Genomic DNA, 127,291 nt, shown 5'->3' on the forward strand with positions numbered 1-127,291 from the left:
CTGCAGGTAACTTCCCATGGGAGCATGGTCCTGACGAGATTGTGATCTTCCAGGAGCAGCTTATAGCCGGGCTCCATCTTCCTTTCCATCGTCTTATCGTAGAGGTCCTGAACCACTTTAGTGTCACAATAGACCAACTTCACCCGAACTCCATTCGTAACGTGGTCGAGACCATATCCCTGTGCTTCGAGTATGTCCTTCCTTTGAACCTTGATATTTTCTACTCAATCCTCTCAATAAAGAAGAGCGCTTCAAGCGTTCTCCCCGAGCACATGCGGGCCTACTACCTGTCCCCTCGCCCAGATTTTAAGTTGTTGCACAAGCTTCCTAGCAAAGTCCCAGCCTAGAAGCAGGACTACTTTGTAGTCCGGAACACCGCGGGTGGCCTTTCCCCACTCATTGGAGGGCGGCTATTCAAGACCTTTGCGTTATCCTGGACAAGAAGACAAAGGATACATTTTAATCATGGGTTGAGCTCGGGTTTAATTACAAGGATTATATCGCCAAGAGCAAGCTCATACAGGCCGGCTTGAGCCCGGGTAGGTTGTCTTACTTAGTACCTTGCTTAAACAGTTGGTACTTTCGAGTTTATTGATGTTGAGCTATGTTGTAGGTGCTATGGAAGAAGAGAAGCTTAGGGGGGAGAGGCTTTTCTGCTAGATGAAAGGGAAGAAGAAGCGAGCTGCCAAGAAACCTCGCGTCAAGCCTCCGCAGGCCCCCACTTCCGAACCTGAGCTTTCGCGGGCTCTTACCTCTAAGCCTGAAGTCCCTGACGTACCTCCAATCATCGACTTGGAGGAGATCCTACCACCTCGGGAGCTTGAGACATCGGCAAAGCCTGCCCTGCAGGCAACTGCAAAGCCTGAGGTCGCCACCGAGGCCGCTGATGCAATGGCTGAAGTTTCCACTAAGCCCATCCGCACAGCCGAGACAGCAATTTCCAGCTCGGGGAGTCAGGAGAGGGACCGAAGCATCCTGATTCCTCAATGCAGCCTTCGAAAGAGCACGGGGGCTATCTACACCGAAGAGGTCTCCCTTTGGGCTAACCTTACTCCTGCTCAGCTCAGAGCCCGGGCTGCCACCCACACAATGGTGGTAAGTTATAAAGACCCTTTTCTCTCTTCTCTTTTATCCCCTTTTTTGTGCATCTCTTCGTTGCTAACCAATCTTCTCTGGTCAGGTGAACTCCATTGTGCACGCCTTGACTCTTTAGTCCGAGAGGTATCTGAAGCAGGCTCTAGCAACCGAGGACTCAGCTTGCACAGCCCACGCCAATCTGAGGGCAGCTCGCGACTACCAGCAAGAGAGTGATGCTTCAACTCAGAAGAATGTCATCGACGTGCTAATGGTGGAGAAAGAGGAGCTGGTACGCGAGAGGGATGAGATGAGGAATGAGGTGAATGCCCTCCAAGAAGGCAAGGGGGCTTTGGAGCTCGAGGTGAAAGGCCTTAAGGAGGATAACGGGGTCTTGAAGCATGGGGTGGAGTTCCTCAAGGCCAATATTGAGGAGAAGACTGAGATCTTCAACTAGGCCATAGAGGAGACCAAGGTTAAGGCCGCCCTAGACTATGTCAGATTGGACAAGTTTGACGTCGTGTTGACAGAGGCCTATCGTAAGGGCTCCAAGCTTAGTAGGTGGTTGATAAGGCACACATACCTCGAGCTCGACACGAGTGCCATCACCACTTCGCGGATCACGGACGAGATTGCCCACCAGGCCATAGAGGACCCAGATTCTGAAGAGGAGAGCAATGACGAAGAGGTAGATGCCACCGACCTGGCAGAAGCTCCTGAGGAGGTCCCAAGTAAAGATGAGTCCCCCAAATAGTGTAGCCCTTGTATCTTGAGCCCGTGAGCTCTGTTTTAGTTTCCTTTCTTCTTTTTTTTATCGAGCTCGTAGTACGAAATTCTTAATCAATGAATTTCTTTTTTTTGCCAAGTACTATGCACTTTATACTTTAGCCAGAGTGACTGCTTTATCCGAACTGTTAAGTGTCCGAAGTAGGATTTTTCGTTTGTCCCCTCCCCGAACTGTCTCCCAGTACTTTTTATGGGTGGTTTCTATAACATACACCAAGGTGAGCGACATAGTAAGGCATATGCCTAACCTGTCTACTCCTAGGTTACTTGAATTAATGGTTGTCCCTAGCGGGTCCAACCTGTTGTATGTCGAGGTGGGCTATGTACCGTAGGGTTCACACCCGAGCTGCTTGCATCCTTGGCATACTAAGCCTACGCCGATGAGGTCCTTAGCTAGTTCAATGTTTTAGCCCTTTGGTTGGGGTAGTGACTTAGTCACACCCCTCCTAGAGTCTGCCCATGCTGAAGATGTGACTGGGTCTTATAGTGCCGAGGTCGTTGTAAGCTCAACGTATTGGTCCTTAGGCTCTAGGAGCGACTATGGTCCACCCCCTCTTGGAGTTTGCCCATGCCAAAGAGGCGACTGGGTCTTATAGTGCCGAGGTCTTTTTGTTAGCTCGGCATTCTGGCCCTTAGGCTGAGAGCGACTTGTAGTTCACTAAGCTCGGTGATCATGGGTAATGTCACCTTAAGTTGACAATGTTCCATGCCCGAGGTACTTGTTTCCTTTATAGGGTTTCGAGCTCATATGTACCTTCCCTGAGCACTCGCTTTACTCGGTAGGATCCTTCCCAATTTGGCTCGAGCTTACCAATGCCGGGCTTAGGCACCATAACTTTACGAAGAACCAGGTCTCCGACGCGGAAGTTCCACTTTTTGACCTTGGCGTTATAGTACCGAGCTACTCTCTGTTGGTAGGCTACAGTCCTGATATATGCGAGGTCCCGTACCTCGTCAAGTAGGTCGAGGTTGGTGCGTAGCTCGTCTTCATTTTCCTTGTTATCATATGCCTCAAGTCATAGCATGGAGACCTCGATCTCGGCTGGAATGACTGCTTCGATGCCGTAAGTGAGCTTGAAGGGAGTCTCGCCTGTTGCGGTCTTTACTACGGTCCGATAAGCCCATAATACGCTGGGCAGCTCATCTACCCATAGTCCTTTAGCTCGGTCTAGGCATGCCTTTAGCCCGCGGATGATAGTTCTGTTCGTGACTTCCACTTGACCATTTGCTTGGGGGTGTGCTACCGAGGTGAAATTCTGTTGAATTCCCATGTCTTGGCACCAATTCTAGAATTTGATGTCCTTGAACTGCTTACCATTGCCAGATATCAGTACCCAAGGTAGTCCGAAATGGCACACTATGCTTTTCCAAAAGAAGTTCTGCACATTCCGAGCTGTGATTGTTGTGAGGGGTTCAGCCTCAACCCACTTAGTGAAATAATCGACTACTACCACTAGGAATCTTCTTTGCCCTATATCTGGTGGGAATGGCCCGAGTATGTCGATCCCCCACTGTGTGAATGGCCATGGGCTAGTAAGGAACTTTAGGTCGGCGGCAGGCCAGTGGTGGATCTTGGCGTGCTTCTGACACTTGTCGTATCTTTTGATGAGCTCAATTGCATCTGCCTTCATCGTTGGCTAGTAGTACCCCTATCGCAATGCTTTCTGGGCGAGGGCCCTGCCCCCCAAGTGTCCACCGCACAGGCCCTCATGAGTATCGTGAAGGACCAACTCGGCCCTAGAGGGTCGCAATTAGCGCAGATAGAGGAGCGTATAGGATTTTCGGTACAACCGCTCGTCTATCATGATGTATTTGGTTGCCTGACGCTTTACCCTTCTGGCGGCATTACGATATGCAAGGAGGGTTCTGTGTAGCAGGAAGCTCGCGAGTGGATCGGTCCAGTTTGGCTCTACTTGAACGATGGGAGCGACCTCCTCTGCCCCCCCGAGAATGCTAGGTGGAGGTAAGTTCTCTATATACATGGTTCTCATGGTGTTATCGCTAGTGCTGGCTAACCGAGATAGGGCATCGGCCTCAGCATTCTCTGATCTTGGGATCCGTTGGATAAAGTGTGACTGGAAGTTGTGCAGAACCCCTCTTACTTTGGTTAAGTAAGCCATCATGGTTGGCTCGTGATCTTCGTACTCACCCGTAGCCTAGTTGACCACGAGCTAAGAATCACTACAGACAACAATGTGCTTGGCTTTCACCTCATTTGCTAGATTCAGCCCGGCTAGTAACGCCTCGTACTCTGCTTCGTTGTTGGATGTCGTGAACTCGAAGCGTAGTGCATACTCCAATTTCACACCGCTTGGCCCGTACAGAACGATCCCAACTCTGCTGCCCTGCTGGTTTGATGAGCCATCTGTGTGAAGGATCTAGGGCTCCTCATCCCAGTTCGCGCTTAGTCTGACTAGGAGAGATGCTGCACTGGTTGCTACTTCACGGTGCTCGAGCTCAACCGGCCTGGGAACCTCGAGCTCGCCAGAGTTGGGGGCCTCGAGTTTGACCGACCTAGGGACTTCGGAGCTGAAGGTGCATTCTGTGACAAAATCTACCAAGGCTTGGGCCTTGATTGTAGTTTGCGATTTGTACTGGAGCTCGTACTCGCTGAGTTCAATGGCCCACTTCGTTAACCTTTCAGAGACCTTGGGCTTGAGTAGGACTTGCCTTAGAGGTTTGTTGGTAAGGATGACGATGGTGTGAGCTTGGAAGTATGGACGGAGCTTTCGAGCTGCAATGACTAGTGCATAGGCTAGCTTTTCTATCTCTGGGTACCTCGTCTCTGCTCCCTGCAACACTTTACTAACATAGTAGACGGGGCATTGGACCCGATCTACTTCTCTTATTAGTACCGAGCTGACCACCTCGTCACTTGCCGAGAGGTACAGCTCTAAAACATCATCCTCTTCGGGTCGGGTTAAGATAGGAACGGTGGCGAGGTACTTTTTGAGCTCGTCGAGTGCGAGTTGATATTCTTCAGTCCATTCGAAGCATTTGCTTTTTATTGCCTTAAAAAAATGCAGGCAACGGTCTACTGACTTGGACATGAAATGGCTCAAAGCGGCTAAACGGCCGTTTAACTTCTAAACCTCTTTCAATTTTTGGGGCAGTCTCATTTCTAGGATAGCCTTAACTTTGTCCGAGTTAGCCTCAATGCCACGTCGATTAACGATGTACCCTAGGAATTTGCTCGAGGTGACACCGAAGACACACTTAATCGAGTTCAACTTCAAGTTAAACTCATGCAGAATTTCAAAAACTGAATGCAAATTTTGTATTAAATCATGTGAAAATTGTATTTTGACGACCATGTCATCTACATAACATTCTATCTTCCTGCCAATTAATGGCTCAAATAATTTATTTACAAGTCTCTGAAAGGTTGCCCCAGCATTTTTTAACCCAAAGGGCATGACCTTTTAGCATTACAAGCCGAGCTCGGTTATGAAGGCAGTCTTTTCTTCATTAGTTGGATCCATCCTGATCTAGTTGTAGCCCGGGTAGGCGTCTAAGAAGCTCAACAACTCATACCCTGAGGTTGCATCCACTAGACGGTCGATCCTGGGGAGTGGAAAGCAGTCCTTTGGGCAAGCTCGGTTCAGGTCGGTGTAGTCAACGCACATGCGCCATTTACCGTTAGCCTTTTTTACCAGAACGGGGTTGGCCACCCAGCTCAGGTAATGGACCTCCCTGATAAAGTCAACTGCGAGGAGCTTCCCGACCTCCTCGTCGACTGCCCTCCATTGCTCTGGGGCTAAGTTGCGTTTTTTCTGTCTAACGGGCATAACTACAGGATCAGTATTTAGCTTGTGAGTCATAATGCTTGGGTCTATTTCGGGCATCTCTATCGCGGACCATGCAAAAATATCTAAATTTTAAGTAAAAAAATTACTAGTTGGGATCGCAGAGGCTCCTCGATAGAAGCGCTGATCTGAAACTTCCAAGTTGGGTCCCTTATCGATGTCGGGATGGTGATAGTCTCTTCTATGGGTGCAGCTCGCTCCTCGCATTGCTCTGTAGGTCATTCCAGCTCGAGGTCGCCTGCCACCTTAGCTTTCCCTTTGAGGGTGGCAACGTAGCACTTGCGAGACTCAAGCTGGTCACCCCGCGCTATCCCGATTCTGAAGTCTGTGGGGAACTTGTACGGGGAGGGGGTTGCGACCACTAAGAAATCGTGGTTGAGCCTCACTATACTAGGCCAAGTGCCGACTTCCACAGGTACTGTAATCCTTCCCAGGGGCCTGACTTCCTCTCCGCTGAAGCCTACCAGGGGAGTGTTTGCGGGCTTCAGGTCGCTTTATTGGAGCTGGAACTGGTTGAATGCTGCCTTGAAAAGGATATCCACCAAGCTGCCCGAGTCGACGAGGATACGCCTGACTTCAAAGTCGTTGATCTTTATCTTTATGACGAGCGCGTCATCATGGGGGTAGTGGACCCCGCACGTGTCGTCCTCTGTGAAGAAGATCGAGTCTTCAATCATTGGCCGCTTTGAAGGATTCTACTCTTCTCTAGCGGCCTCGCAAGCTGATGCCCGAGCTGCTGCCGAAGTGCAGCCTGCAACAATTGGACCTCCAACGATCACGTGGATAGTCCCTCGAATTGGTCTCTCTTTCGGGGGCTGCCTCAGTGGTTGCACTGCCTGCCAGATGGATTCGGGAACATCTCTACTTTGCTCCCCCTGCCGACCTGCTTTATTATTATTATTTTGTACAAAGTTTCTCAAGTATCCGCAACGGATGAGCTCCTCTATCTCGTCGCAGAGGTTTTAACAGTTTTCGGTACTATGACCATGGTCTTTATGGAAATTACAATACAAATTTTTATTCCTTGCATTAGGGTCTGCCTTCAACCGAGGTTACCCAGTTCGGCCCATATAGCTTTATCCTTTAAAATGGGCTTTTGTAGTTTTAACTATTTAAAACTGGGCCTTTACAGGTTGGGCCGAATTAACCATTTAATTAAATACCAATCCTTAGGCCCATTAGTGGGAAAATTAGGGCTGACTTTCAGCCTTGATTAAACCCTAGAATTGGTCCAAACAGTTTGAACCAATTTTGGTTCGAATGGGTCTAGGGTTTGATTTTTAATTAAATCCTTAATTCAAGTAAATAATTTGAAATTAAATAACTGATGAAAGAAAAACAATAATCAGTTAATCAGGGCTGTTCGCACACTCCAACCTGCAAAACAGAGGTTAGATCACAGATTGCAGTTTCTCAAACTGCAAATCGCAGATAGCGAATCTCCCATCTGCGAAATCTCCTTCTCTGCACCACCATCTTCGATCCAAAATTAAAAAAATAGAAATCCTATTTCTATTAATTATTACATCAGATCGAATGCCTATACATTGAGTCTAAAAAAAAAATTTACAGACCAAATGTAATAAATAAATTCAATAAACTGCAAATCTTGCAGTTCTTCCTGCGCAAAACAAGATTTCGATCTCCTCTTGTACGAACAACCCATAAATCAAGAAAATTATAAAGAACTATTCTAAATAATAATCAGATTTATATAAAATTAATTCCAAATTATTTTCCCATCTATTTTGGGTAGAATGCCTTCTCCCTATTTGCGCAGGTTTAGATTTGAAATAGAATGGTTCAAGATTTGAACCATGGCTCTAATACCACTGAAGGGATAGGAAATCCATCACATGGACGCCCCAGATTGCAGAATAAAAGGGGGCGAATTTCAAAAATTTTTCTTTCCCTTCAACTGGGAATCGAATTCCCTATTTAGAAAATCATATCTTTAAGGATCATTCTTGAACCATAAACTGAACCAGATCTGAACCAAAAGGAGGAGAGAAAGATAATACCTGATACAGAGAAATAATATCTCTCAATGAAGGTGTTCACGCCCAAGGTAGAAACCAAAATCTGCTCCCACTGAAGATGGCGCAGTGCAGGGTGGAGCAGAATCGACAATGTCCTTCCTGAGAACTTGATTCTTCCTAAGAATCACCTGGACAACTAGTGAATACAACTCCTACCAATCTTTTCTCCAAAAGATTGGAATCAAGATCTGATATTGATTTCTCCCAAGCAATGGAGATCGAACTGCTATAGGCGGCGGCTGCAGGAAGGAGGCGGCTAGAGAGAATTTGCAGGGTACAGAATTCTCTCCTCTGTGATCTCAGCTCTGAAGACAAGATTGTTGCTGGTGATTGTGTCTAAAGGCTGCCGCCCCCTCTTCCTTTTATAGACTTAAAGGGATCAACTCCTAATCTCATTAGGAGTTGCTAACCCAAATCATATCTGGATTAGAAGTCCCTTTAAGATAAGGGATAAACCTTATCTTATCTGCAGTTTAGATCAGTCAGTTCCAAATCTAATTAGGAAGTTTCCAAATCTAAATCTCATTTAGATCTTGGACTCTCTGAGTGGATAGGGTGTGGGCCCAATCCTATCAGCTAATCTTATCTCAGAATTCGCCCCTTAAAGACTAATCAAATTAGTCCAGTTCAAAATGGGCTTAAGGCCCATTTAGGGTTATGTATTCATTAAGCCTTCCAAACTGCTGCCCAGTTGGGCTTCCTTGTATGGCGTGAGACCCAAACATTGATCTACACATCAGCCACATGGGTTCAGCCCAGCCTTTGTTACAAGGCCTGGCCGAATACACTATTATGGACAGTGCACCCCCCGAAACCCATCAGATGGGCTCTATGGGCCCAACACTTACCCTAAGTGGTCCCTGGGCCAAGCCACTTTGTAACACCCAGGGACTGTGGGCAGATGCAAGATTAGCCCGTCAGGTATTATCCTCAATGGCCTTACACTTAACCTCTCAGCCCATAATGATCACACACTGCCCGACAAGAGAGGACCTCTCCTTCGGCTGCAAGGAACATTGTTGCACTCTCTCAAATATGGATCCTGGGAATTAAAACCTTTTGCAAACATTTCGAAAACATAATATATATACTCTTATATCTCATATAAAATATATTTTGCAAAATAAATTTCAACGATTGAAATCGGCTGCCGGCAGTCTTGGTTTCCATCAGTGAGAGTGCATCCCCGATCATTACCTTTGTCTGACAAAGGGGCTGATCTTGTCACTATGATCACCCACTTAGATGAATTCTTAGACTGTCCCAACATACCCAGGTTTTGACCCCCGCTAAGGATCTCACTAATTGGTATATCAAAGACAACCCAATCCGACACTGAGTGCAGTATCATAATCGAGTCTAGGGGTCGGGTGTAACTTTCCAGTTTTGCCCATCAATCTCCAAGGTCCAGGGCAATACTGGAAATTTGGTCAAGTTCAAAGATTCAATTAATCCCACACTGTATGTGCCTAGGGTCTCACCCCGGTAGCTGAGACAACCCACCCCAACCGACTTGGTGGCACCACAGTGTCAGCCTTGTCAGGATAGGTCTCCCTAGACCGACCCACTGGCTGTGAACATTCTAAACTAACACGAGTCTCATTAAGTGTCCAGTTTAAGGGTATTACCAAGGGAACATGAATCAAATATGCACTTTTATTCATTTACAATAAACTCATAAAGTACATCAATTTGATTGAAGCTAAGGGCATACAAAACTGTCTAACAAAAGCCATGCACATACAGGATTCGTTGGCCCTTGCCAGGTGCATCTGGGACTGCAAGGCATCTACATGGTCGTTTAGGTCAAAGGATCCATCATACTTTTCCAGTGGGGGAAGCTTGAAATCCTTTGGCATAGGAACGACAAGAAGTTCTGGCAACAGAGGAGAAGGAACTGAAAGAAGTGGAGTAACTTTTACTTCGCTCGAGCCTACCTCTTCCTTACCCCGGAGCTCAGGCAGATCGTGAGTGGGAGCTCGGTGGGCTCGGCGGTGCCTCCACTGCTTCCTTGCTGGCTCAGCATTGGTGTTGTTGGCTTCAGTATGACCGAGCTCGATGGGCCCAAAGAGGGGCTCGGTCTACTGTTGGTAGCTACAAATTTAGGGGCCTTGCCTCAAGTCTGCGGCCAACACCTCGAATTGGTTCTCAGCAAGTGGGAGCCCGAACTGTGAATGTTGAGGTGACGCAGGCCTATTTGGCTGGGAAGCCCCCAACCTGACTACAGGTTGTGAGGCTGGGGTATCTGGTTTCTCTTTTCCACCATGAGACAATGTCGAGGTCTCTCCTCGGCGAGAAGGAGGTTCATTCTAGCAGCAGGGCCTGGACTACTACGTGGCCGGATGCTGAGGAGGAAGTGGCTGCTGAGCCTGAGGCAGTGGAGGAAACTGTTGTTGATACTGATACTGGGAGACTTAGTGCAGCACCTGTTGTTGATAAAGTTGCAGCAGTTGGAACTGGTGCATTTGAGCTTGCATAGCTCGCATGCATTGCATCAGGTCCTCAAGCTGGCTTTGCCTGGCCACTAGAGGGACAATTGAGGGTTCAACAAAGGTTGTTCCAATCGTAGAGGGAAGTGGAACATTCACGGGTGCCACTGTCTGAGGCACATTTAGACTAGGAACTCCGTTCATAGAGAGGGGGACGATGAACGGTCCAATGCAGATAGTGGGAAGCTGGGGTTGTTCCTCAGAGGCATTTCAGTTTGCACCTCGTCCGGCATTGCTGGAAGAAGCCACGGATGCTGAGTTTTGAGAGTTGTTGTGGTTGGAGGAAGGCCTTTTACAGCGTTTCCCACAAACGGCACCAAATGATGTTGTGCGATCCAGGCACTCTTAGTTGGCAGAAACCTGGCTCCTAGCTGGCAACGGACGGTACCTGAGACAATGAAGAAGGTGAAGAATTCCCGGGGAGCTCGCCCGACGAGAACACTCCGATGGTTAAGTTAGAACTCTAAGAAAGCTGAAGAATGCGAATAAAGAGTTGAGAGTGCAAATGGCGCAAGTTCAATACCTTTCTCTTCGAGGGTCAGGGTCTTTTATATTGAAGATCTCTCAAATCAGGTGTGACCGACTCTGCCACTGCCGTTATTTCCAGAGTCGAGGTGGTAGATGTGGGCAGCCGTTGCAGGGTACGGACCTGTCAGGCATGCCACATCTAGCAGAAGTGGTAGGCACGACGCCGCTTGACAAGAGACGTGGGCGCAACCTCCGGATTCGGTAGGTACTATTGTTAGGCATATCTTTTTTGTAGGTTGTCGAGCTACTTTGCACCGAGCTGCCCTTCACCGGGGTGCCGGGGTAGTCGAGGTGCGAGTGCTCAAGTCGAGACTTAGGGAAATATGGGTAGGAGTGTTAATGGGACTATCTCGTAGTGTCCCCACTTCGGGATACTTCCCACAGATCAGGGTGTTGCCTTCTTTGGAAGGAAGAGTTCGGGGCCCACCTGGGGGAGCTCAGGTCTCGGGAGGAGCTCGGAAGTCCTCCTCCCTTAGGGAGAATTTGGAGTATGCTAGATGTTTCTTCTCAGCGAGTTGCCACGTCTGCCGAGTTGCATTGCTGGGCTCTGGCGAGTTCAGTATGCCAAGTTATGGCCAGGCTGCCACGCTGACCTATAACTTATGCCAGGTTGTACCCACGTGTCCCCATGCTACGAGGTCAGGCCAAATCACCCTCCATCAGGTCGGGTTGAGGCCAACCCTAAGTTCTAAACCTCCAACCCTAACCCTAACCCAACCCACCTACCCAACTCCAACCCTTAGCCTAAATAAATTCCTTCAACCTTAACTCAACCCGGAATCAACTTTGGATTGGACTAGGCTTGGGCCCAACCTTCTTCCCATCCCTTAAAATCACGTAGAACTTTTTAATCTCAAATCTTAACTCAGCTTTCACTACATATATTAATCATATGTTTTATTAAATATTGTTTGTTGATGTTTTTATTGGTTTTTTAGTGCAAAATTCAAAAAAAAAATGTTTGGAATGACTATAGACTTTATGAGTTATGGCTTATAATAGATCTTTAATGGGCAGCAAGTTCTGGGTGGCAAACAACAAAGAGGAGATGAAGAATAAAATATTCAAAAAACATAAAATATGTTATTAAGATTTTAGTCTTTCCAATTAGAATTAAGTGAAGTAATTATCTTAAAAGAAAGATATGACAGTATGTGGTGGGGGCTATACAACTATCATGCATTTAAACAAATCAATGTATGGTTTATTATTATTATTATTATTATTATTATTATTATTATTATTATTATTATTATAGAGTTGGGTTCGGGTTGCTCATGGGGTCAACCCTAATCCTAACCCAAGCCAACCCAACTTGACTTTTTTTGGGTTGGGTTAGGCTTGGGTTTGAGCCAACCCAGCCCAAGTTGTAGCCTTATTTCTATCAGGTAATCAGTAATCGGTGATCTAATTATACCTATTTGGTAGTACTCTTTATACTTTTAAAAGTATGAAATTACAAGAAGTACATAACATGTTTGTTTGTCATGTTTTTTACTTTTAAAAACACGAAGTAAAAGTACAAAAAAACATGAAAAGCATGAAGTTAACTTCTGATACTTCATACTTTTTGGCCCTCTAACATACTTTATACTTTGTAAAATATGTGCACCAACCACACATGTGATACTTATACACACCCACTACAGGATAACATATATAAATGCTATATGGAAGCATAGACACATTAATATATTTAGTGACCACATGACATAGATATCATTAACTTACCTTCAGATACCATGTGGCATCCTCATATGCTACTACATGGCATCCACATGTCATTGGTCCAAAGAAGAGAGAAGACAAACCGAGTTGAGATCTCATTCACCCAAAGCATAGCAGCCATGAAAACAAATACAAGCATTACAAAGACAATGACCAAAAAGGAAAAAAGTAAGAACACTAGTAAGTACAAGATTTAACTTCTAACCCTCTACTAGAAACCTTCGACCTTCCCTCTCCCTCCCTCTTTCCCAATCTCTACAAATCCAAGAAATGCATAGAGCAGCAAACAACAAAAGATACAATTTGAGCTAGGGATAGAAAGATGGAGAGGCGGAGTAAGAGGCAGAGAAAGAGATAGAAAGAGGTGGTGTTTTTAAGAGAAAACAAAACCATGAACACTTCTAGCACTAGCACAACACCAAAGAAAGCAAATTAGCAGAAGTGGCCATACTCGTCCTCCTATTGCTCACCCCAAATACTGCTACTCCTCCTTTGCAACTCTTTTGCCAGACCTCCACTCTCCAAGTTTCTACATCTGATGTTGATCATCTAAATTAAAACTCCCACTAAATTTAGAGTACCTAGAAGTTGACAACTAGTAGAAGCAAAAGTGGCCATACTTTATATATTATGCATTTTCCTGGCAAAGGATTAATCTAACTTTGTTTTGCTTTTTTTTGGATCTAGGTAGAGAGAGAGAGAGGGCTGCACATAACTAGGATTAGATCTGATTCGAATTCAAATCCAATCCATTAAGAGTTGGATTTGGATACCTCCTTTGATCCTAACAAATTGGATCGGATTAGAAAAGTTTATTCATTTAGTGAACGAATTGAATTCAGATATATTCTGATCCAATCCTCTACAACCCAATCGGATTCGTTAGTTAAGAAATATTATATATTATATTATTTTGGTATTATATGTATATTCTATATATATTTTATATATTACTTATATTATATTATCAAATTTTTATGACAACTCTAGTTGAATCAGATTCAAATCGGATATCTGATAAGATATTCTAATTTAATCATACTTTTAAAAAATCCAACAGATTCTTATCAAATTTGGATTAGCCAAATTTTTTATTAGAGTATATCTACCCTTTACCGAATCCGATCTAATCCATTTGCAGCCCTAGAGAGTATATATATGCAAATTAGAGCAAGAGATTGATTTATAACAAAGAACTGGTCACATAGTAATTTATAACAAAGAAAAAATAGAAAAGCTTCCTGAATTCTATGGAGCATATCCTGATGCAAATGCATTGTCCTTATCCATGGAGTTATCTGCACTAACCCACATATGACTTCACAAGATGAACCCATCTAACCATCTTCCACAATATCACTTATGGGCACCCCAATTCAACGACTTACAGCAACAATTCTCTTATCCAATAATTTTGTGATGGAAAGCTTGATAGATGAAGAAGAGTTACTGGGTAGTGCAAGTGTGTTGTAGAAGAGAAATTCAATGGCAGTGGTGATGGAGATTATCTTCTGATGCAAACTATTCACATTGGCGGTCTTAGACATAAAGAGAAGGCCAAGTCTTTAATACATGGAAGGTACAAATAAGGGGAAAGATAAAGCAGAAAAAGCACAATACAAAAAAAAGAAACAAATGATGGACTAAGGTGTGGCATGTATTTGAAAGTTTAAAGAATAATGAAAGGCAAATTTGACATTTCAATCTTTCCTTCAATATTTAATGCCTCTATCAATTGTTGGAAAACCTACTGGAACTTTAAGTGCCCATTCATTTTTCGGATTTTGAGATGGAGAAAGCTGATCAATGGGATTTTAGTTCCCATTAACCGAAATACCTATGTTCTTTTTTCATATCTATGTGGGGTCCATGAAAAATTCATTTTCCTTGGGTATGATACCCATCTCCCAAATGGATAAGTAACTTTCTCACTTAGGGGACAAAATCACCTCTTTCAATGATAACTTTTTATGGCTAAAATGGTCATTGTCTTATTTACCTGGGAAATAAAAGAACAAATGTAAATGTTGGATAAGTAGTTTCCCAAATAACAAAAGGGCCCAAGGGATTTTGCAAATAGTAGGGGTGTATAAGTCAATTTCTTAAAACATAAAGATAATTTAAGAGATTTCTCTTATATTAAATGGGCTAAAAAATAATCCAGCTGCTGATCATGGCTTTACAATCTACCAATTGTATCACTTCCCACTGAAATGGTCTATCAAGGTTAATTAGATGTTATGGATTGACAATATTGATATGTCAAGTAGATGGACCAAACTTGCATAGCCCATGTGAGTAGTTGAACTTAAGAGCACCACTTGAATGGCCCATGTGAGTCTAGAAACTTTGTTGGACAATTTAGATCAATAGATCTTATGACACCAAATAAATGGTCCAGATAAAACATTGAGTATTTACATTATAGAGGGTGCTTCATGTTGATTAAAAACATTGAGGGAGAGAAAGAGATAGAGGTTGTGAGTGGAGAAGATAAAAGGGAGACAGTTGGAGCTAGATTATAAATAACTCATTAGAAAGTTTCTTGGTATTTTCTTATGAATAGCAAATGCTGAAATCAGGTTGATGTGCTGCTTGCTAGCTTTCCTTAGTTAATTGGTCTTAAATCACTTTTTCTTGCCAACTAGACTTAAAATCAATCTAACCAATGTAACAGTAAGAATAGCAAGTTATCTCAACAGAAGCAATTAGACACCACATTTAGTTAGTCCAAAAGATATAAAATACAAGCACTTGATCTAGTCAACAGGTCAAGAAAGGTATTAAAAAACAGAAAAAAACATTTAATAAAACAATTTTAATACCTCTTCCTCCCATGCTTTTAGGTTTATATTGGACCACGTTGAACGGAAAACTTCCTTTGTCTGGTCCACCATGTTGGGTTGGGTTTGGTACATTATTTTAGGTTGTGTTTGGTAGCATAACTGTTTTTGTCTAAAACATTTTGAATTGATCAATATAAATTGGCATTGAAGCGATATAATTGAAATGGGTATACCTTAAAAATGCATATGTGAAAAGCTGTTTTTAAAAACAATAAATTGGTATTTCTTGTTGAAGGGGTGAAGTTTAATCATTCTCTGTCATATATAATGTGACAACACATATCTCTCACCAATTTGTATTGATTAAACCAAAAACTTCAAGTAAAAATAAACCTTAACCTATTCAATATGGATCATAGACTGAGAGCCCACTTCATATTGGATGCTAAAAGATGGTTTCGGGCTCAAATTGCGTCATTTTGATTTTCTTTAGAGCATCCCGTTAATCTATAATCATTCTAGGAATCATTTTACTTCAGTTTTAATCAAGAATTTTGTTGCCAACAAGATACTGACCAAGAGCATACATCATCCTTGCGTTATACTTCAAAACACATTATGAAGACACTGATCGTATAGAAAGTAAATATAGTCAATTATTTGTGGTAAGGAACAATGTTCCAACGAAGACTCCAATCTTAACTAATCCACCAACAATCTTATACAAGAATTAATGATGTACCAACTTTGCTAGAATGAATGATGAGATGACCTGTGACAGTCAAAGTAAAGAGGATTTCAGGTAGATTGTTTGGACATACATATCATATAGAGAGGATTGAGATTCATCATTTGATGGGGCCAGCTTAAGAGATTGGATAGGACAAGAATCAGCATTAATTAAGGCTGTTATGAGAAATACTTTTTCTTAGGAATATTTTAAATTAAGGCTGTGTTCGGTTACAGTACAAATTTCATTTACATTGGTGTAAATGCATGAGTGCAAAAGGGTTGATTGTAAATTCTAGTTTACTTCTACCTCACATTTGACTTTGTCTTATTTGTTTGTGAGAAATGAAATACTTCACTTTAAATGGAAGAGAATGGAGTTAAGAGGAAAGTTATCTATCTAGGATTAAGGTCGGTTGCAAGATAATATGGTCCCCACTTTATAATTTATATGAGAGGTAGGAGGAAGGGGGTGCAAATTTTGCATCAGCTTCTTGGCATGCCAAAAACTGTTTGTAAATGCAAAGGAGATCAAAAGTACAAAATCTGCATTAGGTAAGAATGCAAATCATAAAGGCCCATTCACTTTTCAGTAAATGGAGGGGGAAAAACTAGTTAATAGGAAAGTTGACCAGCTTTCTCACGTTCACCTTTCAGTAAGGGTGGCTCCTATGATAAATGAAGTTTCCCAATACCCATCTCCTAGGGAGGAATATGCTAAAACTAGCTTGTCGCCATTAAACATACTTTAAAAGTAAAAGTTAGAATGGTGAAAATGATTGTTGACTCTATATGCATTGACGATAACAGACTCATTGAGAGTACTAATGGTGTGATTAAGTATATAGCTATTTAAGAAAACTTCTTTGAGCTTAAACTAAATTAAACCAAGTATGCTATTAAAGATGAACAAGTGGAAGTTTCGCTGAATCAACTGCCTAGGCCTCATGATTTCATCACCATCATAAAATCTCTTCAGCAAAGGAAGCTCTAGCAATCAAGCATGAAAAAACTTTTGAAGCATGTAGACTTCAAACATGTTAACGTTCTTTTGTCTATTCAATTTAGCTCTAATTCTCTATTAATAAGTGAAGAACAAATTTATTCTTCACTTAATTGGTTATTTATTTGATTTTTCTGAACAATTTCTCATACAAGCCTGCTAAAGTGCTTACGGTGTATTGAATATATATTTATGTTCGTGTAAAGACTAAAGAGGTTCCCCAATATTCCACTTTATACTACGTCTGAGTAATCTGCCTTCTATTTTAACATTCTGGGTTTAATTTTCGGTACATTTAGGAAACCAAAGGGTGTTGTTGTTCAGGTAAATTTACTACTTCATTTAGTGAAATCCATCTTGGGGAAAATCATCATTTCACCTGCACATTTGAAACACTTAAAAGTAGATTAACAGTCAGAATTTGCCATTAACTCCTTGCTCCTTGTGTTTCTAACGACTCATGAGGTTAGAATATGGAATTCATGAATGATTTTGAATTTCATTTGCATTTGGCTTTGAGAATATAATGTACAACTATATATGGTGGACAAGGTGTGCTATATAAAGGACAAAATAAAGTAGTTTATACATGTCAATAAGGGAGCTCACTATTGGTTATTTAATGAGATTTTTTTTGGGTAAATGACCCACCACTTTATGAAACAAAAAAAAAAAGAACATTTCCATTTTTTTTTTCAAGATTCCTTGGCTTCTTTTCTCTAATTCTAGATCATTTTAGTGGTTCTTTTGTTTCAAAAGTTGAAGTCCAGTTGTTTGGGAATATATTTTTATTTGGTGGTCTAAGCTGAATTTGACATATGAAAAGAGAGACCCATATAAGCTGAATTTGACATATGAAAAGAGAGACCCATATAAGCCATTCTAAAAGCTCCAGAGTTATGGAGGTCCAATATAATAGGGTCACTTTCAAAATGGCACAGCCAGTGTGCAAAGAAGGTGACATGAAGATAAACATATAAGCAAGATATAGGCCTAGTTTCTCTAAATGGCCAAACCCAATGTGCGAAGACACTTCTTTAGAGTTTCCATTCTTGCACTACCCAGTACTATGATTTCATCTCATGTTGTTTTCCCCAATCATCATGCCCATAACTTTGTATATACAATGACCATGGAATTCAGTTTCTAATTTGAGAATAAATTAAAACAGCATATCTTGTTTGCAAAAGTTATGCTAAGAGAAATTGTGCAAGAAAAAGTAAATGTTATAGTTGGTGGTTCTTTTGTATGCAATGACCATGGAATTCAGCATTTCTATCTGAACTTTTTTTGGATTTAGTGGTTCTTTTTTATATGCTTGACAAAACTTAGCATGTGATGTTGAGTTGGTCGATATATATTTTTTTGTTTAGTAGTTAGTCATTTTCTTTCCCAATTAATATTGACCTTAGATGCATATATATTATTTTTCATGTAGGCCATTAAATTGATTGGCCCTTACAACCTTAACATAAATTGGTGATTAGTCATTTAGTCTTGATTCTTCAATATTCACTTGGTGAGTTCCATTTCTTATTTATTTGTTTTTTTTCTTAGAATAATTAATATCGGTTAATTAGAAATATAATATTTGGTTTCATGCATTAGCATATATAGGGCTATTTATTTAATTACAAGTTGCATCAGCTCATAAATTGAAGGTAGAAAGTTTTGAGCCTTAGTCATTCATTTGCAACAACCATTAGTCCACCATTATACCATACCTTAATTACTTGTTTTATTAATATGTATTTTGATTCTTAAGTAATCTTTCTTTTCTTAGGTTATCAGTAAATATTAAAATTTATATGCTAATAAATATTAATATAAATTATATTTATTTACTAAAAGTTAAGGTATATATATAATATTAGTATATATACACAAACATTTTAGTTCTTCCATTATTTTTAAATGGTTACCAATTATGTCCTGATACCTTATATAAACCATTAAAGTAGGGGTTTTATGTTTAAATAAATTAGTTATAATTATATAAAAGTTGGTTTATTGTTGTTAATATATTTTTATGGGGATTTTGTTTTTATTTTCCGGTGCATCCATACATATTTTAATTTTTCATTTGTATCCATGCGTACTCAAAGTGTATTTCAATATGTATCTTAAAATTGTCTTTTCGATACACCTTGCATTTTTAATTCTTTAAACCTTGCATTTGCCCAAAACAAATTTGTAATTAACATAGTTTGGTCATTACATAAATAAAATATGGGGCTTGTGACTACTTATCTTGAAAGTATTGTAAAACACCAAATGCCTCTCCCTTTTTTCCATTTCCCCATCAGATATGAACGTAAGTAATTCTTTAGATTTACAATAGTAAATTCAATATTTTCATGACCACCAACTTAATTGGTCATCAATTCCATCGATTCTAATGGAACTATTCCTTGTCCATGTGGGACAATCTTTCTTGGTCGTGCTCTCGTGTTACGCGGATGATACTAACGTGGCCCGATGAGGGTGGCCATAGGGTCTGCCATGTGGCACCCTTAGGCCAGCTTGACAATCACTCTCCTAGTTTTGAAGTGATGAGTGTAGTGCTTGATTGTGGATGGGTGGAAGAGTCTAAGGTCATTGGTTGAGGAACTTTACTGTCCTTGAGCTGGTTGTTTGGAGTGAGATCGACTTGATGGGTGGGTCGGGCGGTTCGATGGTCATGTTGTTTCTGTTACAGGTTGGCAGACATGTTGTTTCATCTTCCCGTGGTGTACGTGCATGCAAAGTGCGATAGAAGTCCCACGCCATTGATCTGGATTGATCTGAACCGTTGGCTACCTCTATATGAAGGGAGGTGGTGAGCCATTTCACTTTGGTAGGTGTTGGTCATAAGCTGGTGTTTCATGTGTTCTGTGGTGTTACTCTTCGATAAGATGTCTTCATTTTCCTTCTCATATTTTTGTTATTCCTCTTCTTCGTTTGACTCTTGTACGTCGGGTAACGAGTCTGAGCCGGGGTTTCACCCCAAGGCCACCGCATTCGTGGTCCGCGAGATTGATGCCCATGGGGCTAAGGACAAGGGTACCGCAATGGAGATGGTCGATGTCCTTCGAGAGGTCGAAGTTAGAGAAACCGACAAGGCCAAGGTAGAAGTAGAGGTGGTGTCCGGAGAGGGACTTGGCGCCCCTATGTGGTTCAACAACCGTTTTACTTCTTCACCCAATAGGTTAATACCCCAAGACCTGGCCTGTATTAGAGCCCTTTATCACATCCTGAGCGAAAGTGTTCCAGCATAGGTGAGAGGGCCACTTCAGCTCAACTGGATGAACTTTGTATTTACGAACACAGCCTGATAGATGACCTTAAGGAGTTTTACACCATATCAACATGTCATCCATTTGAGGGTGCACCAAAGGTACATAGATAGTTGTGCTTGAGAAGTAGTGGCCAAAGGTAGAACTCGTTGCAATCTATTGAAATTCCAATTATTAGTATAAGAATGAATAAACGTGGTAGCTTGTTAGATTGCTGGATTACATTAGGGCCACACGAAGGGTTATGAAAGAAATAAACTGTCCAACCATTTCAAACTATCGATCAAGCCCCTTGTCAAAGAATTGCCTTAGTAGAACTCAAATTTATCACTTGCATCAACTATTCTCTTGACATATCATCTTCAACATTCAATCCCAACGTTCATAACCCATAGACTATTCTTATCCTATCGGCGCTTATACATATGAAGCATAAAAAATCAAAATATTAAATATTTGGCTTAAGTTTCATGCAAGTCATAAAATTTAAATCTAAATACCATATATTATGCATGGTTAAGTGTTTGGAAGCGTGGGTGCTTTTTGAGACTGATTTTCAAGAAAAAATATCCATGTTTTCAAGATCTGTTTTTCACAAAAAAAAAACGTTTCTATCACGTAAGTAGTGAATAACATTATGCAATTTGATAAGATGATTTTCATCACAATTTTTCATGTTTGTGCTGACAAGTATGCACCACATAGGATACACATCAATCAACCGTTGGGGGGGAATTGTTCACTGATGCATAAAATGGCGTTTCATGCATCAGTGGGATCCACTTTTTGAGACATGCCTAATTTTTTAATAATCGGCTGAACCAAACAATGAGATACATAGACATTTGTTGAAATGCCTATGTGGATCTGATGTGGCACCGTTTTTTGATAAACGACCACAGTTCTAAACATCCCCTTAATTGCATAAAAAGGTAACGGATAGACAGGAATTTAACCTAAGAAAGGGAAATGGAAGGATTGGAGAAGGAATACAATAGTATATGATTAGCCAGATTCAGAGTTCACATCTAAACCCACAAGGGGGCCTCCCCACAATGTCCCACAGCACATCTTGTCGTGTATTGGAAACATTTCCCAATGATGATATCATCAATTCTAGCAATATCATCGGAAGATGTTCATAATACATGGCGGAAATGTGACGTGGGACGTTGTGGGGCACCCCCCATGTGGGGCGCAGATCTGAACTCCCGATTCGATCCATTTATAGATTTTCTCTTAATATTTTGATCATTTTTAGCCTAATTTATTTATAAAATTTAAAATCATTATGATGGGATTCGAATTCAAATATAAACAATGAAATTTAAATCTATATTCCATCCAATCCGTTTGCAGCTCAGAAGGAAATTACGAATTTTGAGACAGCATATAGAAATCCACGTGGCATCCTTGTGTCTGTTCCTTCTCTCCCAAAGACCAAAAAAGGTACCGGGCGCGCGTGGTTTTGGCCCGTTAAATAGTCCACCGGGTCCGAACTCCGAACACCCCACTAATGTGTTTCATGTGTCACCATAGACATATTTTATTTATTTTTAAAAAGCTGCAAATTGCCACAAATAATATTTAAAAAACAATAAACCACGAAAATTATCCGGTGCTTCTCTTCCAGGATTTGATTCCTTTCATCACAGATTTGAACCGCTCATCTGATTCCTACTCTTGATCCTCCACGTTCCTCAAGAAACCGACGCCTATGTCGTTTAGACATGCCACGTGTTTATTGACGTGGATAGGCTTTAAACGCCACATCATCAATGATCGAAAACTCAATCTGAGATCATATCAGCGCCCGATAGAGCGCGCCCCACATTCACAGTTCAGCGTGTATGGAGAACATCTTCCGTACTTTTTATTGGGAGATGTTTCTAATACACGGTTTAGATGTGTTGGAGGCATTGTGGGGCGCCGATGTGAAGTCACTGAATCTTGGTTTAGTTAAATCCGTGTATTGAGATGGATTTGACAACTTGTACGGCTAGCATTTTCGAAAAAAAATTATGAGGAAATAAATATAAAAAAAAAGAGAAAAGCGGCATCCGGTTTCTGGTTTCTGGGTTCTGGGATTTCACACCAACGCGGGTGAAAAAAGCAACAAATGACTGGCTGTCTGGTGGATGGCTGGTTTTTATTCCTCTCCTCGATTTTGTGGAGAGGAGAGAACGCCTGTCCTCTCCCTCTCTCTCTCTCTCTCTCTGCCACTCTCTCTTCTTTGCTTTTGTTACCGTATATGCTTGTATCGACGCCGACGCCGGAAATCCGAGGTTTTTCGATGAGAAGTAGCTTAATAATGGTGGTTTTGGCGGGAATGCTCGTTAGGCTTTGGTGATGGTTGTTGTCCGATGGCTTATGATACCGGAATTCAGATGTCCAGGGCGGCCGTGACTGAAGAATCTTCTCTCTCCCCTTCTTTGGATGAAGGTAAGGGTTTCTATCTCTTTTGTAGCTACGAGTTTTCTATTGTCACTGCATGTGATCGTCGGATTTTTGTTAGGGTTTGTTTTGCATTGTAGCGAGGGTTAGCTTTATTGATTGATTGATTTACTTTTAGTTTGTTTTGGAGAGTTTGGATGGAGAAACGTGATTCAGTTCTTAGATGATTTCTGTGTTGCCTACACTGAATTTGGTTTGGTTGCTTCGAAATCTTCTGTGAAATTTGTCTCTAAAGGCGCGACTTTATCTTTAATCTTGTGGTCGAGGTAAACTTGGTGTTTTTCTCTTTTTCATTATGTGAAATTGAAGCCAATTGGAGGTAATTATGAATACACTTCATGGTGTGATGGGATTCCTCTCTGGGTGGACTCGAGTTTATCAACTTCATCTAACATTGGGCTTGTTTTAACCTTTTGTTTTCTGTTGGATTTTATTCTGAATTCTTTTTCTCTGTATTATCATCACTTTACTACGAATTTCACCACAGAGGGTCTTATTTGTTGCATTGCGGTGGAACTCCTGTTTCCTGCGTAAGAAGTCTTCAATCTGACTTGGGAATTCCACTTTCGTATTGTACATACAGTCTGATTGATTTCCATACTGTTTACATCAAGTACTTTTGTTTTTACAAAAAAAAAAGGTTCATTTTTAATTGAATTTATTCATGGGCATTGGAAAGAAATGAGGTTCTCTTTTTCTGCATGCAATGGATTTGCAAAATAATTCATTTCTAGATGCATTAGACATTGCATCCATTTTCTAAGACTATTTATTTCTTTTTTATTTTTTACTTGCTTTTTTGATTGGTAGATGATTAAAAAAATTTTCTCGAAGGTGAATAATGACAGAACATACGTACAAAGATAAAAAGTATAGAATCTGAAAGAAAAGATGAGAACTAGCCCCAGCCTACTACTATCTCAAAACATTATGAAGTACCATTCTAAACACAAACTGACCCTAAACTTGGAGGGCCAGGCCCCCTTTAGGAGACCTGTGTAGTAGCCACTCCCCTAGGTAGTGAATTTACACAAGGTTCAAAGCATCGATACAATACACCCCATATCTTTGGCTCATTGATATGCAAAATGCAAATAGTTTGATGATTTTAATATTTTTACATGAAAATAGATGATGTGTCAAGTTCCCTTGTCAATTTGTTAGACAAAAAATAGTTTTAATCAAATGATACTCTTAGTACACAAATTCTGCATATCGAGGGTATTGGTACTTTGAACCATCAATCTACCAGTAATTTAGCTGATGTTTGTACCCAGCCAAACAAGAGGTTCATAGAAGTAGCAAAAGATCTATCATCCCTTATACATTGTTCTAACTACCAAGGCTCTTGTTTTTTTCCTCATTCTTTTATGTTGAGTTCCAATTTAGTTCTCTTGTCTCCGTTTTCTTTCATCTTGGATTTTCTGCTATACTCATTAGGAAACGTAACATAGGCACGATTGGGTTAGACACTCGAAATTACCAATGTAATAGGGATTTCTTCACTTCCTTGCAAAGTCTACAATTTTTTAGTGTTGTATATGTTGTAATTAATGCAATCATTTTTTTTTTTATCATATTATCTTATGGTAGTCTTATAATCTATACAGGTTTATTTGACACATTTTATTTTTTAGATCTGTCTCTTCCCATATTTTTACTTATTGTAAGAGGATTGGATAAGGTTAGTCTGTAGGTCTTGAAAGTTGGGTTCAGATGCCAAAGAAGATATATCAGTCGAAAGGATTGTAGGGAATCAGGTGAAGTAAGAGAATGTCTCTGGAAGGTCCCCCTCAAGGGGACCAAATCCCTTATTTATAGGAAAATCTGGCCATGCATATATGCATAGCCCCTCAATATTCTAGAGTGTTCTAAAGGGGTTATTAGTCAGAGTTGCAGATCCTAGGTCACCTTGGGTGAAGACGCTTGTCTGGAGGGGACTTGGTGCCAATCTACATGATTTTCCTTGTCTCTTACATGGTCCCACCTTGTGGCATGATCTGAGCTACAATATCATTCGCACACAAAGTATTATTTTGTCTAGACATGAGAATCACGACACTTGATCCCGGTGAATCCTTGCAGGATTCGATACCTCAAAGATTTGACTAGTGTTGCTAGATTGGATTTTGGCGAATCCCTCTGTGGAGATTCAATAGCTCACAGACTTGGCGAACATTGCAAGTTTTTGAAGCTGAGTGCTGAGGAGTTGCAGCACTTTGATGCGATGCGCCAATGCCGTGGCAATAAGTACATCCATTCTCTTATACTTATTAAACTAATATTTTCTAATGACGTGTACTTGACTGTTATCACTGAATGCATTTTTTCAAGGTACTTTTCCTTGCATTTTAGGCGATTGTAGCTCTTAGTAGTGGAAAGTTGTGATACATGCACCTATGTCCTGATAGAATAATGCTATACATTTTTTTTCTTATATTGTTTTCAAGCCTGAGTTACTAGCCTAAAATGAAAGAAAAAGGAATGACAACAGAAGGAATTCAAAGTCTTGGAACTGTATACATTAAAATGCGGTTTTCCTTATATTATCATTGTTTTATCTCCTTACAAGTGCATGTGACAATCTTTACATGCATGGTTATTGATGTTTCTTCTACTTATGAGAAACTTACTTATTACTGTTATAACAGATACATTGTGGCAGATGAACTTGAGACCAAGTGAAACTATGGAATCTGGACCATACCCTGAGCGCCCTGGAGAGCTAGACTGTGCTTATTACGTTAGGACTGGCCTATGCAGATTTGGAATGACATGCCGTTTTAATCATCCTCCTAATAGGAAGTTGGTAAATACAATCATTTTAGTCAATGTTTTGGAGTGTGATTTTATTAATCACGTAAACTTAAGAATGTATTGGTAACACGGTCATTGTACAGTATCAATTAAGATTGTTTCTGATCACAGTGTACTTGCACAGCTAGGTACTCAGTTATGTGCTTTTTTTGCTTTTGATAAATGGTGTAAATGGTATTGCTAGCTTCTCCCTTAGACAAGTGGCATCTTATTTTCTCAAGAAAGAGCATCTCAAAAGTGGTTATTCTCACTTGCAAACAAAAGCTTTCTTCCTTAGACATGTGTCTACCCACTCAAATGGTATTTACCTCCACCCTCAAAAAAGTTGGTGGTAGTTAACTCCACCAAATAGAAAAAAAAAGAACTCATTTCAAATGATTTAGGATTCATTAAGTGGGGTGTTATTTATAAAAGTTGATTTAATCTCGTAAATTAAATAACAAATCTATATATTAAAAATCAAATAAAATAATAACCTAAATTTGCAACATAGAAATTGGGTGTCAAACAAAATTGATTAGAATACATAAATAAAAAAATTAGAATATTGGCTTCATATTTAGTATCGGGGATCATTCTCTAGTTACTATGCATAAAAAGAACCTTAGAAAATACTATGAATGTAATTGATAAAAAAAAATACTATGAATGTTTGGTAAGATGAGAACTCAATAATGTGGTCCTCACTATGTTATTTATGTGGTCCCTATTGTTGTTTGTTTATTTATGTTCATTAAGTGGGGTGTTATTTATAAAAGTTGATTTAATCTCGTAAATTAAATAACAAATCTATATATTAAAAATCAAATAAAATAATAACCTAAATTTGCAACATAGAAATTGGGTGTCAAACAAAATTGATTAGAATACATAAATAAAAAAATTAGAATATTGGCTTCATATTTAGTATCGGGGATCATTCTCTAGTTACTATGCATAAAAAGAACCTTAGAAAATACTATGAATGTAATTGATAAAAAAAAAATACTATGAATGTTTGGTAAGATGAGAACTCAATAATGTGGTCCCCACTATGTTATTTATGTGGTCCCTATTGTTGTTTGTTTATTTATGATGGTAGTTATTATTTCTTTTTGCCATGTAAGCAGTAGGGGTAATTCAGCCCTTTTACCCTCTATTTGATTATTAATATAAATAGTTAAGTGGGGCGACAATTCTAGTTGACCACACTCTTTTTGAATTCTCCTCTTCGTGTTCTCCTTCTCTTCTTCTCTCCTTCTTCTTCTTCTCTCTTTCTCAATCTGTTTTTTCTTTGTTTATTACACATTATACCTAGGACTGATTGCAGTCCTACTTCAAGGGGCTCTCCACCTTTTGCACTAATCAGGCCGACTATATGAGAACTTCCTAGGGTTGGAACTTTCAGCAGAGATAAGTTCATCGACTGGTTCTTGGAGGTTGCTGGTAGTGTGCAATTGATGCCCAAGGGTTCGTAGGGCCTTGGAGAGTGTTCAGCGATCAGGAAGAATCAGAAGAAGGGAAGAAATCTCAGTTTTAGGGTTCGGACCTTGGTTTGGAGGTGGTGGCTAGACCTTTCTGAGTAAGTTGATATTTGTTATTGAGATTGAACCTAAAAAGGAATCTTTTTTATTAATTTGGGAGGTGTGGCTGAAAGATCTTTAGTTCTCTCCTGAGTTTTAGGGTTTCTTTCTTGACCTACGATCAGTTCTAGAATTGAAACCCTAAAGTTTATGATTGTCGCCAATTCTGGGGCAATAATTAGACCAGTTTCAGCATTCAAGATCGAGTTTTTTGCTTTCTGGAAGACTAACAAACCTGATTCAATATTTCAGGGTGGTGGCCTAACCTTCTAGGTCAGCTGTTAAGCAAATTCTGGGTGCAATTTCACCTATTTCAGTACTAAATAGAGTTTTTTTTTTTAACCTATATCTTGAGAAGTGCTGACAATAATGGAGTTTAGGAATCAAGGGGAAGGTTTTTTGGGGGCTTGTGGTTCTAGTAGCATGTTTGAGAACAATTTTCATATTACCACTGTCAAGTTTGATGGATCAAATTACTTGGAGTGGGCCCAATCAGCCATGATGGCCATTGGGGGTAGAGGGAAACTGAATTATTTGTTGAGGGATGTGAAAGAACCAACTAAGGAGGACCCAACCTATGCCAAATGGGTTTCGGAGAACTCTTTGGCTATGACATGGCTGTGCGACTCCATGCAACCTCACATTAGTCGAAACTACTTGTGGGCAAAAATAGCTAAAGAAATTTGGGACATCATGAAAGAAACCCATTTTCAACCCCTTAAGCAAGGAGAGAAACCAATCTGAGTTTACTTCTCAACCTTAAAATCCTTGTGGCATGAAATTGACTACCTAGAAACAATTGAGTGGGAAAGTTAGAAGGATGCGCAGACTTATAGAAAGCAAGTTGAAACTAAATGGGTGTTTGAATTCCCAGATGGTCTGAATTCTGATTATGGTATTGTGAGACAACTTCTAATGAAAGAAAGTGTGACCTTATCACAAGTCTACTCCTTAGTGCACAACGAAGAGAATAGGAGAAATGTTATGTTGCAACATCAACCTTTTGAATCAGCCTTGGCAACACTCAAACCAAAGTTTGGGGTGATAAGCAAAGGGATATGAAGAAGGACGATAAGAAGGACCTAGTATGTGAACATTGCAAGAAACCTAAACATACTAAAGACACCTGTTGGAAGTTACATCCACATCTAGTTCCAACAAAACTTGGAAACAAAAGGGTAAATGCCAATGTGGCTGTTACTACTGATTGTGCAACCTCATCGGGCACAAGAGTTGCATCCCTAGACACCTTAGCTGCTGTCCGGGCTGTTTTGACTCAGTTGGAGAGTGAAGTTGATAATTCAACACCATTATCTCAGCCATCGGTCACAACATCTGCTACTTCTACCTTAGCATTTGCTCATTTAGGCACACAGGCCTCAACTTATCATGCCTCAACCCCAGTTAACAATGAACCTTGTTGGGTGATAGATTCAGGTGCATCCGATCATATGACTGGCTTGTCCTCACTATTTACTACCGATCACTTACCCTCTGGCAGAGACAAAGTGTCTATTGTCAATGGCTCTTTTGTTCCTATTTCTAGCAAGGGAGACCTCAAATTGTCTAATGCCATTTCTTTGTCTTCAATTTTACATGTTTCTAAACTTAGTACTAATTTGCTTTCAGTTAGTAGCATCACTAAAACCCAAAAATTGTTCAATAACTTTTTTTTCTTGATCGATGTGTTTTTCAGGATTTGGAGACAAGGAAGGTGGTTGGGATTGGCCGTGAGACGAATGGAATCTACCTGCTTGGAAAGAGCTCACATGGGGAAGATAGTGAAGTTGGGAGGTCTTTTGTTTCTTAGTCTGTTAGTTAGGTTATGCTTTGGCATAACCGGTTAGGTTATTTATCTTTTAGGTCATTGAAAAGCTTGTTTCCTAGTTTTTTTGAGTCTGTCTAGATGTCCAATTTGAAATGTGAAAGTTGTGAGTTTGCAATGCATTGTAGAACAACATATTCCTTGAGTAATAAAAGTAATTTTCCTTTTGAAAGGACCTTATCATATCACTGCCATGGGTGAGGGGGGGGGGTACAAATATTTCTTGTTGTTTGTTGATGATTATACTTGTTTTTCATGGGTTTACCTTATGCGATCTCGAGATGAGGTTCCTACCCTAACCCAAATCTTTCTTCAGATGATTTTAACCCTATTTGGGATCAAAATCAAAATTTTCAAATCTGATAATGCGAAAGACTATTTTGCAAAACCATTAGCCTCATATGTCCTTGACCATGGGATTATCCATTAGAGTACCTGTCGTCATACACCTCAGCAAAATGGGGTTGTTGAGAGGAAGAATAAACACATATTAGAGGTGGATAGAAGCATTATGTTTAACTCCAATGTGCCTATACGTTTCTGGGGAGATGCCATTCATACAACTATATATCTCATCAATTGAATTCCTTCACGGGTTCTAGACATGAAAGCTCCATTCTCCCTTTTATATTTTGATAAAGAGTTGTTCACCATTCCCCTTAAAATCTTTGGATGTACTTGCTTTGTTTAGACTCTTGGACTTCATTGTTTCAAATTTGATCCTAAAGCTTCAAAATGCATTTTCCTTGGTTGTGCACACACTCAAAAGGGATATTGCTGGATGTCACTTTCTTTGATGATGTACCCTAGTATCCTAGGGTTTCTTCTTAGGGTAAGAGTAGTGAGGTGGGGGTTCATTCATCAGAAAGTCCATTACTTGTCCCAATCACTGAAGGGGAGTGTAGTGAGGAGGGTTGGTTGTCAGAGCTGCCGGGATTTGAGTTTATCATAGACGGTGGAGGCAGGTTGATTTCGGTCATCAACAGTCCAGGCCAACCCCAATTCCTTATGCGAATCCAGATCCAAGTACCATAGTTCCTTCATCTTCCACTACAGATGAGATACCTTCTATTGTTGAGCATTCACCTCTTTCACCTCTATTGGATGACCTTGACCCTCCCATTGCAGTCTGTAATGGCAAATGTTGTTGTACCTCATCTACAACTCACTGTATTTCCCAGTTCCTGTCTTATGATCATTTGTCTCCATCTTACAAGTCCTTTTTGGCATCCATTGCTGCTATTCCCATTCTCAGAACAATGCAGGAAGCCTTGTTGGTACCTGAGTGGAATGATGCAATGAAGGTAGAAATGGATGCCCTTCTGAAGAACAATACATGAGAGTTAGTTGATCAACCTAAAGGGAAGAAACTGGTTGGATGTGGATGGGTGTTTACTGTGAAGCATAATGCTGATGGCTCCATTGAAAGGTACAAGGCCAGATTAGTTGCGAAGGGGTTTATTCAGCATAGACTACTTGGAGACTTTTGCACCAATAGCAAAGATGAACACTATCAAACTTTTGTCTCTTGTAGCCAGTTACTCGTGGCCTTTGTTTCAAATAGATGTTAAAAATGCCTTCCTCAATGGAGACTTGCAAGAAGAAGTTTACATGCAGCCTCTTGGATTTTATAGTGAAAAAATAGGAAAGAAGGTTTGTCGGCTAAATAAGGCCATATATGGATTGAAACGGCCTCTCGGAGCTTGGTTTGATAGATTCGGACAAGCTCTTGAAAAATTTCTCTATGTGTAGACCCATTTAGATCACACTGTTTATTAAGAAAGTGGATTCTTCCTTAACACTATTTGCTGTATATGTGGTTGATATTGTAGTGACAAGGACTGATACCCATGAGATTAAGTCTCTTAAGAAACTCCTTCACTAAGAGTTTGAGGTCAAAGACCTGGGAGAGCTTCGATATTTCTTGAGTATTGAGGTAGCTCAGTCTAAACATGGGATTTTTGTTTTCCAAAGAAAGTATGTCCTTGATTTGTTGGAAGAAACAGAGAAGGTGGGTGTTAAAACCTGCTAACACACTTATTGAACAAAATCAGAAGATCAGTGCAAAAGGTGGAGAGCCCCTTGAAGATAAAGTTATGTTCCGATAGTTAGTTGGAAAACTTCTCTATCTTTGTCTCACACGATTAGACATCAGCTATGTAGTCAGTGTTGTAAGCTAGTATATGCACTCTCCTAGAACTACTCACCTACTTGCAGTTGAGAGGATACTGACATATTTGAAGAGGTGTCTAGGTAGGGGTATACTATTTAAGGATAATGGTCGCATGAAAATAGAAGTTTACACAGATGCTGATTGGGCTGGATATATTAATGATAGGAGGTCTACCTATGGATATTGTGCTTTTGTGGGAGGTAATCTTGTTTCTTGGAGAGTAAGAAACAATATGTTGTTGTTCGCTCCAATGTTAAAGCTGAATATAGGTCCATGGCAAATGGTGTGGCTGAATTAATATGGTTGAAATCCCTATTTGAGGAGTTGAGTATTACTTATGAGAAGCCCCTAATGCTCTACTGTGATAATTAGGCTGCTATTAATATAGCCCATAATCCGGTACAAAATGGCAGAAGTAAGCATGTTGAAGCGGACTGACACTTTATTAGAGAAAGAGTTGCTTCTCAAGAAGTGTGTCTTCCATATATCACCTCCAATATGCAACTTGTAGATCTTCTCACCAAGGCAGTTTCAAAGACAAAGTTAGAAGCAGATCTATGCAAGTTGGGAATGACAAACATCTATTCCCAACTTGAGGGGGAGTGTAGAGAACATTAATGTGGTCCCCATTGTTGTTTGTTTATTTATGATGGTAGTTAGTAGTTATTTAGTTGGTAGTTTTTATTTGTTTTTGCCATGTAAGCAGTAGGGTAATTCAGCCCTTTTACCCTTTATTTGATTATTAATATAAATAGTTGAGTGGGGCGACAATTCTAGTTAACCACTCTTTTTGAATTCTTCTCTTCGTGTTCTCCTTCTCTTCTCTCTTTCTCAATCCGTTTTTTCTTTGTTTATTACACATTATACCTAGGACTGATTGTAGTCCTACTCGACTACTGAAATACTATTAATGTTTAGTGGGTGTATCGGGGGTCTGACCAGTTCAGGGGATGGACGGGTCCTAGACCGGCTCCCCTGAACCAGTTTTGAAAAAAAAAGTAAAAAAGCAAGTATCGAAACGGGCGTATCGATATTTTGAACCTTCGGTAAACCTTTGATCATGTAGTCTGGCAAGTCTTGACAAGATCAAAAGTTCATATTATTGATGCTTACCTTTCCTTCTTTGTTATGCTTCTCTTTGTAAACTAATCAACAAGACAATATTGCCAATCTTTGTTTCTCAACCATATTTTTAGTGAAAGTTTCATACTTTCATTATGTAATAACTAGTTTTTTAAAAGGCGTGGGAGGTGAAAGCTTGGTGGCATTCCATGCCTCTAGGCGAGAGGCCTCCAAAATGCCCTAAGGTGTATGCGAGAGGTGTTGATACCTTTGAGGTGTATGCCTTAGGTGCAAGAAGTGTATGCCTCATATGCCTTTTTCATGAGGCTTGCTAGAAGCGTACACCTAATGTGCCTCATACACACTTCATACAAAAAGATAGAAAAAAGGAAACAAGAACGAAAAAATAAAAGAAAGTGAAGGAAAAGAACAAAAGAGAAAAGATTTTTATTAAAAATTAAGAAAGAATGAGATCCTCCTTCCCCTTCATCCTCTTCCCCTCCTCTTGAGGAGGCTTAGGCTTCTTATGTTCTGAAATACGCCTCACATCTCTAGGTAGTGGTGTTAGACAATGTATGCCCTTAGCTCCAATCAGAATGATGTGACATTTAATGTAAATGAATAAATTACATATTTGATTCATGTTATTATGGTGTATTTCTGTGTAATACCCTTAAACTGGACACATATGAGACTCGTGTTAGTTTAGAAGCTTTACAGCCGTTGGATAGATCTAGGGAGATTTATCTTGCCAAGGCTGACATTGATGTGCCATCAAGTTGGTTGGGGTGGCCTGTCTCAGCTGCCAGGTTGAGACCTGAGGTACATGCGGTGTGGGTTTTCTTGAAACCTTGAACTGGACCAGAATTTCAGTATTGCCCTGGACCTTGGAGATAGATGGGCAAAACTGGAATGTTACACCTGACCCCTAGACTCGATTATGATACTACACTAGGTGTTGGATTTGGATGCCTTTGATATGCCAATCAGTGAGATCCTTAGAGGGGGTCAAAACCTGGGTATGTTGGGACAGTTCGAGAATTCATCTAAGTGGGTGATCATAGTGACAGGATCAGCCCATTTGTCAGACATAGTGACAGGATCAGCCCATTTGTCAGACAAAGTGAATGATCGGGGATGCACTCTCTCTGATGGAAACCAAAATTGTCGGCAGTTGATTTCAACCGTTGAAATTTGTTTTGCAAAATATATTTATATATATATATATATATATTTATGGTTTCAAAATGTTTGCAAAAATGTTTTAATTCTCGGGATCTATGTGAGTAGAGAGTGCAACACTTACCTTGCAGCCAAGGGAGAGGTCCTCTCTTGTCGGGTAGTGTTTGATCATTATGGGCTGAGAGGTTAAGTGTAAGACCATTGAGGGTAATGCCTGGTGGGCTAATCTTGCATCTGCCCACAGTCATTGGGTTTTTATAAGGTGGTTTGACCTAAGGACCATTTAGTGTAAATGTTGGGCCCATTAAGAGCCCATGGTGATGGACTCAAGGGTTCATTGTCTCCTACAGTGAATTCGGCCAGGCCTTGTAACAGAGGTTGGGCTGAACCCATGTGATTGATGTGTAGATCAATGGTTGGGTCCCACGCCATACAAGGATATCCAACTGGGCAGCAGTTTGGAGGGTAAGCTAGCAGATGGACTTAATGGGCTTAAAGCCCAATTCGAACAGGCTTAATGAGATTAATTAAAAGAGGGCGGTTCTGGGATTTAGATCAGCAGATAGGATAAGGGATTATCCCTATCCACTCAGAGAGTCCAGATCCAAATAAAGATTTGGATCAGGAAACTCCTAATTAGATTAGGAGGGTTGATCTTTATCTGCAGATAAGATAAGAGATTATTCTTATCTCTTAAAGAGAGTCTAGATCCAAAATACAAGATTTGGATTAGGAAACTCCTAATGAGATTAGGAGAATCTCTGTTTAAGGCTATAAATAGGAGAGCAGGGCGAACCCTCAACACACAACAGAAATCATCTGACTGATTGTTGATTTCAGAGAGAGACAACATGGTTTGACTGCACTATCTCATTCTCTCCTGCTCTTGCTGCCATACTAATTTGATCTCCACCTGTGGGAGCAATCAAGAAGAGTTCTTGATATTACCTTTTGGCAGAAAAGGTAATATGAAGTTGTGCTCACTAGCCCTCCATTAGATTCTTGCTAAAGAATTCAGTTCTTGTTGAAGAACCATCCTGCTGATTCTGCTTCATCCTGCACTATTGTGACGGTTCAACACAGGCTTAGCCTTGTCTACGCTTGACAGGCTTATGTTAGGGACATGACTGTCATTTTTCCCTGTAAGATTTTTGGGAGAACTGATGTCATCTTCAGGCAGACCACCAAAAGCTTAACGTACACTTTGAGGAGGGGTGGTCGACCTCCTTGGGTGCCTAACCTTGGCACTCCTAGACCATCATCCCCTTGCGGGGCGGCCCTGGTTAACGGCTAGCATGGCTACCAGGGTTCCTCATGGGCGCACACTTGCTCATGGGGACAGTGTTGGACCGGCACTGCGCTACCGATACTCAAGGGAGGCTTGGCATGCGGGACTGGCTCAAGCATGACCCTTCACCTCGCCAGCCCCTTGCTCAAGCTGATTGAGCTATCCTGTTGCCTCTAGCGCACGGGTGTGTTCGGCCCAAGCGGTTGCCTATCATCATGGCACACAGGTGCTTGTCATTATCGGCATACAGGAGACCCTTCTCATCGGTGCCAAGTCACCTCATCGGCACATGGTCGCCTTACATTATGGTTGTCCCCCTTTAGCACGTAAGCGGTGCCTCCCATGGACCGGTCTGAGCCAGGAGAGTGCCCCGGCCATTGGACTTGAGGTCATGATCCAGTGCTACTAACGTTGGTGGAGCCTTCCCATCGGGCAACTCCTAGCCTCTAAGCGTACAAAGGCTTGCCCTGGCCTACCTTGGCCTGGACGCTGCACGGGTTTCTTTCGCTGTAGAACTACCCCCGTGACAGTTAGTATCAGAGGAAGTTGGCCAATTGCTGCCGCAGTTGGTTTTCAGCAGATTAGCCCAGAGCCAGTTGAAGCGGTCATTACGACAAGCAACATTTTGCGGGGTGCGGTCCCTAGGCACTTTCACCCAGGATCGAGCATATTTCAAATAAGGCTTGGCAAGAGGCCATTTCATAGTTCGTGTCCCCATTCTAATGACATTAAAACAGCTTCCCTTGTGGGGGCAGACGCATTGGTTGTTGTCCTCATGCGGGGGCAGATGCGTGAGCCTTGATAGGGATGTGGGTACACTGTCTGAGCAGATTTTTTATCAAGCCTAGCAAGAGGCCATTCATTGTTCGCGTTCCCATTCCAATGACCCTAAAACAGCTTCCCTTGCGGGTGCAGGCGCATTGGGTGTTTTCCTCATGTGGGGGCAGACACATGAGCCTTGTTAGGAATGTGGTTACGCTAGCCGTTGGAGCATGGCGGCCCTACATCGACAAAGTATCAGGTGGACATGCTCAGTTTTCAGGCAGAACACTTGCAGCAGCGAAAGCGCATCACTAGGCGAGTGCATGTTCGACAACTCATGGGTAAAAGTTGCCACACTCGCGTTTGAAGCGGTCAGGTCTCGTTGAGGCAGCAGCAGTGGGGCCCCCTCGGAGTGAAGATGTAGCCTGAGTCGGCTTGGTGAAGCGTAGTTTCGAGGGCCCTGAGAGCATAAGCCATAGCTAGGTTTGAGTTACCCGAATCGGCGAGGTGAAGTCTGCAGGCCAGCATGGTGAAAGGGTACCCAGGTCATCGCCAACATGAGGAGTAGACCTATCAGCGTGTTCGGTAGCAACACTGAAAAGCTACCAAGAAGACGGTTGAGCCTTGAGGTAAGATGATACATGGGGTGGACCTCCGCGAAGCACCACACACATTTCTTCGAGGGCCCTTCTTTCACAGTTCAACGGCATAGCCATTGCGCGGTTTGAGTAACCTCAACAGTGGGGGTGAAGTCCATGCAGGCTGGCATGGTGAAATGGTTTCGTAACCCGAATCGGCGAGGTGAAGTCTGCAGGCCAGCATGGTGAAAGGGTACCCAGGTCATCGCCAACATGAGGAGTAGACCTATCAGCGTGCTCGGTAGCAACACTGAAAAGCTACCAAGAAGACGATTGAGCCTTGAGGTAAGATGATACATGGGGCGGACCTCCGCGAAGCACCACACACATTTCTTCGATGGCCCTTCTTTCACAGTTCAACGGCATAGCCATTGCGTGGTTTGAGTAACCTCAACAGTGGGGGTGAAGTCCATGTAGGCTGGCATGGTGAAATGGTTCCATCCCCATAAATGGACACCAACATAGGCAAGACCCGGGTTGACCAGGTGAGCCCTGGAACTGGTGGAGAAGTGGATGGCGCGGGACACAGACGCCCATTCACAAGAAGACCATTGTCGAGGACGACAATGGATTGAGTGGGGGAGCCTGTGACGGTTCAACACATGCTTAGCCTTGCCTACGCTTGGCAGGCTTACGTTAGGGACATGACCATCATTTTCGCCTGTAAGATTTTTGGGAGAACTGATGTCATCTTCAGGTAGACCACCAAAAGCTTAACGTACTCCTTGAGGAGGGGTGATTGACCTCCTTGGGTGCCTAACCTTGGCACTCCTAAACCATCATCCCCTTACGAGGCGGCCTTGGTTAACGACTAGCATGGCTACCAGGGTTCCTCATGGGCGCACACTTGCTCATGGGGACAGTGTTGGACCGGCATTGCGCTACCGATACTCAAGGGAGGCTTGGCATGCGGGACTGGCTCAAGCATGACCCTTCACCTCGCCAGCCCCTTGCCCAAGCTGATTGAGCTATCCCGTTGCCTCTAGCGCACGGGTGTGTTCCGGCCCAAGCAATTGCCTATCATCATGGCACACAGGTGCCTGTCATCATTGGCATACATGAGACCCTTCTCATCGGTGCCAAGTCACCTCATCGGCACATGGTCGCCTTGCATTATGGTTGTCCCCCTTTAGCACGTAAGCGACGCCTCCCATGGATCGGTATGAGCCAGGAGAGTGCCTCGGCCATTGGACTTGAGGTCATGATCCAGTGCTACTGACGTTGGTGGAGCCATCCCATCGGACAGCTCCTCGCTTCTAAGCGTACAAAGGCTTGTCCTGGCCTACCTTGGCCTGGACGTCGCACGGGTTTCTTCTGCTATAGAACTACCCCCGTGACACTATGTCATCTTCGGTGGAAGCAGTCTTTGGATCTTTCCTTGGGCGTGAACACCTTCATTGGAGGTTATTACTACTTCGTATCAGGGATATCCCTCCACTCCCTTTTGGTTTTAAATTTGGTATGGTTTAGGTTCAGGATTGATCATTGAAAATGCAGTTTTCTAAAATAGGGAATGTGATTCCCACATGGGAGAGAGAAATTTTTGAAAATTTGCCCAACCTTCCTGCAGGGTTCGGCATCCATATGATGGATTTCTCATCCCTTCAAGTGGAACACCTTGTGTCATGCCTTTGTGTTTTAAAACATTGGTAATAACCATTAATTGATTCCTGTACTCTTATAAGCTTCATCTATGATATTGGAGAAGCTTGTAACCAACCAACCGGTATCATAAAAGTGGCATCCAATTAGGTGGTATTTCTTAAATTTGTAGGGGTGGGACCAAGGTGTTGGTTGGCCAAAGCCGTTCTGGTATCATGTCTTTCTGGAAGCATAGATTTTCCCACATATATATATATATATATATATATATATATTATAACTTGATTATATAGATTAGTTATTGATAAGAGAAGCATACTTGTTGAGCAAAATTGCCAATGCAACTTTTATCTCTCTAATTCCTAAGGTAAATGGGGCATGTGGGGTAAAGGACTTCATACCTATCATCTTAATTTCTAGCCCATATAAAATAAATGAAAAGGTTTTATCTTCAAGATTGAAGAGGATGTTGCTTTTGAATGTGGGTCCAACTCAAATGACTTTTGTGGAAGGAAGACAAATATTGGATAGGGTGTTGATTGCAAATGAGTGTATGGATAAGGATTAGGAGTGGCGTGGCATGTAAAATTGATATGGAGAAAGCTTATGACCATTTAGATTGGGGGTTTTTGGAAGAAGTTATGATGAGGATGGGTTTTGGGGAAAAGTGGAGAAGTTGGATGGTTGTGAATGTCTTCTCCATATTGTGAATAGGGCAGAGCATGAAGGAGTTCAAATCGTGAATGCCCTCTCTACCGCCCTTCTTTTATTTATTATTGATAAGGAGTCTGTCTAACTCAGGGTTCTTTCGAGGGAACCAACCTCTAGAATATGGAGAGAGAGAGAGAGAGAGAGTTAAATGAATTTCTTCCCGCCTGTGCTTTCTTTCCTCTTATTTATATTGTAGTCTAGTAAGTTGTTACAATTCAGTTATTCACTAGCAAGGACCCGTGCGATGCACGGGATTTGTCAAAACTAATAAATCAGATAATTACAAATTTTCAATGTTGTTTCAAATAATTGATTATTTTTGTTATTTGTTACAAAAATAATAAATTACTACTAGTTAATAAAATATTTATTTTTCCATATTATCCATTTGTATTCTATTTTATTTATTTTACTTTATTAACAATTAAATATTATAATTTTTTTGTAAATGTTGCTTAAATATTTAAAATACTTAAATATTAGTAAATACATAAAGTTAAGTTGTAGTCATAATTAAATTAACCTAAGCTCGAGCTTGAGGTTTAAAAATTCGAGTTGGGCTTTGGTTGATCCTCAACCTGACCTAACCCCCTAAGTTGCAACCCTAAGAGCAATGTGACATTTGTAATTATCTAAACCAAACTAAGCTATGGGGGATGGGCTAGCCCCCATTGTGTAGCCCAATGAACCAAAAGCATAAAAGATATTGAGGCGGATTTTCATAGTATATTAATAATTTTATAGGTTGCTTGGATAGATTTTTTTTAGATATTTATTATAATAAACTAAAGTTAAATAAAAATTGTAATTTATAAAAGAAATTATAGTTTTATAATTAACACAAGCAAGCTTGTCCTTATCCTAGGCCCAAACAAATATTATTACACTTGTGATGTGGGTCGAGTTGGTCAAGACAACCTTAAAAACTATTTATAAATATTAAAATTTGGTCCAAGATCTTTTATTTTTTGGTTCAATTGGCTACACAAATGGGGGTAGCCCATGCCCCATAGTTCTTTCAGCTTCAAAATTAATAATTTTTATCTAAAATTAGTTAAAACCCCAAAAATAATGTATGGATGGGTTGTCCTTGCATTGGCTCACTCCAATTATGAATGCTACGTTTCTCTAAGGTGTGCAACTTGGGTGGATTTAGTTGAGTTGAGGATCAACCAAAGCACAACCCGTAGTCTTAAAGCTCAAACTCGGGTTTAGATTAATTTAATTATGACTACAACCTAACTTTATATATTTACTAATATTTAAATATTTTAAATATTTAAGTAAAAATTTAGTAATTAGCAATAATTTATTGTTAGCTATACTTGTGCTATTTTTATTAACTTTTCTATTAATGATTATTAATTTTCATCATGGTTGGATAATTTGTTATTAATTTTTATAAATCTAAATTGAATTTAAATGAATGTTATTTTTATTAATTTCTATTAATTTTTGTTATAATTGTGTTTTGATACTATTTTTTTTAGATTTTATTAACTTTCATTTATTTTAAGTAGAATTTAAATATATGTGCACTATACAAATAATAATTTCAAATTAAATGGCTAATTTAAAACATCTATTGAAATATTACACATACTTATTTTAATTTTCATAACTTATCTTAGTAGTATTTTATTGTTACTAACTTCATTTGTTGGTATTATTAATTTTTTGTTAATTTAATATCTTAAGATGGTGGAATTTAGGAATGGAAATAGGGCATGGACCACACTCACCTCCTTGTCCCCAATCCCCATTGGGGAGGAAAATGAACCTTCATCCCCAAAGGAGATGGTTTCCCTATCGAGACCCAAAGCTCTGATCTTTTTTCAATTAAAACATACTTTAGGAAAAAATATTTACTTAAGAGAAAAGAAATTGAACTATTTTCAAGTTTCAACTTTTAAAATATTAATAATGTTTTTAAAATATTTAACATTTATATTGGCCTCTATCCTCAATTGGGTATCCAAATTGATGCATGTTTTAAAATTGGCCCAAACAACACTATGGCTATGGTTGGTTTGAAGGAAAATGTAGGGAAAGGAAAGGAAAACCTTTACAACCCTTGTATTGGTTTTCCTGTCTTTCCCTTCCTTTCCCTACCTTTTCCTTCAAACCAAACATAGCCTATAAGTTTGGATTAGAGACGAATTTGTCAAATCAATTGACAAATTGATTTTATGGTACTTCTAATAACTTAGCTTCTTTATTATTATTATTTGCTTCATGGGGCTACCTCCATCCCCAAAACCCATAACCCCCAACCCTAGTAGCTGTGGTAGTTGGTCCCAGATCTCTACTACAAGCATCCAGAAAAACTATCAACTAAGCCACCATTAATTGGTAACCTAGCAATTCAAGTAGTAGATAACCCAACCCCTTTTTCTAAAATTTCTTGAACAAAGCAGAAATCATGGTGTTCCAACCCTCTCATCAATTTTCATTCATCATTTAATATAGAGAGTTGAAAAGTTACAAAAGCTAAAACAAAATTTAAAACAACAAAACTCATGTCTCTGAAGCAAAATAAATAAATAATATAATTAAAGAAATGAAAGTTTGGCTAAAAGACTAAAACCTACAACATGAAAAAGTTTAATTTGCTTCTTCAGTGATGTACCCAATCCCATAAGCCCCTCATGTGGAACTTTTGCACCTTTTACCAATGAACAAAGCTCATCAGCATGTTCCTTATCATTCCTCTTTCGATCAATGAGAACTCGAACTCACCTTGTCACACTCTGGATCCCCTATTGCTTTCTATGTAAACTTTTTGGTTTCATGTATGGCTCTCAACCTGGAAATAGAGGAATAAAGGGAAGGATAGGGAAGGTGAGAGGGCAGTAGAGGCGAAAAAAAGAGATCACATAGCTACAGTTCTGTACATGTACAACTGCAGCAATCCAAAGATCCTCATAAAGCTCTCTCATTCTGTGCTGATTGGAAGAAAACGATAGATAATCGCACCTGAAGCAAACCCCAAAGCATCTAGCTCTAGGCTTCATTTTGCAATTATTTCATAGTTTTCCATTCAGTCATTAGAACATGAAAGAAAAAAGGAGGAGGAATAAGAGGAGAAGAAAGTGAGGATGTAGAAGAGAAGGGGATGAAATGTCTCCAAGAATTCGAGAGAAAACCCTCGATCCAAGTGTTGCTTTAATTGAGGACAATAAATGACTAAAAGAACCTTGTTGCCTTTTTTTTTATTGTAATGCTGATTAAGGGGTAATAATGTAATTTACAATGAGAAACCATTCACCTCCCCTATTTTTGCAAGAGAATTGCTGGTGTGGTACAAATATAATCAATGGTTGATACTGATTACTGTTTTATATTTTTAAAATAAAAGAAAATAAGAAAAATACAAAAAATGAAGAAAATAGATAAATAGGTCATCTCAAAGGAGACCAATTTTAATATATATATATATATATATATATAGATAGATATAGGTTCTGTTACAAAGGTGGATGAGTCCAGACCACTAATGCTTCAGGTATCACGCGGGTGCCATTTTTGACCCAATGGAAATTGTTAGTGTAGTGGTATTTCTGTCTTTATACTTATGATGAGGTTGCTGATTTGTAATATTATATTAGAACTAGTGTCCCTCACTTAAAGGCAGACTTTTCTTCGAACCAAACTTTTCTTCTCTCCTTTTCTCCTCCTTTCTCTCTCTTTCTTCTCTCTTCTTGGCTGTTATCAGACTAACAGAACTCAAAGGCAGGCCAAATTATAATATGGTATCAAAGATCAACTAAGCAACTCGGATCTGCCCAGATTTCTATTTTCTGCGCACTCAATCTAGGGTTTTCTCTTGATTTCTCTGCCATCGATAGGAGATAAGGCAAAGGGCTGAAAAGGAGTGGTCGCCCTCTTCCCTTTGAGGTTTCTATGCCTCCAGTTGTGCTGTTCGTGGTTGGTTGTTGTGGTCTCTAAGAAGCCCTCTCCTAATCGATGAAGAGAAGAGGGCTGATTCGTGTGGTGCAGTGGGTGTCTTGTGTGGACTGATTTTCTTCTTGTGTGGTTTGTTTTTCGAGTGGTGAGGTAAGAGTTTTCTATGCATATTTTTTGTTATGAATCAAATAGGAAGAATGTTTCAGATCGTATGATGGGATTTCAGACTGTGTGTGCCAGGATTTATGCTGTTTTTTGGTGTGATTCGTAGGGGGAGTGGTTTTCATATAGTGGTGAGATTTCAGGTAGTCGTAGGGTAGGGTTTGTGGTGTAAGGAGTGCAACCTTCAGCAATAACAATTGCTGAAACCAGTGTGATTAGTGTGACCAAGTAGTGTGTAGTGTGCCAAATTCAATAATAACAGAATTTAGCAATGGGAGATAACAGTGATAGCAAATCTAATGTGATGATATCTGCTGACTACCTGAATGTTCAAATGACCTCCATTAAACTGAATGGAGAGAATTATGTACCTTAGGCTAAATCTGTAGAAGTTTTTCTGAAGGCAAAGAAGAAGGTGAAACACATAAGGGAGGAGAAACCCCCCACTGATTCTCATGAGTATGTAGACTGGGAACAAGAGGATGCACAAATTATCACGTGGTTATGGAATAGTATGGAACCCAAGATTAGTGTAAATTTAATGTTTCTTGACACTGCCAAAGATGTGTGGGACCATGCTAAGAAGTTATATTCTGGTCAAGACAATACAACCAGAGTATATCAACTGTATCAGGAATACTTTAATCTGCAATAGGGCAATCAGAGTCTTGAGGAGTACTATGCTAGTATGAGAAACATTCGTAATGAGTTGAATGTTTATCACCCCCTCACTTATGATGTCAAAATTCAGCAACAACAGAGAGAACAACTTGATGTGACTCGATTTTTGGTGGGGCTGAAATCTGAGTATGAATCAGTGCGGGCTTGGATACTAGGAGGGTCAGCTCTTCCTTCCTTAGAAAAGGTGTTTGCTCGACTTCGAAGGACTTCCATTGGATCTACTGAGAACTCTAATGTCTCAGATAGATCAGCCTTTGTAGTGTCAAGGGGCTGTGGTGTTAGAGGTGGAGCTCAAGGAGCTCAATTTGGTCGTGGTGGTAGCAGTGGTCCAGTATATGGCCGGGGTGGTGGTGGTGGACCTACATATAACCGTGGTGGTGGTCGTATTGGAGGTAGAGATTCATGGGGAGCCCGTGGTAGAGGACGTGGCTCGGGTCCGAGGAGAGGTACTCATTGTGGTATGGATGGACATACCATTAATTATTGCTATGACTTGCATGGTTCACCCTCAACCTGGGCAAATCATGCCATGACTAGTGACACCAGTTTTAGACAGGAGAATCGTTCAGCTGATCAGATGCCTCCTACATCCACAGATGTTCCCGGGAAGGAGATGGTGAGTGTTCCCCATGATGAGTGTGAGAGGTTTGTCCAATCCACATCTCAGCAGAACACGACTACTTTCGCACATTCAGGTATGGCTTGTTTGGCATCCACACCCAATCCCTGGATTATTGACTCTGGAGCCTCCGATCACATGACTGGAACTCCAGGTGTGTTTTCTTCCCTCTCTCATTGCTCAACATCACAATCTGTTACTCTTGCTAATGGTTCCACATCCTCGATTTGTGGTGTTGGCAATGTTCACTTGACCCCCTTATCTTTATCCTTAGTTTTGTATGTCCCTAAATTTCCGTTCAACCTTATGTCTGTTAGTAAGCTGACTAAGTCACTTAATTGCTCTATTACTTGTTACCCTTCTATGTGTATTTTTCAAGATCTCAAGACGGGGATGAAGATCGGTGGAGGGCATGAAGCTGGTGGGTTGTATTATCTTGACGATGGTGGAAGAACATCAACAGTTCTCCAGTCATCTTTCTCTCATCTCTAGTGGCACTGTCGATTTGGTCATCCTTCGCTGAAAAGTTTTGAAATCTTTGGTTCCTTCGTTGAGTCAACTTTCTGTTTTAGATTATGAGTTGTGTCAGTTGGGGAAACATCACCATGTTCTCTTTAGTTCTAGGGTTGATAACCGTGTATTGAGTCCTTTTTCTTTGGTTCATTCAGATGTTTGGGATCCTTATAAAGTGATGCCATACAATGGATATAGATATTTTGTCATTTTTGTTGATGATTTTTCAAGGATGATGTGGCTCTATTTAATGAAAGAAAGAAGTGAATTGTTTACCATCTTCCAAAAATTTTATGCTGAGATTCGCAATCAATTTGGTGTTCACATTAAAATTTTTCGTTTTGATAATGGTCGTGAATATTTATCTTCATCATTTCAAGAATACTTCGACCAACATGGCATTATACATCAGACCTTATGTACCTACACCCCACAACAAAATGGGGTGGCTGAGAGAAAGAATCGTTCTCTTTTGGAAACAACACGATCCCTCATGCATCACATGAATGTTCCCAAACCCTTTTGGAGTGATGCGGTGCTTACTTCTTGCTTCTTGATTAATTGGATGCCCACGTCTATCCTTGATGGTCATTCCCCATTCACTACCTTGTTTCGCACCTTGTCTCCGTTTCCTCTTTCTCCTTGGGTTTTTGGGTGTGTTTGCTCCGTCCATAATCTGGGCCCCGGGAAGGACAAGTTAGATGCACAATCCATTAAGTGCATCTTCCTTGTCTATTCTCGGACCCAGAAAGGGTATAAGTGTTACCATCCTAGTTCTTGACGTTCCTTTGTGTGTGCTGATGTTACCTTCTTTGAGTCTACTCCGTTTTTCTTGGTTCGGTGATGCTTCTTCCTCCTCATCACCTCCCCCTCTTCCACTTCTAGTTGCCGATTATGTTCCCCTTGTTCCAGCCGTGACCAAGTCCTTGCCTCCAATGCCACCACCTGTTGAACGCCCAACTATCCGTCAACTGTATATACATCGCCCACATGTACCGGCTTCTACTCCTCCAGTAGTTGTCTCCACACCAGCCCCAAACCCAGTATCTGATCTTGATCTTCCCATTGCTTTGCCGGAAGGTAAACGCACTTGTACCCTTCATCCTATTTCTAATTATGTTTCACTCACTCACATTTCCACTTCCCATCGCCAGTTTATCTCTTTGTTATCCTCAATTGTTGGCCCTAAGGATGTCCAGGAAGCCCTTGCCTCTCCAAGGTGGTGCCGTGCAATGGAAGAAGAACTCTCAACTCTACTTCATAATCATACTTGGGACTTCACCGCTCTTCCTCCTGGGAAGCAGGTTGTCGGCTGTAAGTGGGTTTATACTGTTAAGTATTTGCGTGATGGTAGTGTTGAGTGCCTGAAAGCTCGATTGGTTGCAAAAGGGTACTCCAAAACCTATTGTATTGACTACACAGAGACTTTCTCCCCAGTTGCTAAGATAGGTTCGGTTCGTGTTGTGATCTCTCTTGCAGCTATGTATGATTGGCCCCTCTATCAACTTGATATCAAGAATGCTTTTTTGCATGGTGATTTGCTCGAGGAGGTCTACATGGAGCAATCACCGGGGTTTGTTGCTCAGGGGGAGGATGGTAAGGTATGTAGACTAAAGAAGGCTATTTATGGGCTTAAACAGTCTCATCGAGCATGGTTTGGTAGGTTCAGTGAGGTGGTAAAGAAGTTTGGTATGAAACAGTGCCAAGTTGATCATTCCGTCTTCAGCCATGATTCTCAGGCAGGAAAAATCCTATTGGTGGTGTATGTAGATGATATTGTTATTATAGGGAATGATAAAATGGGCATTGACAGGTTAAAGACTTTTCTATAGGAACATTTTCAAACAAAGGACCTTGGTAAATTGAAATATTTATTGGGGATAGAAGTAGCAAGATCTAAGCCTGGTATTAATTTGTGTAAGGAAATATGTACTTGATTTGCTGGAGGAAACAGGTTTGTTAGGTGCTAAACCAACTGAAAACACCTATGGAAACAAATACTAGGCTGAGTAGTGATATGGGTGAAGTGTTTGAAGACCTTGGCAGATACCGGCGACTTTTAGGTAAATTGAACTACCTAACCATTATTCGGCCAGATATTTCATTTGCGGTTAGTGTGGTAAGTCAGTGCATGCAAAAACCTCTGGTTCCTCATTGGGATGCGGTTTTAAGAATTGTGAGGTATTTAAAAGGGGCCCCTAGTCGTGGTTTGATATACAAAAGTGGTGGAAAACTTGAAATAGAAGGGTATACTGATGCCGAATGGGCCGGTTCTATGTCTGATAGGAGGTGTACCATCGGCTATTGCACTTTTCTTGGGGGTAATCTGGTGACATGGAAAAGTAAGAAGCAGACAGTCGTTGCGAGAAGCAGGATATAGAGCTATGGCACATACGACTTGTGAATTAGTGTGGCTAAGGAACCTTCTACAGGAGATAGGATACAATATTAACACTCCAATGAAGATCTATTGTGACAATCAGGCTACAGTTCATATTTCTTCTAATCCGGTGTTCCATGAAAGAACCAAGCACATAGAGGTTGACTGTCACTTTGTGAGAGAGAAGGTGCTGAATTGTGTGATAGACACTACATATGTTAACACTGGGAACCAGTGGGCAGACTTATTTACAAAAGGGTTGAGTCGGGGGAGAGTGGACTACATATGTAACAAACTAGGATTATATGATATATATTCACCAGCTTGAGGGGGAGTGTTAGTGTAGGGGTATTTCTGTCTTTATACTTGTGTTGAGGTTGCTGATCTGTAATATTATATTAGAATTAGTGTCCCTCACTTAAATAAGGGCACATATGTCTTTTCCATTATATTAGTAATATAAAACATGTCTGGCCGAATGGGAGAAGTAATTTTTCCCTAATTCGAACCAGACTTTTCATCTCTCATTTTCTCCTCCTTTCTCTCTCTCTTTCTTTCTTCTTTCTTCTTCTTCTCTCTTCTTGGCTGTTATCAGACTAACAAAACTCAAAGGCAGGCCGAATTATAATAGAAATCAATTATACTTGAGACTTCCGTTTGCAATTCCATATCCGCGGAGAACTTAGGAAGGTTAGGCTGTGTAATTACATGTGACTTTAAGCATTTCTTTAGGACTGAGACATGAAAAACAGGGTGTACCTTGGATTCTGGTGGAAGATCCAGACAATATGCTATTGACCCAACTCGATCCATGATCTTGAAAAATCCAAGAAACACGTGGCACTAGCTTGTTCCAATGCTGTTTCTGAGTAGAGAGGAATTTATAAAGTAGTAGCTTTAGATAGGCCATGCTACCTATCTCATAATTGTCCTGGTGATGATGTTTATCGTAGTAATGTTTCATCCATTATTGGACTTGAGTGAGATTGTGGCGAAGCTCCTTGTCTGGCATCTCGCTGCAGTAAATAGGCTTCTAAAGAAGTCACCAGTGTCGACCCTTGTTCATAAGGAAAAAGTGGTGGTGGGTCTCTTTCATATAATGCCAAGAAAGGGATCATACCTGCTGCTACATGGAAAGTTGTATTGTACCACCACTCTGCCCAATGCAACCATGCTGTCCATTGGCACGGTTTGGTTCTCGTGAAGCACCTTAACTACGTTTCCACACATCAATTGATCACCTCTGTCTGCCCATTTGACTAAGGGTGGTAACTAGTGGATTTGTTCAATTGGACTCCTTGAAGTTTACAAAGCTCCTTCCAAAAGTTACTGATGAAGATCAGGTCTATGTCTGAAACAATAGACAGTGGGAACCCATGAAGTCTGGCCACTTTTCTAATGAAGGTTTCAGCTACTGTTGAAGCTGTAAAGGGGTGGTTCAAGGCCAAGAAGTGGCTGTATTTGGTAAGTTGATCCACCACGACCAAGATAACTGATTTCCCCATGGAGATTGGTAACTCCGTGACAAACTCCATGGATATGACTTCCCAAACTTGGCTTGGGATGTGTAGTGGTTTCAATAGGCCTGCTAGTTATTAGGCCTCATATTTGCACTGTTGGCACACTTGACAGGCTGCGATAGGTTGATGGATAAATTTTAGCATTCCCTTCCAATAGATCTGTGAGGAAATGCATTTATAGGTGTGCAACACACATGAGTGCCCTCCTAGGGGGGGAGGCATGGAAGTAGTCCAGTAATTGAGCCCAAGTGGGCTGAATTTGAGGGTAACACCACCCAATCCTTGAAATACAAAGTAGCCCCTTTAAGTGAGAATCCAGGTCTGGAATTTGGGTCTTGATTTTCTTAAGTTCTGTACTGCTATCAGCATCCTCGCACAGCTGGTTCCATAATATTGAGGTTGGTTGATGAGATACCTGGCTTGGCTAAGTCAAGCAAAGCGTAACAATAGCAAATGCTCTAGCAAGGTCTGGAGTAACAGGGAACATCTCTTATAGGGAAACCAGGGCCAGGTGTTGATATAAATTGACCCTAATATAACAAACTTTTTGGATATATGTCAGCAATGTGCTCATGTGCTGTTGTATTGTCTTCTCTATCAGTTTTGGATACTATTCATTCCTTTTATACTTAATATTATTCAATGTTACTGATAAGAAAAATTGGTGGCAGAGATAGCTTGTGTTAGATCATTTAATTCTGAAATGGTTAAATTTTTAGTGGTTAATTTCTTGAGCTTCAATTTGTCAATGTCTGTCCCATTCTAGTCAATTTTTAAACACATCCACCTTTTACTTACATGTATCTTTCAGTATAGACTTAAAACAACTGCATCTTTAAATCTCATGGCATTTTGAATTGCACTTACATGTTAGTGATTTCATACTAGAATTTGATGAATAATGTTAAGTTGTGTTATATACCAGGCTGTTGTTGCTGCAAGGATGATAGGAAGCTACCCTGAGAGAATAGGGCAACCAGAATGTCAAGTATGCATTTTCTCTTCCTTTCCCTTATTCAACAGAGTATTATTCAATATGTAGGGTTGCGTGTCAAGTTGTACTTTCAGTGTTCAGATTTGATATCATTGTTATTGATGGAGTTTTTCCTTCAACTTTTAGTATGTAATTAGAAAGAAGTTCCTGTATCAGTGCACTCTTAAATTGCTAATAAAAACATTTGTTAATTTAGATGATTTAAATGTATTTTTTCTCAAACTACTGGAAGCCAGACAATATGTGTTTAGTTCTGTTAGTATGTAGCCGCAGGGGCTATTTTATCTTTTCTTCTCTTTATTTTATTGTAAAGCTGTCACCCTAAATATTAATAGAAATAGAGGCACTGCCAGCTTGACTTTTTGGTGCCTTTTTCAATTCTCTTCTCTCTTCTGTTGTTCTCCCTTCTCCCTTCTCTTTTCTCCTTTTCTCTTCTTCTTGGAGTACATGGTATCAGAGCAGGTTTTTGGATTAAAAACATTCAGGTCATGGTTTCTCATCTAGAATTTAGCTTTTTTGACTGGAAAAAGATGAAAACTAACCATCAATTAATCATTTTCTTTAATCAAGAAAAAACAGCAAGAAAGAGTGTGAGAACAAGAGAGAGCAAGAGAAGAGAAGAGAAGAAGGAGAAGAGTCAATCATACTCTCTCCAGCCCTATAATCTTTTGTTTAAAATAAAAAAGGTGTAATTTCATAAAACACCTTGACGGGCAGCCGCTTCAAGTACTTGAAGAAAAAAAGGTTAACAAGCTCATAACTAAAGGCCCATTAACATAAAAGAATGAAAAAAACATAAGGCTGAACTAATTTATGGCCCATCCGGCCCAATATTTCTACACTCCCCCCTCAAGCTGAGCATGTATGTCTATTATGCCTAGCTTGCTTCATCTTGCTGCAGTTTAGCTTTAGTAACTCCCTTGGTAAGTACATCGGCTAGATGTTCTTCAGATGCAATGAAGGGTAGAAACTTCTCCAAATACCACTCTCTCTCTAATGAAGTATATGTCCACCTCAATATGCTTCGTCCAATCATATTGGTAGGATTATGTGCTATGTTAATGTTTGCATGATTGCTACAATACAACATCAGGGACTTGTCATATTCAACACCCATCTCCATCGGAGACCGTAACCACAAAAGCTCAGATATACCATGTGCCATGGCTGGGAATGGCAACGGGGCGGGTATTAGAAGGGAACCATAATTAGCCCTTAGGAATTAGACTATAGATGGTTTAATCCCTAACTTGTCTTGGTAGAGGGACCATAATCAACCAAGGAAAAGCACCTGGTTGTAGATGATTTCTTTCCCTCTATTTACTTTCCTAGAAGTAAGAACAAAAGAGAGAGGAAGAGGGATACATAGCAAAAGACATATATAGGAAGTATTTATAGAGAGGACTTTCCTTTACGTACCTGTATTAGTGAGATTTCTTTTTTTTTCCTATCTTCCCTTGAGAACTTCTCTTTTCTTCTGTCTTTATTTTGTTTTTCTTAAGAAGCTCTTAGAGTGGTATGCTCTAAGACAATTTTCTCCCAAAGAGGAGCCTCTAGCTTCCCCTTAAGGAGCTTAAATCGAGAATAGCATAGTTATGCAACTACCCCCTCCCCCTAGGTGAACTCCTGTACGGGACACCTTATTTAGTTTTGATGATTTAGCTAGCACACTAGCCAACCAACTTATGTTGGTTATAAACTATTTAAATATTATTTAGGTTTTTAAACAAAATTCAGTCAACAGTGCCCCCTTGAGCACTGTAGGCCCAAAATATGTGCATGCAGGGCTTAAATAAACAATTATGGTAAAAACTTATGGAAGTTTTATCATTAGAAAAGAATTGAGCTTAAATTGGAAGTCCTAGTATGATCAGGACTCTTGTAGTATCTCTCATCAGACAAAATCTGATATAATCAAACTACTTGGTTTGATTTGATGAGGCTTCATTTTAACTCATCTTGTTAAATTGAGAAGTCCTAGTCTAACTAGGACTCTTGATTTCATTATGCTTGACATTATTAATTGTGTGATTTGATTTGAGCATTTTGAGGGTTAACCACAAATCTTCACTGTTGGAGGAGTCTTAGTTGAAGTAGGACTCTTCGATTTTATCAGATTACCTTTGATTCACCCTTAAATCTTGATCATGAGTCATTTTGACCAAGATGATTATTTTGTAGGTGTAGAGATGCAGAGCAATAACTTTTGCTGTTAGTTATTTATTGTGGTCTCCACTGCTGCTGTTAAATAGTTTTATATTTGTTGTTAGGATACTGTTAGCAAAGATAGTTTATTAGTTATTTTGTTATTTGCCTATATAGGCAATAGGGACTTCAATGTAATTATCATCTTTTAATGTTATTATTAATAGATGAGTGGGGCGGTAGATATAGCCTATCACTCTTTCTCTCATCTTTCTTTTCTCTCTTCGCCATTTTTTTTTTCTTTTAAATCTGCATCAAGAATTGGACTGATCACAGTCCAAATTTGTCTACTTGGTATCAGAGCAAGATCTAGGGCTTCTCGTGTGAGTCTAATTCAGCTGACCACATGAGAATTGCCTAGGGCTGGAAGTTTAGAAAGATCATTCCTTTCGGCTGATTCTTGGAGGTTAAAGGGATTATCTGCTAATTTTGGACTGATCACAGTCCAAATTAGCAGCTGTCTGGTAATTGGGAAGAATCAGAGAAGGTTAAAGGGATCAAGATTGAAGGTGGCGATCATAATTTTCTGGGTAAGTTTTCATCTCTTCTTGAGGCCGGCAGCAGTAAGAGATAAGTTGCACTTATCTAGAAGGGGCAGCTGAGCTTCCTTCATTTTCTCAGGTTTCTTCTAGGGTTTATTCTTTACTCTACGGCCAGTTTTGACTTGAGCCTTATTTGGACAGTGTGGCTGAAAAAAATCTGACTTTGAACCTTTTTTGGAGGGTGTGGCTGAGAAAAACCTGACTGTGAATCTGTTTTGGAGGGTGCGGCTGAGAATTGCTGTTGTTCTCGCAAGGTTTTCTCCAAGTGTCCTTAACCCTAAGATCCGACCTGATCTTTGACTGGTTCCTAAACCTGTTTTATCAGTAAAAAAAATTGTTTTTTGAGTGAATTCTAGACTTGTTTTCAGCCTCTAAATCTGTTTTTGAGGAATCCCTTTACTGAGAACTGGTTTCTCTTGGTAAACCTACTACAGAAATGGCAGGAACTGAGTTTAAAACTCAAGGGGAAGGTTTTTTGGGGGCTGGAAACGTGGGGGAAAACAATTTTCAGATCACTACTGTTAAGTTTGATGGTTCTAACTACTTGGAATGGGCTCAGTCAGCCATGATGGCGATTGGGGGCAGAGGGAAGTTGGGCTATGTGAATGGAGATGTAAAAACAGCAGCCAAGGAAGACCCTTCACATGCCAAATGGGTTCAAGAGAACTACTTGGTTATGATTTGGCTGTGTAACTCTATGAAGCCTCATATTAGCTGAAATTATTTGTGGGCAAAAACAACAAAAGAAATTTGGGAAGTGATGAAGGAAACCTACTCTCAGCCTCTCAATGTTGCTAGGGCCTATGAACTGAAATGTGAGGTAAATAATCTCAAACAAGGGGAGAATCCGATTTCAGTGACTTTTCAACTTTGAAATCATTATGGCATGAAATTGACCATCTAGAAACTATCGAGTGGGAGAGTCAGAAGGTTGTACAAACCTATAGAAAACAAGTTGAGACCAATAAGTTTTTTGAATTCCTAGCTGGTCTGAATTCAGATTATGATATTGTGAGACAACAATTGCTCACAAGGGAGAGTTTGACCTTATCTCAGGCCTATTCTTTAGTGCATAGTGAGGAAAGTAGGAGGAAGGTAATGTTGCAGTTTCAGCCCATGGAATCAACCTTGATAGTTGTAAACCGTAATTTGGGGGTGACAAAGAAAGGGACACAAAGAAGGAGGATAATGACCTAGTTTGTGACCATTGTAAGAAGCCGAAGCACACCAAGGATACTTGTTGGAAGCTTTATCCTCATTTAATGCCAGCAAAGATCAGAAATAAAAGGGGGAATGCCAATATGGCTATGACTACTGATGGTGTTTCCTCTTCCAGCACAAGAACCACATCCCTAGACACTTCAGCTGCTGTTCGGGCTGCTCTGACTTAGTTAGAAAGTGAAGTTGGTACTTCAGTTCCATCATCTCAGCCATCGATTACTCCCACCTTAGCATTTGGTCATTCAGGTACATGGGCATCATCATATCATGTTTCAGGCCCAGGTAATAATGGACCTTGTTGGGTCATAGATTTAGGTGCATCTAACCACATGGCATGCTTATATTCTCTGTTTACTACTTTTTTGATGAATGATAATAGATTTATTAATTCAGAAGCTGATTTAGAGAATTCATATAACATCCCAGGGAGAGGTGCGAGCTGCTACCCCTCATTGAATCTTACAAGTAAACTAGGAAAGAAAAACAAGAATCACAGGTGAGCCCAAAACAATTCTTCCCTATTTACCCCTTGCTTGGCTAACACATCTGACAAAGTATTTGTTGATCTCCCCACCCACTGTACAGTGACCAACATATTCCTTGTCAACCAACTGAATTTCTTCATTTCATTCTTGTGGTGCCACATAGGCTCTTCAGGATTTTTCAACCCACCCACCACCACTTTGGAATCCCCTTCGATTATTAGGTGTTGTACCCCCAACTAGTTTGCAAATTGCACCCCTTGTACAACAGCTAATATCTCTGCCCTGATAGAGTCCCCAATTCCTAAGGGACCTGAGTAGAGCAACAAAATCTCTCCCTTCTCATTTTTCAAAGCACCCCCCTTTCCAGATAATCCTGGATTGCCCATGCTACTTCTATCAAAGTTCAACTTCAGTGAGCCTTTAGATGGAGGAGACCAGCTTGTAATTGATTTGTCCTTTAGGGGTGAACACCTCACTTCTGTTGACCAATTTCTCCAAAGGTCATTAAAAGAGAATTGATGAAAGATTTCTCCAAAGGCCAAGGTATTGCCCTATTCAGCACATAGTCTTTCAATTCCTGACTGCTCCTTTCATTTTCTTGAAAAATTCTAGCATTCCTTTCTTCCCAAAGAGTCCAAATTAAGGCAGCATGAGCACATCTCCACATAATTCTCCCTATTTTTGTAGGCAAAAAAAAAGTAGAATGGTTGAAGAGCATGCAAACTTCTGCTGGTAGACTCCAACTACTCCCAAACAACGAAAGTAGCCAAGCCCAAAGGTCTGTAAAAAATTGACAAGATATTAATAGATGGTAACTATCCTCACCGTGAGCTCTATAGAGGATACACCAGTTAGGAGAAATATAGATGAAAGTTCTTCTCTTTTGTAGATTATCTAGAGTGTTACTTTCCCATGGAATACTTCCCATGGAATACTTCTCAAGTTTCCTAGCTTTTCTAACTATTATCCTAAAAACAGACAAAAAATAGGTAGGTAAGTTAGCCAAGGTAGCTCTTATTAAGGTAATTCTCCCTCCTAAAGAGGTATAATTCCTCTTCCATGAGGCTAATCTCTTCTCAAACTTTTCTATCACTGGGGTCCAAAATCTACTCTCCCTAGGATTTGCCCCTAAGGGAAGCCCTAAGTATGACATAGGCCAAGTAGAGATGAAACACTCAAGACACTCTGCAATAGCCTCGACCTCCCTTAGCTCCAATCAGATTGATGTACTTATTGTTATTTATTGTAAATGAATAAAGTGCATAATTGATTCATGTTATATTGGTGTGTTTCTATGTAATACCCTTAAACTGGACACTTATGAGACTCGTGTTAGTTTAGAATCTTTACAGCCGTGGGATAGATTTGGGGAGATTTATCCTGTCACGGTTGACACTGATGTGCCACTAAGTTGGTTGGGGTGGCTTGTCTCAACTGCCAAGGTGAAACTTGAGGTACATGTAGTGTGGGCTTGCTTGAAACCTTGAACCAGACCAAATTCCAGTGTTTCCCTAGACCTTGGAGATAGATGGGCTAAACTAGAAAGTTACACTTGAACCCTAGACTCGATTATGGTATTGCATTAGTTGTCGGATTGGGTTGTCTTTGGTATGCCAATCAGTGAGATCCTTTACTGGCTCAAAAGCTGTGTATGTTGGGGCAGTCTGAAAATTCACTTGAGTGGGTGATCATAGTGATAGGATCAGCCCCTTTGTTGAACAAAGTGAATGATCGGGAATGCACTCTCTCTGATGGAAACCTAAACTGCCAGCAGTGGATTTCAAATGTGTTTGAAATTTGTTATGCAAAATATATTTAGATAGAGATATACTTATATGTTATGGTTTCACAAAATGGTTACAAGATGTTTTAATTCCTGGGATCCATGTGAGTAGAGAGTGCAACACTGTACCTTGCAGTCGAGGGAGAGGTCCTCTCTTGTCGGGCAGTGTTTAATCATTAAGGGCTGAGAGGTTAAGTGTAAGACCATTGAGGATAATACCTGATGGGCTAATCTTGTATCTGCCCACAGTCCTTGGGTCTTCACAAGATGGCTCGACCCAAGGACCATTTAGTGTAAATGTTGGGCCCATTAAGACCCCATGGTGATGGACTCAAGGGTTTACTGTGACCTATAGTGATTTCGGCCAGGCCTTGTAACAAAGGCTGGGCTGAACCCATGTGGCTGATGTGTAGATCAATGCTAGGGTCCCACGCCATACAAAGAGAACCAAACTTGCCAGCATATAATGGGCTAAGTGAGGAATAAGACTTAATGGGCCTAAAGCCCATTTCGAACTAGGCTTAAATGGTTTAATTAAAATGGGCCATTCTGGGTTTATAATCTGATTGGGATTAGCAGTTAGATAAGATAAGTCTTATCAACTTGAGAGTCCAGATCTATATACAAGATCTAAATTAGGAAATCTCATTCCTAATCAGATTAGGAAGTTGATCCTGAAAGGATTATAAATAGGGGGCGAATTCCACTGAAGGAACACAATTCTTATCTATAGTCTTTTCTCTCCCTCAGCTCTTGGCGCCATCCCAATTCGATCTCCACCTACTGGAGTGATCAAGAAGTGTTCTTGATATTGTTTCTTGGTGGAGAAACAATAAGAAGTCGTGCTCACACCACTCTACTCGATTCTTGGTGAAGAATCCCATGTTCTTGCTGATCTTGCCTCAACATACGCTGTGTCATCTTCAGTGGAGGCAGATTTGGTATCCTCTTTGGGCGTGAACACCTATGTTGGGAATTCCTTTTAATTCTGTATCAGGTATTTCCCTCTCCCTTCTTTTGGTTTCAAATTTGGTTCTGTTTGGTTTCAAGAACGAACATTGAAAATGCAGTTTTCTAAATTAGGGATTATGATTCCCGGATGGGAGAGAAAGAAATTTTTGAAAGTCTGCCCAACCTTCTTACAGGGTTCAGCCATTCATATGATGGATCTCCCATCCCTTTAATACTTGCTTTGTTTTGATTCTTGGACCTCATCATTCTATGTTCCATCATATGAATGGCCGAACCCTGCAAGAAGGTTGGGCAGACTTTCAAAAATTTCTCTCTCCCATCCGGGAATCATAATCCCTAATTTAGAAAACTGCATTTTCAATGTTCGTTCTTGAAACAAAACAGAACGAAATTTGAAACCAAAAGAAGGGAGAGGGAAATACCTGATACAGAATTAAAGCTTCTGAATGCATATTTCTTGGGTATGCACACAATCAAAAGGGATATTGCTGCTATGAACCTACGTCTGGGAAACGGTTTGTTTCTATGGATGTGACCTTTTTTGAGGATGTTCCCAACTATCACAGAGTTTCTTGTCAAGGGGAGAGTAGTGAGATGGGTTACTTGTATCAAAAATTTCTTTACTTGTCCCAATCATTGAAGGGGAGTGTAATGAGGAGGGTTGTCAAAAGTGTAGGGAGTTAAGAGTGCTTCATAGACGGTGGAGACAGGTTGATTTCAGTCCTCAACAGTCCAGGCCAGCTCTAGTTTCCTCCGTGTCTCCAGATCCAGGTACCACAACTCCCTCACATCCTACTTTAGATGAGATATCTCCTACTATTGAGCCTTCACCTCCTTTGAATGATCTTGATCTTCCAATTGCTATCCGGAAAGGGAAACGCCGTTACACTTCATCTACAACACATTGTATTTCTTAGTATCTGACTTATGATCATTTGTCTCTATCCTATAAGTCCTTTTTAGCATCTATCTCTGCCACTCCCATTCCTAGGACAGTGCAAGAAGCCTTGTCAATACTCAAATGGAAGGATGCCATGAAGGTAGAAATGGATGCTCTTCTCAAAAATAATACATGGGAATTGGTTGATTAGTTGAAAGGGAAGAAATCTGTCGGGTGTAGATGGGTGTTTATAGTAAAACATAATGCCAATGGTTCTATTGAGAGGTATAAGGCCAGATTAGTTGCAAAAGGGTTACTTATGGTATAGACTACTGGGAGACTTTTGCACCGGTAGCCAAGATGAACACTATCAAAGTGTTATTGTCCATTGTAGCAAATTTCTCTTGCTTATTGTTCCAATTGGATGTTAAAAATGCCTTCCTCAATGGTGATATGCAAGAGGAGGTTTACATGGAGTTGCCTCTTGATTCTACAGTATAGAAGCGGTGAAGAAGATCTGCTGATTGAATAAAGCCTTATATGGACTGAAAAAGTCACCAAGAGTATGGTTTGACAGATTTAGACTAGCTCTTGGAAAATTCGGCTATGCCCAAGCCTAATCAGATCAGACCTTTTCATTAAGAAGACAGACTCCTCCTTGACTCTACTTGCTGTTTATGTGAATGGTATTGTGGTGACAGGGAGTGATACCCATGAGATTGAGTCCCTTGAACAACTACTTCACAAAGAATTTAAAGTGAAAGACTTGGGAGAATTACGCTATTTCTTGGGTATTTAAGTAGCTCGGTTCAACATGGAATTTTTGTCTCTCAAAGGAAGTCTGCTCTTGACCTTTTGGAGGGTTAAACCAGTTGACACACCAATTGGCATAACCACAAGGTTAGAACTGAAGGTGGGAAGCCCGGAAGCCTCTTGAAGACAAGGCTATGTTTCAGAGGTTGGTAGGGAAATTGCTTTATTTGTGGCTCACCCGACTAGACATTTCTTATGCAGTCAATGCAGTTAGCCAGTACATGCATTCTCCCACAACCACTCATCTTCTTGCAGTTGATAGGATCCTTGCTTACCTGATGAGATGTCCAAGCAAAGGCATACTCTACAAAAATAATGGTCAAATGAAGATAGAAGTATACACTGATGCCGATTGGGCAGGGTGTATTGATGACAGGAGGTCTACTTTTGAGTATTGTGCCTTTGTAGGGGGCAACCTTGTTTCTTGGAGGAGTAAGTCTACTTTTGAGTATTGTGCCTTTGTAGGGGGCAACCTTGTTTCTTGGAGGAGTAAGAAACAAAGTGTTGTAGCTCGTTCCAATGCTGAAGCAGAAACTGGGATAATCAGGTTGATGCTATACTGTGATAATCAGGCTGTTATTAACATTGCCCACAACCCAGTACAGCATGACAGAACTAAACATATAGAGGTGGATTGACACTTTATCAGAGAGAGAGTTGCTTCCCAGGAAGTGTGTCTTCTATATATTGCCTCCGATATGCAACTTGTTGATCTCTTCACTAAGGTAGTTACAAAAGCTACGTTGGAAACGGATTTACGCAAGTTGGGAATGATAAACATTTATTCCCATCTTGAGGGGGAGTGTAGAGATGCAGAGCAATAACTTTTGCTGTTAGTTATTTATTGTGGTCCCGATTGCTGCTGTTACCTGTTAGTTAGTTTTATATTTGTTGTTAGGCTGTTGTTAGGATGCTGTTAGAAAAGTTAGTTTATTAGTTATTTTGTTATTTGCCTATATAAGTAATAGGGACTTTAATGTAACTATTATCTTTTAATGTTATTATAAATAGATGAGTGGGGTGGCAGATATAGCCTATCACTCTTTCTCTCATCTTTCTCTTCTCTCTTCTTTCTTCTTCTCTCTTCGCAGTTTTTTTCTTATAAATCTGCATCAAGAATTGGACTGATCACAGTCCAGATTTGTCTACTGTAGGCTTATATAATAAGAGTCCCTGATTTAAGTAGGGTTTGTGGAGGAATCGTATCTTGAGTAGGATTTTTTTTCCTCGGAAATAATCATGTAATTTTTTTTTGCTTGGAACATAAGAGTTCTGATCTGAATAGGATTCTTTTGTTGATAGGAACTATTAAAGGGGGATTTCTATGGAGTGAAGAATGGAGCAGAACTCCCTTGCACTAGGAACCTAAAGGCTTAGTTTGGAAATAGTATAAATACAAATATGTACAGCGTAAATACATGCAAAATAATATAAAATATAAGGTTTTGCAGTCTACATATTTGCATTTGTACTCCTCCCAAACTAAGCCAAAGTGACTAAGGCCCGATTGTGTCTCCGTCCTAAATGATAGAGAATCTTTTTCTTTTAATATGGCATCCAAAATTGGATGTGATTTATTCCTCTTTTTTCATTTCTAGTTGATTAATAATTTTGGCAAACTGTTGTATTTGTATAAGGGGGGGGGGAGGGTGTTTTTGGTTTTAGGGTTTTGGGTTTTCTGCATTGGTTGTTGTCTTTTGTTGGATTTTGGACAGTTATGTTTCTTTAGTCTTAGAAGTGGGCATCCATATTTAGGTTTTCCTCCATCTTTTTGTTTGTTTTAAGGATACCTCCTAGGGAAGCTAGGAAGCTAGAGAAGTTGATGAGAGACTTGTTGTGGGATCCAGGACAAGAAAAAAGGATCATTTGGTTAAATGGGAAATTGTTTGCAGATGTAAAAAAGAGGGGGATTGGGACTTGGGAGGGTGGTTGAAAAAAAATCAAGCTTTGTTAGGAAATGGTTATGGCGACGACCATTGGAAAGTGAGAGGTTGTGGCATGAGGTGGTGAGAAGCATTCATGGGAGTTCAGAGAATGGATGGGATGCCAGTGTATCAAGGTAGGCTAACTTGGCAGCACCTTGGAAGGACATTCACAACACCCCTCTAAAGTTTCTCCATTTTATCAGGTATGAAGTTTGTTCTGCAATGTTGTTCGTTTTTGGGAGGATATCTGGGTAGGGGACACCCCTCTAAAGGACCTTTTCCCTTTGTTATTTTTTGTTTGTTTGTATAAAAAGAGGTGTCTCAAAGTTTGTCTCACCCTCGACAACATCCTTAGCTCCTAATTGGGATTTTGGGTATCATGGGGGACTATGGGATGATGAAATTGAATCTCTCTTTGACTTGCTATGTTGCCTTAATCAAGTTTGCTTGGATCCCTCCAAGCCAGACACAAGGGTGTGGGCTCTTAGACCCAAAGGGACCTTTACTTGTGCTTCTTACTTCAAGTCCATGTGTCAGTCTTCTCCCCCAAAGATTATACAAAAGAGAAGACCTTTTCTCTGTATTTCTCCCAACTGGTGTATCCTCTGCAAAGCTCACAGGGAGGATTGTTACCATATACTAATATTTGTCCATTTTTTGTAGACCTTTAGGCTTGGCTACTTTTTTTGTTTGGGAGTAGTTGGAGCTTACCAGCAGAAGTTCACATGATCTTTGACCATTCTACTTTCTCTTGGCCTACAAAAAGAGGGAGAACTATGTGGAGATGTGTTCGAGGTGCCCTGATTTGGACTCTTTGGGAAGAAAGGAATGTTAGAACTTTTCAAGAAAAGGAAAGGAGCAGTCAGGAACTGAAAGGCTGTGTGTTGCATAGGGCAATACTTTGGCTGAAGATTTTGGAAATCTTTCATCAATTCTCTTTTAATGACTTTTGGAGAAACTGGTTAGCAGTAGCGAGGTGTTCAGCTTTTAAGAACAAGTTAATTACTAGCTGGTCTCCTCCATTTGAAGGCTCACTGAAATTGAACTTTGATGGAAGTAGCATGGGTAATCCAGGATTGTCCAGAATGGGGGGTGCTCTGAGAAATGAGAATGGAGATATTGGCTTTACTTGGGTCCTTTAATATTCGGAGAGACTATCAGGGCAGAGCTATTAGCTGCTGTACAAGGGGTGCAATTTACAAACCAGCTGAGGGTAGAGCATCTGATAATTGAAGGGGATTCCAAGGTCGTGGTTGGGTGGTTGAAAAGTCCTGAAGATGCTATATGGTGCTACAAGAACGAAATGAAGAAATTTAGTTGGTGAACAAGGAATATGTTGGTCTCTTTACAGTGGGTGGGAAGATCAGCAAATACTTTGGCCGATGTGTTAGCCAAGCAAGGGGTAAATAGGGAAGAATTGTTTTGGGCTCAGCTGTGATTCCTGTATATTTTTCCCTAGTTTCCTTGTAAGCTTCTAGGAGGGGCTGCAGCTCGTGCCTTTCCGTGGGATGTAGCATGAAATCACAACTGTAAATCAGTTTTTGAATTAATAAAATTTTACTATTACTCATCAAAAAATAAATAAATAACTGTGTGCAGTAACTTGTAGCTAGATTCTCCTAAAACTAATAACATTATTACTTCATCATGTATTTGTGGAACTCATGTTTGAAGATTTTGAACTTATATATGTTTGTTATTTAACTAATTGAATTGTTGGATATGGTTCTATCTTTTGAATTTTATTTATCTTTTATTTTAGTGTTGGAGCTTATTTTTGTGAATTTTTGTTGATACGATGATCTCATATCTTTTTTTAATTGTTCTTCAGTACTATTTGAAGACGGGAACATGCAAGTTTGGAGCCACATGCAAATTTCATCATCCCAAAGACAAGGCTGGGATTGCTGGAAGAGTTCCATTGAATATTTTAGGCTATCCACTTCGTCCGGTTTGTGTTTGATTTTCATTTTAATGCATATAATGATGTGATTTTCATTTCTGGTTTCTGATCAGTTCTGGTACATTTTATCTCATTTCTTTCCATTGGCTCATAATTTCTTTTTCTGGTTTGATTTTCTTTCTCCAGAATGAGAGGGAATGCGCATATTATTTAAGAACCGGACAATGTAAGTTTGGGAACACTTGCAAATTCCATCATCCACAGCCATCTAATACGGTGGTTTCATTGCCTGGCTCTCCTGTTTATCCTCCTGTACATTCCCCAACAACGCCTGGTCAGCAGTCTTTTCCAGGAGGTATGACAAACTGGCCCTTGTCAAGGGCCTCTTTTATTCCAAGTCCACGTTGGCAAGGTCTTTCGAGTTATGCTCAATTAATTCTACCTCAGGGTGTTGTATCAGTACCTAACTGGAATGCATATACTGTAAGTCTTTCCATGCCTTCTTTGATCCTTTGCTTTCTGCAAATGCCTTTTGATGTCTATTCACAGTACTGGTTTGCACTTCACATGGCCAGAGAAGTGTGTGTTGTGTAAGTCACATCATTAATTGATATCTCTTTCTTCAGACACTGAGTTAGTTCATTGCTACTACTAGTATTTTCTTTTGGTTTCATTTCTTCTTGTTATTGTTTCTCTGTTTAGTTCCATGGTGATATAATACGAATGATTGGCCAACTGAACAGTTGCTGGATTACTAAAGTGTATCTGTGTAAGGGCTAGAACTTTTCTAGGATTTCAAAAAGGTATGGAAAGAACTGTTGAATTATCAGATTCTTTATGATTGTTTCCACCTCTTATTTTGCATTTTCCATGTCTACTTGGTAATAGTATTGCCCGAGTGATTGCTTCATCTGGCCAAGTCACCTAATGTCTACATAGGTGTCTAGTAGGCTTTGAAGTGATAAGTGACAAATTGATTGCAGGGATTCACTTGAACAAAAATAAAATAATTCATAGGTAAGGAATGAAAGTGTCATCGGCTGACTCGAGAGGGGTATTTGTGTCCTTTCATTTATATTTTTATGTTTAGTGTTTGTTTTCTCCTATTTTTAGGTGTGCCATACTTAAAGAGGGGCATTTAAGTAATTGTAACTCATCCTAAAACTATATATAAGGCATGCAGCTAACTGGGACAGGGCAGCCAGTGCACGAGGCTCCTGCCAATGCAGGGTCAGGGGAGGGACAGATGTATTCAGCTTTACCCTGCACATACAGAGAGGCTGTTTCCAATGACTGGGACAGATCCGATTAATTATTCTCCCATCAGCCTTTTCATGTTTCTTCTTCTCCTCTCTTCTCCTATGGTTCTGCATATTTTCATTGGTATCTAAGTGAGCACTTGGGTGGCTGTGAACAGAGCTAGAAAAGGCTGTGATCTCTTCTCTCCTATCCCTCTTATTCTATTCTATAACCTTTTTGGTAAGAGTACAGATCTAAAGGGGTTGCAGTTTTCTTTTTATGGGTTTTTTTTTTCTTTCTTTTGATTGATAAAAAAACAATGGTTTTCTTTTGTTTTCTCGACTTGATTGCTGTCACAATGAGTGATAGCTAGGTGGTTTGTCTAGTGGTATTAGCCCTCTACTGGGTTATTTCCAAGTGGGTATGGTGTGCTGTGGTGTGTGGGTTGTGTGATGTGCAGTAGTGAACGTTTGTACTTGTGCATGACGTGGTTGATGTTTCATATGCTGTTAGTGCGTGTAGCCAATTTGTACATGTGGATTGAAGCATATAGCTTGGGAAAGGTGTTCTATTTGCTAATCATGGACACATAAGGGTTGAAGCATTTACTTATGTAGATTTGGTTGGTTCTATTGATGATAGGAGGTTGACCTATGGCTATTGTACATTTGTTTGAGGTAATTTTTTGGTAGGGCAAGAAACATTCCTTTGTTGCTTGTTTGAATGCAGAAGTAGAATATAGAGCTATGGTACATGGTGGGCGAGCTAAGAATTGATTTAGATAGACATATAATGCTAGATTGTTACAATCAGGTATTAATAATTCTCACAACTCTATTCTGCATAATAGGACAAGACATTGAAGTTGATTGGTACTTCATACAAGGGAGAGTTGGTTTTGGAGAAGTCTGCCTTCATTTTCCCTAAAATTTCCCCATTTCGTTAGGCAGTGATATGAATTTTTCCTAGAAACATTTTTCTTCCCTTGATATCTTTGATATTTTGTTGATATATTAGGGATATTTTGGATTTCATTGATAACCCATGCATTTAAGGTTTAAAATTTTAGAATATTGTAAGAAACCTTTTGATATTTCATTAAATTCATCCATTTTTTTAAATCTTTTCCTAAAAGAACGAATGGGATTCGGTGATTGGATAATTGGTTACTATTTTGATATGATTTACTTACTAAGCCACTATAATTCAAAAGTAAAGAAAAAGACAGACAATTGCAAAAGAGGATGCTCAATTTAATCAAGATGTATTATAACAAAAGAGATAAAAGTCAAAATGACAAGTAAATGTCATTGGTAATGAAGAGATGGAAAAAGAAAAAAAGTTGGACGAAGAGAAAGATACTTATTTAAGTCTCTTTACCTTCTCTTATTTGATCAATACAGTTCTTTGCTGTTATTTTTGAGCCTTAAATATGCAATTGTATTTCTTCTAACGATTCCTTTAAGGTTTATCTAGAAAATTTTCTTGACTTTTTTAGATTTTCTAAATGTCTTACCGAAATTAGTAAAATATCCTTGAAAAATCCCCATCTCTCGATATTGAAATGTCCACTTTATTTCATATTGGGCCATGGGCCCAACTTTTTTATTTTATGTTATTCATTGCTGCAACTGCCCTTACTTATCAAGGGTATGTTTGTAATTGTATCATTATTATTTTTAGAGGCAATATAACATAGTGGGTGCAAGTGCATGTAGATAACCATCGCAAAATTTGTGATGAGGGTCATAATAATGCGAAGGTAACCACCACAGGATCCACGATGAAGACTATCCATCGCCAAAGTTAATACAAATCGTAGCCAATAATTGAAACGGCAGGACCACAATACTCCCCAAACCACATAAGACTTGTGATGACACTTGTAGTGGGCCTATTGATCCCCCTATCAACAGATTTGTCATTAAGAAGAAATGACTGCAAAGAGGCACGCTGTGATGACAACAAGGATTCAAATATCAACACGATACGCTCGATACAGGGCGTGTCGTATCGGTATCGGCCTTACCCAGCACCGATACATTATGATTGGAAGTGTATCCTACCAGTCGTGTGTATTGGAGCGTATCGGGCATGTATCGCCTTGTATCAGTGTGTGTCGGTCTGATACCATGCAATATAGACCAATATGTGTGAGCTTGTTTATTAAAAATTAAAGACAATCGCGTTACTCGAACTTGAGTCCCCCTAGATGCCAGGCATGTTAAGGCAATTCGTAAACCATTTAGGCAACTTCGCATTTGTGTAAACATTTAAAATAAAATAACTTTTATTACATATAGCATCTAAATAGTACACGTAATTCAAATAAATAATATATTTATGCTCAACAGTTTAACTAAAATTATAAAGAACAACATTCAAAATTGATATTTTATAAACCTATGTAATAAATAATCTATCAAATCTACATTAAAACCAAAAGATGATTTTAAACTCTAGAAATTTATGCAAATAAGATAATAGTAATAAAATAATTATTTTAAGAGCTAAAATTAATATATATATATATATATTAAATTATTAATTAATTAATCTTTTAATTTACATTACATTAAGTAACAACATATTAAATAATTACAAAAATGAAAAAAAATATTTAGTAAATATTTGAGAGTATAATATTAAATAGAATCTATCAACTCTACTAATTAACATTTATACCAAAAAATGATTTTTAATTTTAGAAAAAAAGACTAGAGAAACAAAACTATCAATAACGTAATAATTATATCAGTAATTAAAAATTTGCATATTATATCTTAGAAATATTAACAGATTTGATATATTTGAAATTGAAATTATATTTTTTATAAATTATTAATTGATATTCTAGTTTACATTTGAGAATTTAATATTTGGTTGACTTTTTTGTTAATGTAAAAAATTAAAAATAGTAAAATAGAAAATAATTGATGTAATAATTAAAATATAATATGTGCATATGTTTGTGTCTTGGACTCTTGATTGATGCATTATCAATAAAAATTGTGATATTTATGCATTCTGTTGTATTAATTGTAATATATTTTTGTCATATATACCATTAAAATGTACATTTCCTTTGTATTTATACATTATTTGTGACTATTTGATTTTAAATGTAGTATTATTAATATATTTATGGAATTTATGTGTTTCTAAAGAATATCCATGTTCGTCTCCATATCCAAGTTGTCCGATACGATACTCGATACCGATACTTTGATCTTGGGATGACAAGGACAAACACCGCAACGCGCGATGAATCACGTGCTTTCGCATGTGCCACATGATTGATGCATTATCAATAAAAATTGTGATATTTATGCATTCTGTTGTATTAATTGTAATATATTTTTATCATATATACCATTAAAATGTACATTTCCTTTGTATTTATACATTATTTGTGACTATTTGATTTTAAATGTAGTATTATTAATATATTTATGGAATTTATGTGTTTCCAAAGAATATCCATGTTTGTCTCCATATCCAAGTTGTCCGATACGATACTCGATACCGATACTTTGATCTTGGGATGACAAGGACAAACACCGCAACGTGCGATGAATCACGTGCTTTCGCATGTGCCACATTTACTTAACCGGACATTGCATGATGCCACTGAGGCAGCAATGATGTCAATCCATCTGCGATCTAGCATGTAAACACTTAAGCACTTCTACAGAAGGGCGCCGACCCATGTGATTATCAGTGAGCTCTCAAAAATTGGTTGTAGCTACAAACGTGCTTGCACGAGAACTTTGAAGATAGGGATTCCTGATCCTAAGAGATTCTCATGGACATGTAGCAAAACCTTGAGTTTCTTACTTGTTTTATGTCTAACGAATTATAACCGCCTTTCTGAGATAGGAAAGTTTCCCTTTATCATTTCTTTGTTCCCTTTTATAGCTACACTTCTTCTATAAATAGGGGAGGCTGGAAGCCCTCCACACGAGATCATCTGGGGAGAGAACACTACAAGAATCCTAGCAACCCAGCCCTTTGCTCCCTCAGGATTCCCTATTACCCATAGTTGTCAAGTCGTCACCTAGGCGTTTTTTAGAAGAGCCTTGTCGAACACCCATGTGTTTTTGTATTAGGTGCTCACCCATATATATGCTATACTATTTTTTTGAATGTGCATATCTTTTATATCACTTTATTGGTTTGTTTTATCTTATTAGAATACACCCTGTTGTATATTATCAATTTTTATTAAAGTAATTCTCTTTTACATTAAAACTGCAAAAGTTTCTTTGGGTTTGAGTCTGAGACTGAGAGCTGAGAAGAGAAAACGATGACCGGGAAGTTTCCATTGTTCAGTCCAAGTAGTCCAAGACCTCCAAGGTACGCTTTTCTTCTTCTTGGGATGAAACAGGGGCTCCGCCTCCTCCTCCTCCTCCTTCCTAAAATCACACTGGTACTCCTTTCTTACTTTTAACAATCCTCCTCCATTTTTTTTAGCCTGAACCAGGGTCTCCACCCCCTTAAACACAATCCACATCGTCCTCTTGGACAATTTATGTTGGGAATGGAACAGGGGTTCTGCCCCCTTATTTTTCATTCTTTTCTTATCTGCAATCCCCCATTTTTGTTGGCTTGGATGTTAGCTATGGAATTTTATTTTTTATATGAATGATTTTGTTGCTAATAGATAGTATACAGGTATGTTGGTTAATATAAAAAACCCAAAAAGTAGCTTAAGAGGGGTAGGGATATATATTTTATACTTTCAAATTCTATTGCCTAGGCACCCGCCAGTTGCCTAGGCGATTATGTGCCTTGTGGTCGCCTAGGCTGACATAGACACCTTGACAACTATGCTATCACCCCGCTCTAGCCTACACCTTCACATCCCTCACCTCTCCGGTCATCTACCATCCTTTAGGTAGACCTCCCTCGTAGCCTTACCTCACCACCTACAGTGGGAGAGCATAGTGCTACCCATGATTCATCTCTCTCAAAATCTAATTTTTTCTTCTCTCTACATATTATCTTACTGATCTAATTTCTTCTATTTTTGTTATTGTGATTCACAATAAAATAATCAAAATATCACAGATCTGATTTCCAAGTCATTGAAACCCTAATGTGATTCTAGGTTCCTTGGAGTGATTTCTTGGGTTTCTCTTTTTTTATTTTTTTTTGGGGGTGGGGGGTGGGGGATCTATAATTGTGAAGGCATTATTAAGATGAAATAAAGAATGTAATATGTGCAATATGCTATGCATCGCTTATATATGAGTAGGTCTTTCCCCCATTACACAGCTTCTTTGTTAACCTTATGCACCTTACAGTTTAGCCCAAAGTAATTCTGCCCTGTTGATCCTTGGGTTGGCTGATGCATCTGCCAAGCCATTTGCTGATCTCTTAACCAATTGGAGGTTATACACCAGCTTGCTTTTTGCTACCTTACTTCTCTTATGACATGACTGAATTTTCATATACCTTTTTGTTTGTCTTCATCCAATCCACCAGTGCTTTTAAGTCACCTTCCACCAGTATGTTTTCCAAGTACCTTAGCTAATCTCAGCCCTTGGAGTAAGGGTAGCATTTCAACCCTTAATAATCCAATGCACCAAGGTCATCCTCTAATAATGTCATCAACAAAAAATAGTTCAAAAATAATTTGTCTTCATCAAATGAGACAACCTATCTATGATACATTCAATTATACCATCTTTGCTGTGCATCTTTTCTTGGAATATTCTTAAATTCCTTTTCTACCTTGCTGGTGGATTCTAAACTATCAATTCCGTTCATTTCTTTGCCTTTTTTATTTTATTATGTTTGTTGGGTAATGGTAGAAATTAGTTTACTTTTTTAAGGCGCATCTGAATTTGATATGAGATGTCATGTCCTCTGTTGAAGATCGTGACAAACTTGTTTATGTTAAGGAATTCTTCTTTCTAGGGCCAGCTGGGGTCTGTTTCATCTTCAGAGAGCCAGCAGCAAACAGTGGTCAGTAGTCAGTTTTATGGGACTTCACGGCAAAGTGACACAACAAGTGTTGGAGTCCAAGGAACATTTCCATCCTATCGTTCTGGCTCTGTACCTGTGGGTCTGTATGCCTTGCAGAGGGAAAGTGTATTTCCTGAGAGACCTGACCAACCTGAATGCCAGTTTTACATGAAGACCGGTGACTGTAAGTTTGGTGCGGTTTGCAGGTTCCATCATCCTAGAGAGAGACTTATTCCTGTTCCAAACTGTGTGTTGAGTCCTTTAGGCCTACCACTGCGCCCGGTGAGTATATCATCACACTTAGCTTTATAGTTTGATATAGGCCCCTATGTTGAAGATGCAAAGCTGTTTTTTTTTCTATATTGTTATTCCTTTTTCCCCTCAAATTCCATTCTATTAATAGTGCCATTTTTAATTAATAACATTTTAATTTCATAGTGAGATTAGAAGAGTTGCTACAGTACTCATTCTTCCAATACATGAAATGAAACACCATTCTATTTTGAATTCCTTTCGCCCTATGTGATTGCATCTGAACTCTGTTATTTTGTACTGTTGGAGTGTGACAAATATGCCCGATTATCATCTATCCATAAATAAAAACATGTATAGTCATAAATAATTTGCAAACTGAATTTGCCAGACAACATTTTTGGTGGTCTCTTTAAGGTTGAAATAGAAGTATCTACTTTAGCAACGTGATAAACCTGACCTTAGGTTTTCGGATCTGACACAAACATTTTTCCTTTTGAAAGGTAAAATTGTCTTTCTTTTAATGTAATAAGTATTGAGCGTCAAAAACCTCCTCTATCAATGATTTTATTTTCATGATGCCAGATACATCATTTACACAGCTGAAACATAGAAAGGTGGTTGATGAGTAGGAGATGGGGATTCAACAAGGGTTGAGCTAATGGCTGTATCAAAAGGTTGTGACTAAGTAGTGCAAATGGCTTGGTTTCAGAAATGTAGTTGTGGAAGGGACTCCAAGGTGGTTGTGGGTTATTAAAGAATACTAGCTGAGGTTTGTGGCAATATAAACATATGAAAAATAGTAGGAACCAAGATTTAAAATGTTGGCATCAGTGGAAATGTTGGTTGTCAAAAAATAGGATAGCATGTTGGAAATGTCAAAAATATTGTTAAAATTATAGACATGGTGGAAACATTATAAGATGTGAAAAAATATAAAATGATAAAAAGTATAGGCATACCTTTTTAAATTATTATCTTGTTCCAAATTACTAAACAATAAGAAGCTAAGGTTATAGAAAAAAAGATATGAAGTTGTCCTATAAACTTAAGATTCAAAGCTACATGATAAAATGAGTTAATGTAAAATTAAAACTCATAGAAAATGCAAATGATTCTAGTAGATCAAATTTGTGTTTGAAATGAATATGAGTTTTCTCAAAGTGGTAATCATGTATGTTAGGCGGGCAACACCTTTTGGATACAATCTAGGTTGAATTTGATTGGTTGTAATGCCTTTTGGATACAATCTGGGTTGAATTGATTATGTAGGGGTGGCTAGGCCTAGCACAACTCACCTCTAGAGTGGGCCTAGGTCGTGGTTGGCTACCATATGGTAGTCTAGGGAGCCACGTGGCATCGTGGCATCTCCTATTACCACTAGGACTCTGATGCAAGGTGATTTCGAATCATTCAGTTGTTGGTTCGAACTAAGAACACTATGGGTCCCACACAATCCAAAATTCGTCTATCCTATGCCCAATATTGATTGCATTTACTGCCAAAAGGGATTTGGATTTGTTTCTTATTAGGGATTGAACTGAGATTTGGGACAATTTCCAATCTTAGTTGGCATTGGATGCAACTTCATACATAAGGTTTTGGTTCACTCCTTCCAAGATAAGTAGTTGATATGATCAGTTGAATCAAACCTAAAGCCTAGGATAGGGAATCAAGCCTAAAGCCATAGTCCCTAAGTGGTAGGAACCCTAGTTTTGTTCTTGGAGCTTTGGATGCCATTGGAGCAAGGAGGTAATTGATCTGGAACCAAAGAGAAGTGAGCTATGCCACCTATAGCCTGGGATTATTTGAGGGATAGCACAAAATTTTGGGTACGAACACCGTAGAGGGCTTTTGCACTTCTGGGATGTAAAGAGACTGGGCCGAATGGGCCCTAACAGCTGCTTGTGTGATATCCTTTATTTTTATCTTTTATTTTATGTTGATGGGCCACACTTAATGGCCTGTTATTTGTTCTCGTTTTATTTTCTTTATGTAATTGCCAAGCTAGCCGCCCACTTAAGGGCATACTTGTCATCATTAATTTTTAGAGATTAATAAAATAGGGTTAGAGGAGAAGGGTGAATTATTCGACTTCTTCTGTTACCTCTTCTCTTCGACATGCACAACTCTTGCACTATTATTCAGATCTGATTTGCACTGTTAATTACTGATTTTTAATATGATATTAGAAGACTGATTCACATCTTGGTATCAGAGCGGGTACAATTCTTCTTTCTTCCTTTTTCTTCGTTCCTGTACATTCTAAAATCAAGAGAGTGTATGGAGAGATAGGTTCTCTATAGTATAGAGAATCACTTGCCTAGTTGGTAGAAGGGTTTGGAGATTTAAGTTCTGGCTGAATTTTGCCAAGAAGTGATGCTGCTTTGTTGCTGCCTGAAACCCTAGCCAACTAGGGATTTTCGAGGTTACCAGGAAAGGTGAAGCTTGGGTGTGGTGCTCTGTGCTTGGAAGGTGTCTTGTGACTGCTAAAGGAGGGCGGTTCAGGTTAGGAAGAGTTTGGGTCAGTCTGGTTGGTGCGGCACCATCTTTTCTCTTCCTCCCATCTGTTGGACGGGCAAAACCCTAGTTCTTCAAGCACCCTATTTCTGGTTTGACTTCAAGTAAGTTTGCATAGTTAAAATTTCAGTTCTTTGATTTCTATTTGATTAATGGAGGCATACGAAAGTGAGTTCAAGTAGGTGTCGGTTTCAACTGGTGTTACCACAATTATGCTAGATGGGACGAACTGTCTTGCCTGGGCACAATCTATAAAAATTTATGTTTGTAGTAGAGGAAAACTCGAGTATCTCACAGGCAGTAAGGTGAAACCCGAAGAGACAAATCCTGAATTTGAGAGATGGATGCAAGAGAACTATACCGTTATAGGATGGTTAGTTAACTCTATGCAACTTCATATAAGCCACCACTATCTCTGGATGTCTTCTGCTAAGGAGATATGGGACAGTGTAACTGAGACTTATTCACAGAAACTGAATGTAGCCCGAGCGTACAGATTGAAAAGTGATGTGAAGAACTTGAGACAGGGGGAGAAGAGTGTAGCAATCTACTACTCTATACTAAAATCCCTATGGTAGGAAATTGATGTTATGGAAACTGTGGTATGGGAGAGTAAAAAGGATGCTGAAATGTACAGAAAGCTAGTGGAGAGAAATAGGGTGTTCGGGTTTCTCACTGGACTCAACCCGGAGTTTGATATTATCAAACATAATATTTTGGCCAGAGATGAGGTTACTCTATCACAGGCATATGCCATGATAAGTAGTGAGGAAAGTAGACGACAAGTTCAGTTGCAGAGTCCACCTACAAAATACTTTGCACATGTGGGAATGAAATCTAAGGGGCCTACTGAAAAGGGGGAGCAGGTGTGTGAATATTGCAAGAAACCACGGCATACCAAGGACACTTGCTGGAAACTTCACCTTGGACTACTCCCTGAGAGGTTTAAGAACAATCCTAAGAAGGGTAGTCAAGCGGGAAAACTCAAGACTGCTAATGCTGCTACAGTACCTGAAGGGGGAAGTAAGGAGAGTGAAAAAACATCAACCGTTGAGCAGTTGGCTGCAATGAAGTCAGACTTTGAAAAGTATGGGAGGCTCCTAAATCATCTGGAAGCTACAGTTTCTTCAACCCACCCTTCTAATAGTACATCCTCTTCATCGGCTTTTGCTTACTCAGGTACATATGCCTCAACAAATCATGCTTTAGTTTTAGGTAATCATAAATTCCCTTGGATTATAGATTCCGGTGCATCAGACCATATGACCAGCCTATCTAACATTTTTTGTTCATATCATCTCCTCTCTGGGAAAGAGAAAATATCCCTTGCCGATGGGTCACTTGCCCCCATCTCTGGTAAAGGAGATATAAAGACCTCTAACACCCTATTCTTATCTTCCGTTCTCCATGTCCCTAAGCTTAACACAAACCTTTTATTTGTTAGTAGCTTAACAAAGTCCATGAACTGCAGCATAACCTTCTTTCCCACTTATTGTGTTTTTCAGGACCTATAGTCTCAGAGGACGATTGGGAGTGGCCATGAGGCAAACGGAATATACCTGCTGGGCACACCAGATCAAGCCTTGGGACCACCTCATGGAGTTGCTTTCGAGTCGGTTGTGTCAGAGTCTGTCAACAAAATTTTGTTATGTCATTTTCGGTTTGGTCATTTGTCTTTTTCTGCTTTAAGTCATCTGTTCCCAGATATGTTTAAAGGAGTGTTTTTATCTAGTCTTCATTGTGAGTCATGTGAGCTTGCAAAGCATTGTAGACATTCCTATTCAATCAGTAATAAAAGATTTGTTTCTCCTTTCCATATTGTTCACTCTGATGTGTGGGGGCCATATCACATGCCAACCATGGGGGGCTACAGGTATTTTATCATTTTTATTGATGACTATTCTCATTATATTTGGATTTATCTCATGAAATCCCGGGATGAAGTACCAATTATTGTGAAAAATTTTCATGAACTCATCCTCACCCAGTTTAATACCCGTATCAAAATATTCCGCTTTGACAATGCTAAGGAGTATTTTGGGAAAACCCTCTCCACCTATCTTGAAACTTTTGGGGTTATTCATCAAAGTTCTTGTTCCTACACTCCACAACAAAACGGGGTGGCGGAAAGAAAGAACAGACATGTGGTTGAGGTTGCCAGAACCCTTTTATTTGCATCCCATGTTCCTATAAGGTTTTGGGGAGATGCTGTTCATACTGCTACCTACTTAATCAACTGTATGCCCTCTAGGGTTCTTGGCTTTAAAACCCCCTTTAGTCTTCTCTTCCCGGATGAGGATCTCTTTTCTCTCCTACTTGTTATGTGCATATTCATAGTCACCAAAGGCATAAATTTGAACGTAAGGCTCATAAGTGTGTGTTTCTGGGATATGCCTCAAAGGGTTATTGTTGTTTTGATCCAGTTCGTGGCACCCGCTTTGTATCTCGGGATGTCACCTTTGCAGAGTTGACTCCTTTCTTTAGTATTCCTCCTGAGGGAGAGACATCTGATGAACCCTTTGCTATGTCTCCTGTTGTTCCTCTTCCCATCCCTTGTGATCTGGGTGTCCACCTCTTCCACTGGACCCACCCTTGATCCTCCTCTTGCTTCTGCTCCTACTCTCCAAAGGTGTTACCAAAGGCGGAGATTCATACATATGCAGGTTGTTTCCACTCCTTCAGAAACCCAGCTTCAACCGTCCCTGACCTTGACCTTCCTATTGCTCTTCGCAAGGGCAAGCGGAATTGTACAGCCCATTGCATCTCCAAACATTTATCTTACAAACTTCTCTCTCCTTCCTACTATTCCTTTCTTGCTTCTGTTTCTTCACATGTGATACCTAGGTCTGTACCGGAAGCATTATCTCAACCTGAATGGAGGGATGCTATGTTGACTGAACTTGAAGCATTATATAAGAACCATACCTGGGATATTGTGGACTTGCCGGAAGGGAAGGAACCGGTGGGGTGTAAATGGGTGTTTACCATTAAATATCACTATGATGGCTTGGTTGAGAGGTATAATGCTAGGTTGGTTGCCAAGGGCTACACCCAAATGTATGGCATTGACTATCTTGAGACCTTTGCTCCTGTAGCTAAGATGACTTCAGTTCGGGTCTTGCTTTCTCTAGCAACTACCTTTGATTGGCCCCTACACTAGTTTGATGTTAAAAATGCTTTCTTGATTGGAGATCTGCATGAAGAAGTCTATATGTCTCTACCTCCAGGGGTGTATGGGAAAGAAATTAAAGGCAAGGTGTGTAAACTACACAAATTCATTTATGGTCTCAAACAATCTCCTCGGGCTTGGTTTGAGAGATTTCGAGCTGCTCTTGTCTCCTTTGGCTACATTGAAACACAATCTGATCATACATTGTTCTTGAAGAGAAATAACACTCTGGTGACCTTTTTGATTGTTTATGTTGATGATATTGTGGTCACGGGTAATGACATTGAAGAGGCCCGTAAACTAAAAGGATTTCTCAACTCTGAATTTGAAATCAAAGACTTGGGAGATCTTCGGTATTTCTTGGGTATTGAAGTTGCTCAGTCTAAGGATGGTATCTTCATATCGCAGCGCAAATATGTCATTGATCTTCTTGTTGAAACGGGTAAACTTGGAGCTAAGCCTATCTCCACTCCCATTGATCCTAATCATAAGCTTTCTGCCACAGATGGTGAACCTTTGTCTGATAAGGGAGTGTTTCAGAGACTGCTTGGGAGGTTGTTATACCTTTGCATGACTCGGCCAGATATTTCCTATGCAGTAAGTGTTATTAGTCAGTTTATGCATTCTCCCAGAGATACTCATCTAGTTGCTGCAGAAAGGGTTCTGTGCTACTTGAAAGGTACTCCAGGGAAAGGTATTTTATTTGCTAAGCATGGTCACATGAAGCTGGAAGCCTTTACTGATGCAGATTGGGCAGGATGTATTGATGATAGAAGGTCCACCTCTGGTGTGCTCTGGTTGCTGGGAATATTGTGTCTTGGAGAAGTAAGAAACAATCAGTAGTTGCTAGATCCTCAATTGAAGCAAAACACAGCTGCTTGTGTGATATCCTTTATTTTTATCTTTTATTTTATGTTGATGGGCCACACTTAATGGGCCTGTTATTTGTTCTTGTTTTATTTTCTTTATGTAATTGCCAAGCTGGCCGCCCACTTAAGGGCATACTTTCATCATTAATTTTTAGAGATTAATAAAATAGGGTTAGAGGAGAAGGGTGAATCATTCGACTTCTTCTTCTCTTACCTCTTCTCTTCGACATACACAACTCTTGCACTATTATTCAGATCTGATTTGTACTGTTAATTACTAATCTGATATTAGAAGATTAATTCACATCTTGGGAGCATGGTTTTTGAGGTATGATTTAGATTTGGCCAATCAATTGATTGGATTTCCAAGGGATTTTAGGCAAGGGAGACATCTCTTGTGAAGAGATGGCTTCAACTTGTAGATCAAATTTTATGAAAATACATTAATGAGTGAGGCTGCACCTCGTGCCTCATATTAGGATGCTTGTAACTATCTATTTATCATTTGTTTCTAATGAAATCAATTGAATTTTTATCTATAAAAAAAAATCATGAAAATACATATATGCAAAATCTCCCTGTCAGTTAGGTGGCAGATTCTAGCCCATTGAAAAAGGGAATTCGTGCATGAATATTGTGCATATCTCATTCTTTTTCATACTTAATAGCATTGGACAATTATCTATTGGAGAAATATTTGCAAAATCTCCCTTTTAGTCAGGTGGCAGATGCTAGCTAGTGAAAAAGGGAATGCTTGCATGATATTGTACATATCTCATTCTTTTTCATACTTAATAGCATTGGACAATTATCAATTGGAGAAACACTAGAAGTATGAAGGATGATTGTTTATCCCAACTATATGGGGTTGGCTACATGAATCCCGTTTCGCCAATCCATTCTATTTAAAGCCATATCTACTGTTAAATTATTAGTGCTTAAATCATTTCTTACTACTGCCCATGTCATTTTTTTTTTCTACCCTAAGCTCTTTTAGCCCCTTCAATGTGTAATAAATCACTTCTAACTAGCACAGTTGGTGGTTTTCAATGCACATGCCCAAACCATCTTAGTCTACTCTCTCAGTTGGTGGTTTTCACTTCTCTCTCACATTTTATCACCTATTGGAGCTACTCCTAGGTTCCTATAGATAACTTCATTTCTAATCCTATCCTTTCTAGTTTTTCCACTCATCCATCTTAGCTTTTGCATTTTTTGCCACATCCATTTTCCTATGATTTCTTCTGTATTTTTTTTTGATGAATTTCTTCTATATTTTTTTACACTATCATTTTTTATAATATATAGTTTACTAAAGAGTCAACATGATACATTGTTGCTGCCTTTTAATTTAATTTTTGTTGCGATATGTTCTATTCAAAAATCAAAACTTTTGAAAATTTAATAATAAGAAGACACAATTGGTTGCTCTTAGAGTTAGTACTCATTGTTCTCTGTACTATACTAGTGAGAGGACAGTTGTGTTAAGATGGAGATACCTGGAATGATAAGGTGAGTTTACAAGAAAAGGCCATGTTAGCCTGTAACCAACACCACTTGAGTATAACCACAATAACAGAATGTATAACAAGATTGTGCAAGTGGGTGAACCAGTGTAATTGACTGTGTTACAAATATAGATAGTGAAAGAAGTATTGGTGGGAGGCAGTCATTCATTTCCCAATTTTGAAGGGATAGGATATCCATCACATGGACGCCCAAAGATTGCGGAATAAGGGGGTGAATTTCAAAAATTTTTATCTCCCTTCAACTAGGAATCGCATTCCCTATTTAGAAAATCATATTTTCAATGATCATTCTTGAACCATAAACTGAACCAGATCTGAACCAAAAGGACTAGGGAGAGATAATACCTGATACGGAGAAGCAGTATCTCCCAATGGAAGTGTTCACGCCCAAGGAAGGATCCAAATCTGCTCCCACTGAAGATGGCACAGTGCAGGGTGGAGCAGAATCAACAGTGTTATTCCAAAAAAACTTGACCCTTTGCAAGAATCAACTGGATGGCTTGTGAATACAACTCCAACCAATATTTTCTCCAAAAGATTGGTATCAAGATCAAATCTTGATTTCTCCCAAGAACTGGAGATCGAATTGCTGGAGGCGGCAGCAAGAGAGTATTTGCAGGGTGCAGAATTCTCTCTTCTTGTAAACTCAGCTCTGAAGACAAGAAAGTGTTGGTTGCATGTCTAAAGGCTGCCGCCCCCTCCTCCTTTTATAATCTCAAAGGGATCAGCTCCTAATCCCATTAGGAGTTGCTAACCCAAATCATATTTGGATTAGAAGTCCCTTTAAGTGATAAGGGATAACCCTTATCTTATCTGCAGATTTGATCAGCCATCTCCTAATCTAATTAGGAGGCTTCCATATCTAAATCTTATTTAGGTCTTAGACTCTTTAAGTGGATATGGTTTGGACCCAATCCTATCAGCTGATCCATCTTAGAATTCGCCCCTTTAAGTGACTAATCAAATTAGCCCAGTTCAGAATGGGCTTAAGGCCCATTTAATGTTATGTATTCATTTAGTCTTCCAAACTGCTGCCCAGTTGGGCTTCCTTGTATGGCGTGGGACCCTAACATTGATCTATACATCAGCCACATGGGTTCAGCCTAGCCTTTGTTACAAGGCCTGGCCGAATACACTGTTATGGATAGTGCACCCCTTGAAAACCATCTCATGGTCTCTATGGGCCCAACACTTACCCTAAGTGGTCCCTGGGCCAAGCCACCTTGTAACACGCAGGGACTGTGGGTAGATGCAAGATTAGCCCATCAGGTATTATCCTCAATGGTCTTACACTTAACCTCTCAGCCCATAATGATCATACACTGCCCGACAAGAGAGGACCTCTCCCTCGGTTACAAGGAACATTGTTGCACTCTCTCTTATATGGATCCCGGGAATTAAAACCTTTTGCAAATCATTTCGAAACCATAATATATATACTTTTATATCTCATATAAAATATATTTTGCAAATTAAATCTCAACGATTGAAATCAGCTGCCGGCAGTCTTGGTTTCCATCATTGAGAGTGCATCCCCGATCATTACCTTTGTCCGACAAAGGGGCTGATCCTGTCACTATGATCACCCACTCAGATGAATTCTCAGACTGTCCCAACATACTCTGGTTTTGACCCCCGCTAAGGATCTCACTAATTGGTATATCAAAGACAATCCAATCCGACACTTAGTGCAGTATCATAATCGAGTCTAGGGGTTGGGTGTAATTTTCCAGTTTTGCCCATCAATCTCCAAGATCCAAGGCAATACTGGAAATCTGGTCCAGTTCAAAGATTCAATTAATCCTACACTGTATGTGCCTATGGTCTCACCCTGGCAGCTGAGACAGGCCACCCCAACCGAATTGGTGGCACCACAGTGTCAGCATTGTCAGGATAGGTCTCCCCAAACCTACCATAAACATTCTAAACTAATACGAGTCTCATTAAGTGTCCAGTTTAAGGGTATTACACAGAAACATACCAAGGGAACGTGAATCAAATATGCATTTTTATTCATTTACAATAAACTCATAAAGTACATCATCTTGATTGAAGCTAAGGGCATACAAAATTGTCCAACAAATTTATATATGTTTCTCTCCCTGTCTCTCTCTCTCTCTTTGTAGCAAGAGGTAGGCTCCCTTGAAGAGCCCTGTGTTAGGCGGAATCCTTACAAATTGGTATTAAAGCTCCAGATGCCAAGTACAAGAACATCCCGGTTTTCTCAAGAGGTGATCCAACACCATGGCTCTGTATGGAATGCTATTTTGATTACCATGACACACTTGGCTCAGGTTGTGTTCCCCTTGCCTTTGCTCACTTGGAAGGAGAAACAATATTGTGGTAACAATGGTATTGGCGGTGACACCCAAGAGCTACATGGATGGATTTCATAGACATCATAACCATACGATTTGGAACCTCAACCTTCAATGACCATGATGAGAGCTTGGCCAAATTGCAATAAACCTAATCAGTCCAAGACTATTAAATGGCGTTCAAGAGATTAGTGGTACATGTCCATGTGTTGTTAGAAAAAGCATTGGTTGATAGCTTCATCGGTAATTTAAATGAAGAATTGAGGTTGGAGGTTAAAGTGATGCAACCTACCTTCGTTCTTGATGCGGCGACACTAGCTTGACTGGATGAAAATAAGACGAGCTGAGCAAGGAGATTTAATAGGCCACTAGGACTCGTAGTTAGACCAGGCATACCGAATCCAAAACTTGGAATCTTGGGTAAACTAGAAACCATACCATGAGTCTTGGACAAGGAAGGGAGCTCCGATGCAGGCATAATCATGCCAGTAAAAGGAATAACCTAGGTCAAGATGCAGGCCCATAGAGATGAAGGCCTCTATTATGTTTGTGGAGATAAATTTGGGTTGACCATTGTTGCAAGACCCAATAGGTATTCTTCCTTCAACCTGAAACTACGAGCATTGAGGAAGAACCTTCTAGTGGTAGGAACCAGCTGACGACCAAGCATTGATTGTTCTTGCATCCTCTTGAGCTATGAGAGTGACAGGGTTGACACAAGAGCACCATGTGTTGGTCCTCATAAACAACGACAGTACCTTCAACTTTGTTACACAAACGTTGGTGAGGCAACTATGGATTCCGGTCCAGCCATCCATGGCCTTCTAAGTGCATGTGGCCAATGGAAGCAACCTGATGTGCAACAGTATATGTATGGGGGTTAAGGCTTAAAATACAAGGACATGAATTCAAGGTAGATTTGCACCCCTTGGAAATCAGTGGAGCAAATGTAGTTCTTGGGGTCCAATGAATTGAGGCAGTTAGGGCCAGTTATTTGCTATTGGGCCCACCTCACCATGAACTTCCAGGTGGGAGAATTACAGTTGCATATCCAAGGGTGACTTTCCAAAGATATAGGGCCCATCAGCCTTGCCACATTAAGGAAACAAGCAACAGGTCCAGCCCACGTTATTTTGATGTAAATAGATTCTCACTGTGCTAGCCCAACCTTATCCAAAGAAGCAATTTCAATGGCTGAGGATTTCCATATGTGGTTACAACTACTCCAACAACTTTTTGTGTTTTTTGAAGAATCAAAAAGGCTTCCACCGGAATGTGTCCATGACCATCGCACTCCTCCCTTTTTTTTGATAAGTAACAAAAAAATATTAAAAATAAAAATAGGATACAATCCTAAAGGTAGGTGTTAAGACAATACCCCCAAGCCCCTATCGGCGTATCGGGCGTTTTGATACTTGTTTTTTTACTATTTTTTATTTTTTTTCAAAACTAGTTCAGGGGAGCTGGTCTAGGACCCCTCCATCCCCTGAACCAGTCAGACCCCTGATACACCCACTGTAGGGGCGTATCGGAAGGGTCCCGAAACGATACGTATCGGCCGATATGGGCCAATACGTAATGATACTTTGAACCTTGGTTACAACAATTGCTCCAACAATTTTTTGTGGTTTTTGAAGAACCAAAAGTGCTTCTGCCGGAATGTGTCCATGCCCACTAATGTAAGACCTTATCATTACCCTCGTTTCTAGAAATTAGAAATTGAGAAGCAATTACAAGATATGCTTGATAGAAAAATTATACAACCTAGTCATAGTCCATTCTTCTCAGAACTACTAGTTAAGAAGGATGGGGCATGGTGGTTTTGCATCAACTACAGAGCCTTGAACAACATTACTGTGAAGGACTGGTTCTCAACACCGATATTTGATGAATTGCTAGATGAACTTAGGTATGCCACGATATTTTCCAAATTGGACCTAAGGGCAGGATATCATCAAATTTGGGTTCATGACAATAACATCCACAAGACCGCCTTCCACACACACGATGGGTACTACGAGTTTTTGGTCATGCCATTTGGGCTGACCAATGCTTTGGAAACCTTTCAAGCCCTTATGAATGATGTGTTTCAGTCCCACTTGTGCAAATTCATACTAGTTTTTTTTTATTAGATACTAGTATATAGTGCTACATGGGACGAACATCTAGTGCACCTACAGGTTAACTTTTTGCAAAAGTGTCTAAATGTGCATTTGGACAGATGCTACTACCTTGGGTATGTAGTTGAAAATGGATCTGTAGCGGTGGACCTGGAAAATTTTTCTAGTAGGATAAATTGGCCCCAACCACAAAATATCAAAGAGTTAGGGGCCTCTTGGACCCAATAGGGTACTACCGTTGGTTCATCAAAGGATATGAGTTGATTGCCACTCCTCTGACAATTCTGCTTAAGAAAAATGGATTTTGCTGGACTGTTGAGGCCCAACAGACCTTTGAGACACTGAAAGCTACTGTCTCCTCCCCACCATTGTTGGTCCTATCTCCTATGGCGTAGGTTCATCATAAGAACCGATCATCAGAGCTTAAAATTTTTGTTGGAGCAGTCAGTTTTATCTCCATAGCAACAGCGGTTGGGTAGCTAAATTACTTGGCTATGATTACGTGGTTGAATACAAGGCTGGGCACAGTAATAGAGCTGCAGACGCACTATCATGCCAACCACAACTATTCCCATTATTAATCACTTCCCCAGTTTGCTCTCTCATGGATCAGCTATGGGATGAAGCTCAAATTCACCCAGAATTGAGCATCTTTCAGCGGTCCAGAATGACCCAACCAACCACCCAGGATACACAGTGGAGGATGTCTTATTGTTTTATATACACCGACTGGTGCTACCATGCAATTCAGCCCACATTCACCAGCTCCTAGAATTATTCTACTCATCACTAGAAAGAGGCCATTCAGGAGTTTTCCACGCTTACAAGAGACTTTCCGCCCAATTCCATTGGAAGGGAATGTGAAATTCTGTCCAACAGTTCAGAGCTGAATGTGCCATCTGTCAGAGATACAAGGCCGCTGACACCAGAAGTCTAGCAGTTCTACTTCAACTGCTTCCCATCCCCACACAAGTATGGGCCAATATATCAATGGACTTTGTGATGGGCTTACCCCTTTTCTATGGAAAATCCTTCATTCTTGTAGTTGTGGATAGATTTACGAAATATTGCCACTTTCTTCATCTCTCCCACCCCTTCACAGCTTCAATGGAGGCTGGGATCTTTATTAAGGAAGTGGTATGGCTGCATGGTCTTCCTAATTCCATTGTATCAGACCATGACACAATCTTCATGAGTTGCTTTTGGGCTGAACTCTTTTGGCTCCAAGGAATGAAACTCTTGAAATCCACCATCTACCACCCCCAAACAGTTGGCCAGACAGAGGTGGTAAACTGGAGTTTAGAGACCTACTTATGATGCTATGCAGGAAACAGGCCATGCCAATGGTTCAAATGGCTCCATTGGGCCAAGTGGTGGTACAATACCACTTAACACAGTGCAGCTGGAATGACTCCATTTTAAGCACTCTACAGATGGGGCCCACCTACTCTACTCCCATATGAGAACGGGTCAACATCAGTGGCGGCATTGGAAGACCAGCTTCTCCAAAGAGATGCAATGTTACAGTAGCTGAACTCCCACCTACTTTGGGTCCAACAATGGATGAAAGACTCCTACGACAAGAAGCACAGACCAGTTCAGTACCAAATAGGAGATCAAGTCTTAAACTACAGCCATTATGGCAAATTTCAGTAGCAAGCCACGGTTGGAACAAGCTAAGGCCAAGATATCTTGGCCCATTCCAGATCATAGACCATATTAGGCCAGTAGCATACAAACTTGACCACCCATCCACATCAAAATTACATCATGTGTTTCATGTATCTTTGTTATTAAAATGGCCAAAGGCTGGAGCAGTAACAACACAACACCAACCCTTCCATCATTCTCTGAGGATGGATAGATTGAAACTGAACCTACCCACATAACAGATTTCAGGTGGGTGTGCAAAGGTCATCACGCCAAAGTTAAACTGGAAGCAATTGGTAGTTTGGTTAGGTCTTCCACTTGAAGATGCAACTTGGGAACCTTAGATTTACAGAACAGATTTCCACACATTGACCTTGAGGGCAAGGTCTCCTTCAAGGGGGGAGGGACTGTTAAGACAGAGATACCTGGAATGATAAGCCGAGTTTACAAGAAAAGGCCACGTCAGCCTGTAACCAACACCACTTGAGTACAACCACTATAACAGAATGTATAACAAGATTGTGCAAGTGGGTGAACCAGTGTAACCGACCGCCTTTTTTTTATAACAAGTGTAACTGACTGTATTACAAATATAAATAAAGAAAGAAGTACCGAAGGGAGGCAAGCATTCATTTCCCAATCTCTCTCTCTCTCTCTCTCTCTCTCTCTCTCTTTCTCTCTCTCTCTCTCTTCCTCACTTTTTCTCTTCTCCCTCTCTTTGTAGCAAGAGGTAGGCTTCCTCAAAGAGTCCTGTGTTAGGCAGGATTCTAACAGGCTGAAGAATCCAAAAACAGTGATTTGGGCTTATAGGAATGATTTGAAAAGGTTTAAATGGTTGACTAGCAATATGACTCTTAGAGTACACTTGGAAAGAAGATTGGTCAATGGATTAGTAGATGCTTTAACCAAACAAGGGGTTTATAGTGATCATCTATTTTGGGCTCAGTTGCAATCTTGTTGAAGTTTAGTGAGTGGTTGCACCTTGCACCTCAGTGGGTTTTGTAAATTATTCTCTTTTTTAAAAGATTCTTTATTATTTATGAAAAAAATTATACACATGCACATATGTTATTTTTATTATATTTTATATTAATAATATATAAATATTTTAGAAGAAAAACAACTTTCTGAAATGAATGGACTGTTTAAAAGGATGCAGATAAGTGATTGAGAACAGCAGAAATCAAGAAGACAGAAGAGGCAGAAGGTGGCGGCAATAAGGGTTCAGAGAGAGATTTTCGAATCTAATCTCCTCTTACACCCCTAATCCCTTTTCATTAACTTAATTTTAGTAATTTTACAGAGAGGCCCTTAACTGGGCAAATAATTAAAAGTACATAATATAAGAAAGGCCCAAGTTGAGGCCCATTACAGCAAAGAACATAAAGAAAACAAATAAGATAACAGTCTATGGGCCATTCGGCCCATCTTCTCTACGCTCCCCCTCAAGCATAGATATCAATCATGCCAAGCTTGCTAGTATCATGTTGAAGTTTAGCCTTGGGGATGCCTTTGGTAAGGAAATCAGCTAACTGTCTTTCAAAAGAGATAATAGGTAGACAAACTTCTCCAGAAGCCACTCTTTCTCGAATAAAATGTCTGTCAACTTCAATATATTTGGTCCTGTCATGCTGCACCGGATTGTGAGCAATGTTGATGGTAGCCTAATTATCACAATATAACATTAATGGCTTATCATGCTCAATACCCAATTCCTCCATCAAGGATCGAAGCCACAGTAGCTCAGAAAGTCCTTGAGCCATGGCTCTGTATTCAGCTTCAGTTGAAGATTTGGCAACAACAGATTGTTTCTTTCTTTGCCAAGAGACAATATTACCTGCCACCAAGCTACAGTACCCAGAAGTTGATCTTTTGTCATCAATATTTCTAGCCCAATCAACATTTGTGTAAGTTTCAAGTTTCATATGACCATGCTTAGCAAATAGAATTCCCTTTCCAGGAGAACCCTTCAAATAACACAAAATTTGTTTTGTTGCTGCCATGTGAGTGTCCCTGGGAACATGCATGAACTGACTAATGCAACTGACAACATATGCAATGTATGGCCGAGTCATACACAGATAGAGCAGCTTCCCAAGTAACCTCTGGAAGGCTCCCTTATCTTTCAACAATACTCCATCTGAGGCAGAGTTTATGACTCGTATCAATAGGAGTAGCAATTGGTCTAGTACCCATCTTCCCTGATTCAGTGTGCAAGTCAAGCACATACTTTCATTGAGAGATAAGGATCCCATCCTTGGATTGAGCAACTTCTATGCCAAGAAAATGTCTCAATTCCCCCAGATCTTTGATCTCAAACTCTGTATGCAGGAAAGATTTAAGATCCTTAATCCCTGATACATCATTGTCAGTCACAACTATATCATCAACATACACAATTAGATATACTGCCAAAGAGCCTCTCTTCTTCACAAAGAGGGTATGATCAGATTGAGTCTGTATATAGCCAAAGTTAACAAGGGCAGCCCTAAACTTTTCAAACCATTCCCTAGGTGACTGTTTAAGTCCATAAAGAGATTTCTTCAACTTGCAGACTTTCCCTTCCATATCTGTGTCATACATCCCTGGAGGAAGAGGCATATAGACATCCTCATTACATCTCCATTCAGAAATGCATTTTTTACATCCAGCCAATAAAGTGGCCAATCTGAATGTGCAACCAGAGATAGCAGAACCCTCACAGAGGTCATCTTTGCAATAGGAGCAAAGGTCTCCAGATAGTCAATTTCATATGTCTATGTATAACCTTTTGCAGCCAGCCTAGCTTTGTACCTTTCAATGGTGTCATCAACATGATATTTGATGGTGAAAACCCACTTACAACCTACCGGTTCCTTCCCTTCAGGCAAATCAACCACTTCCCAAGTGTCATTCTTGTGCAGGGCATCAATTTCTATTCTCATAGCATCCCTCTATTCTGGAATAGTAAGAGCTTCTAACATTGACCTCGGTATTGGATTAGAAGCAACAGAAGAAAGATAGCCAAAATATGGAGAGAGTAAATTATAAGAAAGGTGTCTGAAAATGCAATGTGCAATACACTTCCTTTTACCTTTCCTGCTAGCAGTAGGGACATCAAGGTTTAGGAAAGATGGGTCCAAAGGGATTGTATCAGTACCTGTTGTCTCTTTTGTGACTGGAAGTGCAAGAGGCTCATGTGGTGTAGAGGAAACAATCTGCTCACTTCTATTTCTCTACCGTTGGTACAGCTTGGGATTAAAAAGAGGACGAGGAGGTAACGAAGGAGGAATAGGAACATTGGAATGAGAATGAGATGATTGTTCCTCTCTTGACTCATTTGAAGGAGGAAGAGGCTCAAAAGAAGACTCAACTGGGATAGGGAGGGGGAGAGCAAATAGCTGTGACAAATTTTCCCCCTTTGGACAATGCCTCTCTTGAGAAGGATCATAAAAAGAAGAAAACTCATCAAAGGTGACATCCATTGAGACATACCGAGTTCCAGTCTTTGGATCAAAACAACAATAACCCTTTTGTGTGGGGGCATAACCAAGGAAAATGCACTTGTGGGCTTTTGGTTCCAATTTATGTCTCTAGGTACTTGGAATGTGAACATAACAAGTGCAGCCAAAGACACGGAGTGGAATAGGAAAAAGGTCCTTGCCCGGATGAAGAAGATTGAAAGGAGACTTAAACCCCAACACTCTGGATGGCATACGGTTGATTAGGTAGGTTGCAGTGAGAACAACATCTCCCCAAAATCTTGTAGGGACATGTGAGGCAAACAGGATACTTCTTGCAACTTCAACAATATACCGGTTTTTTCTTTCAGCAACTCCATTCTGTTCTGGAGTCCTAACACAGGAACTTTGGTGAATAACCCCCAAATCAGTGAGATAACAGGTTAGGTTTTACTCAAAATATTCTTTTGTATTGTTAGATCCAAAAATTTTGATTCTGTTATCAAATTGGGTTAGTACAAATTCATGGAACTGCCTCACAAGTCTGGGAATTTCATCACGGGACTTCATCAAAAGTATCCAAGTATATCGTGAAAAATCATCAATGAACAAGATAAAATATTTGTAGCCATCCATAGAGGGTAAGTGGTAAGGCCCCTAGACATCAGAGTGCACAATATGGAATGGAGAAGAAGATCTTTTATTACCCAAGGAGTAATTGCTTCTGCAATGTTTTGACAACTCACAAGACTCACAATGAAGACTTGACAAATTAATTCCCTTAAATAGTTCTGGGAATAAATGACTCAATGCAGTAAAAGAAAGATGATCCAAACGAAAATGGCATAAATACCACGACTGACATGTAGATCCAAAGGCAACTTTCCTAAGTTGTCCTTGGCCCTATCCAAGAGTGTCCAGCAAATATATTCCATTTGCCTCATGGCCACTCCCAATCACTTTCTGAGACTCCAGATCCTAAAAAACACAATAGGAAGGAAAAAATGTTACATTGCAGTTCAAAGACTTAGTTAAGTTGCTTACACAAAACAAATTTGTATTTAGTTTAGGTACATGAAGAGCAGAAGGAAGTACCAAAGAGTCTATAGCCTTGATGGTTCCCTTGCTAGAGATAGGAGCAAGAGAGCCATCGTCTAGGGTGATTTTATCACTGTCGGGAAGCAAATCATAAGAAATAAACAAGGTGGAAAGGCTGGTCATATGGTCAGAAGCACCAGAATGAATAATCCAAGGGATCCTACGATTACCTGAGATAGTTGCATGATTAGCTGAAGCCCGTATACCTGAATGAACTAATCTAGAAGAGGTTGAATTTCCCAAAGGGTTGGAAGAAGAGAGTTGCTAATTGTTCACTAGTAGTCCTCTCTTCAGTTAGGCATCTGTCACTATCTGGACCAACAGCAATATTGGCACTTCCAGCCTTCATATTATCAGACTTCTTTTGGAAACGAAGGGGAAGAAGCTTCGGATGCAGTTTCCAGCACTTGTCTTTTTATTTCTTTGATAGATAAAATTCAATTGATTTCATTAGAAGCAAATGATAAATAGTTCATTACAAGCATCCCAATATGAGGCGTGAGGTGCAGCCTCACTCATTGATATAGAACCATCATAAAGTTACAATTGGGCCCAATACAATTGTTCCCTAGTTACCCCTTGTTTAGCTAGAGAATCAGCAAAAGCATTTGCCTCCCTCCCCACCCACTATATAGTTACCTCCACTTGCTGAGCTAACCATTTGAATTTCTTCAATTCCTTTCTGTAAATCCATATCACTGAATCTGGGTTTTTTAGCCAACCCACCACCACCTTGGAGTCCCCTTCTATCACTTTCTTTTGTGTGCTTTGGTTTCTTACAATACTCACAAATTACTTCCTTCTTCCCTGAACCACCTAGATTTTCTATAATTCCCTTAGGTTTCAGCCCCATGTTAGCAAAGCGATCATTTAGACCAGTCCCTTGAACCTGAACTAGTCTCCTACTTTCTTCACTACTTACCAAGACATAGGCCCGAGACAATGAAACACTATCCTTGGATAAGATGTTCTGCTTTGTGATGTCATACTCAGGATTCAGCCCCATCAAAAATTCAAACACCCCATTTCCCTCAACTAGTTTCCTGTAGGTTTCAGCTTCATTAGTACTTTTCCAGGCTACAGTTTCCATCAAGCCAATTTCTTGCCAAAGAGATTTTAGTATTGAGAAATAAACAGCCAAAGGTTTCTTCCCTACCTTAAATTTTTCACATCACTCCTCGGCTTGTATGCTCTGGCTACATTTAGTTTCTGAGAATAGGTTTCAGCAACATTGTCCCATTTTTCTTTTGCTGAATTCATCAACAAATAGTGTTGACTAACTTGAGGTTGCATTGAGTTCACTAACCATCCAATTATAGTATAATTTTCTTGCATCCATTTTTCATAGGATGGATCATCTTCTGAGGGAGCCTTCTTGCTCTCGGAGATATTACCCCATTTGCCTCTGCTGCAGATATGAATTTTTACTAATTGTGGCCATGCCAGATAATTGATACCATCTAGCTTGACTGTGGTCAGCAACATGCTTGTTTTCAACTTTCGAAGGGTCCATCCTCTTAAAACACTTCAAAAATAACTTTTAATAACTTCAAATAACAGTCAATGAAGATAGGAAAAAAAATTGTGTTGTGAATCAACCTCTATGTAGCCATACCTATTAATTGTGTCACACCCGGAACCTGGGAGAAACAAAAAAAAAAAAAAAAAAAAAACCAGCCGCACCTTGTAGACTTCATAGAACACCGAACAACCTGAATCGATCTTCAAGATGAAGAACAAGAAGTCTTTTGAGTCGCTAAGCACCAAGGTCAAACTCCTTGTGAGGCCCACAAGCAGATTTCTCCAGTTAATTAGGGTTTCAGGCAACACACTTGATATTGTCAAGGGGACGACAAAGATAGCCTCTTCTCCAAAAACCACTAACAATTGGGCTGAAAATTCTTTATCTATTCATTCGATTCAGTTCTCCACACACTGTGTATGGGAAGAAAGAGGAGAAAAGAAGAGCCCGCTCTAATACCAAGAAGAAAAATAGCCTTCTGAAATGAATGGACTGTTTAAAAAGATGCAGAAAAGTGATTGAGAACAGCAGAAATCAAGAATCAAGAGAGAAGAGGAAGAAGAAGGTGGCGGCAATAAGGGTTCAGAGAGAGATTTTCGAATCTAATCTCCTCTTACACCCCTAATCCCTTTTCATTAACTTAATTTTAGTAATTTTACAAAGAGGCCCTTAACTGGGTGAATAATTAAAAGTACATAATATAAGAAAGGGCCCAAGTTGAGGCCCATTACAGCAAAGAACATAAAGAAAACAAATAAGATAACAGTCTATGGGCCATTCGGCCCATCTTCTCTACAATTATAATATGATGCCAAAAATTCTTATTATATATCATCTTCTACATTAGATAATGCAATAACAAATTTTATACATGTACTATATGACATATAAGTGTGCTAACCTAACGTGGTGTTCTACGAACACAGCCTAATGTTTTTCTAGAAGAAGGATTTGTTAACATATCAAATTAGTGATGCTAGACAAATGACACAGATGGAAAATCCCAATTCCGACCTGCCAACATTAATATAATTTGGGCATATCTTGCTCAAGTCAGATTTAAGTAATCAAATGTTTAATCAAATGGGCTTTTGAGCAGTTTCCTCATTAATGGTTTTGAAGATTTGGAGACAAAATGGCCTAACATGGATATGCAATAAGCTTCAGTGCTGAAGCCCTTGCAATGACACTCTACATCTATTTGTAAACCCAAATCGGATCTTGTTTCCAAAAAAAAGCTGATCTTGTCATTTTGATGATCTAGATGTCTTAACCACATCATTTCATGCTGTCTGTATTTCTGCTCATTTCGTCATTTAACCCATTTTCTTTAATTTCATCACTTAACTCAAGTCTCATACTGTTATCTTGTGGTAAATTGGACCCTTCAAGTTTGTAGATCATTGTAATTTTAATTTATTGGATCTGATTATTCCTTGGCTTATTATCATACTAACTGATCTGAACTTTTGAACAGGGGGAGCCTTTGTGTATCTTCTATTCACGCTATGGTATCTGCAAGTTCGGTCCAAATTGCAAGTTTGACCATCCTATGGGACCATTCACGTATAGTCTTTCTGCCTTTTCTTCAACTGATGTCCCAGTAATTAGGCGTTCATTAGGATCCTCATCAGGAACTACTGCATTGCCTTTGTCATCAGAAGGGCCTCTTGAAGCAGGCTCAGGAAAATCCTGAAGACTTTCATTTTCCAAGACACCGCAGATGTCTTCTCGTGATGAAAATATTGATGCAGAAGGATCATACTCCACCTCAAGTATTCATCCTGTTGTTACCTTCTCTTGATCATTAGGGGATAACAAATCCTGTAAATTGAATCCTCATTGCTGAAGATGTACAGAATTTCATGTTGAGTCAAATCTGTTCATCTGGAGATGCAATTTTACTTGCAACAAACTCAACACCTCTGAATTTCTGATTTCTGCAATGTGTAAATTTGCACATAATTTCACAGTTTGGAGAAAAAATGGAAAAGAATAACATTGTAAACAGCTCATCATTCCAAAATCTTGTCTATCTACTTTTCAAGAACCCCCCTCCCCCCAGGAATTCCTGTAGCATATTAGTTGCAAGTTCCCTGGTTTGTCAGTATCCATTCTCCCAACCTCCAAATCCTGCTTAGCTTTCTTGCTGCTGGAAAACTGGTCTACCTGACATACCCCACCAATGAAAATAAAGAGAAAAAGAATAGTCTTATGGTTGAAATGGTGTACCTGTTATTTGGGTGTATATTATTAGATGAATCTTTTCACTGGATAGTTGCATGGAATTTTCCTTTAGTCTCAATCACTATGTGGCCCATAAAAATTTCCTTTTTTTTCTTTTGTCTGTAGATAGCTTTCTATATTGCCATTTCTTTTTTTTGGTGGGTCACTCTGTTTGAAATATAGATGTTGAAGGCGACATGAGAACAACAGAAGACCCTAGCTCACATTATCATTGGATGGAGTCATCCTTCAAATCTTTCTGCTTTTGGAAGGTTATCTTTGTCTCCTTCTGAGGATACTCCAATTTTTTGTTAATTTGAAAAGTTATTGAAAATAACAATGTTTTCTATATAAAAACCTTTAAGCACCTTTTCACTTGATATGTTAGTTGATCTGGGTTTACTGATGAAAATGATTCCAAGATCTTGTCTTTTCAGGGAAGTTTGTGAAACACGATTTTGGTAGAAGATCATGATTGCGGCTGAATTATTCCATTAGATGCTTGAAGACTTTATAGCAGGTATTTTGAGAACATAAAATAATTGTTGTTTCCAATTGCTGATAAATTAATAACAATTGCACCTATACTGAATCCGTTAAAGTTGTCATTTATTTTAGGTAAATGATTTTGTATTTGACCTTTGGTTGTGTGCTCCTTAATGGTTGAAGTTGAAGTTTGTTTGGCCACAATGTTTTTGAATATTTTACTGGGATTTAAACTGCGAGCTCATTACTGTATTTCATTACATCACTCTATTGAACTACAAGCTTTAACTCCAAAATAAGCAATTGCTGGAGTGGGATTTGAACCTTCCTCTATTATTATAAATCATTCACTAGAATACTTTCTATTTTTAGTGTTCCCCCTTTTGTTTGGTTATGTGATAATGTGTTTGCATTCACCATGATTAATGGGGATCTTTATCCTAATTTTCATTCCACAATATCATTTGCAATACATTCTGTTTATGTGACAGGACCTCTCCAATCACATTTTTTTCATCATCTTTTCAGCAAATCTAAACACTTTCGTCTTTCAACAGATTTTTTTAACTTGACAGACAGTTGTCATTACCTATGCAAAATTTTCCAACTTTTATGGACAAAAGATTCCCCTGTTTTTTTTTATATTCCATTCCCATCTTGAAAGGTGCATTTTAAACAATTGCTCATATTCTTTCATTCCAATTTTCATCTTTAAAGGTCCTTTTAGCCAATTCCCCTATTCCTTTTTTTTTCCATTACATGCTTATCTTAAAAACTTTTGCCAATCCCTCATGCTTGTTTTTCAAGTTGAGACAATGGTTGGTTGATTTTGAACGAGTTTTTCGCCTTGTTTGTGGAACCATTGTTGAACGTCACCTTGTATCTTACTTGAGCCCCTAGTGGCAACCATTCTAATAGCATGTGACAGAATCTCCTACCATGTCTTCTCTTTGTTTCTCTCATCAATTCAACTAAAATCAACAAATCCTTGTCCCAACTAAATGGAGTTGGCTACATGAATAGGGGTAGATTGTATAAGGACCTAATACTTGTCCCAACTAAATGCACAAAGTGGTTGCTTGCAGTCTATCATTGTCACATTCATTTTTAAATTTTGTTATATATGCAAAACCTAAATATCTTAATCTACTTGCCCTCATTTTATCACCTAGTAAGGGCTTGTCCTAGATTGCTATGAACATGCTCATTTCTAATGCAGGAGAATGGGCCTAGCAGACCTGTTCTAGTGATTTTTACAATAAAAATCAGTGTTTACAAAACTGGATCGGATCGGCTGATCAGACTGGTTGAACCATGACCTGGGGCCCTAGCCAGTTCAGTCACACTCCAAGAATCGTAATGTCTATAAAACCTGGTGAAAACCGGCTGACTGTCTGGTTTAACCGGTGAACCGGTCCCAATTTCATGAAACTGCTCGGGTCACCAAGTAATTGAAATTCTAAAATGAGTGTGACAAGACTTGAACCCATGACATCTTATTTTCATATATTGCTTAATTACCACTAATCCACCTCTTTACTTCTACTATTTGATGACTATTGTATATGTTACTTTATTACATGTATTTTAAAGAAAATGTAAATTAAGAGACTTGGACCTTATTCATTTGCTTTAATAATTAAGGAAGTTTCCATCCATCCACCTTATTTAAGCATATTAAAAGTTATAAAATAGTATATAATATAGTGTTTCAACTGCTGCTACAGTAGTCCGAACCAGTAAGGAGAAGAAAGAGAAGAAGAAGAAGAAGAAGATGAAAGAACTATTGAACCTGATAGACTAAACCCTATCAGTCGACCTCTTAATAGTGATTAGGCTCTAATTAATTGTACAAAGACTAAAATGCCCCCACTTAAGTATGGGACAGAGAGTCTCTAATAAGACTGCGACATAAGCGCATAACTTAACAAAGGTGAGTTGACTAATCTACCCTTATTCAGCTAATTCTAACACTCCCCCTCAAGCTGGAGAATATATGTCATATAATCCTAGCTTGTTACATATATAGTTCACTCTCCCTGAGCTTAAGGCTTTTGTAAACAAATCTGCCCACTGATCATCTGAGCCTACATGTTCTGTGCTTATCTCTCCAGTAAGAACCTTCTCCCTCACAAAGTGGCAATCAATCTCTATGTGCTTTGTTCTCTCATGAAAAACAGGGTTGGATGAGATATAGAGCGCAGCTTGATTGTCACAGTACAATTTCATAGGTTTATCCATGTGAAACCCGATTTCTTGTAGGAGATTCCTCAACGAGACTAATTCACATGTAGTGTGTGCCATGGCTCTGTACTCGGCTTCAGCACTGCTTCTAACCACAACCGTCTGCTTTTTACTCTTCCATGTCACAAGATTTCCTCCAAGAAATGTGCAGTAACCTGTAGTAGATCTTCTATTAGACACAGAGCCTGCCCAATCTGCATCTGTGTACCCAACTACTTCAAGTTTTCCTCCTGGTTTATACAATAGCCCACGACCCGGAGCTCCCTTCAGATATCTTACAATTCTAAGAACTGCATCCCAATGAGATATACAAGGGTTCTGCATAAATTGGCTCACCACACTAACTGCAAAGGAGATGTCTGGTCTTGTGATAGTCAAATAGTTCAGCTTCCCCACTAGTCGTCTATACCTTCCAGGATCATCAAATATTTCCCCTGTATCACTGCTCAACTTAACATTTGGTTCCATACGAGTCTCAGCCGATTTTGCACCTAACAGTCTTGTTTTGTCTAGTAGATCGAGAACATATTTTCTTTGGCACAGGTGTACACCTTGTCTTGATCTAGCAACTTCTATACCCAAGAAATACTTTAATGTCCCAAGGTCTTTTGTTTGAAAATGATTTTGTAGAAAGACCTTTAGTTTGTCGATCCCCAATTTGTCACTGCCAGTTATGACAATATCATCCACATAGACCACTAATAAAATCTTTCCGGCTTCTGAGTCATAGCTAAACACCGAGTGATCAACCTGGCATTGTTTCATTCCAAAATTCTTCACCACTTCACTAAACTTCCCGAACCAAGCATGAGGCGATTGTTTCAACCCATAAATTGCCTTTTTCAGTCTACACACCTTACCATCCTCCCCCTGAGCAACAAACCCAGGTGGTTGCTCCATATATACCTCCTCTATAAGGTCACCATGAAGGAAGGCACTTTTTATGTCAAGTTGAAATATGGGCCAATCATACATAACTACCAAGGAAATTAACACACGGACAGAGCCAATTTTAGCCACTGGAGAGAAGGTCTCCATATAGTCCACTCCATACAACTGTGAATAACCTTTAGCAACAAGTCTGGCCTTCAGACGCTCCACACTACCATCTGGCAAGTATTTAACAGTATACACTCTTTTAGAACCCACAACATGCTTTCCAGGTGGAAGAGTAGCGAACTCCCACGTATGAGTATGCTGAAGAGCAGAGAGTTCCTCCTCCATTGCCTGCCTCCACCCAGGTGAACTAAGAGCCTCTTGGACATTGTTAGGTATGGAAATAGATGACAATAGTGAAACAAACTGGCGATGTGAGGCGGAAAGGTGAGATACTGAAATAAAATTGGAAATGGGATAGAGAGTAGAACTACGTTTACCTTTTCGTAAGGCATTGGGTAGATCAAGTCCTGAGGGTTCAGCAACAGGAGCAACGACAGGATCCGTGGACAAGGTAGAAGCTGGAGGAGGGGCCAGTGTCGTTCGACATGTATACACTTGCCGAATTGGTGGTCGTTCAGTAGGGATCTGCACTAGATGAGGTGGCGATTCAACTCCAATAGGAACACCCAGAACGGGATCACTGACCGGAAGAGGAAGAGGAAGTAAAGGTGGAGACGAAGATGCTTCAATTCCTGAGAAGAAGGGGGCAGACTCAAAAAATGTGACATCAGGACAGACAACACTTCTGAGTAATGGGATTATAACACCTGTACCCTTTTTGAGTCCGAGAGTAGCCAAGAAAGACACATTTAATGGAGCATGCATCTAACTTGTCTATTACAGGACTCAGATTGTGAACAAAGCACACACAGCCAAAGATACGAGGTGTTAATGGAAATGGAGACAAAGTAGGGAACAAGATAGAGAAGGGAGACCGACCATGAAGAATGAAGGAGGGCATCCGATTAATGAGGAAACATGCAGTAAGTACAGCATCACTCCAAAACCGTTTAGGAACACTCATATGATGAAGAATAGACCGAGTAGTTTCAAGGAGATGATGGTTCTTTCATTCAGCCACCTCATTTTGTTGAGGAGTGGATGCACATGAAGTTTGATGGATGATGCCATGTTGTTCTAAATACTGTTGAAACGAAGTAAGAAAGTATTCCCGACCATTATCTGAACGAAGAACTTTGATTGGAACACCGAATTGTGTACGTATTTCAGCATGGAATTTCTGAAAAATGGAAAATAATTCACTTTTGAATGAACCATCATCAATAAAAGTGACAAATGACTCACACTGATACGACTCAAACATCTGAATGAACCAAAGCAAAAGGACTCAACATACGACTTTCAACTCTAGGACTAAAGGAAACGCGACGATGTTTCCCAAACTAATACGACTCACACTGTAACACCGACAAATGACTCAAAGATGGAACTAGTATCTTGAGTGCCTTGAAAGAAGGATGTCACAGTCGACAATGCCATTGTAGAGGAGTGAGCGAAGTCTGAAGTGCAATTGACGATCCACCACCGTCAAGATAATACAATCCACCAGCTTCATGCCCCCCACCAATCTTCTTCCCCGTCTTGAGATCCTGAAAAACACAAGAGGAAGGGAAAAAAGTAACAGAACGGTTAAGAGTCTTGGTTAATTTACTAACAGACATAAGATTGAATGGAAACTTGGGGACATATAGAATAGATGATAAAGAAAGAGAAGCCATGTCAACATTGCCAACACCACAAATGGGAGAGGAGGAACCATTGGCAAGGGTAACAGTTTGAGATGTGGAAGTTTCAGAGAGAGAAGAGAACACACTTGGAGTCCCGATCATGTGATCAGAGGCTCCTGAGTCAATAATCCAGGGAGAGGTTTTAGATGACAAGCAAGCTATAACTGAGTGGGTAAGAGTAGCAGTAGTGTGTTGTGAAGTAGACTGAAGGAACCGCTCATACTCATCACGCGGTACACTCACCATCTCCCTCCCGGAAACAGATGTAGATGTGGAAGGAGTTGGGCCTGCCTGTTGATTATCACTGACGTCAACCCCACCAGCTACAGAATGATTGGCCCATGTAGAGGGAGGGCCATGGAGATCATAACAGAAATTTACCGAATGTCCTTCCCTACCACAGTGGGTACACTTCCTTGTAGAGTTGCTTTTTCCTTTGCCACGGCCTCCCCCTGAGTCACGACCACCACCACAGCCAAATATGAAACCACCACGACCTCCTCGGGAGGCATTCCTCCCCCTTTTGTACCACGTCCACCTCCTCTGGCTGTCACAAATGTTGATCTATCAGACTGTGTGGGATTCTTTGTCTGTCCCAAAGAAATCCTATGAAGCCGTGCAAACACTTCCTCAAGTGTAGGAAGGGTAGAGCCCCCCAATATTTGGGCCCTAATTGGTTCATACTCTGATTTCAACCCCACTAAGAACCTTGTGCCATCTAGTTGTTCCTTCTGTTGTTGTTGAACCTTAACATCTGGAATGAGAGGATGATAGACATCGAGTTCATTTCTGAGGTTCTTCATACTGGCATAGTACTCTTCTAGGGTTTTATTTCCTTGTTGCAGATCAATATACTCCTGATAGAGTTGATATACCCTTGTAGTATTATCTTGCCCAGAATACAGCTTCTTGGCATGTTCCCATATGTCCTTAGCTGTATTTAAGAACATGAAGTTGGCACTTATTTTGGGTTCCATACTATTCCATAGCCATGTCATGATTTGAGCATCTTCCTGTTCCCAATCATCAAACCCTGGAGAGTCAGCCGGTGGTTTATCTTCTTTCACATGCTTCACTTTCCTCTTTGCCTTGAGAAAAACTTCCACTGACTTGGCCCATGAAACATAGTTCTCACCATTCAGTTTAATTGAGGTCATCTGTACACCTAGATAGTCAGAGGAAACCACCACACTAGGTTTCTGATCACTACAGCCATCTCCCATTGCTGCCATGATACTCTTTCAATGCTGCCTCTAATCTGAATTCCCAGTCACCAACTAAGTGCTGCTGTCAGGAGTTTGATGTTCCAGAACCTACATCTGTCCCTAAACACAATGATAGATACACAAGCCTTTGTTCTTGTCCACACCACTACTGATTTCACAAAACCACGAACCACACCGACATTAATTCAGCACTTACTAACCACATGCAAGCCCTCTTACAACTACTCAACAGAGATTGTGCATCACAAGCACCACCACACAGCCATAGCTGTCACAGACGGTACAAACCTGTCTAACACTTTTAAGAGGGCACTACAAGACCAAAGAGAACTCAACTAGTGCCACTGCATTACACCTTGCACCATTTGGCCACCTACAGTAGCCCCTACACCATTCGGTCACTATAAACACAGCCTGTTCTTGGAATTTTTTTTAAGAAACGGGGCCACAACCAACCTAGTTCTCTAGGTTCTTGAAGATTTTCAACCCAGAAATACCAACAGCACAAAGAGAAGAGATAACCTTCTTTTGAGAGCTTCAACCAACCATTCACTGCTGAAGCCATTTTCTTAAGAAAGGAGGTTCTGTGCACCAGAGAGAAAGAAGAGACGAGATGTTTCAGGCCTAGGACGAACCAGTTTTCTCCATTGACAGCCCAGAAAAGAAAAGGAGAGAACTGAAGCACGAACTGAAGTTGTCACGAACTGAAGCAGGTCACGAATCTGACTCTGATACCATGTTTCAACTGCTGCTACAGTAGTCCGAACCAGTATGGAGAAGAAGAAAGAGAAGGAGAAGAAGAAGAGAAGAAGAAGAAGAAGAAGATGAAAGAACTGTCGAACCTGATAGACTAAACCCTATCAGTCGACCTCTTAATAGTGATTAGGCTCTAATTAATTGTACAAAGACTAAACTGCCCCCACTTAAGTATGGGACAGAGAGTCTCTAATAAGATTGCCGCATAAGCACATAATAAAGGTGAGTTGACTAATCTACCCTTATTCGGCTAACTCTAACATATAGTATATATATAACCTGTAATATATATACATATATGCCACACCATCACGGTTCGAGACCCATGAAACTCTCCCTTCTCTGGTTCTATGACCAGTCCGATTCTCTGAACATTTATAAAAATAACTCAGAACTGATTGAGAAATTCAAGAGAAAGAAAAAATGGAGTGAAGAAAGAAATAATAGCTTTGTTATGCTTGACGTAACTGAATATCCTCCTTTTTCTTCTCCTTTGAACAACAGCTAATATGTTCTCATATAAGGGCTTTGTTTAGGTCGGCAGCCAATAATAATAACCCGAAAATAACCTTCTAATAGCTATATACCCTGTAAGACTCCTAACAATAATAATCCACCAGAAACCATTAACTTGCTGAGAAACAACCTAGGGAATCATCAAAACAAAATTAAAACCAAGGTTCTAAATATTGATACAGTCTGATATGCCGGTTGGGGTGTATCGCCCTGTATCGAGTTGTGCTTGTTTTTAGTTTTTTTTTTCAAACTGATTCAAGGAGTTTGGTTTAAGGCCTGTCTACCCCCTGAACCAGGTCAGACCCCGAAACACCCATTGTAGGGATGATACAATATGTATCGGACAATACACCCTAATACATTTCAATATTTTGAACCTTGATTAAAACAAGAAAACTAGCTAACTCAGGCCTGTGATTGGTTCACTTTCTTGCTCTTTTTAGATCTATCACATCTTTCTTCATAATTAAGTGCAATAGCCTCTACATCAGTCCCCTTCACTTGAAGAAGATCACCCTCGAGTCTTGTTTGGAGATGGGTGGATGGTACTCAAAGAGATTAACAACATTGAAAGTTCTAGATATATTCATTGAAGTAGGAAGGTCTACGACATTGTCTTTGCCATTTATCTTCTTTATGATCTTGTAGGGTCTGATCTTAGAAATTCATCCTCTTCATGGAAAATTTTTGGTGCCTGTGTTGGTTAGCTGTTTCCTTATACTTGGCTTTGGCCTCTTCTAGGCGCCTCTTTACTTCTTCATGAGTAGATATGATCTTGTTGGCCAAGTGCTTTGCTGCAACACTATATACTGTCAATTTTGGAAGTGGCACCAAGTTAAAGCATATCTAGGAGTGCGCCCAAACACATTCTCAAATGTAGATTTTCCAGTAGATTTTTTCACCATGTTTTTATATTCAAATTCTGCTTGTACAAGAGCTAAATCCCATTTTTTAGGCTTCCCACTAGATAACCTACGTATCATATTGTGAAAAGTCCTATTCACCACCTTTGTCTACCCATCAGTTTGAGGATGAAAATTGCTGCTAAATTGTAGCTCCGGGTCATACCACCACCATAAAGTCCTCCAGAAGTGATTAAGGAGCATTGTGTCATGATTTTGAGTTTATAGACTATGGAAGGCCATGTCTATTACTCTAAAGATATGTTGGCCACATGTGTTGCATCAACTGTGTTCCTACAAGTCCTCTACTACAAACACTATATCATGTTGCCTTTGGTTTTAGGCAACCCAAGTACAAAAGTAATGGAAAGATCCTCCCAAGGACTAGGAGTGAGCAAGGAAAACTGAACTGATGAGACCAAACCGATTGGTTCGGTTTCAGTTAACCAATATAAAAAATTGGCGGTTAACTGAACCAACTAGTGTACGCATATTTCTATATATGTATATTTATAATATACTGGTTTCTAGTGTTTTTATTATATGTTTATATATTTATTTATAATATTTAGTATAAAATAAAAAAATGAAAAAACTGACAAGCCAAACCAGTCAACTGATTGGATTCGGTTCAGTTTTGGTTACTGGTTTTCCAGAAACTGGTAGTATCGGTTGGGTTTCAAAAGTAAGCCCATGGTTTGGTTAACCAAACCGTGAGCACCCCTACAAGGACCCTCCAGAATAGGCAATGGCATGTACAAAGTTGTGTTTGGGTATGCCCCTTAGATGTCTAGCAAGCATAGCAACCTTGAGTTCCTAGAACCCTCTAGCAACCATAATTGTTTTGGGTATCCCCACCATTTCAATCTTCTTGTCTATATCCAAATGATCGCCATTATGCAATTCTTTATTGCTTTCTCCCTCAAGGATCCTCTAGGCTGTATAATTGAGTTTCTAGAAAGAGAACCATCATGCAAGACAAACTCACTATGCTGTCTAATTTGGAGATTTTCTGATTCAACATGGAAATCTTCATCTGTAGTATAGAGTTCTTCTAGGCATTCGAACCCTATAACTTCTGCCAGCAATGTCTTCATCAAGAGAACTCTCTGGTAAAAACATATGCTAGTTTATTATGTGCTCCTGTTTTGTGCTTGAGAGTAAAAGTAAACTCTTGTAAGAAGACTATCCATCTAGCATGCAAACGGGTAGTAGGGTTGGTGTTATTAATATACTTCAAAGCTTGATGATCCATATATGAAACAAACTCCCATTGGACCAAATAATGCTTCCAATGCTTCAAAGCCTGTACTCCCATTGGAGTACACCATGATGATCCATATATGAAACAAACTCCCAGTAGACCATGTCCTTCTTGTTTCATTTAACTTTTTGTCATAGAAGGCCATAGATAAATTCTCCTGACATAGTACAACACCTATACCTGTCATAGAAGCATCACATTTCACCTCAAATAGCTTATCAAAGTTGGGCAAAGCAAGAATAGGGGCTTTGATTAGCTTCTCCTTTATCAATTGGAATGCCTTTTCTGCCTCTGGTGTCCATTGAAACTTCCCCTTTTTCTAGCAATCTGTAATGGGACAGACTATTCTATTGAAATGTCATTTTTGTTGAAGGTTTTAAGCATTTATGGATTTGGGGAGATGGTGTAAGTGAGTGGCTGGCTGCTTAATGACTTGCCATTATTCTATTTTTAGTCAATGAAAGAGTGGTGGATGTTTTTTCAAGCCTTCAGAGAGATTAGGTAGGGGGACCTTGTGTCACCTTTCTTGTTGGCACTCATTGTTGAAGCATTAAGCCGAATAATTACTAGGGCTGACTCAAGAAATCTGGTGAGAGGTTGAAGAATAGGTAGGGAGGTGTCAATTACTCATTTACAATTTGCAGATGATACAATTCTTTTTTATGAAGAGGATTATATGAATTGAGCTAGAAATTTGAAATTAGCAATTCCACTTTTTAAACGAGTGTGGAATCTTAAAGTCAATTTTGACAGAGAGGGAATTAGAGGAATTTGCAGTAGTGATGGGATGTGAGGTGGCACATTGGCCTTTTAAATAGCTTGGCCTCCCTCTTGGTCATAGCCCTAGGTGTGCCAGCTTCTAGGACCTGGTAGTGGAAAGTTTTGCTAAGAGACTTGCTTGCTAGAAGAAGAGTCACATTTCTTTTCGTGGAAGAAGTTACTCTAATCAGAGCTACCTTGCTAATCTTATAGTTTATTATTCGTCGGTCTTTAGGGTCCCAAGAAGTGTGATTAGGAAATTATAGAAAATGATGAAAGATTTTCTATGGGAGCCAGGTGAGGGGAGGAAAGATCATAGAGTTAATTGTGATCAGATCAGCAAGAGTAAAGTTTTTGGAGGATTAGGAATCAGGAATCTTGAGAGAATAAATTTGGCTATGTTGGGAAAGTGATTATGGAGACTTCCTATGGAAAACGAAAAGTTGTGGGTAAAGATTGTGAAGTGTATTCATGAGCTCTCGGCAAATGGATGGGATTTCCCAGGCCTCTCCTTGGAAAGATATCAATGCACTGCTGAGTTCCTTTATCAGGTATGAGGTTTGTAATGGGAATCGTGTCAAATTCTGGGAACATCATTGGATAGGGGACTCCCCACTGAAAGATAAATTCCTTTCCTGTTATGCACTTTCAAATTTCAAAAATGAGCCTCTGTCCTCTCTTTACATCCGCTTTGACTTGGCTTTAGGGTTGGATTGGGACTTGGGATTCAGAAGGAGGGGGGTTAGGGAATGTGATTCGAATGGGGTGGTTGAACTTATCAATTTACTTTTTGGGTTTTTTTCGACCCGTTGAGCCAAGATCATAGAATTTGGACACTCTCCCCTACTGGTTCCTTTTCTTGTGCTTCATTTCTTTAAAGCCTTGTCTCAACCCTCTCCCATTGTTGGTTTGTCCTTCCTGATCAAAGAGATTTGGTGTCTCACTATTCCTCTGAGAGTTGGAGCGTTTTGTTGGGAAGCTCTCTTGGGAAAAATTAGTACTTGTTACATGCTTCAAAGAAACCTCTCCCCAGTGGTGTGTGTTATGCAAAGCCAATGGTGAGACTTCCACCACTTGTTAATCTCGTCCTTTTTGCACCATGCCTTTCAGATTGGTTTTCTTCCTTGTTTGGTTGCAGGTGGACTCCCTCGGATGATTTGCAAGGCTTATTTGCTTCTTCTCTGTTTCAGTTTGTCAAAAAAGAAGGGTAGGATGCTGTGGAGATGCACTAGGGATGCCATTTATTGGGTGCTATGGGAGGAATGGAATTTTTGAGTATTTTCAAAGAAAGAAAGAAGCAGAGCTGATATCATCATGGTTCAAAGTATCGATACACCCCTGTGTAACAGCAGGATTAGTCTCTAACAGTCTTAACCTTTTCCTCATCAGATATAATGCCTGAATCACTGACAACATACCCAGGAAACACAAGGTGGTTGGCCATAAAACTGCACTTCTTAAGGTTGGCATAAAGCTGGTTTTGGTGGAGAATCTCAAATACTTCCCACAAATGTTGCAGGTGTTCTTCCTCATCCTTGTACTAGGATATCATCAAAATATACTACCACATACCTACCAATTAATGGCTTCAAAATATGGTTCATCAACCTCGTGAATTTGTTAGGGGCATTGGAAAGTCCAAGAGGCATAACTTTCCACTCATACAAACCTTGTTTTGTCTCGAAAGTTTCCATTCATCTCCATGGCAGATTCTGATTTGATAATAACCACTCTTCAAATCAATCTTGAGAAACAATGCTACCCCATGAAACATGTCCAACAGTAACATATCATCCAACCTAGGGATTGGAAACTGATATTGAACAGTTATTTTATTGATGGCCCTACTGTCCACACACATCTTCCAACTCCCATCCTTCTTTTGTGCAAGTAAGGTTGGAACAGCCCATGGTCTGGTACTGATTTGTGCCATTCTTTTCCTTAGAAGTCCATTCATTTTCCCTTGGAGTATCTCATGCTCCTTAGGATTCATTCTATAGTGTGGCAAATTTGGAAAACTAGCTCCTAGAATCAAGTCAATAGCATGATGTATTTCCCTCGTAAGAGCAGGTAATTCCTAGAAAACACTTTATATTCTTCAAATAATGGTTTCATGGCATTGGGTACATCGATAGGTGGGGGACCTTCACCTTTGGCAACAATAGCATAGATCTGGCCAGTCTCCTTAGGTTCCACCAAGAATCTTTGCATAAGAAGTAGGATATGTCTCTCCACTTGAGAAGCTTTGGGTCATTTGTTCATTCCCAAAGGCCAAAGGTGCAATAACAATCTTTTGTTTACCTTTAGTGAAAATATAAAGATTACCCATTGCCTCTATATAGCAGAATTGCCAAGATCTTCCCAAAATAATGTAATTAACATCATTATCCATAACATTAAATAGTAATTCATCAAAATATGCATTACTAGTAGACATTCGCTCTACAATTGGTTCAGCAATGAATCAATTGATTCGGATGGATATTTTTTGGATGGATCTTCACCCAACTAGCAATGAAGGGATTGATGCTAGTTCTGGTTGGAAAACTCAACTGCTCTACAATTGATTCGGCAATGACATTCACTTTTGCCCCACTATCAATAATTAAGTCACACAGCATATCTTTTATTCTACACAATATCTTGAAGATTTTCTTTTCTTGTGCGTCAAATATTCGTTGATTGGCTACACGAAGACACTTGATCACATCAAAAGATCTCTCTTCTTCTGGAAAAGTCCAATGAATATCCTCTCCTAAAACCTCTTCTTCATTACCAATGATAGGTTCTTCATTTGGAGGTTGAAAATCTGGGTTGTCTTCAACTTGTTCAATCATATTTAGTCCTCTCGTCTGTGGTCGGGCAAGAGATAGAAGTGTGACCACTTGTTTCTTGGCTGATTACCTTGCTGAACAAGTTGGTTTTGTTGTGTTTGAGGCTGAATTGGTTTCCCTCTAGGTTGGTTCTTTTGTTGGGACGTGCTATGGAATGGGGCAGTGGGCATTCCAGCCTTAGATGCATTCATGGTAAAGTGCTGGTACTCACAACTTCTTTCCCCTTCTCAACAGTAGTCTCAACCCTAGATGTCTTACACAAGTAGTGCCTTCACAAGGCTTGGTTTCTAATTGGGTGTCGTTCAAAATGCATTTCAGCCTTGATAGCTAAACAAATATTCTCATTCAAATCCCACACATCTTGGGCTGCAATTCTTTCTTATATGGTTTGAGACCCTCAATAAACTGAGCAGCCTTTTGTGATGGAGTTTTAGTCAACTCATTACGGACTGAAAGCCTGAAAATTTTAGTTACTCCCTAACCCCACATGTACCTAATACACAATCCCAGTATTGTTGGAATAAGTATTGGCCATAATCATGTGGAAGGAATTGAGCCCAACACAGCTGCTTCATTCTCGGCCATGTCCTATTAGGTTGCTTTCCAACTCTCTCTCAGCTTTCCATCTAAACTTGATCCCATCAAGCGGCAGCTCCCCCTTTCAACTTATAAGAGACCAATTCTGTTTAGGTCAGCAGCCAATTAAACAATTACAAAAACACCCGTCCCGAAATAATAAGAAAAACCCAAAAATAAGCCTGTCTAATAGCTATATTACCCTGTAAGACTCTTCCTAACAATAATAATCGTCTAAAAATCATTAACTGACTGAGAAACAATCTAGGAAATCATCAAAACAAAATTGAAACAAGATAACCAGCTAAATTCAGAAACATGACTGCTTCACTTTCTTGCACTTTCTAGATTTGTCACGTGTTTCTTCATAGTTAAGTGCAACAGCCTCTATATCAATTTCCAATGCTGTATTTTCTAGTTTTCCTGTTCATTTATCTCAGTCTTTGCATTTCCACCAAGCGTATTTTCTGGACATGTTTCTCCACTGCCCATTACTCTACACCATACAGCACTGTTGGCCTTATAGCTGTCTCAAATAATTTTCCTTTTAACCCAAGTAGTATCGATTTCAACATGGAAAAGGGAAAGAAAGCATTGTAGAGGAAATGAAATTTCTTTAAATTCATATATCAAGGAAATTTTGCAGTTTTTGGGTTATTGCTCGTTTTGAGGTTTTTTCTTTAACTTTCTAATTTATTAGTGTTTTAATAATAAAATTTTGGCAAATTAACATTTGTAATCATGTTGCTTTTCTTTCAGCCTATTTGCCAGGGGCTAAAACTTACCTGTTTTATATGGTTTTGGTGTCATTAAAAATGTATCGAGTTATTTATCCAATGAGACCAATAGCTTGTAATTCTAATGTGTTTTAAAAGAGTTGGTGTTATTTTACTGATAGGGTTTGTCTGTGATGATATTTCAGTCGTTTTCTTTTTGTGTCTGTTGAAGCTGTTTTTGGTTTGTTTAGTTAGAGCTGTTAGAGTTGTTTACAAGTTGGAGCTCCTGTTTAAGTGTCTTTATTGGCTTAGTTCTAAAGCAATTAAAAGTTGTTTTGGGTCTATAAATGGAGTCACCATCATCTTAAATCAAATGGGAGTTGGGAGAGAGGGGAAGAGGGGAAGAGGGGGTGATAGGTTCTTTTGTCATCTATGAGCTTTGGTGGCGGAAGATATTGAGGTTCAAGGTTCAGACTCCAAACTTTTCATATAGTGATTCAACACAGAAAACGCAAACAACACTATTTTGAAATCGTGGTAATTAAGGATATTGTTACCTATGGTAGTCACTGGAGTTGTATTTTATAATTACGATGAGGAGAAACTCAACGAGTAATTTTCAATTCATGGAAGTAAAGAATGTGGGAAGATTATGGAAATGGTTAAAGTTTCTTGTCAGATGTCAGATTGGAAGGTTTTTAGGAATCAACCCAGATGAAGACATTGTTGAGTGGCTTTCTAAAGAATGGCACCTAGGGTATCACATTAAAAGGTGAAGATGATTACTGGAGGTCTATAGTTGTCAAGGTGTCACCTAGGTGAGCACTTAGCCCCCCTTGGCTGGGCACCTCATCTAAATGCCTTGACTCATAGCAAGAAGGTGCCCTCCTAGGTGACAAAAATCACAAAGTGGGTGCCTTATTATAATATCATCAATATTGCTACATTTTATTGCTGTGGCATTCTATATATAACATTTATACTCTGTTAAAGTTTTACTGTTGAAATTTAAAAGATTCAAGGTTTTTGAGAAGAGAAAAGAAAGAATAGAAGTATAAAGAGGTTTCTCTCTCTCTCTCTCTCAGGCCTAGGAGTAATCCCTGTGCCCCTGAAAACTGAAGAATAGACCAGAAATAACACTTTTGGGGTGGAAAAATAATACTCTCTTACATCAGTTTATGCATGCATTTTCGCAGCCTAGTAACAAACACGAACCTTTTGCTTCAGTACTGCTCTGCTTTTTTGTTCCTATATTTGTTACTTCTATTCGCCTTCCATGATTTCTTCTTCTCATACGACCGTCTCTCATGATAACAACGTAGTGTGTGTGAGCTTCATTGATTTTGATATCAAGTGATTTCTTTCAACTACAAAAAACACTTGGGGTCCGTTTGGTTCGCATTCGGAATCGGAATCAGAATCACGTCTATTCAGAGAGTAGTCTTACTTGTAACTTCAAGCTAATCTGATGCAATCATGCTATTTCCCTTTTGCCCATTTAACACCTGTTTGGTTCGTGAGAATAGGGGTCTGGAATTGGAATAGGAATGGGTTATTCCGATTCCAACTGTTTGGTTGGTTGGAATTGGAATCCTATTCCCATTCCTGTCGGAATGGCATTCCCCCATTTGAGGGAATGGCCATTCCCTGCCCCTCCCTTGGGAATGAAATCCCATTCCTGCTATTTTAATTTCCATTCCCATTTCTGTCTAAACCAAACGGGGAATGGACCATTCTGATTCCGATTCTAGAGGATTTCGATTCCACTGCGAGGGACTCTGGGATCAATAAAATTGGGCTGTGACACCAAAGTTGTACCGACCATGCAAATGTATTACATTGTACCATCTTGTCTTAATATTTTAATATGATGGATCCGGATTTGGAGTACTCTTGTTGAATTTGGTTCCAAATTTAGGAAAAACTATTAATTGCATCTGGATTTTAGAATGTAAAATACAATCTAGACTTAGTATTGATATGATACAGCATCCGGACTTAGTATTGGCACGTTTCATGGGTTAAATGTTTGGCATTTGAATCTGTAGGGTTTCACCCATGCTGCACAGTATTGCTTAGGACCATATTGTATCAATCGATATGGATTTGTTCCATATCAAGTGGAAGACTAAAAGACAGAAATATTAGTTTACCAAAAAAAATATTAGTTCATAATTGTGATTTTAGGAAATGTTTTACGATGCACCTAGATAGTGTGGAATGGTTATTAGGGAAGCGCATAAATCCTTAAAACACATTACATTAGCAATATCAAGCTTGAATCGCATACTGACTATAAATCAGCTATAGATACAAAATAACCATATTTTAATAATTTACGTGATGTGAACTATCTGGATGCAAGGATCAAAATATCGTTGTATCGTATCAGAGCCTTCCCGATACGCTCTACGGGGGGTGTTTCAGGCTGGCGAGAATGGTTCAGGGGGTAGAGTGGCCTTAGGTAGGTCCCTTTCAACCAGATTCAAAAAAAAAAAATTACCGATACAGGCCAATATGTGGCATATGCCCTATTGGTGAGTCGCCTTGTATTGATATTTTGAACGTTGTCGGGACGTATTTGGAGAATCGAATATTTAAAATAGGATGGATATGCTTATGAAACTAAATAAAATCACATTAATACTTAAAATTACAAAATTTTTTCATGCTCTGTTTGTAAAGAGTACAAATACAAATATTGAAATAGAATACAAAATACAAGGTTTTGTACTCTATAAATCTTGATGTTGTATTTGTATTTCTTCCAAACTGAGCTTCGGTTATTATATCAAGGGAAATTCCATTATATGGAAAAATAATCATTTTCATATCATATGGGATGTGATGGATTAATCAACATTGGACTTTAGGTTATTGCACGTAACTGGTTTCAAAAACAATAATTAAAATCACATTTCAAAAAAGAAAATCATTTAAAGATAAGAAAGATGTTAACGTCTTTGCCGTTAAACGCCACCCTCCCCCTACTCACTTGAGAATATGGCAAGGGTTTTTTGTTTTTTCTATCCCACCGCTTCCCTCATAAACGATCAACCTACTCGGTTGCCTCTGTAACCCCGGCTGCGGAGAGCAATGGCTTCAAAGATGAAGCTCAAATGCGGGAGATCAAAGTTCAAATGGTTGGAATGTTTGACCCAGGAATTAGACCCTTGACTGGTTTATTCTCTGGGTCGGTTTTAAAAACCTTGGTTAAAGGTTAAGGAATATGAGCTGTTGAGGAGGAACTTCAACGTTACTGAATGCTTCAGTTTTGGTATTTAGGAGCATATTGATTTGGCTATCAAGTATGATCCTTCAACCGATATTTATGGTATGGACTTTTATGTTGTTTTCAAATGGTTGAGATATTGCATTGCTTATAGTCGTAGGTGCAAATCTCGTGTTGGTTATTGGGTATAATGGTCAGCCTGTTCTGATAAAAAAATAAATAAATAAATAAAAGAAAATGAAAACCGGTCAAAACTGTTTGAATGGTTAATCGCCTAGGTCAGTGGTTTGTTGACCCAAATCAACGGTTTTATGGAAAATCCGATTTTGGGGAAAATCGGAACCAGTCACCTGACCGGTTCTTGGTTTTTTCAGTCTAACAATCTGGTCCAATTAGGTTTTGAATACCATGGATCCAAACAGGGCCACAAAGGAGGATGCTATGAAGTGGTTCCAAGTGAAATATGGAGTGATCCTCAATAAGGCTCAGACAATAGCAACTTCTTAGTGAGATCCCCATTAATCTGGATCCCATTTAAGTTTTGGCAAGGTTTATAGACTAGGAATATTCCTTTTGTTTTATGCGAATTTGTAGATGACCATTATGACCCAATCTGACCAGCTTCTTAGGCAATGTTTGATCAGGATTTATATTGGATTGGGTCATATTGGCTCAGACAATATGATCAGGACTAGTAGTTTCGTAGGTGTTTTATTACGTGATCCTACATACATATGTGATTCGTAATCCTTTCTCTCTGTTTGGTTCTCCATTTTTATTTTGTTTGAATTGAATGGTTAAACTTCTCCCCCTGGTTAATAATAATGAGGTGTCATTAGCATTGTTCGAATTGAATGCTTTACTGTTAGTATGATGGAACATTAGTTTCGTGCATTGTTAATGTCCTTAGAAACTGTGAAAATATGATTCAAGAGTTATTCTAGTAATTAAATCGATCGAAGCTATTCTACTAATTAAATAATTGCATAATAATCCTTTCACCGTTTAGTGTTCACGTAAATGCACATTTAGGGGATGCTTGATAATAGGTTTTTCGATGATCTTTTTATAAATTTTCCGGTGGCCACTTGATAAGTCTATAACCTTATTCGGTTAAAAAACTTTCCGTAATATTTGTTTGGTAACCCTACCGCATGTAAGGTGCCAAAATTCTCTAGAGAAGAGCATCATTCTCAAGGGTCTTTAGCTAAAATGACCCACAAAATATATAAATTGTAGGGGAGAGAGCCTAGGTATAGATAGTAGCCCCACTAGTAACATAAAATCATGGTTTTTAAAACCGACCCAGTGACTGAACCGGTCAGGGGTCCGGTTACCGGGTTGAACGGTCCAATCGTTCGAACTGAACGCTTAGCCCATTCTGACAAAAAAATTCAAAAAAATAAAAAATGGTCAAAACCGTTCGAACGGTTAACCAGCCAGTTCAGTGGTTCATTGACTAAGATCAATGGTTTTGGGGGAAAATCTGGTTTTTGGAGAAAACGAAACTGTTCACCTAACCGGTTCTCAATTTTTTCGGTTTGGTCCGGTTTTGAAAACCATGCATAAAACAATGGAATGAAAAAACTAGGGGTGCAATTTTCTGGGTTAAGGTTGGGATTTTGTCAAAATTTAAATAGGCCCAGCCCAAAACAGTGTAAACTGTTAACTTGGGCCAACCCGACTTGCACCCCTAGAAAAAACAATAGATGAGACAATTAGCCAAATTATGACCTTGGTCATGGAGACTGTTATCGAACCTTGCTTATTGCTATTTTAATTGAAGTCTCCATTATTCAATAAAGATGAATCATGAGAATGGCCCTCATATTATCCGGGTCAAATTGGAAATAAACATTAGCATGCTACTTCAAACCAAGTGAACTACCTCCAAAAACTTGGAAGAAAAAAAGCAAATGTTTTGCCCTTTAATGGTATTTAGTATTTAGGCTCATTTTGAAAGTACAAATATAAATATGTAGTGTATAAATACATACAAAATAATATAAAATAAAAGGTTTTGTGCTCTACATATTTATATTTGTATTCCTTCCAAACAGAGCCTGAAGTATGCCTTTTAGTATAATTCAATACTTCGTGTGGGGATTGGAAACGCATGCATTAAGCTTCCCATTACAAAAGCCAATGATGGTTTGCCTCATTTGCTCATCATTCTCAAGGGTCTTTAGATAGAGAAACAGTTCCATGTTGGGATGTTACATACCTTATTTTGAATCTTGTATGTTCTTCTTTTCACTAATCTTATCAATGTAACCATATTAACATCTTTTTTCACTTCATCTTTATAGAGGTGAAGAGTTCAGATGTTTAAAAAAAAAAAGCCCCATAATGAACTTTTGTAATAATAATACACCAGTCGGACCCCTGCTTCTTAGGGGTGAAACATAGTAAAATGCAATTCGATTTACTTCGCCCCTTTGGGAAAAAGTAACAAATTGGCTTGAGCTGAAACGTAAGTTGGTCTCAGAAGATAATGCCATTCTGAAATACTTCATTTTTTTAGGGGGGCATTCGTTTTTTGGATTTTGAGAGGAAGAAAAGTTGGTCAATGAGATTTTAGTTTCCATTGACCAAGATTCCCATGTTTTTTTTCAATTTTATGTGGGAACCAGGGAAAGTTTATTTTCTTGGGTACCGCTTACCCAGAAAAGTGATACCCATCTCCTAGATGAGTAAATAACTTTTCTATATAGAGGGAAAGTTGCCAATACTTGAATGGGACAAAAATGCCCTTTTTACTAATGAATTTTTATTGCTAAAATGACCATTACTTTATTTACCTGGGAAATAAAAGAACATGGGTAAGTGTTTCCCAGGAAAAACTTACCCAGGTAATTACATTTACTTGGGGTGGGGGCTGGTGTCTAGAAAAGAAAACAGTATATAACTTTCGTTAGGGGTGCATAATATTGAACTCTTTTCTACAGTTCCATAGAATAGTAAGTAGGCTGTGTAGCATTATCATCTTTTTATGAGAAAGCAAAACAAAACGTAAGTACTAAATAATATCTAAAAAGATGAACAAGTAGCTAATAATGTGAAGGAAGACAAGATCTGGTAGAAAATCTGAAGTTACGTAGGCCGCCTTGATGCTGAACTGCTCTCTCCAATCTAAAGCATCCTTCGAGCACCTGAAAATGAGGAAGATGTTTCATTTTGAAATGTTAGTACTGAATTTTACACCGAAGAGAGCCCAAAACCTTGTATGCATTAATTGAAGAAAACAAACATGACAAATGGAAATGCAAAGTGGGCCAGATATAATGTCTTTCAGGGTTGTTGCTTTTTGAATCAAGGTAGGTTCAAACTATCGACACAGGGCGTACCGGCCTGTATCAGTACTTATTTTTAAGTTTTACTTTTTTTTTTTTTCAAAACCAGTTCAAAAGGGTCGATTTAAGGCCCGATTACCCTTTGAACCAGTGTCTGACCTGATACAACCCCTAGAGGGACGTATCGGTAAATCATTGGCATGATCGATACTTTGAACCTTAAGGTAGTCAATTAAACGGGAGAATTATGACACAATTATACACCCAATGAAGAAGAATAAGTTGTATAACATCAAATTTCCTTAGTGATAATCATGATATGATCAAGCCCATGTAATATTCAACCGTTTTAACCCATCATGATGAACCAACTAACAAAACTCCTATCAGAAAAATTAGTTTACAAGGAACCTTGTTTATAACATTTGTGTCATTATGAGAGGAGGTATCTTATGTAACTGGAGAGGAGAGTCATTTTTAAAAACATATTACCTAATTTCTTGAATTGCGGATAGATGAAGCCACGATGGATTATACTAAAAACAATAATTGAAATAACAATAGTCCAACTATAATCTTTTTTTTTTTTTTGGGGCGGGGCTCAGAACATTTCCCATTATAAAAGCCTATGATACTTATCTCATTTGTTCATCGTTCTCAAGGGTCTTTAGAGACATGCACTTAGAGAACACAAACAACAGAACCAAACGAGCCTATAAAGATGGCTAGCAGATACCAAAACTAAAGAAACTAGGACTAATAATCAAAGTATCAAACAACGAAGAATGGGCCCATGCTCTTAAACAATTTCTATTCGGTTTAAGTAATTCGGTTGACTAGCTAAACCGGAATAGAAATTGTTTAAGAGCATGGGCCCATTCTTTCTTGTTTGATTATTAGTCCTAGGATTTTTAGTAATTTGGTTGCAATTTCTATTCGATTAAATAATTCGGTTGCAAACTATGGGGTGTTTTAATTAAAAAGGAAACTATCAGATAGGTTTTATATATTGGTCAAACTATAGGAACATTTGAGTAAAGTGTGGGTATCCCCTTTTTTTAATTAAGGAATGTTATTAACCAACCAGATCATGGTATGCTCTGCAATCTTCTCCCTTTCTTCTTTCTATATTATATTTTGATTCGTGAGGAATTATGCTGGCTTCATCAAGGAAGCCAACAATGATCCATTCTCTCCTATAACAGCTTTGTTCATTAAGGCTATGTTTGGTTTGAAGGAAAAGGTAGGGAAAGGAAGGGAAAGATAGGGAAATTAATATTTGTAAAGGTCTTCCTGTCTTTCCCTTTCTTGGGCTTCGAACTAGAGGTGTAAAGTGGGTTGTGTCGGGTCGGCACGGCATGGCCCGTGGGCAGCCCGCCTGCCATGCTGCCCCACGGGCCACCACGGGCCATGTCATCTTCCTCAGAGGAAAATTTGGGGGTCAGCCCGGCATGGCTCATGGCTCGAACCAAGTTGCATTTTTTTTTTGAAATTTTTTATTTCTTTTCTAAGTAAAATTGTAAAACTAAAATATTTAACTTTTCTACGAACTTTGGGAATTGAGAACTATTTAAAATTTTAAAAAATGGGAAATCTAAGTTATTTAACACATAAATGAAAAAAATACTCAATCAAATTGAAAAAGAATGATGGAATAACAAATTGGAAGAAAAATATGAATTTTATTTCATTTAAATTTGAATGGTACAAATTAGTGAATTACAAATGCAATGATTAGATCATCACATACTTGGATGAATGAAATATAAAACCGGAATAAATTAATAAAATATAAAAAATACAATATGGTTACAAATTAAAAATACAAAATTACATTGTTAAATTAATATATATATATATATATATCAAATAAATTAAATAAAATTAAAAAAAATTACAATAATTTGAAAAAAAATGAAAAATTCTATACAAGTCATCAAATTCATGAATCATCATTCATGATTTTCATCATATGCGTCGAGTGAAATGTTCGGTGTTGTATCATGCCCTCCCTTATCTTGCAATCTATCTTCTGCATCTACCCAATCTTTGAAGCAGATGCATATATCTATGATCTCATCGTTCGTGCAGCTTCTTTTGTCATCCAGCACCCTAGTACTTACACTAAAACAAGACTCTGATGGAACTGTAGACATCGGAGGGGTTAGTAGATCATGTGCCATGGCGGCGAGAATCAGATAATTTTTCGAGTGTTCACTCCATCAGGCTAAAATATCAAAATTATTCGATACTTCACCTAAATTAGAAAATATTGTTTGTAAATAAAAATAAGCTCAATAAATGAACTGGCTGTAGAACTATCAGATTTCTGCCTTCTACTTATTAAATAAAAAAGTTTTTCTCTTCTACTACTAGGCTCAAGGTCAAAAGTAGAAGAAGAAGAAGATGATGAACAAGTTGTAGGATTTCCTACAACTTCAGATTCATACAAACTATACATTTCAATAATAAAATATTAATTTCTTCTTTTTTATTTCCTATATCAATATTCATATTTTCACAATATGTTTCAAGTAAAATATATAAACCATCTTTCCTAATCCTAGGGTCTAATATTGTAGCTAAACAATAAAGGGGAGAAATGTTCTCCCAATATTTTTTTTAAGTTATTTTCCATAATTTCAACAATACCTTACAATTGTGGATTATTTCTATATTTAGCAAAACGATCATTAATTATCATTAATTGATATGGTAAATTATAACTAGTTGGATAATAAATTCTAGATAATTCATTTGTTGCATCGTAAAAATGTTTTAAAAAATCTCATACAAATTACCATTTCCTAGTTTTCCTCAAATATCTTATCATTAGGCATTTTTAAATTATAAAAATCAGAAAGAATTTGTTTATGAGATATACAAATTTCTAACAGAGTATAGGTAGAATTCCACCTATGCTTTACATCTAATATAAAATTTTTATATTTTAAACCATAATTTTGGCATAAGTATTTAAATTCTTGTTTTCTTGCCCCTGAACTTTTTGAAATATGAGTAGAAATAATATTCAAGGCATCTTGAATACATAAATTTAAGATGTGACATGCACATCTAATATGAAATAATTTACCATTTAAGCATGGTTTTAATTGAGATTTTAAAATATTTATTGTAGAATCATTATTGTTGGCATTATCAAAACTAATAGAAAACAATTCAAGCCTAGTGATGGAGGTAGATTTGGCCCAACCCCTTGGCCGTGCGACACGTGGAAGAAACCGGGGTGTCTTGGCAGGAATGCCAGCTCGGCACAGTGACATAGCACGGCCATACCCCAAGAAGAGGCCCGAGCTTCCTGAGCTCCCCAAGAAGAGGCCCGAGCTCCCGAGGTCCCCAAGAGGAACCCACACTTCCTGGGAGGTGAAACCCGAGCTCTTCCTAAGAATCCCAAGGCTAACAACGAAACCCGTGAGGGGCAAAGCCCGGACTAGCCCACCTCGGGATAGTGGGCCATACTCTCATCCGAACTCAAGACTTCACCTCGTGCACCACTCTGGCACCTCGGTGCCAGGTCGCGCAACTGTAATACCATACCTAACAGGTCCGTACTTTGAGGCAGCACGCCTAACTGGCCTGGATCTGACAGATGACAATCACACTGTAACGGTCACCTGCTACCGCCATCTCAGTTGTTGCAGAGACGGCCCAGACAAAGAGGACAGTGGTGGTTATGTCTACCCCCCCCCCCCACACACACACACAGAGGCGGTTATACCTGACCTGGCAGAAGCTTGGGAGTGAGTGCACCAGGTGGTTATAAAAGACCTTCTTCCCCCAAAGAAAGAGGTATGTGATATTTGTGCTTTCTGGTCTTAAAATCTCTTATTTTCCCAAGCCTTCTCAAGAGTATTAACTTGAGCTTCGGAGTATTCCCACCGAGTTCCTCCCTGGAAATATCTCATTTCTTCTTTGTTTCAGGCCTCTTGAGCTCCGTCAGAGGCAAGGTTACCGGCAGCTAAGACCGACCGGATTGTGCATCATCATTTGGCGTCGTCTGTGGGAAAGCTTCAAAAAGCCTCCCCCAACCTTTAACTCTTTTCCAAAAGAAAACTTAGCATTCATGGCTTCCTCCGACAGTGACAGACGTAACGCCGACTTGAATGTTGCAGGGGAACACCCTCAGACCACCACTGTATGCATCAAACAGTTCACCGCCCCCCTCTCGGTGGACGGAATCCCTAGCCTAAGTACGCCACAAACAGTGGCGCCTATGAATGTTCCCCTTTCCCCCTCTATTGAGACAACCTTCGCCGAACCGACCGTTGTCCCTCTGGTGACTAGCTAGAACTAGCTTGATGACTTGATGCAATGCATGCGGGCCGTGCAAGCCCAAATGCAGTAGTTTCAACAACACCCACTCCATCAGCAGCAAGTACTACACCACATTTCTCAGTACCACTACCAATAGCAGTTCCCCCAACTGCCTCAGAACTAACCACAGCTCCCACCTCGGCACCCTGCTGTCAGGCAAGTCAATCCCTCTCCTCAAGGCAAGCGCCTTCACCGAGGGTAAGCTTCCCAGCCTCAGAACCCCTCCAGAAGCCAAGCCTCATCTCCTAGCAGGAGGGAAAGACTAACTACCCCCACTTCGTAGCTCGCCGGCGGATCGGGAATCTCCCAGCCAATCAAGTCAGCACCACCTCGGCACAAAAAGTTCAGGCTCCCACTCGCAGAGAACCAGTTCGGCGTCCTGGCCGCAGACTACCACCAGCAGTCCGGGCCCATTGAGCTCGGCAACACTGAAGCAAGCAGCGCCAATATCAAACCTTCCAAGCAGCAGCGGAGGCACCGACGAAGTCGCCAAACTACCACCCGCGTTTTGCCCAAGCTTCGGGGTAAAGAAGAAGCAAGCTCAGACGAGGTAAAGGTTGCTTCAATTCTTTCAGTCCCTTCTCCCCTGTCATCACAACGCCTCGATGTTCCCATGCCCAAAGATTTCAAACTCCCCCCGCTAGACAAATATGATGGGTCCTTCGACTCCAGTGATCATGTTGATGCTTTCCAGTCCTAGATGCACCTAGCGAGGGCCAATGAGTCCTGCATGTGTGTGGCCTTCACTATCACCTTCAGGGGAGTGGCTCGCACCGGGTATAGGAACCTGGCCCCTGGGTCGATAAGGAGTTGGAACCAGTTTGTGCAAGTCTTCACTACGCACTTTGTCACCAGCAAGCGGTGCCCCCGAACCGAGGAGAGCCTCCTTAGGATAGTCTAGAAGGAAGGAGAGTCCATCCGGGGCTATATCAAGCGGTTCAACGATGCGTGCTTACAGATACCGCATCTAGACCTCGCAGTACAGCTTGTGGCGGCCAAGAGGGGTGTGACGTGTGACGCACAAGGAATTCAAATGGCACATGGTGGTCAGCCTGCCCGCGACCATAGCTGAATTCCTCAAAAACGTAGACAGATTCATAAGAACGGAGGAGGAGATCAACCAAAGAACTGAGGGCAGGTTTGAAAAAAGGAAGAGGGAAGGCAAACCTCCCAACCAAGATGACAGGAGGAAGAAAGACCCAGCTTGGGGGGTGAAGCCAAGCCAATCGTTTCGAGCTCCCATGGCAGATTGAGCAAACTACACACCCTTGAACGCGAAGCGGGCTAAGATCCTAATGACGATTAAGGACACCCCGTACGTGAAGTGGCCACCTTGTCTAAAAGGGGACCCGAATGAGAGGAACAAAAATTTTACTACAGCTTTCATAGAGACCACGGTCATAGCACCGAACATTGTAAGAATCTCCATGACGAGATAGAGGAACTTATCCATCGTGGGTACCTAAGAAATTTTGTACAGCATAATAATAATAATAATAATAATAATAATAATAATAAGGTAGGTCGATAGGGGGAGCACAGCAGAGACACCCCTGAATCCAGCAACCGACCAGCAGAACAACCATAGAAGCAGCCCCCGAAGGAAAGGCCAGTTCGGGGAACGATCCATGTGATCGTTGGAGGATCGATTGTAGTCGAATGCACCTTGGCAGCAGCTCAGGCATCAACCTGTGAGGCTGCCAGAGAATATAACAAAATCCCCCAAAGCGGCCGAGGATGGAAGACCCCATATTCTTCACCGAGGACGATGCGTGCAGGGTCCACTACCCCTACGATGACGCAGTCGTCATAAAGGTAAAGATCAATGACTTCGAAGTTCGGCGCATACTTGTCGACTCCAGCAGTTCGGTAGACATCCTTTTTAAGGTGGCTTTCGACAAACTCCAGTTCCGAGAGAGTGACTTGAAGCCCGCGAATACCCTGCTGGTCAGATTCAGCGGAGAGGAGGTCAGACCCTTGGGAAAGGTGACAATACCTGTGGAAGTTGGCACATGGCCTAGCACGGTAAGACTCAAGCATGACTTCTTGGTGGTTGCAACCCCCTCCCCATACAATGCCATGGTAGGTCAGCCGATCACCCATGCTTTAAAGGTTGTGGTGTCCACTTACTATTTAGCCATGAAGTTCCCCACAGACTTTGGCATTGCGGTAGTGCGGGGCGACCAGATCGAGTCCCACAAGTGCTACGTCGCCGCCCTCAAGGGAAAGGCCAAGGAGACCAACGACCTCGAGCTGGAGGGACCCGTGGAACAGAGCGATGAGCGAGCTGTGCCCACGGAGGAGACTGTTCCCATCCCTATCTCGGTAGAGGACCCAGCCAGATCACTTCAGGGCAGTGCTTCCCTAGAGGAGCCCTTGCAATCCAAACCGGTACGCTTCTTACTCAATAACTCAGATGTTTTCACTTGGTTCGCGGCAGAAATGTCCGACGTAGACCATAACCTTATAACTCACAAGCTCAATACTGACCCCGTAGTAGGCCCATTAGACAAAAGAAATGCAACCAAGCCCCAAAACGGTGGAGGGCGGTTGATGAGGAGGTCGAGAAGCTCCTCGCAGCAGACTTCATATGGGAAGTTCATTACCCGAGCTGGGTAGCCAACCCTGTTCTGGTAAAGAAGGCAAATGGCAAGTAGCGCATGTGCGTCGACTACACCGACTTGAACCGAGCTTGCCTGAAATATTGCTTCCCCCTCCCTAGGATCGACCGCCTAGTGGATGTGACCTCGGGATACGAGTTGCTAAGCTTCCTGGATGCTTACTCGGGCTACAACCAAATTAGGATGGACCCGGCCGATGAGGAAAAATTCGCCTTCATAACCGAGTTCGGCCTATACTGCTACAAGGTTATGCCCTTCGGACTGAAAAATGCTGGGGCAACCTTTCAAATGTTTGTGAATAAGTTGTTTCAACCCTAAATTGGTGCCAAGACATGGGGATCCGGCAAAACTTCACGTCGGTTGTGCACCCACAAGCGAACAGTCAGGAAGAAGTCACAAACAGATCTATTCTCCGCGGACTAAAGGTCAGGCTAGACCGAGCTAAAGGGTTGTGGTCAGATGAGCTGCCCAGCGTTCTATGGGCATACCGAACTACAGAGAAAACCGCCACCGGAGGAACTCCCTTCAACCTCACCTATGGCACGGAGGCAGCCATCCCAATCGAAATCGAAATCCTATCACTTCGGTTGGAAGCATACGGCAACAATACCAATAACGACAAGCTATGTACCAACCTCGACCTGCTCGACGAGGTGAGGGACCTCGCGTACATCAGGACTGCAGCATACCAGCAAAAGGTAGCTCGGTGCTACAATGCCAGAGTCAAGAAGCGAAATTTCCGCATCGACGACTTGGTTCTCCACAAGGTCGTGGTACCTGAGATCGACGTTGGCAAACTCGGGTCGAACTGAGAAGGACCATACCGAGTAAAGAGAGCACACGGGGGAGCATACGAGATCGAGACCCTGGAGGGTAGGAAAATACACCGAGCTTGAAACATCGTCAACCTAAGGCAATATTACCTATAAGTTACTGAACTAGGTAGACTGTGAGCCGCTCCCAGAGCCTAAGGGCCAGAATGTTGAGGTAACAAAGACCTCGGGACCTCATCACATCGAAAACCAAGTGTAAGCAGCACGGGTATGAAACCTGGGGTGTATAGTTCACTCCAAGCCCGGCCTACTGAACTGATGCTTCCTTTACCCAAGTGGAGAACAGATCAGGCATATAGCCTTACTATGTTAACCCGCCTCAAGGAACCCCCTCATTTCGGGGACCTAATTCTATGCAGCTCGGCAATATATATAGTCACTTCGGCAAAAGGAGAATAGTTGCACAACACTTAAGCAAAAAAGGTACTTCATTACTACGGTTTACTTTACTGCACTCAAAAAAAACAAAAAGAAAAAATGAGCTCGTAGGCCCGATACATATCACTTCGGGTTTGCAAGCCCGATACACATCACTTCGGAACTACATTCCCCTTGCCCGCAGAAGAGACTTCGGCAACACTTGGGGGGTCGACCTCGTCTTCAAAATCTGGATCTTCATTAGCTGCAAGAGCCATCTCCGGAGTAATACGCGAGGTGGTGATGGCACAAGTATCAAGTTTGGGGTATGCATGCCTTATCATCCATCGGCTCAATTTGAAGCCCCTTTGGTACGAGCCTACCATCAGGTCATCAAAGCGCTCCAATGCTATGTAGTCATCAACGACCTTCACCTTGGTGTCCTCAAGAGCCTGGAAGAAGATCTCGGACTTCTCCTTGATGTCGGCCTTGAGGTATTCCACCTCGCGCTCCTAGCCCCCTTTTGAGGTCGCAAGGTGTTTCACGACAAGCCTCAGGGCGCTATTCTTTCTTTAGAGTCTCTCCAACTCACTCCTCTGAGTCGAAGTCTCACCCTCAAGACACAGGACCCGCTCCCGAGCTGATCCCAAAGCTTCTTCGGTAGTTTGCGCTTGCTTCAGATTCCTCTCTGATTGGATGGTCAGGGCATGGATGGAGGAGTTCGCCTGCCAAGCAAGGAGTCAGCTCGGCAAGAAAGTAAAACACGAAGGAAAAAATCACAAAGGGAAAACCACATCAACTTACCACCATAACATGAGACACAACACATGCACCGATGTGTCCTAGAGGAAGTTCAGACCATGCCGCGACCTCGCTTGGATAGACGGCCTTCTGGCTCGTCTGGAGAGCATAGCTCAGAGTCAGCACACTACCAACCCCCTCTTGGCTCCCTGAGCTGGAAAACACTGTCGGTGTTTGAGAAGCCTCTGTAGTTTCAGCTTCGTGAGCCTCTGTGACACTGGGCTCCGCTGCCATTTCGGGGATAGGCCAGGCCACCTCAGGTTCCCTGGGAGAATCCAGGCTAACAATCAGAGGATGGCTCGGGACTTCGGACTCCATGGCCCAAAGAGACTTCACACGAGCTCGCTTGGTGACCCGCTTCCTCCTCTTCATTCCATCAAGTAGGTTGACACCGCGGGTCTTCTCTGCCTCCATGATACCTGCGAAAAGAGCTCGGCATCAGTAAAACAAAAAACAACTAAGTAAAGAAGTCTACTCGGACTCAGACGGGCCTGAATAACCTTAGCCTCCGAGAGGTAATCTCCGCACTTGAGCCCGACCTGGGCCCAGGACTGAAAGGTCTCCACCATGTCTTTGTCTAACAAGATGTCGGGATCAGGGACAGCCGCCCTCCAATGAGTAGGAAACGGCCACCCCATAGCACTTTGGACCATGAAGTAGTCCCGCTTCCACGCCAGGACCTTATTTGGAAGTTTGTGAAGAAGTTTAAATCCCAGGCGGGGAGACAGGTAGTAGGCCCGCCAGTGCTCAGGAAGGAAGCTTGCTTGTTCTTGAGCATGAGGAGGGTTGAGAAAATTTCTAAGGGAAGGACATACTCACAACAGAGGAATATGGTCCCGACAACGTTACGAATTGTGTTCGGGTGAAGCTAACCGACTGAGACGACGAAGTGGTTCAAGACTTCAACAATTAGGGGATGGAGAGAAAGGCGCAGCCCGACAATGAGCTGCTCCCGGAAGATCACAATCTCATCCAGACCATGCTCCCAAGGGAAGTTGCCCGAAGGTAAGCTATATGCGTACTCCCCGAGCAAGTTGAACTGGCGAACAAGGGACCGAAGTCTCTCAGACGTCATAATGGAGGGTCCGAATATGTCCGGCATCCAAACCCGACGAGAAGTAGATTCCAAGCTACCAGAGGTGAACCGGACTGAAGGCCCAACCTCGGGCTCATCCAGAAGGTTGTCAAAAGAGGCAGCCCAACCCGAGGTCTCCGCCTCCGACCCTTCTAAAAGGTTATCTAAACTACCTGAGCTACTCGAACTAGACATTACAAAAGAAAAGAAAAGGAAATTGAAAAGGCTAAGGGGACTCACCAAGGGAATGCTACCGAACTAGGAAAGGTGACGCGAGCTAAGGACCTTGGACGTGAGCTCAAGAAACGATCTTTGAATATTGAAGAAGGAAAAAGTGAACAGAGCCCCCACTATTTATAGCCGTTGTACCCACGCATCAACGATCGAGATCAAAGCCATCCAACGGCTCTCAGGAAAATCGACTACACGACCCCCGAGGTGAAATCAATTTAGCACGAAGTTTTGACGTCTAAAAGCTGATAAATCGTTTGACGTCCGTGCATGAGCTGTACGCGACCCGGGTTGACTCTAGTCGAGCCACACTGACCCTGGTTGAGCTAAGAGTATAGGCGGGTCAGACCAGAGGATCTTCGAACTGGATGAAGCATGCCACAGGGCAAATCCACCTGTCAGTCTGTGAACTCCCCACGCCGGGTCAAGACCCCGGGCAGGGGGAGTGGGGGGCAATTGATGGAGGTAGATTTGGCCCGACCCCTTGGTCGTGCGACACATGGAAGAAACCAGGGTGACCTGGCAGGAATGCTAGCTCGGCACAGTGACATAGCACGGCCATACCCCAAGAAAAGGCCCGAGCTCCCGAGCTCTCCAAGAAGAGGCCCAAGCTCCCAAGCTCCCCGAGAAGAGGCCCGAGCTCCCCAAGAGGAATCCACGCTTCCTGGGAGGTGAAACCCAAGCTCTCCCTAAGAATCCCAAGGCTAACAACAAAACCTGCGAGGGGCAATGCCCGGACTAGGCCACCTTGGGACAGTGGGTCATACTCTCATCCGAACTCAAGACTTCACCTCGTGCACCACTCCGGCACCTCGGCACCAAGTCGCACAACTGTAATACCGTACCTGACAGGTCTATACTCTGAGGTAGCACGCCTGACTGGCCTGGATCTGACAGATGACAATCACACTGTAACGGCCACCTGCTATCGCCATCTTAGTTGTTGCAGAGATGGCCCAAACAGAGAGGACGGTGACGGCCACCTGCTACATTTAATCAATGAAATGGCCGGTAACACAAATATAATTAATATTAAATTTGGATATCCAAACATCTGAACTAATTACAACTTTAGAGTTAAGATTTGCTAACAAAGAAATTAAATTTTGTTTATATGAATAAAAAAAATTAAGGCATTAGTTCTTGTAGTATTCCTAGAAATTTTTTTATATTGTGGGTTTACAGAACTAAGCAACCATTTTTCTATCTTTGGATCTTCAGCTAATAAAAATGGTTGTTCTACATGTACAAGATACTTAGCAAGTGTTGTCTCATTTTTTCTTACGAATATCTAAAAGTACAAAAACTAGTCTCCCTCCCAATCTGTGTTTGGGTTGTTTCTTTCCCTTCATCTTCCTCTCGCTCATGTATGAGCAGATGTCTGCTCAAATGACCCGTACCACCCTTGTTACAATAACTAATGTCTTTCCAACATTTTTGGCAAACAACCCTTTTACCCTTCCCATCAATATCCTCTACTTTGAAAACTTTCCAAACTGGGCTACTCAGCTTAGAAGCCCTCCTTTTTCCCCTAGTATCACTACTACTAGGAGTGAAAGTTCCACTTCCATTGACATCAATCGCATCAGTGCTAACACTATCGTGATGCGATTGAATGTCATCCATGGTGAACATGTTGGGGAATCGGTTTTCAAAAGAGCCAGCCATTTTTTTTAATTCTAAAAAGTTAAAAATTAATCTAATTCGAATTACCCAAAATGTCGATTCAAAATCCCAACTTGATTTCAACGATTGAAGCCTTTCAACGTCCAAGCCTCCCGAATTGAGATACTTGAGTTGGTTGAGCAAGACTTCTTCTTGTTGAAAGTCGAAACTTCAATAAAGTTGAGACTTGAGAATTGGAGAATGTAGAATCAAACAATCAGCTAATATGAATTTCTCAAATTGCAAATAATTGAGAATGTATGAGTATGAAAGAGAGAGAGAGAGAGAGAGAGAGAGAGAGAGAGAGAGAGAAGAAATCAAGAGAATTGTTGAATTGGTGTGATGAGAATCGTGGAGGGTAGAGCTATTTATAAGAATTGAACATAATTCAATTGCCCAAAATACCTAAAAAAGCTATCTATTATTTAGTTGTTAGGAGGGGTATTTTGGTCATTGTAAAGTTACTTATAGCTTTTCCCAAAATGCCCCCCTAAACTAGTTGTTATATAGTTGTTGGGGGCATTTATGTCATTTTTTCAACCCCATAAGCAAAATACACAAATACCCCCCTAATATGGTTGTTTATAGTTGTTGGGGGTACTTTTGTAAAAAAACCCCCAAAAAAGCTGAAACTAGTTGTTGGGCCTCTTTGGGGGGAAGGGGGGGGGTGCAACGACTATATTCTCGGGCGGGCTAAGCACAACCTTCAATTTCTTTGCTTGTGTGTTTATATTGGGACAGAAGGAGGGGGGGGGGGGGGGCAACGACTATATTCTCGGATGGCGCCAAATGATGTAGCGCAATCCAGTCACTCCTAACGGGCACTCACGTGGCTCCTAATAGATACCTGAGATGAAGAAGAAGAAGAAGAAGAATCACCGGGGGCTTACCCGGCGAGAACACTCCGATGCTTAAGTTAGTACTCTGTAGGAGAAGCAAGGAGAAGGCAAAGGCTAAGAGTGCAGATAGCGCGAGTGTAGAAGATGATAATGATCATACCTGTCCTCCTTGATCTTAAACTCCTTGTAGTAGAAATCCGTTACATCCGCCTCGCTAGCCCCTGACAGGGCAGGTATAACCGCCACTGTTAGCCTGTCACAGCCAGTACTGGCAGGGGCTAAGGTGGCATGCGCGGGGCTATCATCGCAGGGTACGTGCCTGTCAGGTGTGAGGCACCCTCTAAAGGTGGCAGGCACGATGCTGTCTGGCGAGGGATATGGCTGTTGTCTCCAGATTTGTCAGGTACGATGGTCAAGCAGGAAGTCTTCCTGTGATATGCCGAACTACCCCTCCGCGAGTTACCCTGTGTCGAGCTATCTTGCAAATGGCGAGCTGTCTGGGGCAAGCTAAGTCGAGCTATTTGGCCCGAGATGTCTTCACCTCGGGGTGTCTATAGGTGGATCGGTGTGTTCCTGTCTAGGGGTGGCTCGAGATCCACTGGAAGGAGCTCAGGTATTAGGAAAGGTCAAGGAGCCCCGAGCTCGGAGGTAGCTCGGGGTGCCTTAGCCCCCGGAGTGGTGGTGCAGGTCAGGCGGCTCTCGACGAGTAGTCTATTCCCCCGAGTTGCCAAGCTGAACTCAGTGGGACCTTCCCTTCAAGTTGCGGTGGCGCCTGCTGTGTTGTTGCGCTGAGTCACTATTTGAGCAAGGTCACGCACACGTGTACTCGTGCTACGAGGTCGAGCCAAATCACCCTCCATCAATTGCCCCCCACTCCTTGTGCTGGGAGCACCGCCTCAGCGCGAGGAGTTCATGAAGCGCGATGGACTGATTTGACCAAAATTTGAACCTGATTGAATACTCGCATTGAATGCGTCTGCGAGAATCATTTGATTTTTCTGACTTTTCAAATTCTCCAAAAGCGCATGAGTGGCTTTTAATCTTGAGCGTTGTGCAGCCACCACTGCCTTGATCATGGAAGATGTGCCACCAATCGCCTTTGGTTTTCAGAAAACTTGCAGTCAGTGCGCCTGCAGGCTGTTGGATATGCTCATAGCTGGGCTGTCACTTTAGAGAACCGCCAATCACCTTCAACTTTCAGAAGGCACACGATCAACGTGCTTGTGAGCCGTGGGATCTACTTAGATCTAGGTCATCGCTTCGGAGACGCAGGGACTATAAATAGGAAAGCACTCGGG

The 127,291-nt window shown here is 40.3% G+C and overlaps 1 protein-coding gene and 1 long non-coding RNA gene across 6 annotated transcripts; both read left to right on the top strand.

The window, feature by feature from the left end:
• Positions 1-22,301: 22,301 nt before the first annotated feature.
• Positions 22,302-91,545, top strand: ZFN1 (zinc finger protein 1). 4 transcript variants are annotated; one of them, XM_088964581.1, is made up of 8 exons: positions 22,302-22,685; positions 24,783-24,947; positions 25,349-25,506; positions 49,026-49,088; positions 61,752-61,871; positions 62,010-62,306; positions 68,985-69,314; positions 90,997-91,545. In XM_088964581.1, exons 2-8 carry the CDS (start codon positions 24,920-24,922, stop codon positions 91,213-91,215), a joined length of 1,215 nt encoding a protein of 404 aa, XP_088820707.1. In that variant the 5' UTR covers positions 22,302-22,685; positions 24,783-24,919; the 3' UTR covers positions 91,216-91,545. The 4 variants fall into 4 exon arrangements, with proteins under 4 accessions (XP_088820707.1, XP_088820708.1, XP_088820706.1 ...); XM_088964582.1 differs by having other exon boundaries at positions 68,991-69,314; XM_088964580.1 differs by lacking the exon at positions 24,783-24,947 and having other exon boundaries at positions 22,306-22,685; positions 68,991-69,314.
• Positions 91,546-91,878: 333 nt separating this feature from the next.
• LOC148873195 (uncharacterized) lies at positions 91,879-93,561 on the top strand. Of its 2 annotated transcripts, none has more exons than XR_016104997.1 (3): positions 91,879-92,017; positions 92,183-92,265; positions 93,451-93,561. It is a non-coding gene; the product is annotated as an uncharacterized LOC148873195 (long non-coding RNA). The 2 variants fall into 2 exon arrangements; XR_016104996.1 differs by lacking the exon at positions 93,451-93,561 and adding an exon at positions 92,364-92,432.
• The last annotated feature ends 33,730 nt before the right edge of the window (positions 93,562-127,291 follow it).

Source organism: Nelumbo lutea, chromosome 1 (genome assembly GCF_056320005.1).
Source record: "Nelumbo lutea isolate HS-2025 chromosome 1, American lotus-T2T, whole genome shotgun sequence".
Classification (NCBI taxonomy): Eukaryota; Viridiplantae; Streptophyta; class Magnoliopsida; order Proteales; family Nelumbonaceae; genus Nelumbo; species Nelumbo lutea.

Excerpts from the sequence above, each read along its gene's own strand:
- ZFN1 (XM_088964579.1), top strand. The coding sequence starts at position 22,607 with ATGGCTTATGATACCGGAATTCAGATGTCCAGGGCGGCCGTGACTGAA. Across the intron at positions 25,507-49,025 it reads ATCCTCCTAATAGGAAGTTG|GCTGTTGTTGCTGCAAGGAT; the intron begins GTAAATACAATC and ends GTTATATACCAG. Across the intron at positions 49,089-61,751 it reads TAGGGCAACCAGAATGTCAA|TACTATTTGAAGACGGGAAC; the intron begins GTATGCATTTTC and ends ATTGTTCTTCAG.